Source organism: Phocoena phocoena, chromosome 14, assembly GCF_963924675.1.
Source record: "Phocoena phocoena chromosome 14, mPhoPho1.1, whole genome shotgun sequence".
NCBI lineage: Eukaryota > Metazoa > Chordata > Mammalia > Artiodactyla > Phocoenidae > Phocoena > Phocoena phocoena.
In genome coordinates, this window is record NC_089232.1 from 8,881,856 (window position 1) to 9,003,389 (window position 121,534).

The window sequence follows — 121,534 nt, forward strand, 5'->3', positions numbered from 1 at the left end:
CTTTTTTTTGTTTTTAAAGAAAGCTCTGCAGAAAATACGGCAAAATATTAATAATTTTAAAATCTACAACGTCATTAAAAAAAAAAATTCTGCCAGACTGTTTTCCCAAAAGTTTGAAGCAGTTCATGCTCCCACCAGCAGGGCACGTGAGTGCTGGTTCCCACCTCCACATGTGAGGGTTACCCACATTTTGCCACGTCTGCCCACTGATGGTGGAAAATAAGATGCTGTTGGAGGGCCTTCCCTGGTGGCACAAATGGTTAAGAATCTGCCTGCCAACGCAGGCGACATGGGTTCGAGCCCTGGTCCTGGAAGATCCCACATGCCGCGGAGCAAGTGAGCCTGTGCGCCACAACTACTAAGCCTGCGCTCTAGAGCCCGCGAGCGACGACGACTGAGCCCATGTACCACAACTACTGAAGCCCACGCGCCTAGAGCCTGTGCTCCACAACAAGAGAAGCCACCACAAGGAAGAGTAGCCCCCGCTCGCCGCAACTAGAGAAAGCCCGCGCGCAGCAACAAAAACCCAACGCAGCCAAAAATAAAATAAATTAATTTTTAAAAAAAGATGCTGTTGGAGTTCGTATTTAAGTTCCCTGAACTCTAAGGCAGCTGACCTTCATTTCATAAGTTTATTGATTATTTGTATTTCCTCGGCTGTGAACTGCTGGGCTCAGTTTCATTTTCTTTCAAACGGGCATACCACCTACCTCTGGAGCTGTTTTGAGGACTAAACGAGTTAACACAAAGTGCTCAGAACCATGCCTAACACATTGTAAGCGCTTAGTTAATGCTGGCTTAAAAATTGTCTATTCAAAACTACCATATGACCCAGCAGTTCCACTCCTGGGTATATATCAGAAAAAAACAAAAACACTAACTTGAAAAGATACATGCACCGCAATGTTCATAGCAGCATTATTTATAATTGCCAAAATCTGGAAGCAGCCTAAGTGTCCATCAACAGATGAATGGATAGAGAAGATGTGATATATATAGATAGATAGATATAGATACATAGATACACACACACATAACATACAACGGAATATGACTCAGCCATAAAAAAGAATGAAATTTTGCCACTTGCAGCAACATGGATGGACTTGGAGGGCATTATGCTAAGTGAAACAAGTCAGACAGACTGTATGATATCACTTACATGTGTAATCTAAAAACTACAGCTAACTAGTGAATATAACAAAAAAGAAGCAGACTCACAGATATAGAGAGCAAGCTAGTGCTTACCAGTGGGGGGCGGAAGGAGGGAGGGGCAAGATAGGGGGAGGGGATTAAGAGGTACAAACCATTATGTTTTTATATAATAACATGTAAGGATATATTGTACATGGGGACTATAGCCAATATTTTATAATAACTATAAATGGAGGATAACCTTTAAAAATTGTGAATCACTATATTGTACACCTGTAACTTATAAAATATTGTACAGCAACTATACTTCAATAAAAAAAATTAAATCATTAATATTTTTTTTAAAACTGTCTATTCAGTACATTCATAGTTGCGTGTATTTACCTAAAGGAACTCTGGAAGGATACACAGGAAACCAGTACAAGTAGTTAGTTACCTCTGTGTCCATGTTGGGTGGGGGAGGGAACTGGGCCCTTGAGGACGGGGTGGAGTGAGACTGTTCCCTGCAGGCCTCTTATACCCTTTGGGGGTCTTGTTTTAACTGTGTGAATGTATTATCTATTCAGAAATGAAATAAACATTTTAAAAATTGGCTATTCATATTATTTTGGGAGATTGTTTCATTGATTTGCAGAGACTCAATGTTAGGGAAGTTATATCAATTCCTTTCCGTGGGCCAAGGCTGGTCACTATTCAAGAGTGAGTCAAATGTGGCTTCTGCCTTGAATCTATCACGAGAAATTGGAAGGGGGGAGGTTGTTCTTCACTTGGGCCAAGTTCACACAAGCTTGAAGGAATGGGGTCAAAAAAAGGACTTAAAGAGCAGCTCTGACTGGATCACAGAGGCCCCACCTCTTACAAAAGCAGATGCAGGACCAGTTTTTAATTATAACAAGGGGTGAGGGAGACAGTTGCCGCGTGAGGCCTGGCCCCATCCTGCAGCATTCAGGGACAGCTCGGAGCCCTGGCGCCTCCTAGCGGGGGCTGAGGATCATGTGACCCGGGGGCTGAGGATCACGTGACCCAGGGCTGAACCTCTGGTGGAAAAGCCAGGTCAGAACAAACCGAATGTTTTGTGCAGATGCTGCAAACCACAAATGGCTCACCTGGCGCCGTGTCAGCTTGGGGCCTGGCCGGGGCTGGGGCTCAGAGGGATCCGAGGGGGCTTCTTATTTACAGTGTGTGTGTGTGTGTGTGTGTGTGTGTGTGTGTATGTGTGTGTGAAATGAAAGCAGTCTGGTGAACCAGGGGGCGGTACAGGACACCTCACGCACGAGAAAGGTGAATTGCCGCCCTTCCTCCTCCTCCCAGGACCCTTCTCTCGCCCACTGATCCCCCTGCCCAGCCCTGTAGAGCTCTGTTTATTCTTTCAAGGAGGAACCTGAGCCCCACCTGGGAAGTCCTAGTATTCCTCTCTTCCTCTACATCCACTTCTTCCTTCCCCCTCCCTCTGGGCCAAGATCTGTTGTTCCTAAGTCAGTTGGGGCCCCACTGCACTGCATGGAAGAGGTTAGAAGAGGACTGTTTGCAGAGGGTGCACAGGGTTTAGGGAGCCCCAGTGGATGGTGAGGACCAGGGACGGCCATGGTGGGATGCTCTGACCACCTGGGCCAGGCAGTGTTGGCACGTGGTGACCACTGTAGCAGCAGGGGGCGCTGTGCCCGGGCCAGAGCCTGGTGGGCGCGGGAAGGGCCCCTGCTTCCCCAGCCTCTCTCTCCTCCCACCCTCCTCGCTGCCTGGCTGGCAACGAGAGGACAAGGGAGTCCCTGGATGTGGGCCATGGAGGTTAGTGCCCCCCCAAGCAGAGAGAGTAGGGAGAGGGGTGGAGGGTGGACCTGGGGGACCAGGCAGGGAGTGACCAGCATGATTCTCCGGCTGGGACAATCCCTGCTCAGGTGGCTCAACCACACTGTCACCGATGTTTTTAGCTCCTTGCTCCCTTGCCCACTGATCTCAGCACTAAATTTACCCAACCGTGTTTTTTCTGCTTTCCTGCTTCCAAGGTGGCTAGCACTGCTGGAGAACGTCACACACTATGACAAGCTCGTGACTGTTGCCCTTGGCTGAGCCATTGTTATTGGGAGCTTGGCAGTTTTTTTTTTTTTTTTTTTGCGGTACGCAGGCCTCTCACTGTTGTGGCCTCTCCCGTTGCGGAGCACAGGCTCCGGACACGCAGGCTCAGCGGCCATGGCTCACGGGCCCAGCCGCTCCGCGGCACGTGGGATCTTCCCAGACCAGGGCACGAACCCGTGTCCCCTGCATTGGCAGGCGGACTCTCAACCACTGCACCATCAGGGAAGCCCACTTGGCAGTTCTTTTGCTCACTGTTCTTTCTTTCTTTCTTTTTATTGATTTATTTTTGGCTGTGTTGGGTCTTTGTTGCTGCGCACGGGCTTTCTCTAGTTGCGGCGCGCGGGCTTCTCATTGCCGTGGCTTCTTTTGTCGTGGAGCACGGTGCTCTAGGCACGCGGGCTTCAGTAGTTGTGGCACGTGTGCTCAATAGTTGTGGCTCACAGGCTCTAGAGTGCAGGCTCAGTAGTTGTGGCGCACAGGCTTAGTTGCTCTGAGGCATGTGGGATCTTCCCAGACCGGGGCCGGAACCCGTGTCCCCTGCATCGGCAGGCGGATTCTTAACCACTGCGCCACCAGGGAAGCCCTTGTGCACTGTTCCTAAACCCTAGCCCTACCCACTTGTATTTTACTCAGCCTCCCTTCCCTCCTCTTCCTCTTTGACCCTCCTCTTCCCCTCCCTTCCTTCCTTCTCTCTGGTCTTGGAGGAACTGGGTCTCCCCTCCCCAGGGCTGCTCCTTCACCTGCCGGGCTCTTCCTCCTGTCCCTGCATCTGGCACCTTCTCTTGGCCTTCAAGCATGCTGAGACATGAGTCTTTCCTCCGCACAGCACCTCTCTGTCCTCAATCTGTCTTCTCGTTCCAGACTTCTTGCAAGAGTTGCTCCCTCCCTGAGTCTACATCTTCAGCAACCACTTACACGTGGTCTCACCCAGCCGGCCTTCTGACCACACTGTGCCCTGAAATTCTGTCCTCCTATTTGCCAACCCCCAGACTCCTTTTACAGCCTCGTTTTCTTAGATGCCTTCCCAATGTGAACCGCCTCCTCCTTGCCTCCCCAAAACTAAACTGCAAGGCTGCCTTTCAGCCTCTCTTCTTGGCTCTTCTCCTTCTGCTGGAGGCTGGATCTCAGCTGCCACTTCCTTGACTCAAGCCCCACCGGAGCCCTCTTCCCGCTCCCAGCCCACTCTCTCCAACTAAGCTGCCCACCCCCGTCGGCACCTCGTGGTTCTTTAGGGACTACAGAATCAAGTTATCCAAACTCACCATCTTTCCCCTCCAAGCGTCCTCCACCTCTCCCTCCCTGTCCACCTCTTCCCTGCTTACAAACCTTCAGGGACTCCCCCTCTCCTAGAGAATGAAGGCCGAATACCCCGACAAGTCTTTAAATCCTGCCTCTGCTGCCCTTGCCCTTGGCTTTCCAACCACAACTTTTTCTTTGCTATTTTACCAAAGGCCTCTCTGCTTTTTCCCTTTAAGGATTTTAGGACCAGTCCTGACACCTGCCTCCCAGGGTGGAGAGTTATTTGTTCCCCCATTGTGTTTTCTCATAGCACTTTAGACAAATCTAAGCAGCTGGGTTTGAATCCAGTGTCTTCTTTATTAGCTCTGTGACGTTGGCCAAGTAGCTTAATCTCTCTGAATCTCTGTAAAATGGTAACCTGTAACCTCAGTCCAGAAATAACCCTACACATTAATGGTCAATTGATTTTCAACAAGGGTGCAAAGACGATGGGGGAAAGAATAGTTTTTTCCACAAATAGGAAATGTCCAAAACAGGCAAATTTGTAGAGACAGAAAGTAGATCAGTGGTTGCCAGGAGCTGGGGGAAAAGGGGAATGGGAGTGATTGCTAATGGGTTCTGATTTTTCTTTTGAGAATGTTCTGGAATTAGTGATAATTATTGCCAGACCTAGTGCATATACTAGAAACCACTTTAAAAGGATGACTTATGGTATATGAATTATATCTCAACTTTTAGAAATCAAGCCCCCCCAAAAAAGAAAGAAAGGTCCACTTCCCAGGGTAGTTGTGAGGGTCAAATGAGGCAGCATATGGGAAATGGCTGTGTTGCCTTTGATGCTGAGAGAGTGGCTGTGTATCCACCTTTCTCTCCCACTAGAGTATGAGCTCCCCCTGGGCAGGACCTGCTGGACCACATTCATCTTGTTCCTCTCCTTATCCAAGTACCTAGCATGGAGTCCAGTAGTAAGTATTCAACAAATCCCAGTTGTCTCCATAAAAGACAGCTATACTGCTTTTGTTTTTTCTATTTTTTTAATTTATTTATTTTGGGGGCTGCTGTGGTGTGTGGCATGCGGGATCTTAGTGCCCTGACCAGGAAATGAACTGCTCCCCCTGCAGTGGAAGCACGGAGTCTTAACCGCTGGACTGCCAGGGAAGTCCCCACATGTTTTATTTTTTTTGGTACGCTGCTTTTGTAAACTGATGGGAGCATGTTATAGGTAAGCACACATGCATGTGAATACATTAAAAAAATGAGTTCATGAATCCACAGGGTTATTGGGGCAATTCATCTGAACTGGACACTTGTTCAGCTCAGAGTAAGCAGAAGATTCAAAGAAGGAGCTTCCAAAACGTTCCCCTCCCAGAATGACATCAGAGAGCCTGAGCTCAAATCATCCTCTAAATACAGGTCTAAAGAATTAAAAAAAAAAAAAAAAAAACGCGGAAAAGTGACATGCCAAGGATAGCCCATGGTATATACCCTTTATTCAGCCCTCATCCTTGAATCTCAGTTCCGTCCCAGGAAAGAGTGTTTTAATCCCAAAAAGGCTCTGGGCCTGTCAGTGGAGTCTTGCACGGAGTCACCCTCACTGGTTTTTGTTTTGATATTATATGCTTCATCTACAGGAATAACTTTGTATTAGACCTCACCTCCTGAATTCTCTGTGGACTCTTAAAATCGACCTGGTTTCCAACTGAGCTCACTTTGGGTCCCCTCATCCAGTTCTTGGAATCTGTCCTCTGGGCTGACACGCTGGGGTTCCCCTCCTGTCAGTGTGTGGTTCTTCCTCAGCAATAGTCTTCAGGGTGGCCCCTCTTGGGGTCTAGCCACCGACTCCCACGGGTAGTCTTGTTACTACCTTTTTGGGGACTCCCTGTTCCCAGCTCCCCCCCGTCTCTGTTTGGCCTCTGTTCCTTCAGTACTGAATTGGATCCTGCTGAGGAAACCCCTTAGCCTGGCCCTTGAAGTCCTCATCAAGCTGGCTGTCGCCTATGAGTTCTGTACTGCCCCACTGACAGGTGACATTCCAGTCCTCAAATGTACCATTTGTACTCTTGTCTTGCCACATTCCTCGCATGCTTTTTCTTCCTTTTGAAAATAAGTTGTCAATTCCAACTCAAACTTCAAGACTGTGGGGCTACGTTGCCTGTGAGGTCATCAGACTCCCCCCACCCCTCACCAGCAGGGTCTCATCCCACTCCTGTGTGCTCCAGAAGCATCAGGCACACCTCCATTATGAGGTTGATTACATTGCAGGGTAATTATCTTTTTGCACGTGGTTCGCATCTAGGCGGCTAAGGCATGGTAGGTGCTCAGGGTTTGTTGAATGATTACTGAATGGACTAACGCTTTACACAGGACAATTGTTGAGCTGTCTTTTGCTGTACCTGGTTGTTGAAAACTTTGTTCATTTTGTTACATAATATCCTTGTATAAAATCCCACATGAGAAATGACTTCTGGAATGGAAAATAAGGAAAAAATTTTATTTCCTCCTACCTCAGAGACTCTATATTATATAGAGAAGCATGTAGCCCTTCATGTTTCCCCCCTCTTTTTCTTGCTTCCAAGAAGCTCAGAGACAGATTTAATATTCATTCACATAATCACATTAGCCCTGTTGGCCAAAATTTGGGTCTTCTCCCTCATTGTGGTTTTGATTTTTTATCTTTTCTCTAATAAATCTTGAAATCAGTGTAGTGTGGAGGAAGAGGTATAGACTATGGAGTCAGAGAAACATGGATTTAGATGGTCTCAGTAACTAGCAGCTGTGCAACTCAGGCAACTTTCTTAACCTCTCTGAACCTCCAATTTCCCTTTTGTAGGGCCGTTTAAAAGCGTTAAATTACAACTCATATTGCGCATGCAGCACCTACTAGGTGATCAATAAATGATAATTACATGAAGTAGAAGTTATGGATGAATAAAATAATTGGAAGTGTCACTCCAGGCTGGCTTTTGGAAGAATAAGCAGCTACTCACGTGGCATGACTTGGGAAGGAGCAAGGCCAGCTCCGCTGAATCAGTCCCATCACTAGGGTGTGTTCAAAGGACTCTTAGGAACACAGTTCTTTAACTGGGCTAAGAGGTCAAGTCACTAGGAGTGGGCATGCATAGCAGGGGGTCCCCTGGGGCAGGGCCTGAGGGAACAGAGATCCCAGGAAGAGGAGCTGGAGGAGTGGGAGGAGGGGGAAGGAGGGGACAATGGGGCAGGTCCTCAGCTGCCCATGGCCAGGCCCTGCAGGAGTCTCTCCTGTAGTCCCTGAGCCACCCGAAGCAACCCTGTTGGCCAAACCTCTTTTTCTCTCTCCAGGGTCCTCTGGGAAGAATACAGAGGGCCTCAAGGACACAGACCCTGAACACAAGCTAAGAAGTAGGACAACAGGTCTCCAAAGTGAAGGCAAAACCCTGAGAGATGCGGGGAAAGACAGGTCAGTAGCAAGGAGAGCCCTGGGGTTAAATGCTGGCTCTCATAACCCCGTGTATGGCCCTGGGCCAGGCAGGTGGCCTCCAAGCCTCAGTTTCTTCATCTGAAGAATGAGGGTAGCAGTAATGCCCTCCAGCCTGCTGTGAAGAGGTAAAATTGGGGGAAGCATTTATACACTGAAAAGGATTATTCTTGTGTAGGTTATTTTCAATTTTGCCTGTCTCTTTATCTTAAACTTTGAAATGATGCTCATTAAAATAGATCTAACCTATATATGTTTAAAACATTTAAAACGGCAAGAGTTCTCCAAACAACAGTAAGGAGTTCAGATGGGATCTGTTCAACTTCTCCATTATCCCTTTTGACAACCGGAAATCAGATGAATTAATGGGCCTGAACTCCTAGAGGTGATGATCAAAGGAAGTCAAAGCAGCTATGTTGCTGGGAAGGCCTCCCAGCACAGCAGGGCTGCTGCCTTCCCAGCCATCACATCCTGGCCCCAGAAGAGGGGGCTTGCTCACAGTATGGGCTTAGCCAGAGTTCCAGCAGCAGCTCTCCACCATCCTGCCTGAAAATCCACACAAGAGGATGATTAGTTACTCATGATGCCTAATTAAAAATCAGTTCTCCAAAAAAAAGAAAAAAATCAGTTCTCCAGAAGAGTAGGATGTGGGTTTTAACTGATGGCAGGACTGGCGGAGGACAAAGAGGAATAATGTGTAAATGGCCCAAATCAACGCCAGACATGGGGTAGGGGCTCAACCGGTATTTGTTGAGTGTGAGCCTGAGGGCCAAGGCCCTCCAAAGCACGTGCACACGGACGTTCACACGCAATCAGGGACAGATCCATTCGCAAAGCAAAACGTGGCGAATCATAACCATGGATGGGGGTTACGAGCGGAGTGCTCCCAACACACAAGGCCTGTAGCGTCTCAACTTTAAAAAGAACCGAAGTGCTAGGACGACCAGGTCTGGAATCGAATCTTGACACCGCCCCCTTCTGTCCGTATGCCTTTGGCAAGTGACCCTTTCCCCCGGGGCCTTGGTGTCCTCATCTGTAAAATGGACACCATCGTGCCCAGATAAGGATTCAGCGATTTACTGAATTTACTAAGGGTCAGCGTGGGGAGGCAAGCCGTTGCTAGCGGGAGCCAGGGCTGGTGCCGGGAGCGCGCCTGCGAGGCCGCCTGCAACCTCTGGGGGCGCGCACATGGTGCGCACGTGGAGGGAGTTGCGCACGCGGCCCGGAGGCTGGGCGGGCAGGGAGCAGCGGTCCCGGAAGCTGTTACTACAGGTCAGTGGCTTGCTGGGGTCGACCTTGAGGCGCTGCGAGGCCACCGCAGTCCAGGAGGTAGGGACCCGCGCCTGTCCCCGGCCGGCCCGCCGGTCCTGCGTCCTCCACCCCCACCATCTTGGAGTCCTGTGCCCGCTCCCTTTCCCCGCTAGCCGGCCCTGTCCCCTCCCACCCTCCCGGGCCTCCTGAGCCCTGCTCTGCCTGCCCTTCGTGACGAGGGCTCCCTGTGCCGACTTCCTCCCGCAACTCAGGGAGTAGGCCGGCCAGCTCCGTTTTACAGGTGAGGAAACTGAGGCTGAAGGTCCTCGAGAGGTGCATGGTGGCCACACAGTAACTTCCCCCCTGGGACTCTGGTCGGTCCCAAGCCCCGTGTCGGTCAGCTGTCCTCCCGTCTTGTACTTTCATGGATTTCTTTGTTCCACGTGTGCATTTGCGTTTGACTCTGATCTGAGCACAGGGATGGCCCGGATGAAGACAGGCCAGGCCCTCCTCTCCCCGGGTGGCACAGTCACCAAGGCATGGTTCGCTTTGTTGCAGTGGAGATTTCTTCAAGCCAATTTGGAATTGGTTTGTGTTTTGATTGATTTGGTGGTTTGTTGTTGTTTGCGCGTTTGTTTTTCATGTTCCCCAGGGCACAAAGGGTCGCTGTCGTTTTTCTTTCCAGAAAGGCTGTCTGTTCCCGCCCCTGCCCAGTCTGATGGATGTGTGGTTTATGATACTGGAGACTGTTTGGCTTTTCTTTGTGGATAAAACTCATCTTGTTTCATCTTTCAAATAGTGAGCTGAGTCCTTGCTGACCAGAGCCTCTGCCCTCACTAACATTCCTGAGCTATTAAATATTTGTTTAAAGGGACAGACATAAAGCATGGTGTTAGGAATAAGGCATCTTGAAGAAATGGTCTTCATAAGAGCACAATAGTTGTAATATTCTGAGTTGATCTTGGATCTTAATGTATCAAGGCTCAAAGCACTATGGAGTCCGTAATTATTTGGCCTGGTGGTCACACTTTAAGACAGATTCTTTTATTTTTCTTGTAGCCTGGAAAGTAGAAGAACAAAAAAGAGAGGTGATGTGTTGAAATCAAATGTGAGACCGTGGTGAAGAATGGGAGAGGCTGGGGACGGAGGCTGATAAAGGCTTTGGACTTGGGTTTGCAGGACTTGGGGTCCTGCAGTGGGGTACGTTTGACAGATGGAGCCCCAGTCCCTGGGCTGCGCTGGGGAGGTGGGAACATGGCCGGACCAGGGAGCCGTGCTCTAAGATGGTCTCCTTAATGTGGAAAGAATTGAGTGAGATTGAGGAGGAACAGGCCTTGGATGGTTGGGTGTTGCGGGCTTGCGGGGGAGACAGCGGAAGAAATAAAGTTTAGACGATAAGTGTGTCTCCCCATTTGACTGGAGCAGGGCCTTGACATCATCGCTTTTGTCCCCTCCTGTGTTCCCGTCTCGACACCTAGCACACAGCGCTCGGATCCTGTCAGACTAACCAGAATTATCGTTTTTAATTGGTTCTAGGATGCATCTTTGCTCACGTTTTAACAGCTCGATGTTGAGCTGGGTCCCACAGTGGACGGTGTCTTCCTCTGTGCCGTCGTTCATTCGGCAGCTTTTTGTCTTTCTTAGTTGCACAGGAAGTCACAGTGCTCTTAAAATGTTAGCTCTGATGAATTGCAGGTTTCAGAGTTGGAGACTCAGGCAGAAAAGATGACCTGTTATCAGACTGTGTTTCTCTACTGTGGCTCATTTCTTCTTCTTTGAAAATGCTAATGTTTTCAAGGAACTCAAGGGAGGGGGTTGGTCAAAGCCAAGAACAACAGGTACAAGTAAGAAAAATGTACTACTTTGTGGGTTGGAGAGGGAAGAAACAGCTGGTGGAGTGTCTTCTTTGCAGGGAAAATTGGACTGCTGTATAACCACTGGCAGAGCAATACCTTTGAGGGGCACGTGCTTTACGGCAACCAGCCTTAGCTGCCCGCTGAGCAGGCAGCCCTAGCCCATAAGCCTGCTCATGACCAGCCAATCTGAACACACCTTTTGGGACAGTGGGGCCCAGGCTCCATCATCCACTGGAGTCTTGGTGACCCCGGGTCTGTCTCTTGGCAGACACCTCCCACTGCTGCAAGTTCAAGGGCAGAGGCCCTATCTTTCCCTTCCTTGGTATCCCAGGGCTCAGCACAAGACCTGACACATCAGAGATGCTAAATTGGGTTTTGCTGAGCAGAACTGTACTGGACAAGTTGGGGCAAGTTGTCTTTCTGGTGCCTACGTCAGTCTTCATCTCGTAGGAGTCGTGTTCTAGGTCAAGGTTCCGATTCACGGCCCTCAGTCCTCCCTGCAGCTGCTTCGTGAGTTACTGGTTTTGTGAGCTAACCTGGACACTGTCTTTCTCTCCAGCCCCCATCTCTCTTATTTCTAACTCTTGGCTTTCAGAATGAGCTTTTGGGACCTAGTCCTCTTATAAATTAGGGCCTGTTTCTATGTCAGCTCTCTTGGTGACATTGCTCCCAGGGAGCCTGACTGGTTAAGCTGCGACATAGCGGGATCCCAGCTGGTGCAGCAGGTCGTCTGTGCTGGGTTTGGTGTTTAAACAGGTGAGCAGGTCTCAGCCTGGGGAGAGCTACAGAGGTGAGAATCTCCTAGAAACACAGTCTGTAGTTCGCCTTCTGCTTTGTCTCCAGAGAAGACACAAGCTGGACCCGGGGGACCTCAGGATCCGCCAGCCTTGACGTCTGCTTCCCACCCCTGCCCTGGCTGACTTATATGCTCCTTCTAGAATGAGATGCTTTGAGCATGCAAAACGTCTTTTCTCGGCCTGCATCAAGATTGTCTGCGGGTGGTTTGTACAGAATCGGAGACTTTTAGGAGAGCTGTTCTCTCTCTTCTTTGGCTGCCTCTCAGGCCTTCAGGGGAGGGTCACACTTTGCCTGAGAATGTAGCCACTGCCGGTGCCACCACCAGTTTGCCAGTTTTATTCTTTTAATCTTTGAAGGTGACTCTGGGGATGTTTCTGTGGTAAAAATCTAGTGATCTTCCAGGCTTCCATTTGATTTGTGAGAAGTACTGATTATCACTGTAAGATTTTTGCAAAATTTGAAGTTATTAAAAGCAAACAAAAACTAGTTTTCAACCATTCCCATAAAAATTGTTTCAGGCAAGAATCATCAATGGATGCGAAAGCTAGGAAATGAAAGTATGATGAGAAACAGGACGATTACATAGTCTCAAAGCATCTTCCCATAAGATGTTAATTAATTACAAAGGGAAAATTGTAATATTATGGTGGATAAACCTGGCAGATACCACCTTCGCCAGGTGATGAAAGTTAGCAACGTCAGTAATGGGACAAACTGACATCTGTGCCTTCGAATATGAGGCTCTGAGAAGGGCTCAGCGTCACATCTGTGTGTTCCTGCCCCAAACATATAACCTGAACCCAGTTGTGAGGAAACATCACACAAACCCAAGTGTACAGAATCTACCAAGTAACTAGCCAATACTCTTCAACAGTGTCAAGATCACATATTTACACACACACACACACACACACACACACACACACATGCACATACATTAGAGAGAGGTAACGATAAAGCAAGTATAATGCAGTGTTAACATTTGAGAAAGTTGGATGAAGGGCATGTGGAATTCTTTGTGTTATTTTTATAATGTTTTGTAAGTCTGAAATTATTTCAAAATAAAAAACAGAGAAGACTGGTTCTCACAGTTCTTTCCAGAAAGAATTATAGATGTGGGAACTATAGATGTATTATAGATAAAATATGCTATATGTTTTTGGCAGGGAGAGCTTGACAAATCTAAATGTTTTTCATAGTGTGGTAGCATCCAAGTTTTGTGTATCCTGGTAGATATCTGACATAAAAGAGTGTTTATGTCCTTCAAAAGCATGTACAAGAATATTCATAGCAACCTTATTATTCATAATACCTTGAAATAAGAAACAACCTAATCGTCTATCAAAAGGAGAGTGGGTAAAGAAGTTGTGATGGGGACTTCCCTGATGGTCCAGTGGGTAAGACTCTGCACTCCCAGTGCAGGGGGGCGCAGGTTCGATCCCTGGTCGGGGAACTAGATCCCGCATGCGTGCCGCAACTAACAGTGTGCATGCCGCAACTAAGAAGCCCACGTGCCACAACGAAGATCCCGTGTGCTGCAACTAAGACCCGGTGCAGCCAAGATAAATAATAAATAAATAAATATTAAAAAAAGAAGTTGTGATGTATTTATATGGAGTACTATACAGTAACGAAGATGAACGAACAGCAGCAACATGCAACAACATGGATGAATCTCAATGTTTATCAACATTAATGTTCAGCAAAATATAATCAGACCCAGAAGAGTACCAAATGTATGATTCTGTGTATCTAAAGTTCCAAAACAGGCAAAGTAATTGATGGTGATAGAGGCAACGTATTGTTATCTTTGGGGTTATTGACTGAAGGAGGTATGAGAGATCCTTGTAGGGTGTGAGAAGTGTTCAGTGTTTTGATCTGGGTGGTAGTTACATATATGTATATAAAATCATCAAGCTCAATACTTACGATTTGTGCACCTTATCTAAGTTATACACCAACAACAATTTAAATGTATCTTGTGTGGATTACAGATCCAAATAGGAATTGTAAATAACAGAAAGTCGACATATGAGGATATGTTTGTGACTTTGAGATAGAGGAAAATTTAAGAAACAGGATGGGGGCTTCCCTGGTGGCGCAGTGGTTGAGAGTCCGCCTGCCGATGCAGGGGACACGGGTTCGTGCCCCGGTCCGGGAGGATCCCACATGCCGCGGAGCGGCTAGGACTGTGAGCCATGGCCGCTGAGCCTGCGCGTCCGGAGCCTGTGCTCCGCAACGGGAGAGGCCACAACAGTGGGAGGCCCGCGTAACGCAAAAAAAAAAAAAAAAAAAAAAAAAAAAAAAAAAAAAAAAAAAAAAAAAAGAAACAGGATGCAGGATGTGCTAAATGTAGAAGACACTGTTGATAAATTAGTCTACGTTAAACTTACAGACTTCTCTTAAACACACCATTAAGAGAGTGAAAAGACAAGCCATCTAGTGGGAGAAAATATTTGCAGCACATATAACTGACAGAGGGTTCGCCTTGAGAATATATGAAGAATGCCTCCAGATGAAGAAATTTTGAAAAAGACAACTCAATAGGAAAATGGGCAACAGGTACTTTATAAAAGAAGATATCCAGGAGGACAATGCAATAGGAAAATTTGCTCCATCTCATGATAATTGGGGAAGTACAAATTGAACAATGCAATGAGAAACTCGTACACACCTCCTAGGATGGTAAACATTGAGAAGACTGACATTCTCAAGTGTTGGCAAGGGTAGAATGAGGGGAACTGATAAATGGCTGATAGGAGGGTAAATTCATCCTACCACTTTGAAACCGTTTGGCCTTTGCTACCACAAGTGGACATAACTATTTCGTGACCCACCAATTCGACACCTAGGTGCGTTCCCAACAGAAATGCATGATGTGACTGGGTGTGTGGGGTGGCTCTGTGTGTACAAAAGGCAAGTATAACAGCGTTCATGGAAGCTTTATTCATAGTCAGAAACCGGAAACAACAAAGATATCCACCAATAGTAGAAGAGTTGAGCCTGTATACAGAACACTACAGAGCAGTGAAAACAAACGTGCACAAACAACACTGACCAAAAGAAGCCAGACCCAGAAGAATCCATGCTGTGCGATTCATTTACGCATTATTCAAAAAACAGGCGAGACGAATCTATGGAAGTCCTGCCTTTTGAGCAGAGGGGAGGGGTCCTGACTGGGAAGCAGTGTGAGGGGGACCCTGGGGTGCTGGTATATGCTATTTTTTGGACTTAGGTCATGGTTGCCTGGGTGTGTTCACTTGGTGAAAATTCATCAAGCTGTATTCTTACCCTGGTTCCCTTTTCTGCATGTATATTGTCCTTTAAAGTTGATTAATGTGATTTGTACCTGGTGTCGTGATGTTTGGTATACTGCATGTCACAATGGGCTGAACTGTGTCTCCCCCGCAGATTCTTGCGTTGAAGCCCTTACGCTCAATGTGATGGTATTTGGAGATGGGGCCTTGGGAGGTAACTAGGGTTAGGTTAGGTCATGAGGGTGGGGCCCATGCCGGGATTAACATCCTTAGAAGAGAAAGAGACCACAGTGCACACACAGGCTCGCTTTCTACCCGCTCCCATCCTGTGAGTGCACAAAAGAAAGATCGAGAGAGATGGCAGCCTCCCGTGAGGCACAAGAAAAGGCCTCAGAATATAACCTACCAGCCAGCACCTGGGTCTGGGACTGCCAGCCTTCAGAGCTGTGAGAAATAGATCTGTGGTTTAAGCACCCCCCAGCCTATGGTATTTTGTTAAGGCAGCCCAAGCCGACGTATAAGTGTACGATAGCATCGACTAGTTTTCTGAGCTTCCTTCTGGGCTGGGCCCTGGGCTAGGCACTGGGGTAGGGAGATAAGACTCCGTCTGTGCGCTCAGGTGACGCAGGAAGAGCTGGGACTCTCCAGTGTGGTGATGAGGGTGCAGAGGAGGGGCTGAGAGACCGTGCAGCTTCCTCACTCAGCAAGGACAGCCACCCACCTAGCCCACCTCACCATGCTCCCGCCCTGCGCTCCATCTGAGCCCTGAACTGTTGAGCTGTCATGGACCAGAGCGTGCTGCTTGTCACGATCTTGAAATTGGAACAGCAAAAGCCATCGACTCTGGACTGGAACAAAGGCTGTGCTGTTTTTCCTAAACGTAGTGGGCTCCGCATTGTTAGGAAGACACAGAAAGCACTTGTGCTCAGAAAAGAAACCGATTTAAAAAGGAGAACACAGCCTCTCCTCCCACCCCCTCACCCCTCCCACCCCCGTTGCACGCAGCTTTTTCTGCATGGATTTGGTCTCATTATATCAGCGGTTTCTGATTCTTTTTATATTTTATCATCTCCATGGACTTCTGCTCACCAAAGCATTTGCTTGGTTTAGGCAAATGTTCTAGACTCAGCTTTGCACTAAGAACCTCAAATAAAAGTGTTTTTGAAAAGAGTAGCTGTAATTGCCCCCCAAATTCCCAGAAGGCGTTATCATTCACATAGGATATTTCTGGAAGATTTTAGTGATACTTTTTATTCTTTGGTTTTCTTTTCCTTCTTGCTTCTTGATCAGCATCTACAATGTGAACGGCTTTGACCGTGTTTCCCAGCTTCCTGTTACTGAAGTCCTCTGCCCTCTCAGAATCTTCAACTTCATCGACAGCGGTGACCTTTAGTTTTACTCTCCTTGTACTTACTTTCTTTTTAAAAAAAGTTTTACTGAGATAAAATTCACATACCACACAACTCACCCGTTCAAAGAGTATAGTTCATAGAGCTGTGCAACCATCGCCACAGTCAATCTTAGACGTTTTCGTCACCCCAAAAGAAACCCAGCATCCCTGAGCTCTCACCCCACCTTCCCTCCTCTCTCCCAGCCCTAAGCAACTAGGAATCTGCTTTGTGTCTCTATGACTTGCCTATTCTGGACACTTCGTCTAAATGGAACCCACAACATGTGCTCCTATGAGTCTGGCTTCTTTGCTTCCTATGATGTATTTGAGGTCCATCCATGTCATAGCGTGTCTCAGTACTTCATTCCTTTTCATGGCTAACAGTATCCATGATATGGATACTGCACATTTTGTTGATCCACTCAATCAATGACTCATGGGCACTTCGGCTGTTTCCACTTTTTGGCTGCTGTGGACATCTGTGTGCGAGATGTTGTGTGGACAAATGTTTTCATTTCTCTCGTGTACATACCTGGGGATGCTTTTGTTCGGTCATGTGGTACCTCTGTGTTTAATCATTTGAGGAACTTACAGGCTCTTTTCCAAAGCCCTTTTCCATGTATTATCAGTAAGCAAAGGGAATCTTTTATTGCTCTTTGACTTCTGCAGAATTTTGAAGTTTTACTCCTGACCAACTTTGCAGTTTGTCTGTTAAAATGCTTCCATGGGGGCTTCCCTGGTGGCGCAGTGGTTGAGAGTCTGCTTGCTGATGCAGGGGACACGGGTTCGTGCCCGGTCCTGGAGGATCCCACATGCCGCGGAGCGGCTGGGCCCGTGAGCCACGGCCGCTGAGCCTGCGCGTCCGGAGCCTGTGCTCCGCAACGGGAGAGGCCACAACAGTGAGAGGCCCGTGTACCGCAAAATAATAATAAAAATAAATAAATAAATAAATAAAATGCTTCCATGAAAAAGCTGGAGGTGTCATCAGCATGCTTAGACCTTCGCCCCACATATGTCTCATCCTCTGTGAGCACTGCTGGGGGGATCCAGGTCTTAGTCCCCAGTTTTCTCAGGAATGGAGACATTTTCCACTAGATGCATTGTTACTTATGGACCAAACAGCTTTTCAGATATTCTGGCTATAAGAGCAATTTTTTTTTTTTTTGCTGGTGTTTACCTGTGTCATCTCACATATTACACCACTGAGAGTTCAGATAGAAGACTGCTCACAGGTTTTGTTTGCCTGAGCTGATGTCTGGGCTGTCCACTGTGACCATGCTGATGTCATGGCCATATTGGCAGTTAAATGGTGTCCGAATCAAGAACATGGGGAAGACCTGGGACTTTCAGTATCATCCTTTCTGATACACATCGAGAATTTACAGCATTTTTAGAGGCCTCTACTCCCGGCCTCCACCTTGCACAGAGCTCAAATGCACGTAAATTGTGATCCCCTAAAATTCATATGTTGAAGTCCTAACCCCCAGCACCTCACAATGTGACTGTATTTGGAGATAAGGTCTTTAAAGAGGTCATTAAGGTTAAATGAGGTCATTGAGAGTGGGCCCTAATCCAATATGACTGGGGTCCTTAGAAGAAGAGGAGCTTAGGACACAGGCATACAGAGGAGAAACCATGTGGATGACACAGGGAGGAGAGAGCCACGTGCAAGCCAAGGAGACGGGTTCAGAAGAAACCAACCCTGCAGACACCTTGATCTTTGACACCTAGCCTCACAGAATTGTGAAATAAATGTCTGTTGTTTGAACCCCCCCCGTCTGTGCTACTTGTTACAGCAGCCCAAGCTGACTAATACATGCACCATGATGCTCCTTCACCCCGACACCCTGCCTGCTCTCTTGTCCTGCGGGCCTGATGGACAACTGCTCTCCTATTTCCCAGACCGTATCCGCTGCTTGGCTCATCCTGAAGCCTCCATTCTGGCTCCCTTTCCACTGGGCCCCACCCTCGTCCTTCTTGTTTCCCCAGGGCCAAAGGGGCCTCCTAGGTAGAAGGCACACCATGGCCCAAGTATCACCCCACAGCAGGAGGAAAAAATGCCACCAGGGGGCTCCTATCAAGACTTGAACCCCCGCCGCTCCCACTTCTCCTTTACAAGGGGAAGTTCAGTGATTTCTTAGCACTTGCCAGGGTTCCCATTGAGGGCAGAACTGGGAAGGCCAACAGTGGACACCTTATATACAGAGATGGCTTAGGTTATCCCAGAAGCATTTTCATTTCATTTAACAGAATTTGTATGTTGTGTTTTCCTCCAGATGATTGCTAATGTGGAAATAATTTTATATGTTGAAAAGTCTCAATATTTGCTAAGTGGAAGCTGGTGTTATTTGTTAAGTTAGGTTTATGGAGGTATAACTTACATCCAGTAAAATTTACCCTTTCTAGATGTGCAGGTCCATGAGCTTTGACAATGGTATGTAGTTTTGGAGGAACCACCACCACAGTCGCGATAGAGAATATTTTCATCACCTTCTAAAGATGCCTCATGTGTGAACCTTTGCCCAGCAATGGCTTCTGAGCAGAGGAGGTTACACGATTTAGTTGACGCTTAGGAAGGTTGAATCAGAAGCAATTTTCAAGAAGGACTGGGAGGAAGAGTGATTATTTTTTAAGGCAGAAAAACTAGAAAAAAAATCCCAGTGGCAAGTGGGAGGATGGGCAATCCTGGGCAACACCTCCTGAAGGCCCAAAGGAGGGCAGGATGTCAGAACCAGGACAGGATGATTTTTAGTGCCATCCTTATCTCACTGGTCCCCTAAAGGCTTCTGATGCTGCCCTCCAGTGCTTAGATAGGCACAAATTTAGAACATTTTATTATTTAAACAATTTTGCAAAAAATTACAGCCGTAACTCCTTCATTTAATATGGTTATTTCATATTTCTGTAATTTTTTTCTTTTTCTTATACTTTTCTTTTTAATTTATTTTTAGCTGCATTGGGTCTTCATTGCTGCATGCTGGCTTTCTCTAGTTGCAGCGAGTGGGGGCTGCTCTTCTTTGCGGTATACAGGCTTCTCATTGCAGTGGCTTCTCTTGTTGCAGAGCACGGGCTCTAGGCTTACGGGCTTCAGTAGTTGTGGCACGTGGGCTCAGTAGTTGTGGCTCGCGGGCTCTAGAGCGCAGGCTCAGTAGTTGTGGTGCATGGGCTTAGTCACTCTGTGGCATGTGGGATCTTCCCAGAGCAGGGCTCAAACCCGTGTCCCCTGCATTGGCAGGGGGATTCTTAACCACTGCGCCACCGGGGAAGTTCTGGTTTTTTTCTTTTTAATTCATGACTTCTACCAAGTTGTGTTGACCTCCACTTACCTGACATTATTTTGCATACACTTTTCCCCCATGTATAATTTATATATTTATTTATCTTTTATTGTGGTAAAATATACATAAGACTTACCATTTTAACCATTTTAAAGTGTATAATACAGTGGCATTTGGTACACTCGCGGTGTTGTGCAAGTGTTAGCGCTGTCTAGTTCTAGAGCATTTTCATGATCCAAAGAGGAAGGCTTACGCATTAAGTAGTCACTCCTCATTCCTCCTCCCCTCCCCCCACCTCCCACAGCACCTGGCAACCACTAGTCTACTTTCTGTCTCTGTGGATTTGCTTACTCTGGGCATTTCATATGTAGAGAATCATATATATGATTCTTTTGTGTCTGTCTTCTTTCACTTAGCATAACGTTTTTGAGGTTTATCCATTGTTATAGCGTGTATCAGTGCTTCATTCCTTGTTGTGGCTCGATAATATTCCATTGTGTGGATATACCACATTTTGTTTATCCATTCAGTAGTTGATAGGCATTTGCATTATTTCCGCCTTTCGGCTATGTGAAGAGTGCTACTGGGAACATTCACGTGCAAGGATTTGTCTGAGAACCTGTGTTCACTCCTTTTGGGTATATACTTAGGAGTGGAATTCCTGAGTCATTTGGTGATTCGTATGGTAATTCTATCGTTAACTAACTGACGAACTGCCAACCTGTCTTCCACAGTGGCTGTACCATTTTACGTTCACAACAGCAATGTATGAGGGTTCCAATTTCTCCAGTCGTCACCAACGCTAGTTATTTTTTGTTTTTGTTTTTGGTGATAGACATCCTGGTGGGTGTGAAGTAGCATTTCATTATGTTTTTGATGAACACTTCCCTAATAAAGTGACTGTTAGCATTGAACATCTTCTCATGTGCTGGTTGGCCCTCTGTGTATCCTCTTTTGAAAATGCCTATTCAAGTCTTCTGCTTATTTTTTCATTGGATTTTTTACCTTTTTGTTGCTAAGTTGTAAGAGTTCTCCATATATTCTGGATCCTAGACCCTAATCAAAGAAATGATTTGCAAATATTTTGTCACATTCTGTAGGTTGTCCTTTTATTTTCTTGACAATATCCTTTGAAGTGCAAAATGTTAAATTTTGATGAAATCCTATTTTATGTATTTTTTCTTTTGTTGCCTATGCTGTTGATGTCTTATCTTAAGAAACCATTGCCAAATCTGAAGCCATGAAGACTTACCCCTATGTTTTCCTCTGAGTCATATGGTTTTAGTGCTTCTGTTTAGGTTGTTCATCTATTTTGAATTAATTACTGTGTATAAGTGTCTGGTGAGACAAGGGTCCAGTGTCATTCTTTTGAATGTGGATGTCCAGTTGCCTAGCACCATTTGTTGAAAAGACTCTTCTTTCTCCGTTGAATGTTCTTGGCATCTTTATTGAAAATCAGTTGACCATAGATGTATGTGTTTATTTCTGGAACTCAGTTCTACTCCTTTGGTATATATATATATATATATATGTATATATATATATATATATATATCCATATAGTTAAAGAGTTTGTTTTACTTCTATGTATTCGTGAAATTTCTTCTGTCATTTATTTCTAGTTTCTATTGTGAGAGGGAAAGATACTTTATATGAATTCAGTATTTTAAAATGTATTGAGACTTGTTTTCTGGCCTAACAGATAATTTATCCTGAAGAAATTCTACGTGTATTTGCAAAGAATGTACATTGTGCTGTTGCAGGGTGAAGGGTTCTGTGTCCGTCTGGTTATGTTTAGTTGGTTTATAGTGTTGCTCAAGTCCTCTGTTCTCGTTTGATCTTCCATATAATTTCATTGTTGAAAGTAGGATATTGAAGCCTTCAGCGATTATTTTATAATTATTTCTCCCTTCGGCTCCGTCATTTTGCATCACATAGTTTGGAGCTCTGTTTTTCGGTGCATATATGTTTATAATTGTTATATGTTCTTGATGACTGACCCTTATATCAATGGATAATGGCTTGCTTTGTCTCATAGCAATTTTTGACTTAACATCTATTTTTTCTGATGCTAATATAGCCACTCCGGGTCTCTTTGGGTTTCTATTTACGTGGAGTATCTTTTCCGTCCTTTCACTTTCAATCTATTTGTATCATTAGATGTAAAGTGAATCTCTTGTAGATGGCACGTAGTTGGATCCTGTTTTTTTAGTCCATTTTGCCAGTATCTGCCTTTTGATTTGAGAATTTACTCCATTTATGTTTAAACTAATTACTGATAAGGAAGAATTTCTGCCACTTTACTGTTTGTTTCTTATACATCTTACGTCTTTTTTTGTTTCTCAGTTCATCCATTACTGCCTTCTTTTGTGTTTAACTGATTTTCTTTGTAGTGTGTGATTTTGATTCCCTCCTCATTTTTCCTTTTCTATATATTTTGCAGTTATTTTGTTAGTAGTGACACTGGAGATTATAATATATATCTTAAATTTATTACAGACTTGTTTGAATTAGTACCAACCTAGCTTCAATAGTATACAAAAACTCCGCTCCTATACAACTCCATCCCTCCTCTTTATGTTTTTATTGGCACAAATTACATCTTTAAACATTGTGTGTTTATTAACATATATGTATGATATTTCTTTTTTAAGTGTTTTTCTTTTTTTACAATTGTATTAAGATATAATTGACATATGCCATTTTATAAGTCTAAAGTGTACAGCATAATGATTTGACTTACGTACATCATGAAATGATTACCACAATAGGTTTGTATAATATTGTTTTATGCAATATTTCATACAGGTTTAAAAACTGTTGATGTCTTTACACTTGCCCATCATGTCCTTGAAATGAGAGGTCAGATCAAGCCTCCTTCACCTCAGCAACTTGATCTTTGTGGTACGTGTGCTGAGTCCTTGGGGTGGAGCTGGAGGGGGAGTTCCTTCCTGGGCACCCAGGGGCCCAGGACCTCCTCTAGAGCACTTAGCTCTCTTCTGGAGGCTCGCCTCACCTGACAGGTGGTTCCTTCCAGGATAAAACGCCCAGTGGTGTGCAGATGGCCAGGCCCGAGAAGGCTGTGCTAGCCAGTCCTTGGAGAGAAGGTAGGTGTCTCTCCCCTGTGCAGGTAGAGCCTTTCTGACGTTTGGGGCCACGAGGGAGTGGAAAACGCACAGTTGAGGGACTCCCCTTGCATGCTGCCCACAGCAGTCCCAAGCCACCCCTCTCCTCAGCCAGTGTGGTGCCGTGGCTGGGATGATGGCGGGCAGGTGGGGACACTGCAGGACTCTGTCCCGTCCACAGGGGTTCAGGCAGCCGCCGCCAGGCCCATCCTCTTGCCCGACCTGAAGAGCAGCTGCCTCGACCACCCCCTGCACCAGGGGCTCCTGCACCCCACGCGGCGCCTTTGCAGCCCCTCCTCTGCTCCAGCTCCCAAGTCGCCGAAGAAGCCCAAGATGCAGGCCGATGGTGACATGTTCCCCAGCGACTGGAGCCCACCGCCCGTGGAGTTCCTGAAGCCAAGGGCCCTGCTGGCTGACAGCGGGGCCCCAGCCCAGAGGCAGGCAGGCACGGCGGGGCCTCGGGGCCTGAGGAGACTGGCCCACCAGCTGCCCGAGGAGTCAAAGCAGGAGCCCCAGGACCCAGACCCCGTGGGGGGTCTGGCCTCACTGGAGGAGCCGTTCTGGAGCACGGCAGGCACCAGCCCAAAGGCTGCAGCGCCACGGGTGGACGCCCACACCTCGGTGAGCCAGGAACTGCCCCTTGGCCTCCTCTCCTTGCCGCCCCTCTTCATCCACCTCTCCTTAGTCACCCCCAAGCCACCGCTTTTTGGCTATCCTCCTCAGCCACACCCCAGCTGCCCTCCTTCGGCCACCTCGCCTTGACTGTCCCTCCTTGGCCACACACACCCCGCCACCTCTCCCCAGCCCCTGGGCCTTCGTGCCTGGGAGCTTGGGCCCCCAAGGCTGGGCTGCATCTCTCCCTTTATTTCTGCTCCTAACTCCTGCTAATAAAAATGCCTGGGGTGGTGCCGTATTTGATGCCGCCCCTGTGTGGGTCCCATCAAGGCTTTTGCAGCTGTGGTTGGGATCATGGGTCTGGGCGAGGTCAGGCACAAAGCCTCAGGCTAACTGTGGTCCAGCGACCTGGGATTCCGAAGTGGAAATTTCAGTGATGAACTTTAAGCCGGGAATAAACTGTGGTTGCTGGGAAGATTGTGGGGACATTTGAGTGCCCATAGATCCAGGAAATTTATTCTAAGAATAGGATTTATTTGTTTGTAATAGCTCAAGATTGCCAATAACCAAAATGCCAATCACTAGGGAACTAATAAATTATGTTCTAATCATAAATCAGAATACCATGGAACTGTTTTTTTTTAAAACAAACAAACAAAAAAACTATCCCTTTAGTATTGATGTGGAATGACCCTGAAGACATATTGTTAACTGAAAATCAGCAAAGTGCAGAATAGGGGGTGTAGCGTGCTACCACCCGTGTTGAAGGAGAGAGTCTATGATGTATTACTGTTTGCTTGTCTGTGCGTAAAGTATCTCGGCACAGCCAGCAGTAAACACGGGGAGGGACCTGGGCGGCTGGGGATGGAGGTGAGCGAGTGAATGTATTGCCTGTTCAGAAAAGTAAACAAAATAAGTAAAGGGCTTCACGTAGCTTCAGTTTTACTCTTTTTCCCTCTGTCTCTGTCTTCCTCTTTCTTGCCCATTCCCATGTGGCTTCTCCAGAATGCCTCTGGGGACTCCGAGTGCTACGTCAACAGCTTGGATTACTTACTGCAGGAGAAGAGGTGAGTGGGGAGGGTCCATCATGGGGGTCTTCATTTCTGTGGGGTTGGCAGTAATTTCATGGGTTTGTCCTCAGAGACTCAGAGCAAATTCCTCTCAGGATAAAGCAGTCTACCCCCGCCATCAGCATGCCTCCTGAGTGCCCTGTGTGCCCTGGTGAATAACGAGTGTGCAGAACAGTAGCGGGTCAAAGGGCAGCACCTCTGAGGCAGAGAGCCCCGGATCCTCACCACGCACAGAGCCCTCGTTCCAGTTCTGTCCCCACCTCGGCGCTATTCTGCCCAGTTCATGCTAGTTTAGGGCTTGCTCAGCTCCCACTGAGCGAAGCGGAAGAAGCACACTGCTTTGATACCGAGGCGCACAGCCTGACCATCGACTCGACGGTGACGGAGGTGGAGTGGGAGGGGTGGGGGGTAAGGTGCCAGCTTCTCCTGCGCCCTGCCCCGCGCCGCCACCCGAGCACGCTTTGCTCGTCATTCCGTAGCGCTTGGTCTAGTTCACCTGCCCTCCCCCTGGGATTATGGTGAGCACGTCTCACGTGGAAGTTGGTTTCTAAAGGCAAAAGTCACATCCCATCAGAACTGGAAATCCCTTAGGGAGGCGGAGGTGGGGATGGAAACCAACCCCGGTGCTCTTTCTTTACTGGAAAGCAAGTGCCATGGCTGGCTTGCACTGAGGGCCCATTTAGTGGTGAAGACACTAGAATCCCGCTCCTCCATTGGCCTCGAGGACCGGGGCAGCTGGGACGCAGCGGACTTCACCCCCGGGCTTGCGCTTTGATGCGCGGGAACGCGTTGCCCACAGGCTTATTCTTGTGTTCTCATCCCTTCTCCGGTGTTCTTTTTGCTCGGTGTGTGCACTCACTTTGCGGAAGTTAAGAGGCGGTGCTGTTGTCTGATGCTTGGGTTCTTGTCGGAATGACATCTCACTGGTCTCTGTTTTTCCCAATTCCCAGCCCACGTTCTTGCCCGCAAGAGGGGGTTAAATACACGAGTGGGATGAATGATTGTTTTCTCTCCTGTGTCTATTCCTGACCCCACCCCAGAGTCATCTTCCTCCTCTGGGCTCTTAATAGCCCATGACTTTTGTTGTTTAACTCCTTTACCTGAGTATATTTTTTCCTAACCAGAGGGTAAGTTAGGGAAGGGGCCATGTCTGTACGTTTGCACGATATCCAGCTGTAAATATATTAGATACTCAGTAGTGTCAGCAGGAAAGTGAACACGCGTGGGGAACTACCCGCTCCTCAATGCCTTGCATGGGAAGGTTCCTGCTCTGCCCTGTGCCCTGTGCCAGGCACTGGATATACAGATATGATGGTGAGCCCCACTCACCTGGAATTGGACGCAATGATTCTAGTGTTTCCCGTGCTGTAAAGCTGCTATGGAGGGGCCTGGAATAGTGGCATCTAACTTAGCCTGAGAGTCAGGACAGGTTCCCCAGGGGGGATCCTTGTCCTTGGACCTTGGAGGATAAGAGTTGGGAGGGCAGCAGGAGTGACCACACATGTAAAGGCAGGAAGGACAGACCGTGCCTCTCCTGGCTGGCTAGGACTGGAATTCTCAGTGGCAGAGTGTGGGGAGTGGACAGAACAGGAGATGCAGCTGAGATGTGAACGGGAGCCTCGTGAATACAGGGTCGAGTCGTGGGAGAATTTTAAGCAGGTCCTGATGTGTTTTGCCATGTGTTAAAGAGAGTGCGCTCAGGCTGCGTTATAGAGAATGGATGGGAAGCATGAGGGGGGAATAGGGTGAATGGTGATGAGACGGGGCCTTGGGGAGCTCCCGTGGGACCTGCTGCCCTGGGTGGCTGGGGCCTGTGTAGGGAAGAGGAATTGAGAATTAGGTGCACGATGTTGGGAGGACCGGCCACATTTGGCTGGAAATCATCCATCTAGTGGCTGGCTCAAAGGATCTGAACCCAACACAGGCTGGGCTGGAGGCGAAACCTTTGAGAACCGAGGACCAGTGGGCAAAGCCAGGGTGAGCGCCCTGGACAGCTGGAGGGAACAAGGACGCAGAAGGCCAGGCAGGGACTGGTGCCCCCTTTTGGGGTTTGCGTGTGCTCAGGGCAGGCGGTGAGGGAGCCGGGCTCCAGCAAGATGATGGTCGGCACACAGGGCCTCTGGTGGGGCCCATTGAAAAGGGAAGTGAGGGCTTCCCTGGTGGCACAGTGGTTGAGAGTCCGCCTGCCGGTGCAGGGGACACGGGTTCGTGCCCCGGTCCGGGAAGATCCCACATGCCGTGGAGCGGCTGGGCCCGTGAGCCATGGCCGCTGATCCTGTGCGTCCGGAGCCTGTGCTCTGCAACGGGAGAGGCCACAGCAGTGAGAGGCCCACGTACTGCAAAAAAAAAAAAAGAAAGAAAAGGGAAGTGAGGTGCTCAGGCCTGGAGGGAGAAAATGGACTCAGGGGCGGGGCAGGGCAGGTACAGTAGGGAAGGAGCAGGCCCTGGGGGGCTGCCACTTGGGGCTGGAGAGGCAGGCCCGGGGGAGCCATGGGCACAGGGGCTGCTCCTGGTCAGTGTGGCTGGACCCGGGAGGAGCAGAAGGGCTAGGCCCTGTCCCTGGTGTCTTAAAGAGTGAGCAGGTGCCAGAACAAAGTACACGAATAAAGGTGCGTTTGAAGTTGTGTAGCGTAAATTGTCTTCTTTCAGGCAGCACAACTGATGCAGTACAGTCCCTCCCCCGCCCCAGGAATCTAAGTCTGAGAGCTGTGTGCAGGGAGACAGGGCTCTGAGCTCCCTGGTCCCCGTGCCTAGGCCTCGCTGTGCCCTGGGAGGCCCCTGCAGCCCAGTAACGGGGCGGATGAGCAGGCACTGCACTGACCCTATTTTCACCTCTCACCTTCTGGCAGGCAACAGGCCCTGGAGCAAGAGCGAGAGAAGCTGCTTCTGCAGGACTGTCTTGACCTCAACTCCTCGGATCCTGATGAAGTGCCGCTCACACCAGAGCACAGGTGTGGGGAGTGGGCACAGGTGGGAGGGGAGGCGTGTGCCCACTCAGGGCCAAGTCCCCGCACCCGCCTCTCCAGGCAGAGGGTTTAAGTGCTCACCTGCCGTTGGTTCTGGACGGTTTCCACCGCGATTTGTGCGCTGTTGATGAGTTCTCAAGCTGCATCCTTCTCTTAATCCCACATCTGTTCACTGATTCGAGAAGCATTTATTCACCTACTGTGTGTCAGGGTCTAGTGTGGGCCTTTGAAGACACAGAGGTATAAAATACGGCCTGCTCTTCCCCAGTTGTCTGCCCAAACGTGTGGAACCAGGTCTCAAACTACAGTCTGAATGAACATTGACTTTACACGGGAAAATACAGCCACGTGACGTTTTCTGTCTTCCCCTGTGTGGGGAAGGAAGGCGGCTTCTGTCAGAGCTGTCGTCTGGGCCAGAGTCTGCTGGCCCATTGGCTGGAGGGAGGGCTGGAGTCATCTGTACCATGGAGTCTCAGAGATACCTGAGGACCACAGTTGAATTCATCTTCAGGGTACCCTGTTATCCATTCATCCATTTGTCTGTCCGTCTGTCCATCCGTCTGTCCACCCATCCGTTAAACATCTGTTACGTGCCAACTTTGTGCTGGACTCTGTGCAGACTCTGGGGATACAGCAGGAAGAGAACCAAACAGAGGTCTCTGCCCCCGTGTTGCCCGCCATCAGGGCGGGGAGACCACCAATGCACACGGTAAATGAAGGAAGTTGTGTGACAGGTGCTCATGAGAAAGGAGGGAGTGGGGAGGGGGCGTCAGCAGTGCCGGGAGGGCTGGAAGGTTCGGAGGAGGGGTCAGGGAAGGCCTCTATGAGTGGCTGACTTTTCAGCAGAGCCCTGAAGATGGTGAGAGGCGGCCCTGGGGGGGCCTTGCGGCGGCGGCAGCAAGAAAGAGAGAGGAGGTTAGGGAGGCTGCAGGAAGCTGGCTGCCTCTCATCTGAACTGGGTGGGGGGTAGACTCGGTGGAGGGGGGGTGGCGCGCAGGGGGAGGCGGGGGCGGAGGGCGCCGTGGTAGTAATCCCGGAGTCAGGGCCGGGTGCTGAGGAAGAGGCAAACTCTGCGTACGTCTTCAGGGTAGAACCGACGGGGTTTGCTGACAAGCTGGATGGAGGCTCCGGGAGAAAGAGAGGAATCAGAGGGACCCCGGGGATTTTGGCCTGAGCAGCCACGAGGTCGGAGTTGTCTTTATTTAATGGAGGAGGGCTGAGTGACGCACGCTGGGGGGTGGCAGGCATGGACACAAGAGTTCACTTGGGGGACCCCCGGGGTGAGACCAAGACAAGGACCCCCTTGTCTAGTGAGGCCAGCTTGGGAATCACCATGTATAGGTGACATTTAGAGCTGCAAAACCAGATGAGATCAGCCGGGAGCCGGCACAGAGAGAAGAGCAGGGGGTGCACAGCGTAGAGGTCACGGTGACGTTGACAGGGAGGCGCCTGGGGCGAGCCTACCTGGAGTAGGTTCAGAGGAGAACGAGAGGAGACGGCAAAAGAGGAGACTGGGCAGCAGCCGAGGGGAAAAGTGGAGCCGGGACAGATCTGTCTGCCTGTCTGTCTGCCTTCCTTTCCTCTCTCCCCTCCCTCCCTCAGGCCCCACGTGCCCCCATGTGACTGAGGCCAGGCTGGTCCACACGCCCTGGATTGCCTGCCTGTCTGGGCTTTGCTTTTTCTATGCGTCCAGGTGACGTTATTCAGGTCCCAGCCGTGATGGTCTGGTTTGGGTGCTCACGCCGAGTCAGCATTCTGCATCCACTCACCGAGGGGCGTGAGCGATGACACACAGACACCTGGGGGCCCCCACTCGCAGGACCCCCAACTGGTTCTCACCATCACTGATGCCCAGAGAGGATCCCAAACAGCACCTTGGCTGCCCGTGTGCTTTTTTTCTCAAGTCTTTCTGCTAATTGTCTTTGGACTTGATCGGGGATCAGCAGACTTTCTGTAAAGCCTGTGAATAGTAAATATTTCAGGCTTTGACCATACAGCCTGTCGGCGGCTACGTGGCTGTGCTGCTGTGGCGGGAAAGCACCCGTCAACCGTGTCGGCCATCGTAACCGGCGAGCCTGCTTGTGTTGCACTGAGACCTCGTTTACAGAAACAGGCGGGCGAGAGGAGGCCACAGCCTTTGTGCAATTGCTGGCCCCTGGCCCAGATTAGGGGACGCCTGTCTCCTAACTGTTTCCACACGCTGCCCAGGGGCAGGGAGAGGGTGCTTCGCGGTCTCACGATGGCTCCCCGCAGAGCATGAGGACTGAATGGAATCAGCGGGTTTGGGCCAAAGGCCTTGGTGGCATCATGAATGATGAAGCAGTTTTCTATGTCGGGAGCCGTGGATTCGCTTTCCAGGTTCCCCACTCACTGGATGGATAGCCTTGGAAGTAAACATTTTGAGACATCTCTGTAGCCAGAATAATCTATCTGTTTGCCTTTCTCCTGAGTGCATCCAGGATTCTGGAAGTCATGGCCTGGATGTTTTGAAAATTCCCCACAGAAAGGGAGTTATCTGGGCATACGGTGTGCCAGGCTATGAAATTGCTGATAATTTTCTGGGCACGTGACATTTTCAAGTAGTACTTTGAGAAAGCCTTTTTTGACAGGAGCCACTGAGGTGGTTGTTTTGATGTGGGATCATTTTGATGGGACAGTTCAGTTCTCTGCTTCAAAGAAAATTACTGATGTACAAAGCCAGCAGCCTCTTCCATCCCTGAATGGGGCCGGGGGGTGGGATGGGGGGTGCCAAGCAAGGGTGTGGGTCTGGAAGGGGTGAGGTCGAGGCTGGGGGCTGGCGACCATCTGGCGGGCAGGCCGCCTGTGACTGGGAGTCACGTGACCACCACAATTATGCATCACAGAAAGGCCCCCAATCATCCTGAGCAGGTCATCTGCTCCCGCTCCAAGGATTGCTTGCATCTTGAATAGACAGTGTCCTATATTCTCTGTTCCTTAAAGTTAAAAGACCTTATGTGTGTGCTGGGGCAGGGGAGGGGAGGATATTTATACCACAGCATCATCCTTTATCCTCAGTTCAGGGCTGCACAGGAAATCCTCAATTAGATGCGAGAGAGTCATCTCAGAGTTCTTAATAATGCACATACATTATATTTGATATCACAAAAGCCCCTTTGAGCGATGGTTTGGGGGACAGGAGCTGAGAACTTTTTCCAGATGAACCTAGTTCTTACAAACTCCTAATAATTTGTACCTTTCTTCAAATTATAAAAACAACATAGGGAACTGTAGATAGCCAGAAACTCAAAGAGCAAAGAAATTAACAGAACGGAAACTTGTTTCACCATTTGTGTGGTGGTTTGCCAAGGCTACTTCCAAAGGCTGCGGGATCAGAATCTCCCCAGTTTTCCGACGTCATTCGCATTCATTGTGCCATTTCATCCTTAGGATGACCCTCCTTACCTTAGGTCACTTGGCCAGAGCGTGATCAGGTTTCCTCTGGCCAGCTGGTGGACCACCAACTCTGCACCTCCACTTCCAGTGCCGGCCACTTGGTCCCAGATCCTCACGGGAGTCCCTGGCAGTGTCCCCTCCAAGTTCACTGCCTCAGGGCCTGGCTGAGTACCTGGGTATGGGCCTTCCTCTGGTGAGAGAAGGGGGTGGCTTGTTTTATTTTGTTATTTTTATTGTTAAGTGTATGTTATGTTACTGCAAAATCAAGCCGAACACAGTTGCGTAAAATAAACGGGAAATGTCTCTTCTTCCTTCCCCTCCCCCATACCGTTCCCTAGGGACGACCCCAGACCTTGGTTGGGCGCATCAGATGTGGGGGGGGGGGTGTTTCCTGTGTCTAAGAACGTGCGTGTGCATGTCCGTGTGTTGACCTGCGTGCGCGCACGCACACGCACCTCCTATTCTGCAACTTGCTATTTTCACCCACCGCGTGCTGTGCTCAGGGGATCATTCCGTCCTGCGTGGTGCAGAGATCTGCCTCATTCTTAGGAATCCTCTTCACCGCCTCCCTTAGATGCGTGCCCACAGCGTCGGAATGTATCTCCCTGTTTCTTCCCTGTCTGCGGCCCATCCCTGATCCACTAAATGAGACTCTCAGGGCAGCGTGGGCCAGGGTGTCTGCATTTAGCAGGCTCCCTGGAGAGTCCTTCTGCTCAGAGGAGCTTGAGGACGCTGCTCAGAGGGAGAGTCCAAGCAGTCCAAGCAGGGGAGAGTCCTCGCCTCGGGGCACCGTGTAGCAGCTCTGAGGCTGGTCCCCTTGCTGGAGGGCATTGCCGTTGATCCCGTTACGCTTTTCCTGTCCGTGCAAGGGCAACCCACGCCTGACTCATCCTTCAGCGCCTGGCACTCGCAGTCGTGGGCACTCAGTGAAAGTTTGAACGCAGCCCATGGGTGGGGCAGGATTTGGGACCAGGATTCTGGCTCCTGGACCAAGGCCCTGAGGGAGGGGTTGGGGTCTGACCAAGAGTGGGAGGGGGAAGGGCTCCTCAGTCTGCATCTCTCGGGCTCCCCCTCCGTCAGCAGGTGGCGCCGTGTCCCTGAGCTGGTCCCAACCAGGCGGGGGCTGCAGGGCGGGGGCAGCCATCTGGTCCCCCCTGGCCTCACTCCAGGCTGCAGACCAGGTGTGCCTGCTGACGCCCGGCTCTCCTGCCTCTTGCTTTGCCAGGAAGCTGGTGGAGAGGTTCTCCGTGTCGCAGCAGGTCATCCCAGCAGTACATCCAGGCGAGACTGTGTTTCTACCGCGGCATCACCCTCTGCCCTGCATCCTGGACTGTTCACACCTGAAGCCACAGAGCCGCCTGGAAGAGCTGTTCCTCAGGTAAACATCGGCGCGGCATTACCAGGCCCCTCCCTCAGGGAACCCAGTGGTAAGGATCACCCCAAATGAGGCAGTCCAAAGCTGTGTTTTGCCAATTTGGATATGTCAGCTTTTAGGGAAACAGATGAAATAGCACACATCAACTTATAGTATTTCATTTACCAATTTAGACGCACACGCTTCGAATATTCTTACGTTGCAGCAGATATTAGGCATCTGTTCTGTAATTGTGTTGCCTCTTCCTCCCCCATGCCCCAGTTTCATGGAACGGCTCTGGTCACACCCATCATACATGCCTTTCGGGTTATGTCTCCATCAACACTGGAGCCACTTTCCCGGCCATCCAGCAGTTCTCCAGAGCCTGTCATGGCCACTTCCTCCTCCTCCTTGGGTCTGTGTGTGATGCTGACCCTGAAAAGTTTGTCCCCAGCCCCAGGTACACTCTGTATAACGTTAGGACAGCCACCCTGGTGCTCCTCTCGTTAGAAGGTGTTCATGGTCATTATCACATAACCCCTGACTATGTTGACTTTTTAGGGGATTTTTGAAAACTTCACCACCATACCACGCAATGCTTGCAACTGTGAGTTCACATGTCTAAGAATGAGAGAGAGAGAAAAAGCGCACAGGATAAGGTGCAGCGGCCCTCCAGGGGACTGGTGCCCTGCTGGGCCTTGGCGGGCGAGGGGATGGAGGAGAGGCCACCAGCCCCCACCAACCCCTGCCCCAGCCTGTAAGGCACGTGGAGGTTGGGGCCACATTAGCACTTGAATGCAGGAATCTTGTTCTCTTTTCCGGCTAGTCCATCTTATTTTATAATAGAAAGATAACAATGTTTTGATGTGTTTCCTTTAAAACTCTTTATCATGGGAAGTTTCAAACATATATAAAAGTAGAGTGTACCTCCAGGTACCCATCACTCAACATCAGTTACCAACTCAAAGCCCATCTTGGTTCATCTCTACCCCTGCCCACTAACGTTGTCCCCTCAGGATTATCTTTAAGCAAATCCCAGACACGTACAATTTAATTCGGTAAGCACTTCAGTCTGTGTCTCTAAAAGACTCTGTCTTTAGACAAAACTTCAGTATATTATTACACCTAAAAAATATCGGAATTTCTTAATAGCATTCAGATTTCCTTGATTGTCTTTTAAGTGTTTTTTAATATGTTGTTGAAATCAGAATCCAAACAAGGCCCAAATGTTGCAGTTAGACAAAGAAATGTTAATGGTGAAACTGTATCCCGTGGCATTGATGCCCCAACATATTTAACCATTTTCCTCAACAAGCAGGTTGTTTCCAACTTTTCCCCCCACTGTAAACAGTGTGGTAGAGAGTATCCTTATACAGAAATATTTTGTCTGCAGTTCTGGAATAGATCCCTGCATATGACGTGAGGTGATTGGGTCTGAGGGTATGCATATTGGTAAAAGTTCCCATTGCCAAATTGAAAGTATTTCTGATAAAGAGATGATGAAAAGGGGGGAAAAAGGAATGAAGAGAAAGAAGTAAGATAGTGGAGCTGGAGGAAGGAGAGGGACAGAGCACGGCTGGGCAGGGGAGGAGATAAGAGGGGAAAGGCAGGCGGCTTCCTGAGCTGCTTCTCCTCAGGCTCTGTGCCAACAGCAGGTTTTCTGTCCCAGGCTGGATGGCCGGCAGGAAGTGTTTGACAGATGAGATGGCCCGTGGTGCGGTGGCCTGGGATCCGAGCGGCCGTGCCAAATGGGGCCAGGTGGCCAGCCAGCTTCCCTGGGGCGGGGAATCCAGACCCTGCGCCCTCAGGTTTGCTCACGAAGCAGGGCAGAGATGGGGCTGCAGGGCCTGGCTCGCGGGGCTTCCTGGAGGAATGCCCGCGCCCTGCCCGCGGCCAGGTCAGGGGGCGCCTGCCATGCACCGGGGAAGGGCCACTTCCTGAAGGTCACCCTTTAGCCTGGGGAGTGGGGGGGGGGGTCATCCTTTATTTCCTGTTTGTGCCAAGGACTTCAAGCCCAGACACAAGCGTGAGGGTTACTTGCTAGCCGTTCAATAATTATCCCGTTGTGCGCAGCCGGAAGCATGAAGATGGAGGAAGAAGAACACGTTACTTGATCTCTCAGAGAACAGTATGGTTCAGTTTCTCACCGGAGAAAAAGTGAACACTTTGTGAGATGGCAGGTGACTTCTCTTCTCCTCATTAGACTCCTCTGTATTTTCCACACTTTCTGTGATAAACACGTATCGTTTTTATCATTAGAGGTTTGGGGGGAAGTGAAGGAGATTTAAAGAAATCACTTCTCGAAGTAGATTTGCTGCTTCTTGCTGTTCGGCGAAGAGGGATGTTGTCTTTCTTTCCACTGCACGAAGTGGGAAACCTTGGCACAGGTCAAGCCAGCAGTTTGTCTCAGATTGCGGAGCGAGGGAGGGCGCCGGGCCTGGTGCTCCCGGCTCGGACCTACACAGGTTTACATGCAAGAAGTCTCCTCCCAGAACCCACAGCTGTGGGACTGGAGGTGGCCCGGGCCATCCTCTCTCGTTTGTCACCCGGCTGGACGTGTGACCTCAGGTCGGTTCCCTGGGACCAAAGTCACATGCTATGACAGACGCTGGTACCAGGGGCTGAACTTTTTCCTCCGCCTCTAATCCCCGCCCCGCCCAGCCCCGAGTGGAAAAGCTGTAGGACCTGTGCCCACAGGCAGCTCCAAGGCAGGAGCCAGTGCCATGGGGGTGGGGTGGGGGGTGGGGGCGTGGAGGTTGCCCGCTGAAGTACCCTGGGCCCCCGCAGCGTGTGCAGGAGCGTCAGGACCCACGTCTGTCCTCTGGGTGCTCCGGCCACTCTCCCCGTGAGGTGTTTGCAGTGTGTTCTCGGGGTGCCTGATACGCCGACGGGGACTTCCCTCCGCAATGGCTTCAGCGGGCAGGGAAGGGGGTGGGTCGGAGCTTCACGGTGTGAATGATGCACCTGCACGGGACCTCCCCGAGGCCCAGGCCCCAGCTCCTGTTTTGCCAGGGACAAGCCCGGGTGAAATAAATCCAGCAGTTACAGAGTGTGGACCGGGCTGAGCCGCCCAACTGGCTGCGCCTGCCCCCCAAATCCAGAGCCAGCAGAAGTGGCCAGCCGGGTTGTTGCTGGGATCCCTGGGCTGCTAACCAGCGTGGCGCTCACTGATGTTTAAACAAAGGGAGGAAAACGAAGAGGAGCAGGGATGAGCGCTTGGACCGCCGTCTGTTCCTGTTCTTTTCCTCGGCATTTCACTTAAGCTAACATTTGAGTAGCCTGGCAAAGGCGCGGAAACTGATACTGTATAAATAACGGCACTCGCTGTTTATCCCTCTGCCATCACTTGGGATTCCCGAGGCATTTAGAGACTTCGCCCTCTGGGACGGCTGCCCGTAAAATAGACGAGAGATGGGGGCTGGAGGGGTCCTGACGTGGGCCTTATCAGGAACCCACAGTCCAAGCAGAAGGTCGGAGCTCCGCCAGGAGCCCAACCTGCTGACCCAGGCTGGGGCCTTTGTTCTGTGTGATTCCCCTTTGGGGCTGATCCCCCCGCCCCCCGCAACCTTCCTTCCTTCTGTTCCCATGGCCCCGTGTCCTTGCCACGGTGGCTGGGCATTAGTGCATTCTGGCAGCTCCCTGTCCGGGTGGGGACCTCCCCCCTCCCCTCCCCCTCCCCGGGATCCTCAGGGCTGGCAGCTGGGGCTTCGCGCTCAGCTGGGCCTGCCTGGCATCTGCTGCCCAGCAGGAGGCTCTGCTCCTCCCCTTCTTGCTCCGAGACATTCTGACATTCTCAAGATAACTTCTGACCTTGGCCTTGGCTTTGCCACAAGCACAGGCACCCACCTGGACCCGGGGTCAGCATTCTTGGCTTGTGGACACGCCGTGGATTTGTGTAAATCTGACAACAGTTGATTCCATAACCTGCGGTGTTCGAGTTTGCAGCGCACACACCTGCCACACGCTTCCCTTCTCCTCCAGGCCTCCCCACGTGCTGCTGTGCAGACTCTCCTCCTGCCTCAGATCAGGGCAGTGTCTGCACGCCAGGCCCATCCCCACCCTTCCCCCAAGCGGGAGGTGACTTCTGCCGCCGGCCTGTCCTTCCACTGAGCGGTGACGGGACTCGTGGGGCAGCCGAGGCAAGGCAGCACTGCCTCCCTCACACCGAGCACACACGGAGGAGATTGCTCGCATCTCATCTAGCTGTCGGCACAGAATTCCTTGAAAGCCATTCGCTTCGAGGCACAGCCGGACCGTGCCCTCTCGGCATATCTCCAGCTCCTGGTCTTACAGACTAAGCCTAGCTCAGCAGCAGGGAACTCCAAGGCAGACTCATCATTTCTCTGGCAGAAACCGCACTGCAGAGTGGTGTAGCAGAAGGGAGACATTGTCACCCAAGGGGTATCTCTCCCTCTGAGCAGCAGTCGGACATGTGTTTATCTGAGCCTACAGGGGCTTGTACAATCAATTCCCCTACTGAGAAGCTGGCGGTGCCCCCGAGCAGAATGCCAGAGCCAGAGTCTCCGAGAGTCCCCGGAGCGCCAGCCTCCTTACCACATGGCCCCTGGCCAGGTCCTGCCAATTTGTGAGGCCCTCCAGACACGGTGTGCTTGGGTATCGTCTGTGTTCGGGGTGCTGTGCTTGAACCACGCATGCATCGCGGGAGTCAGTCCATGAAAGTACCCGTGTGACTGAGCACGGGGATCAGAGTGGCGTGTGCCAGCAGCCCTGGGGTGCACACGTGTTTGTACGTGCAAATAAAGGACTGTTTTAGAACGGCCAGCTTCACAAGCACAGGAACAAAGCTGCTTTCTCCTCTGAACCTAAATGATTTGGGGAAAAAAAAAAAAAAAGACATATACAATTTGTAAATTGCCTGGATATACTCAAGCAGACAGCAGCTTGGCTCCGAGGAGAATCTTTGTTTTGGAGCATTCTGTTCCTGGCAGATTAAAGTATGATGTCCTTTTTAAAAAGGAGAGGAGGAGGTTGGGCTGACCGAGGAACTTTCTCTCTCTAGTCATGACTTTAAATGCTGTCTGAAATGCTCTTTGCCGGGATTTAGCCATTAAAAAAGAAGAACAAACACGAAGTTACTTTTTCATTTCCTGGAATCCTTATTAATTGCCTTTAGGACGTTATCTAGAAAGAGAGCGAAGAGGCATTCACCAAACACGGACGGAGTGGGAGAATCCTACCCCACACCCAGCCTCCACGGGACACCCAGGAGTACAAGAGGGTGATGCAGTCCAGCCAGCCCCTCTGGAACGAGGCACCTTCCACCAGAGGCCCTAAAACCACACAAAATATATCAACTCCTCGTTGTACAGGGACCTGGGATCCTGTGGGTCCAGATGATCTATCGGGCAACAGTGTACTCGAAGCAGGGCTCCTTTCCATGCCAGCAGCTCCTGGCGGGAGGGAAAGGCCCCACCGGATCCAGTCGGGAATGGAATCACACGTTAGGGCCCCAGGAGTATGGAGAGTCTGAGCGCCCTTCCCCCTTGGCCCTGGGACCGTCGCTGCTCACGTGGTTTCCAGAGAATCCCACGTGGCACCCTTGGTGGTTATTTCCTTCCCAAAACTTCCCCGTCTTGGGCCCCTTTCTGTTACTTTCCCATCTTCTCAGGTGTCCCCTTTGTTTCGGAAAAACACAAGACGGGGCAGACACGCTCTGTGTAACCAGACCCCGGATGCTGGCTCCACGTGGGCCCCATGGGTAATTCTGTCCGCCCGCTGCAGCCCGGAGCCCTCAGCTAAAAGCTGCGACTCCCAGGCCCCTCTCCTCATTGCAACGCAGGTCCTTTTCACAACCCTGGTAAATACCTCAGTTTCCTCCCACCCCCGTCAAATGGGAAGGACAAACTGTATTCCTCAGTCGTGTGTTTAAAACACTGTGAAGGGAGTTCCCTGGCAGTCCAGTGGTTGGGACTTAGTACTTTCACTGCCGTGGCCCGGGTTCGGTCCCTGGTCGGGGAACTAAGATCCCGCATGCCGCACGGCGTGGCCAAAGAAAAACCAAAACCAACCAAAAACAAACAAAAAACCCTACTGTGACATGTGTTCGTGGACAGCAGATGATTCTGACGGTGCCACGGGTTGTTTTACCTTCCAGCGGGTGCTTGCACGGGGGCTCCACCAGCAGTTTTGTCCAGAGCAGTGACTGACGCGCTTCTAGCATCCCGGTGAAGCGGAAATCTGAACCATCCCCCTGAACCCAGCCTCGCCGAGACAGGCGTGTTGAGAAGGCTCCCTCCCTGACCTCGCCCCTCTGTCCCTTTGCTCCCACAGCTCCCCGCCGGCCCAGCAGCTCTCCTTCCTGCGCAGCGGCCTCCTGAGCAGCCTCTACCTGCCCTCGGGCCTCCGCCCCGTGCCCCTGCTCCGGTGGCTGTTCCAGGTGAGGACCGCGGCCTGCCGCCAGGTGGCGGGAGCGTGCCAGCACAACAGTCAGGGCAGGGCCGCTGGCAGGAGGGGCTGGGCACCCACCCTCTTCTTCTGGCCTTGGGTGCTGCTGGGTTTGTCCCAGCTGAGGCTGGAGGAGGGAGGGAGGCTTGTGATGACAGAGACAGGGAGGTACAGGGACCGGTCTGTTGTCTTCACTCCGGTCCCCCCAGAGCGTGTGCCTCACGGGGTGTTGCTTTGCCCCCAGAGGCCCTCTGTGTGATTCCGGCAGGTCCGCCCAGCAGGTGCTCACACCTGCTCGCCTTGTGTCCAGGCTCATCTCCAAGTCACAGGTCCCGGCCCTCGTCCCATGGGCAGCGGGAGCACAGCCCTGCAGCAGCCTTGCAGGTGTGAGGGCCCTGGTGAATTCTGAGCTCGGGTGCTCGGGTGTTTGCCTCCCGCTGTGGAGTTGTAGGTCGGCTGGAAAAGCCTAGAACAGCTGCTCTGTCTTCCCCTCCCTTCCGTTCTGGTTGCTGCCAGGGGCACATGCATTCTGCCCGGGGCTCAGAACCTTTGCGCTGAGAAAGACAGTGAGAAGCCAGCAGGGAAGGCCCGGAAACCAGCTGCTGGGATCTGAACGCGGGGCACAGGGATGCAGCCTTGGCCCCCACCCAGGACCTTGGCCCCCACCCAGGACCTTCCTTCCCTTGCCCGGGAACCGGCAGGTCCCAAGTTCCAGCTGGTCCCATTCCTGCCAGTTGGAGCCTGGACCCCAGCCGTAAATTAGAGCCACCATGCGGGGTGGATTGTTCTCGGAACTCCTCGGCCTCGGCAGACTGGCTGCCTTCCAGAAGGAGCCCTCTGGCTCTCTCTTCTTCCCTCTGGGCTCCTTCCCATCGGCCCTGCCCTGCCCCTCCCCCGGGCCCAGGCCACACAGGGAACAGAGCGGCCATTATTCTCCGTCCACAGTCAGTGCAGGCTTCTTTCTCCTTGCTCAGTGCACGACAGACGCAAAGTCGGGCATCGGAGGCACAAAGAGCCGGTCTGAGATGTCGCCCACAGAGGGTCCTTGTGTGACCCTGACACGGCGTGGAGGCGTGAGCGAGCCCCGCCTTGTCTCTCCCGCCACGTCTGTCACCTGGGGGGTCCCCGAGAGCAGAGGACCGAGCCCTGCTCCTCCACATACTACTGTGTGACTTGGGGAGTTATTTAACATCAGCTCCGTGCCTCAGTTTCTACTCTGTAAACTGGGGTCGGTAGTCCCACGCGAAGGCTGAGTGAGGAAATCCTGTGAGCTGCCTTGTCCTTATAGCCCCCCGAGGTTCTGCCCAGGGTCTGGGCATCATCTGGAAGAAATGAAGTTAGCACGGAGGTCAGGTTCTCCATCTTCAGCAAGGAGAAACAAAGCAGCTCCTCTCCCTGCCCACGGCTAAAGTCAGATCAGTGAAAGGGGTGCACTTGGCCTTGGGGGCCTCTTCTGGGGGAGACCCTGCCCAACATCTTTGTCTCCGGAGGGGAAGGAGGACCAGGGCAGCTGCTGTCTGCCACTCACGTGATCACGCTACAGGCTTTAGGATGGGCTCTGATGTTTCACTTCCGAGGTTTTGGTTTTCTTGTCACTTGGAACTTATTTTCCCACAGCAACAGTAGCATTGGTTCCTTTGCAGACCTTGGTTCAGGACAGGCTACATGCTGAGCTCTGGGGACAGAAAGGTCCTGGAAATGGCGTCCCAGGTAGATGCGTAGAACGTGGCCGTGGGGTTCCGCGTACTTCAGAACCGCACGCTGTTAGTGAGAGGCACAAATCCACGGGGGCTGCCCGAAGCTGCTGGGGCGGGTGGCGCTCCGATGAAGGTGCAGGGGCGGTTCGTGGGATCCAAGGGCAGGGATACAGCTGGGCCTCTGGACGAGCTGGAACCAGGTTGGACAAGGGTCGGGATCCTAGGACAGGCTTTCGGCTTCTCTCTGTACCCCAGGCTCCATGGTTAAGTAAATTCCCAGGAAAGAGAGTCTGATTGGCCTAAGAGGGGTTCAGTGACCACCCCCAATCAAAGGCAGCTAGGGGCGCAGGCTCACAGGGCTGCTGGGGTCCCACATGCATACCCGGGGTTGATTCTGAGAGCTAGGGGGTGGGGGAGTTGGGCAGACCGCTCCAACCCTGCTCCTTCAACTCTTTAGAAAGGCCATCCTGTGTCCCCATGGGGACTAGTTCCTGCTGCCCGCCACCCTCCCTGAAGCCGGGGGCTTCAGTGGGGTGAACAGTGGGCGCTGGGTGAGTAGGCTTCAGCCTTAGTGCTCGTGAATTATGTGAGCTCGTCACTGGAGCCCTAGTGTATGCTTCCCAGGTGAGCCTTGCTGGGGAGGGCGGACAAAAGCAGGAAGCTTATGCTGTCAGTGAATTTATATTCTTGTTGGGGAACGATCACGTGTTCAACTATGAAAAAGTTAGGAAAGGAAGAGGGAGGCAGGGTTCTCGTGTCTTAGGTCAGATCCTTGGGAAGCAGGAAGCCGCCCCTGTGAGGGAGGGAGGGCAGCAGGGCCGGGGCAGAAGGAGCAGCTGAGTAGCAAAGCAAATGCATGACAGGCCGCGGCCAGTCCTGGGGTGCTCTGGAACTGGGATTACCCTTTAGAGTTGTCCCATTTGAGGCAAGGGGTCCTGGCCTTTGGACCCCAGCATCGGCTAGTTATCAGACGAAGGCTGCACTTGGAGAGGGGGGTGTGACCTTGGGTGAGGGACTCCCTCTGTCCAAGGTCAGTCAACCAGCAGCAATGCCCAGCCCGTGGGGGTGGGAGCCTTGGTCCTGAACCGAGCGCCCACTGCAGCGGGCTTTTCTCAGCACTCTCCAGAGGGAGGATGGTGTGCCGCACGGCGTGGCCTGGCCTCACCTATGTGTCCCCAGACTGGATGGCGCTGGTGGGGAGGGTGCATGTCTCCATGTCACACTCTGTTCACGTTCCAAATCCCCAGCTGTGGCCGCAGACTCAAGGAGTGTTCGAATAAGAATCCCAGTGAGTTTGAGTCAGGTGGGTGCCCTGCCCACCCTCCCCCCACCAGCTTGTTGAGGATCCGCACTCAGTACCAAGGGCCTCCCAGAGCCAGTGGTCTCCCGAGGCTCAGATGTTCGGAGTTAAGGCACTGACCTGGAAGTGACGTGAGGGTCTCGAAGAGGGGCCGCACTTTATCTTGTACAGCTGACGGTAGTCAGTGCTGCTGAGCTCTTTCTCTTCCCTACACCGGTTCCTGCCCTGGAGGGGCGTGGCTGTGACCACAGGGAGTGAGGGGCAGAAGGACCAAGACTCCCACACAGGGAGGTGGACAGAGTAGGAGATTTCAAGTCACATAGACCTGGGATTGAATCCTGGCTTTTCTGCTTCGTTGCTCTGTGACCCTGGGGAAGTTGCTTGACCTCTCTGAGCTTGGTTTCTTCATCTGTAAAGTAGCAATAATGACAATATCCTTCTACTGTGTGGATTTGTGAGGATTAAATGGGACTTATTTAATATGGCGTAATAAAGGTTTCTGCTATTACTCCATAGGAATGACCCAGCTAACCTGTTTTTTTCTTCTCCTCGTAGCTGCTGACATGGCCTCCAGAAACTTCTTTGGGAGCCTTTGGTCTCCTGTGGGACCTCAGCGTGGATGGGCTCTTCCGTCCATCTGGTCAGTACCTCGGGTGCAGGGCAGCAGCTGGCATGCTGGGTACCCAAGCTCGAGAGCCTACATAGTACTCAGCTCTCAGCCCTGCACCGCCCCAGCCCAGTGTGTGGGAGAGGTGCTAGTGGGGATGTTGCATCACCGGGACACGGAGACATCAGGCCATCTTTGGCTCTGGCTCCTGCATTAGTAAAAAGCTGAGCCAACAGGCTCCCCAGCACCTTCTCTGGCCTCAGATCCATGTCACCAGGGCCAAGTCCAGGCTGACTTCACAGACTTAGGATCCTGGAACAGTCTGGGAGCTGGGTTCTCTGGATTTACGAGGACAGCTTGCCTCCAGCTTCTTCCTGAGAGCCCCAGTTTGCTTGGGTGGGTTCCAGGAACATCTGCATCAAATCAGGGAAGCTCTTTGGGTTGGAGTCACCAAGGGGGAGGGCCCTGAAGCTGTGCCCCTACCCGCAGCCCTCCTCAGCTCCTAGGGCATCAGCGGAGCCCCTAAGTTTGGACTGGGCTGGAGTGAGAGCTTTGAGTCTGTACCTTGGTCCTGACATGTAAGGGATACACTTAAGTTATTTTTATTTGTTTTATTTTTTTAGCTTATTTACTTATTTTTGGGTCTTCGTTGCTGCACACGGGCTTTCTCTAGTTGTGGCGAGCGGGAGCTACTCTTCGTTGTGGTGCGCGGGCTTCTCATTGCGGTGGCTTCTCTTGTTGCGGAGCACGGGCTCTAGATGCGAGAGCTTCAGTAGTTGTGGCACGTGGGCTCTAGAGCGCAGGCTCAGTAGTTGTGGCGCGCTGGCTTAGTTGCTCGGAGGCATGTGGGATCTTCCCAGACCAGAGCTCGAACCCGTGTCCCCTGCATTGGCAGGCGGATTCTTAACCACTGCGCCACCAGGGAAGTACCTGAGTCATTTTTATCCTTTCAGATGTTCAGAGTTCCACAGAAGCAATTAGTTTCCCCTTTTGTGGCTGCACCCTTACCGGGCTGTCATCATTTGGTGCCTGAACCTAGACACTTTGGCACCAAAAAATATCATGTAACCCATTGAAAGGTGCTTAGGGCAGACAGTGAGAGGGATCCACAGGTTTCCAGTCCGCGCCCTTGCCCACCAGCTGCAGTCTGCCCACCCTCCCGCTAAAACATGGAAGCGCGTAGCTCTGAAGGCCAAGGTTATATAGACCCATGATGCACCATTAACCCCCCACCACCACCACCGGCAAGCAGCCCTTTGAATTTCTGCTTTTGTGCCTCCCCTCCAGGCGTTGGCTGAGCCGGGGGCCTTCTGTCGCATTAGAGCATTCCAGACTCCTCCAGCTCCCCCCTCCCCCGCCCCTGCCCCTACGCCTGGGACCCTCTAACTGAGGTCCTCTGAATAGCGCCAGTCTCGGCCTCCTCTCCCTTTGCATAACCTCTGCCCCTGCAGCCTGGGCTGCCCTTTCGCGCCTCTGCGGCAGGCCTGCCCTTTGGGGAACAGAGGCCTCCCTTGTCCCACTCTTCTCCTGCGCGAGGTGGTCTGTGTCTCCTCCCGCTGAGGCAGAGGGGACGTCCCACTCTTCTTTGCTTCTTGCCACATTGTCCCTGATTCGCCCTCCACGGGGATGGGGCGGACCCGGGAACGGGCCCTTGAGTTCAGCTCTGGTAGTTCATTCCACTGCAGAGCGGTTCTCCCGGCATTAAGGTGGGGGCGGGGGGGGGGGGGGGCGGGGAGGATGTCTCTTTCCCTCCCGTTGGAATAGAGACTGGGCCACAGAATGCTGCGCCCAAGGTCAGGATCTTGATTGGTTTGGGCAAAGGCAAAGGCCTGGTTCGCAAAAGAAGGGAAAGCAGGGACTATTTGTACCCCGGTGTTCACAGCAGCATTACTCACAACACCCGAATGGCGGAAGGGACCCAAATCCCAATCGTCCACTGACGCCTGAACGGATAAGCAAAATGTGGTCTATACACGCAGTGGAGTATTATTCAGCCTTAAAAAGAAAGGTAATTCTGGGACTTCCCTGGTGGCCCAGTGGTTAAGGCTTCGCCTTCCAGTGCAGGGGGTGTGGGTTCCATCCCTGGTCAGGGAGCCAGGATCCCACACGCTTGGCAGACAAAAAAACCAAAACATAAAACAGAAGCAACGTTGTAACAAATTAAATGAAGCATTTAAAAATGGTCCACATCCAAAAAATCTTTAAAAAAAAAAAAAGAAAGAAAAGGGAAGGAAATTCTGTCACATGCTACAACGTGGATGAACCTTGAGGACGTGATGCTAAGTGAAATAAGCCAGCCACAAAAAGATAAATACTGTAGGATTTCTCTTATAGGAGGTACCTAGAGTAGTCAAATTCACAGAGACAGAAAGTAGAATGGTGGTTGCCAGGGGCTGGGCGGGGGCATGGGAGGTTAGTTGTTCATGGGTACAGCGGTTCAGTTTGGGGTGATGGAAAAGTTCTGGAAGTGGGTAGCGGTGATGGTGAACAATGTGAATGTGCTTAGCACTGCTGAACTGTCCACTTAAAAATGGTTAAGAAGGGCTTCCCTGGTGGTGTAGTGGTTGGGGGTCTGCCTGCCAATGCAGGGGACACGGGCTTGAGCCCTGGTCTGGGAAGATCCCACATGCCGCGGAGCAACTAGGCCCGTGAGCCACAACTACTGAGCCTGTGCATCTGGAGCCTGTGCTCCGCAACAAGAGAGGCCACGACAGTGAGAGGCCCGCGCACCGTGATGAAGAGTGGCCCCCGCTCGCCACAACTAGAGAAAGCCCACGCACAAAAATGAAGACCCAACACAGCCAAAAATAAATAAATAAAATTAAAAAAAAAAAAAAAATGGTTAAGAAGATGGCAACTTCTACGGTACGTGTTTTTTACATAAGTTTTAAAAAGTAAAGGCCAAGCCCAGAGTCAAGAGCCAGGTGCCAGGAGAGAATCTACCAAAAGCTGGAACTGGAAATCAACTGCTAGTTCAGGGAGCATTTGTATGGTTAAATTAGATCCAGGATTGATGCAAAAGGAAGTCATGTTTCTCAGATTTGTCAACGACTTGAGGTGCTCTGAGTGTCCTTGTCCTCTGTGGGGCACCGCCCTCTGGGGCAGAACTGTGGGGCTTTGGATCTGTGATTGGTATGTGAGTTTTCAAGTTGCCTGGCCTTTCTCTTTTGTAAAATGGGGGAGACTTGCAGGTGTGTACATTTCCATCTTTTTCTGGAATATGTAGCTGACCAGAGGTTCTTCCCAGATTATCCCGGGAAAGGTCTTACACAATCGCCTTCATCACAGCATGCTTCCTGAGTAAGGGGAGAGCCCGGATGGGGCCGGGTCTCTGGCAGGGCCTGGGATCCAGGCTTCAGAGTTGATCGTCATGGGTGTGCTCCGGGCGACTGGGGCTAAGGGCTGAGAGCCCAGCGTTTGCTGGAGGATTGGCGTAAGGTGGGAATTGTTTTCCTGGTTTAAGAAGATGGTTCCTGCCCTCAGGGGACTGATAGGTGGGAGGGGATTAAGTGTCCAATTACAATAGGAGATAGAGAGGAGGCAGAGGCAGAACTTCGGGAAACTACTTCTAGTTAGATGGGGGAGGCAGGAATCGGGAAGTGCTTTGTAGGAGAGGGAGCGGTTGATTCATCTTTCAAAAGACGTGTAGGGCAGGGATTGCAAACTCGGTTGCAGTGGGGACCTAGTGAGATCGGTAACTGGAGAGCTCCTGGCCTGTCTAAAAAGGCTGGCTGGTTCCGTGTCGCCAGATCTGTCCATTTTCAAGAGACTCTGTGTTTTAGTTGGGATGTACTTGGACTCGTAAGTAACAGATGTCCAATTAAGAACAGTTTATCATCTCACATGACAAGAAATCCAGAAGCAGGTTGTTCCATGGTATGTTCAACAGATTTGCATCACCAGGGCTCTGGCTTAGCTTGTGTCTCCCTTCCCACTACTCCCCCTGAAGGCTGCAGAATGGCTTCTGTAGCTCCAGGCATCATCTTGTGCTCTCACAAGACAGCAGTGTTCAAGGCAGAAAGGATAAATAAGGGTGAGGGATAAGAGAACATTGCTTCTTATATATTTTTCTCTCTTTTCATCAGGACATTCTTTCCATTTTGTTTTATTAGACAGAACTGGATCACAGGGTCTAGAAGACCCCTTCCAACTGCCGGTACCCTTTGAATACCGTGGCTTTGTCTAAAGAATTTTCAGCCTCAGGAATCCTATACCTCCAGGGTAGAATCCAGGAGACTTTTTTTTCCAGCCTCCTTTCAAATATTTGAATTTTTAGTTTTGGAATTTCCATTTAGTCCTTTATTGTTTTTTTATAGTTTCTGTTTCTCTATTGGGATTTCTTATTTGTTCATATTTAATATGAGCATATTTTCATTTACCATCTTGAGCATAGTCATAATAGCTGCTTTAAATCTTTGTAATTCTAACATCTGGAGCATCTAATTCACTACATGGAAAATTAAGTATGAAAGGGAACATTGACTGAGAAATGAGTCAAGAAATCATACCAAGTAAATACCAGGGCTCTTTGTCCTAGATCTCTAGGATATTTTCCAGAACTGTTCATGGAGAATCGCCTGCTGCTTGTGGCCTGGCTTCCCTACCTAACCTAGAACACTCACAGGGCTGTGCAGGTGAGGTGTCCTGGAGTTTAAGCTTCATGAGCTTTAAGGTCAATCGGTCTTTGACATTTAATAAAACTGTTTTCTGCTCAAACAGCCAGAGCCTGTTTCTGTTGCTGTGGCTTTCCACCATGGGGTGATGTGGTTCCTCCACTGGGTTGGACCCACTTGCCCTGAGCAGACACCAGGATGAAACGAGCGTTCCCTTCCTAGGGAGGAAGGGGAGCATGGCTCTTGGATAGGCAGCCAGCAGAGTCTGTTGTAGCCAGAATACGGATGTTTATGTGAAATCTCCTGTTGGTAACTAATTCTGTTAGAAAACAAAACCCAAAAAACCCCCACTGTGAACCCATCTGCAGACTATTTGACTGTAGATAGAATATAGTTCTACTGGTTTGCAGCCCTGGGCATAGCCCTGGCTGTGGAGAGATTCGAGGGAAGCCAGGAGCAGCGAGAGTGGGGCTTCCTTTAAGGGGCCGAGTAGGAGATAAGACTGGACGTTTCGGGCCAGATCTTGGAGGACAGTGGGGGCCATTACAGGTGTAGTGAAGCTTCATTAATATTTGGCAAGACCAGGACAGGTTGTTGTTGTCGTTGTTGTGATTTAGATATAATTCATGCACCATATAATTCACCCTTTTAAAGTGTATGATTCAGTATGATTCACAGAGCTGTTCAACCACTATCTAATTCTGAAACATTTTCATCACCCGCAAAAAGAAACCTCAGACCTCAGCAGGCACTGCCCACTCCCCACTCCTCCCAGCCCCCTGGCAACCTCTAATCTACCTTCTGTCTCAGTGGACTTGCTTATTCTGGACATTTCATGTAAATGAAATGAGACAACATGTGACCTTTTGTGTCTGCTTCTTTTAGCATAATGTTTTCAAGGTTCATGCGTGTCGTAGCATTCCTTTTTACGGCCGAATAATATTGCATTTTATGGCTGTACCGCATTATATCCATTCGTCAGTTGATGGGCACTTGGGTCGTTTCCACTTTTTGGCCCTTGTGAGCAACACTGCTGTGAACATTCGCACACAGGTGTTCACGGGGACATACGTGTTTAGTTCTCACTGGTATATGCTTAGGAGTGGAATTGCTGGGTAATACGGTGGCTCTATGTTTAACCTTTTGAAGGACTGCCAAACTATTTCCTGAAGCGGCTGCGTCACGTTACATTCCCACCAGCCATGTCTGAGGGTTCCAATTTCTCCACATCCTTGCCAACATCTGTTATTGTCCATCTCTTGATCATAGTCATACTAGTGGGTGTGAAGTGATATCTCCTTGTGGGTTTGGGTTTGCATTTCTCTAATGACGAAGCGTGTTGAGCACCTGTTCCTGTGCTTGTTGGCCGTTTGTATATCTTCTTTGAGGAAGTATCTGTTCAAATGCTTTGCTCGTTTTGTGATTGGATTGTTTGTCTTTTTTTGTTGAGTTGCAGTTCTTTTATATACTCTGGATATTAGACCCTTACCCGACGTGTGATTTGCAAATGTTTTCTCCCATGTTGTGGGTCATCTTTCCATTCTCTTGATGCGCAGAAGTTTTTAATTTTGATAAACTCTAATTTAGCTGTTGTTTTCTATTGCTGCCTATACCTTGATGTCAAGCAAGACAGCACTGCCTAGTCCAAGGTCATGAGGATGTTCCCTTATGTTTGTTTGTTTGTTTTCTATTTAGTTTATTTATTTTTGGCTACATTGGGTGTTTGCTGCACGGGCTTTCTCTAGTTGCGGCGAGCGGGGCTACTCTTCTTTGCGGTGTGCGTGCTTCTCACTGCAGTGGCTTCTCTTGCTGAGGAGCACGGGCTCTAGGCGTGCGGGCTTCAATAGTTGTGGCTCACGGGCTCTAGGGCGCAGGCTCAGTAGTTGTGGCGCACGGGCTTAGTCGCTCCGCGGCATGTGGGATCTTCCTGGACCAGGGCTTAAACCCGTGTCCCCTGCATTGGCAGGCAGATTCTTAACCATTGCACCACCAGGGAAGTCCCTCCCTTACGTTTTATTCTGAGAATTCTATAGTTTTAGTGTTTCCATTTAGGTCTTCGATCCATTTTGAGTTGATTTTTGTATATGGTGCGAGATAGGGGTACAGCTTCAGTCTTTTGCGTGTGGATATCCACTTGTCCCAGGACCATTTGTTGAAAGACTACTCTTTCCCACAGTGAGTTATCTTGGCACCCTTGTGGAAAATCAGTTGACCATGGATGTACGAGTTTATTTCTGGACTCTCGGTTCTATTCCATTGATATATATGTGTGTGCGTGTGCGTGTGTGTGTGTGTGTGTGTATACACACACACATATTTGTCCTTATGCCAGTACTGCAAATTCTTGATTATGGTATCTTGTAGTAAGTTTTGAAATTGGGAAGTGTGAGTTCTCCAAGTTTGCTCTTTTCAAAATTGTTTTGGCTATCCTGGGTCTCTTGTATTTCCATATTAATTTTAGGATTGGCTTATTAGTCTCTTCAGAAATGACAGCTGGGCTTTCAGTAGTGATTGTGTCGAATCTGTAAGTGACTTTGAGTGTTACTGCCATCTTATTAATATTGAGTCTTCTGATCCATGAGCAGGAGATATCTGTCCGTTTATTTAGATCTTCTTTAATTTCTTTCAAGAATGTTTTGTGGTTTTCAGTGTACAAGTCTTACACTTCTTTTGTTAAATTTATTCCTAATTATTTTATTCTTTTTGATACTATCGTAAGTGGAATTCTTTTCTTCGTTTTCTTTTCAGATCATTCCTTGCTTGTGTGTAGGCATACAACAGATTTTTGTGTATTGACCTTGTATCCTGCAACCTTGCTGAACTCGTTTATTAGCTCTAATAGTTTTTGGGTTTTTTTTTTTTATGGCAAAGTTTGGTTTTGAAAGCAAACATATTGTTGTGCAACTAATTGCTTGCGAGAAATGACCTCATGTTTCTCTAACAAACATGTTTTGGCTGTGCTGGTGTAGGACTGGCCAGTAACCCAGTGCCAATCATACTGACTAGGCAGCAGTGCCTGGAGAAGAGCAGCTCCGTCAGTGAGATCAAAACACTTTAGAAGAGAAGTAAAACAGGTGTAGCTCCTTTCCCGCTAGTTTCCAAGACAATGTTGTTCCTTCTGACCTACTCATTCCATTCCCTGCCAGCTTCTATGATAGTTGTGTGGGAAGGGGAGAATATAACAGAATAAAAGACCCAGGCCAGTACATTCTTTGGATGTTTTTTAAGTGGGCGAGAAATTTAGCTCTCAGAACAAATTCATTTTGTTTTCATGAGCAGTGTCTTTGGACACTTTGTCCTTCCTCACTTGGTCACTATGCTTTTCCCTTTGTCCCCAGAGCTCCAGGATCGTAATTTCTCTTGGGCGAGCCCCGTTTTGTGAGTGGCTTTCCTTTCTGTCATTGCTTGCTTGCATCCTCTCTCCTCCCCCTTCTCAACCTTCCTTCCTTCCTCCCTCCCAGATAATATCTATAAGGTAGCTTCTTGTAAAAAGAATAACACAAACCCAAAGATGACCAAGAAACTCACTAGCCAATGGAACCTGGTTTTATTTTTTCAAAAGTGCCCTACGTACCAAGTGCTGAAAATTCAAATACAAGAGAAAGGTGCAAAGTGAAAAGCGAACGCCTCCCTCCCTGCCCACTCCCCACGGCCCCTTCCTCTCCCCAAGTGCTCCTTATTAACAGTTTCTCGTGATGATTTCCGGGAACAGAATTAATGCACAATCCACATAATATATGTTTTTATATTTACAGGTTGTATTTACACCATCTTTCTTCCGTCATTTCGGTATTCTGAAATTGCCTCCAGTGGAGAGTTTCTCTTCTAAGAGTTTCCCAGCTCTCTCCCTGGGTGTCAGGAGAGGCCACAGCCCACACAGCACAAGTTGGACAGGGTTTTCTCCAGAGTCGAGGGGTCCTGGAGGTAGATGAGCCCCCAGGGTGTGAAAAGAAAACATTTACATTTTAACTCATCTTTTTAAAAAAACAGTTTTGTTGAGGCAAAATGGACATACATTAACCTATACACATTTAACGTGTACAACTTATACAGGAAACACAGGTATATACCCATAAAACTGTCACCACATCAAAAAATTATATCCGTTGTCCCCTGCCCTCCAAGTTTTCTTGTGCCTCTTTGTAATTAATTCATCTCTCTCCCCTTTTGTCTCTAAGAAACCACCGATCTACTTTTTGTCACTCCGGATTAGTTTGCATTTTCTGTAATTTTATATAAATGGAACCATGCAGTAGGTACTCTTTTTTTTTTTTTTTTTTTTCTGGTCTGGCTTCTTTCAATTACTTTGAAATTCTCATGTGCTATTGTATGTATCCATAGTTAATCCCTTTCAATAGCCGGGTGGTATTCTGTTGCCGGGCAGTACCACATTTTGTTCATCCAAGTCAAGTCTTGGCGGACATTTCGGTTGTTTTCACTTTGGGGGCTGTTAAAATAAAGCTGCTATAAACATGGTTATGCAAGTCTTTGTGGGGAGGTCCCTTAGGGTAAACATCTACAGGTGGATAGGCTGGGTCATATATATGTGTGTTTAAGTTGTTAAGACATTGCCAAACTATTTTTCTCCAAGTGGTCATACCATCTCCACCAGCAGTGAGGGGGAGTTCCAGTTGCTCCACATCTTCCCTACCACTTGGTATAGTCAGTCTTTTTAAGAAGTATGTAGCGGTAGCTCATTGTTTTAATTTGCATTTCCCTAAAACCTGATGATCTTTGCATAAGGCTTATTTGCCATCTGTATATCTTCTTTTTTTTTTTAATAAATTTATTTTATTTATTTATTTATTTTTGGCTGCCCTGGGTCTTCGTTGCTGCGCGTGGGCTTTAGTTGCAGCTAGTGGGGGCTACTTTTTGTTGCGGTGCACGGGCTTCTCTTGTTGCGGAGCACAGGCTGTAGGCGCGCGGGCTTCAGTAGCTGTGGCTTGCAGGCTCTAGAGCGCAGGCTCAGCAGTTGTGGTGCACAGGCTCAGTTGCTCCGTGGCACGTGGGATCCTTCCGGACCAGGGCTCAAACCGGTGTCCCCTGCATCAGCAGGCGGATTCTTAACCACTGCGCCAGCAAGGAAGCCCCATATAGTTTGTGCTTTTAGCATCATATTTAAGAAATATTTGTGAAATGTGTGTTACTGAGATCTTTTCCTATTTTCTTCTAAAAGTTTTATAATTTGGCTTTATAATTTATAATTAAAATAAGTTTTATAACTTATAATTAACCTTTCATTTAGGTCAGTGATCCATTTCCAGTTAATAATGTTTATGGTGTAATTTAAAATTAATTTTTTTTACATATGGCTATCCAGTTGTTCCAACACCATTTGCTGAAAAGATTATCCTTTCTGAATTGAATTACCTTGGCACCTTTATCAGAAGTCAGTTGATCATGTGTGTGTGGGTCTGTTTCTGAACTCTATTCTGTTTCATTGATTTTTATGTCTTGATTACTGTAGCTTTATAAGTGTTGAAATCATGTCGTTTGAATTCTTCAACTTTGTTCTTTTTCAAAGTTGTTTTGGTTCTTCTAGGTCCTTTGCATAAAAACAAAACAAAAAAATACCACTGCAGTCTTAATTGGGATTGTACTGAATCTATAGACCAATTTGGGGGAAATTGACAGTAGTAAGTCCTCCAATCCATAAACATGGGATATCCTTCCATTTATTTGAATCTTCTTTAGTTTCTTTCAACATTTCAGTATACAAGTCTTGCAATTCTTCTGCTAAATTTATTCCTAAATGTTATTATTATTATTTTTTTTTTTTTTTTTTTTTTTTTTTTTTTTTTGCGGTACGCGGGCCTCTCACTGCTGTGGCCTCTCCCACCGCGGAGCACCGGCTCCGGACGCGCAGGCTCAGCGGCCACGGCTCACGGGCCCAGCCGCTCCGCGGCATGTGGGATCCTTCCAGACCGGGGCACGAACCCGCATCCCCTGCATCGGCAGGCGGACTCCCAACCACTGCAACACCAGGGAAGCCCATAAATATTGTATTTTTTGATGCTATTGTAAATGGAATTGTTTTCTTAATTTCATTTTCAAATTATTAATTTCTAGTGTACTGATATACACTTGGTTTTTGCAGATTGGCCATGTATCCTACAATCTTAATAAACTTGTACTTTGCTGATAATTTTTATCAGGAATGTATATTGGATTTTGAGATGATTATATGGTTTTTCTTCTTCAGTCTCTTAATATGGGGAATTACACTGACTGATTTTCGAATGTTTATTCCTTCATCCTTGCATTCTGGAATAAATCCTATTTGATCATAATATATTAATCTTTTATGTATTGTTGGATTCAGCTTGGTAAATTTTTGCTGAGAACTCTTACATTTATGTGCATGAAGGATATTCGTCTGTGCTTTTCTCTTTCTGGTTCTGGTATCAGAGTAATGCTGGTTTCATAGAGTATGTTAAGAAATATTCCCTCCTCCTCAATTTTCTGGAAGAGTTTGGGTAGAACTGGTATTATTTCTTCCTTAAATGTTTGGTAAAAATAGCCAGTGAAGCCATCTGAGCTTTGTTTCATGTGGGAAGATTTTAAACTACAAATCTGATTTTTAAAAATACATATATGGTTATTTATGATGTCTGTTTCTTCTTAAGTAAGCTTTGTTAGTTTGTGTCCATTCATCTTAATTGTCAAATTTATTGATATAGACTTTTTCATAATATTCTCTTATTATCCTTTTAAAAAATTTATTTATTTTTATTTTATTTTTGGCTGCATTAGGTGCGTGGGCTTCAGTAGTTGTGGCTCGTGGGCTCTAGAGCGCAGGCTCAGTAGTTGTGGCACGTGGGCTTAGTTGCTCCGAGACATGTGGGATCTTCCCTGACCAGGGCTTGAACCCGTGTCCCCTGCACTGGCAAACGGATTCTTAACCACTGAGCCACCAGGGAAGTCCTTATTCTCCTTTTAATGTCTGTTGAATCGATGATGGTCTCTTTCACATTCTGATATTGGTAATTTGTGTTTCTCTCTACTTCCTGATCAGTCAGGTCACAGGTTTATCAACTTTATTGATCTTCTCAAAGAACTAGCTTTTGGTTTCATTTATTTTCCTTACAGTTTTTTGTTTCTATTTCACTGATTTCTGCTCTTACCTTTATTTCCTTTCTTCTGCTTGTTTTGGGTTTGATTTGCTTCCTTCCCCATCGCTCCCCCCCACCCAGTTTCTTAAGTTGGAAACTTAGATCACTGTAGCTCATGTTAACTTCTGTTTTTAATATGTTATATCACATACATAACATATTAGTATCGCTGTGCAATTACATAGCTTATAAATGTGTATTTGTTGGAGGTATAACTTAAAAAACTTTAATGACAGGTATGTACCATCAAAAAAGTTTGCAGACCAGCAGACCTAAATGAGAAGGAAATCCAGAAAAGAGGGGATATATGTATATGTAGAGCTGATTCCCTTTGCTGTACAGTATAAACTGACACAATATTGTAAAGCAACTATACTCCAGTTAAAAAAAAAAAGTTTGGAGAGCAGCAAAAGCATTCTTTGATTGGAGCTCTGGGCAGACTCATTATTAGAAATTTTGAGCAGCCGCATATCATGGGAACACAGGGATGCATGTTTGGTGATGGCGTGTAGGATGGGGTGGATGGAGTGGAGTCAGGGTGTCCGAAAGTCACTCCCTTGGCAAAACCCTGCAGCAGCATTGGAGTGGCATCAGGACACAGGTGGAACTGGGCAGTCAGATGCCCAGTTCTCACCTGAGGGGCCAGCACTGAGCACCAAGGATTGTTTTCAGTTAGCAGCAATTATGTATGTGAAACACCTGGTGTACAGGGGACACTCAAAATGATAGCTGTTATCAGAACAAAAATGTACTTCTTTATAAATCGGAGATCATTAGAGAAACTGAAGGAACTAAGCAGCACAAATGTTCTAAATACTGTCTGCACCTCTTAATTTTTGTAGTTCTGTTTTGGCCATTTATCTCTCAGCCTGTTCTCAGCTGGTTGGTTTTTGTTTTTCTTTTTGTTTCCTCGCATGGTTTTCAAGCAGTCAAAAACCCCTTAGTTCTATAAGATCCGGTTGACGCTTTCTACTCTTCGCAGTCTTACGAGGAGTTGTCCTCCCTTCACCTGATCTGTCTCCCATGGTGGGCAGGGCAGTCTCCAGCTGGAGTGGCAGGAAGCAATCCATCCAGAGCCCCTAGAGCCTCCCGGACTGGAGGCCCAGCCTGTGGACAGTGGCCCCTCAGGGCTCCACATGGCCTTATTATTCGTGGATCACACACGTGCAAGGAGCACTTACGTGCCAGGCCCAGGGCCCACTCTGTGCTCACGTGTGGGTGCCCTTCACTTCTGAACCTCACAGGGCAGGTGCCTCTATCCCCAGGCCCCAAGAGTCAGGCCGGGATCCAGGTCTGCCGCCCCAGCACCCTGGTGCCGCGAGAGTGTTATGTGGACCCACATGGGCAGGAAGACACGTTGAGGACCACCCGGGAGATGCCCACCCGGCATCAGCTCCCTCGGAACTGTGAACTGTCGTTGGCTCAGCACGGCCCCTCCAGAGCCCTCAACAGGAACACGACAATAACAGTAATTCAGCTTCATAATTGATCCTCATTTTTGAAACATGTTATTGTCTGTGGTGATGATAAAAGTAGTTTCATTAAGAATAATAGCTAACATTTCTAGAGAGCTCGTGCCAGGCACTGAGCACAGGGCTTTGCCAGTCTCATTCAGTCACCACAACCATCCAACAAGTAGATAGTATTATTTTTCCATTTTACAGATAATTAGGGGGCTGGAAAGCCTGAGCTTCATACTCTCTGTATGGAGTGCACAGTTTCCTATGTGGTCAGCCTGACCCCCCAGTCCAGCTCATTTTATCTTTTTCTCTGTCTTGCTCTCTGTGCTCCGGCCTCACTGACTTTCTTTCCCCCACCCCCATCTGTCCTCCTGCTGCAGGGCCTTTGCATGTGCCGGTTTCTCCACCCAGGATCTCTCTTCCCTCCTCCCAGCAACTCCCTGGCTTTTGCCTTCTTCACTCCACCTCTTCCTTGGGCTCACACGGCCTCTCTAGCATTGCCTCCCGAGGCAGGTCTGCACTGCCCCCCTCTCCCACCCCACATCCAGCCCCGCCTTCCTCTACTCCCACTATCCCTTTCCCACTCTTTGTGGCTCTGGTTATAGCTGATGTGTCGATACTTTGATTCATATTGTCTCTCCCGATGGGCTGTGAGCCCCAGAGCTCAGGGACCATGTCTTTGCTCGTTTTTGTTTTAGCCTTCACTTGCGTCCCTGGCAGCTCCATGAGCCGAGTACACAGTAGGACGCGGACTATATCCGTTGAATGAGTGGCCACGTCTCCGGGACCGTGTGTGTTTCCCACAGCAGACGTCAGCATCTCTCCCCACCAGGCCCTCTGAAACCCCGCGGTCAGTCAGCTGGGGAGCTGCCTGTCTGCTCCTCCAAGGTCAGGACACGGGGTCCGCGGGCCCCGTGGGGACCAGCACGCGTGCTTTACCCCAGCTCAGCGGGCATCTCCCTGGACCTTTGACTCTGGCCCACCACCTGTACAGCCGGGTCACAGGGTGCCCTCCATGAGCTGCTGGGCTCGGGTAGCTTTGATCTCCCAGGACACACGTAGAATAGTACTGGTACAGGATTTTTTTTCAACTCCCAGGTGGTCGTGACGTGCGGCCAGGCTGAGAAAGGCTGGGAGACAGGCTGGGAGCCCTGGGAGTGATGCTGGCCTGGGGCTGCCTTCCTTTCATTCCTGCCTCTCCCCCGCCCGCATTATCAGCCAGAGCAAGTGAGGATGGGCCCCAGGGTGCCGCTCTGGTGTGAGGGCCACGGCTTTCCTTAGCGCAGGGGTTTCCGAACTTGGCTGGTATTAGAATCACTTGGGACTTAACAATTCCAGAGCCCAGGCCACACCCACCCTAATTAAACCACAGTCACGGCGGGGGGGACACAGGTGGCAGCAATATTTGAAGCTGCTCCCTAAGTGATTCCAAACTGTGCAGACAAGTCTGAGAACCACTGCCTTAGGTTCTTAGCTGGGCCCCTGATCCAGAACAGACAGCAGACACCACCTTCCCTTAGACTGTCTGCTGCCCAAGGTGCTGTGTGTGGATACCTTTTCTTCTGTTGTTGTTGTTGTGTTTTGGGGGTTTGGGGTTTTGTTTTTTTGGCTGCATTGGGTCTTCGTTGCTGCGTGCGGTCTTTCTCTAGTCGTGGTGAGCGGGGGCTACTCTTTGTTGTGGTGCATGGGCTTCTCATTGCGGTGGCTTCTCTTGTTGCGGAGCACGGGCTCAGTAGTTGTGGCTCGCGGGCTCTAGAGCACAGGCTCAGTAGTTGTGGTGCACAGGCTTAGTTGCTCCACGGCATGTGGGATCTTCCCGGAACAGGGCTCGAACCCATGTCCCCTGCATTGGCAGGAGGATTCTTAAGCACTGCGCCACCAGGGAAGTCCCTGGTGTCTTCTGTTTCATTTTATTCCAGAGGTCAGGAGCATTCCCCAAACTGCAGGTTCCAAAGTGAGAGAGAACCGGTGGGCCATGCATTCAGGGACGTTACTGGGACGTCTTTGGTTGAGTCTGAATCAGTCTCAAATTCTTGCTTTTGAAACTTGAGAGGGTAGTTTGCTGCTGCCTTCCTGAGACACACTGAAGGGGCCTTGCATCCTTAAAAACAACTCAAGAGGGCTTCCCTGGTGGCACAGTGGTTGAGAGTCCGCCTGCCAATGCAGGGGACATGGGTTCGTGCCCCGGTCCGGGAAGATCCCACATGCCACGGAGCGGCTGAGCCCGTGAGCCATGGCCGCTGAGCCTGCGCGTCCAGAGCCTGTGCTCCACAACGGGAGAGGCCACAACAGTGAGAGGCCCGCGTACCGCACAAAAACAAACAAACAAACAAAAAAAAAACCTCAAGAATGTGTACTAAAGTAGCAAAGTGAGGAAGTAGCTGCCTGGAGGTGAGACATAATAGCCGGGCCTCCAGCAGCCACCCTGGGCTGCCAGGTGGTCTTGAGAAGGAGAGGCACCTGCTGAGAACGGTGGAGCAGCAACGTCACCCAGGGTCCCACAGATCAGTCAGGTCCCCACTGTGTGGCCGCCCACTCCAGGCTTCTTTTTCATCAGAGAGAAATAAAACTCTAGCTTATTAAGCCCAGGTGGGTTTTTTGTTTGGGGGGGGGGCTTTTTGTTATTTGCAGCTGAATCTAATTCTAGCAGATACCATGGGTTCAGTGGTTTGGCTCAGTGTAGGTCTGTCCTACACACAGGGCCTGGGATGCTCAACGGTGTTAGGTGACACGGGGCAGTGGTGTGAGTTACGGAGGGCAGGGGAGAGGAGAGGTGGCCTGGGGACGGCATCACCTGCCCTGCACACACCCTCAGCTCGTGGATCAGCAGACCAGGGGCCGACAGAGCCTCTGTGTGTGTGTGTGAATGGGTGGTGTGTGCACGCATCTGTGTGGTGGGGCGTGTCGGTACGTGTGTGGGGATGTGTGTGAGTAGCGTGGTGTGTGGTGAGGGGAGTGTGTGGAGGGGTGGGTGCCCGCTGCGTTACATACAGCGAGGTAGGCAGGGAGGCTCTAGGGCCCCGTGGGGAGGGCCTGAGCTCCGGGGGAATGGCAAGAAAAGGGAAAACAAGGGGCCAGCAGGGTGGGTTGCCCAGCAGAGAAGGAACAAGAAGATTAGGAAGAAAGCGGGCAGCGCAGGTCTGGGGGGGAGCCAGGGGGCGTGAGAGGCCGGAGCAGCAGCGAGCGGGTCTGGGTCGGGGCGCATCAGGGTCCCACCGCCGGGGCGGTGCTCTGTGGGGAAGCCGTGAGAGGCTCTGTCCCGTGCTCATGCTGTAGTTGGGGCAGTGAAACGTGCGTGTTCTTGAAATGTGGGCTGGGTAGGATTTTGTGTTTCTACCGCACACTCGGATCATCCCTCTGATAACGTCTCCTTCGCCCTTCCTCCTAGCCCCGCAGAGGGGTGGGTCTGTGGGCTGGGCGCCGGGCCCCTCCCCTCCAGGTCTCTGCAGGGCTCTTCCGCCCGCCCGTAGCATCGCCCTGCGTCACCCTGACCCCTTTCCTTCCCCGCCACTTACACACCCGGGCACGGTATGTTTATTTTTCGTGAGCGTTTTCTGTTTCCCCACGAAACCTTCAGCTGCATGACACCAGAACTTTAATCGCCTGCTGTTCACTTGCTGTTTGTTGACTGAATAACAATTTTAAATGACTAGAGCTAGAGTTGATTGACTAAAGCCCGTGATGTAGAACAAGTTTCAATTTAAATACAAGAGTGCTGAGGGGAGTTAAGTAATCAGAGTTGGGAGGATAAGAAACCATACGATTTTAAGCCTCCCCTAAATGTTGTGAGCCCCACCCACGCTCGGGTGTGTGATGGGTCGGTAGCTTGCGTTCCTTTGGGAACCAGCACCCCCGTTACAGCTGACGGGGACTCCGCCTGCTGTGGCACTGAGGGGTCTCAGACGGTGTCAGAGAATCAGGACCCAGTCAGATGGCGCCTGCAACACCCAGAATGCTCCTTAGCAACTCGATTTGGGGGCGGGGAGAAGGAGGACAAGGACAGATGTCTGAAGACTCTGCTCCCCTAAGGCCCAGGATGGGACCTGGTGGGTGTGAAGAAGGGGTGAGCAGGCCCGGGCAGGGGGGCTGGCATGGCCAGTGCTGAGGAGGGTTCTCAGGATGTGCCTGGTTGTCCCATTCAGTGGAAATGGTGCGAGGAGAGTGGGTTATGTGACGTAAAGCTGCTTCGGAGTCGCAGATGGAAGAGTCACTTTTATTTCAGACCTGATGCCTTTCTTCCCCTGACTTCCCCCGAAGCCTCAGTTCCATCCCAGGAGAGCTTTCAGATTCACAGTTAATAAACAGAGCCCAGATGCGCGGGGCTGTTGGCGCTGCCATTGGACACGGCCCAGGGCCCTGGTGCTTCCCCGGGGGATCACCTCAGATGACCGTGCTGTGGGCGTAGAGGAGCTGAGTTCGCGAGACTTTTCTTCTGTGTCAGCTCCCCAGAAAACCCTCCTTCGGGCAAACCGTGCTCAGGAAAAGCTGAGCACATGGCCTACTTACAGGCAGCGTTAATTACGGGCTCTCGGTGCCTGTCCTCACTTAACCAACTTCCCGGGCTGTCGGATGGGGACTGATTGACCCCGAGGTGACCCAGGCCCCTTTCTCTGACCGCTCCTGACACCTTAACCCCGGGTGGAGCGGGCGTGTGGAGTAATCACCAGGGAGGCGCAGGGAGAGGAGCCGAGGCCAGGCTGGGCCTCTGGCCGGTGGGGTCTGCACTGCTGCTGTCACGGGGCTTCAGAGGCACCTGCGGGGGCTGCCGTGGGGAGCCGGGTCCAAGGCTGTGGGCAGGATGTCGCTGCCCCGCTGGGTTGATTCTCTTGCTACACCGTCTTCCCCTCCCTGGCAAGGTCACCGGCCACCCACACTGTCCCCCATGGCTCAGGCTCAGGGAAACAGTCCTCTCTCATTGTGTTCTGCAGCCTTCATTTTTCCCAGCTAGTTTGTGTAGCGGGCAAGGGGTAGCATTACCCTTCTCGGACTTGTTAAGCTGCCCAAGAGGAAAAAAATAAACAAACAAGAAGGTTTTTCCTCCTCCCAGAGTCTCATTACTACTTGGGTGAGCCTCGACCCGTATACGTTTCCAGAGAGAGACACTCGATGCCGACCGGCCCAAGGCTCGTCCCTGGACGGGACTCAGACCCTCCGCCGGCCGTTCCACCGTCTGCTGGCTCTGCAGCCACACGGGACCGTTGCCGAGACACCTCAGCTCGTTGAGGACGCCCTGTTTCTTGCCTTGGGTCGCTGGATGTGCCAGGCTCTTTCATGCTCTTTGTCATTTCTGTCCCTTTGCCGGGCGTGTGCTTCCCACCTGCCGTTCCGCCTCCCCCAGCCCCCAGTTAATTTCCCCTTCCCTGAGTAGGCTCCATACCTTTCCCCGGCTTAGATTTTTGCGGGAACACACTCTCTTGTATTTGTTTATCTGCCTGGCTCCTCTCCCTCCTAGACTTGAGCTCCCTGAGGTCAGGGGTTCTACTGGGTCACCTTTTTGTCTTTGGTGACACGGTGGGGTCCATCGAGGGGGGCCCTCAGGTGGGAAGGTTCAAGCCTGAGCTGCTCATACGCTCCTGGCCCAGCTTCCACACTCTCGATTCCCACAACTCACCCGCTGTCAGATCCCTCATTTGCCTTCTCAGCACTGCCAGCTTGTGACGTTTTTCCAGTTTCCCTCTTAGTCATGTACTGCTTGGTCAGGTTTGTGTAGGATGCTCTCCATTCATGTGTTCATTCATCATCCATCCATCCATCCATCCATCAGCTCCCTCCACACACTGGCCACTCCTCTAGGCTCTGGGTGTGCAGGGATGAACAGCACAGACCTAGTCCCTGTCCTTGTGGAATTTACATTCTAATGGGGAAAGACAAACAAAAAGCAATCAAGTCAGTACATAAGATGACGTGGAGGGGTGAGAGGGTGGAGACGTGGGCGCTGCCCCCCGCTGAGGCTGTGGACGCCGCAGTGCAGGAGAGCACGTGGAGCGCGGTGCAGAGGTGCAGCCGTCTCTGGGAAATACGCTCCACCGCGTTGCCTGTTATTTCTCTGTTCTCCCGGTTCAGAAAATATCCTTAAATAGCCTGACAGGAGAAAAGGCCCTCAGTCTGTAAGGTTTTTCCCCTTTGCTGATGTGGTCAGAGTATCGTTCACGTCTTGTTAAGAGAGAATGTCCTCGAAGCTCGAGCTTGCTGAGAAGATGCGTCCTGGGCTGCAAGGAGGGGCCCTGGCAGGGACGGTGGACCTGGGAGTGCCTAGACGTTGCCGCCAAGGCACTGCTGAGCCCACAGTAGGTGCAGAGCTGGCCTCAGCCCTTGGTGGCAGAGAGCCCAGGGCCGCGGAGCCTGGTGTCTCCTGAGTCTTGCTGTCTCGAGGCCTCTGGTTCGGGACTTGGCATCTGGCTCAGCTCGTGGCAGCTCAGTGCCCCAACGGCTGCCTGGTGGAGATGGTCACTGTGCCGTCCTCCCCGGTCCCTTGCACGTCAAGGTGGCCATAGCTTGAAGACGGGAGAATGAATGTCCAGGTTCCCAAAGCGCCAGCAAGTATCTGAAACCACTGGTGTCTTCACCGCTCCAGATAACACCCGTGCTGCCCGAGGATGGGGCTACCCACCCCGCTTGTGGGCGCAGTGTGGCCTGTCCTGCTGTGCCCTCCCTAACCCCCCACCCTTCCTTGGCCTGACAGATGCGGACACGAGCTTGTGGTGCCCCTCGCTGCAAGAGGTCACGGCCGCGTTCCACAGACTGGGTACCCACAGCCCTGCTTTGCAGCCCCCGGGGCCCCTCCAGCACGATGGGAGGTGAGTACCTCCCCCACCTCGGTGTCCTTCCTCATGCGGTCCACAGCCACTGAAAGCAGTTCAGACCCATCTAATCGTGTACATTAAATATGTGTAGTACCAATTACACCTCAGGAAAAATGTAAAAAACAAAACAAAACAAGATATTACCCCACAAATAGACTCTTCTAAACATATATCCATGCTAGGAAACACTAAAGTATTTCCTTTTCTGTAAATGTCATATGCCATAATATTTTAAATTATGTGTCTCAGTTCCCTGACCAGGGATCGAACCCGGGCCACAGCAGTGAAAGCCCGGAGTCCTAACCACTAGGCCACCAGGGCACTCCCAAATTATGTGCATTTTTTGAGGTTAAAAATAAGAAGATACCAAGCTCAGGCTCTAGCCCAAACGGTGAAGCACAGAGTCTGAGGGAATCCCAGCACACAGGTACCCCTGAGTATGGTTGCGCACCACGAATGAACGGCGTGTGACGCAGCCTCGAGGCAGGGACGAGCCAGGCACGGCTGAGTCTTGCCGCTCTGACTGGCATTTGTTCCCGCCCCTTCCTGACTCAGCTCTCGCCGCCCCTCCTCTCCTAAGACGTGTCCCAATCTCTTTGGTCTGTCTCCAAGCCCCTCCTGGCACATTACCTAATATCAGCTCATGGCCAGCAAGGCACAATTTTACATGTAATTTCCACAGTGCTCCACTTTGTGTCATGGGTGCCCCCTTTGTGCCCTGGGCAGCGATGCTAATTTGTCCCCACCCTCTAGGGACAGAGCCGGACGATACATAGACGACTCGTTTTGGGTGAATGGGTTGTAAAGGTGTCAGTTACAGTACATCCAAACTCTGTGTTGAGAGTTCTTTGAGCAGTTGGTTTGAGAACCCCAGACAGGCTGCGCCTGCCGACAAGCCCTCAGGGCGCCGTGGTGGGTGGGTGTTTCTCTAGGGGAAGGCCAAAGCTTTCTTAAGAACCTGTTCCACGACTGTGTTTGGTAATTGTCTGCCAAAGCAAACCAGACCAAACCACACTTGCTGTGCTGCCAATACCCTGCCATGTGCCAGCCTGCCGTGGGCGACAGGGAGCGGGAGATGAAGCTTCGCGCGCTGGCCTGCCGCTCACCCCCTGCTGTGCGGCCCGGTTCCTAACAGGCCTCGGACCTGTACCGGCCCAGGGCTTGGGGACCCCTGCTCTAGACTATTCAGGGAACACCAAGAACATTCTGGTATCTCTTCCACCAAGGGTGTGACGTCCTTCACGGTTACATGGGCCACAAGAGAATCTTCAGGGCAGGCAGTCTTCTCTCTGTCGTCCTCCTTGGAGGCTCGTCCCGTGTCAGTTGGTTCCACGTCGAGTGCTTCTCTGTTGACCTCTCGGGATGTCACCATCTAAGGCTCCGCTGGCCGAACAGGTGCCCTGGGGCTCCTCTAGGGTACCCACAAGCCTTGCAGTGGCCAAGACTGGAAATGAGGGCACACGTGGGCGCACGGGTTGGCTTGGCTGGCTTGCTCGTTGCTGTGAGAAAGACAGGTCTTTCACCAGTTGTCCCTAATCTCAGATTTCCTTAAAACTCATCACCGTCTCATTGAATGCTTCAGGATTTCCTTCCAGAAGGGAACAGCCCTGCTGCTGCTGGACCACATGCGCATCGTCTGATGTCTGCCAAGTGGACAGCATCTATTCCTCTTCATTGCATTGACCTCGGTCTCGCAGAGCCCAGATGACGGGTCTGGTTTGGTCTGGCGGTGCAGGCCTGAGGAGAGCACCCTGCCTGCAGCCCCCGTGGTGGGGCACCCGACACACTGCTGGGCTCTCGGTTATGGTGGCGGCAGTGCTTGTAGCTTCCCTTACAGTCTTCCCTCAGAGAAGGTGCAGAGGGTCACTTTATTATTTTTTCGAACAGTAATAGGGGAAAACAAATAGAGAAACTGACATACTTCTCTTAAGAGTGTAGAACAATGTCACTGCAGCCCAAACTCCAGCTCCTGGCTGTTGGCCAAGGGCCGAGAGCCCTAACTCCGCCAAGCCTGTGTTGAGGCTGGGAGGCAGGGGTGGGATGAAGCTGCTTTGCAGGTGGAGTCTGGTGGTGGGACCCTCAACTTGCCCTTCACCTGCTGAGGCCTCTGGGAGAGGAATGGGCTTATTAGGCTATGAATTCCTCTTCTCCGAGGTGGAGGCCTGGGGATGAGCTGATGCCGCGTCCCAGAACAGCAGTCACGATGCCGACGTCCCAGTCGAGCCTCAGAAAGGCAGGCCGGGGACGAGGACCCTGATTTGTTTCCTGCTGTTCCCAGCAGAGGTGGCACAGGGGAGGCTGTTCCCCTGTCCACTTGGGAAGGCTGGCCTTCCTTCCCAGCAAAGAGAGGCCTCTCGTCATAGCCACACTTCCCCTGCCCAGCTCTGAGAAGACGCATCACCAGCGCACATTTTCTACACTCCTCCTCCCACTGGCAGCACCAAACTGTCTGAAAGCCCGCTCCTCTTGGGCAGAGTCACAAAGTCGGCTCTGAGGCTGCCCCCACCCTTCGGGGGATCTGAAAACATTCCCACCCATGCTTGCATGGCCCCGTGCGTGCTCACGGGCTGGTACAAACCAGAACTCCCCTGCACACACTGACGCAGGCCCAGCGTGTGCCCAGATGCGTGAGCGCCAGCCATACCCATTCGTAATCTGGCCCTAATAAATGCTAAAACCTGGAAGAATGTCTGATCCCAATCCTGTCCCGCACCCCCTCCCAACTTTGGTTTGTTGACACCAATTTCCCGGGTGCCTAGAGGTGGGTTTCTTTTTTGCCCCTCTGAGAAGCAGCACCAAGAAGTAAAGAAGAGCAGAGCCTTTGGGAACTGTGGCCGGGGGCGGGGGGGCTACACGAGAGGCTGTTATTGTTGACAGTGTTGTCGTCATCATCGGCGTCTTCACTTACAGAGAGTCCGCTGTTATCAGGAACTCCAGGCCAGTTAGTAAGAGTGGAGGAGTGGAAGAGACAGCAAAGGGAGCCTTGTCATACAGTCACCTTACTCATTTGAAACCAACAATATACACTTGCCCAGAGAAAGAGCGTCATTTAGTGAGGGTGCCCCCGATCAGTGTCTCCTCCAGGGAGCGTGTGCCTGGGAGGCTTGTGCAGAGGGTGGTGTGGCTCTGCTGTCGGCTAGCGCCTCTCTCCCTGTAGGACTCTCGCCACCCTGAGTGTGACTCTGGTCTTTAAAGAGGGTGTTTTCAATACGACCCTGGCCTCTAACTTCATCCAGGCTGTTTCCTCTCTAGGGGGAAACTGGCCATGCCGGGCTTGTCCATGGACAGCATGGTAGTGGGACATCTTTGGAGGGGTTCCCGAGGACCACTTATACTCTAATTTCACCTTACTTGCAGATACTTTGGAGTCTAACCTGACGTAAGCTACAAAATAGTGTCCTTTTCAGTGCGTGAGCAGACTCACCATAACTGTGTGGACACAGAGTGCTTTTAAGGAAGACTTTTGGGGGTCAGTGGAGAATGATTTTCTGTTTTCCAGGTCCCAGAAAACTAAAGCTGGAGGCCTTCCTGGAGCGGCAGCATTGGGGAGCCAGCCCCCAAGAGGCCCCGGTGACCCCGCACCTCCTGGCATCCATCCCCTTGTGCAGCTCTCTGTCACCCCAGGTCAGGCTGGCCCGTGTGGCCTGGAGAAATCAGCAGAAGCGATGTCACCTCCAAGGTTAGGTTATGAAAGGCTGCAACCTCCGTCTCAGACGGGCATCTCCTCTCTCTCACGTCACTCGCTTCAGGGGAAGCCGGGGCAAGTTGCAGAGCCCTGTGGCGAGGCCTGCACGGCAAGGACTGAGGCCAGTGACCCCTGAGTGAGCTGGGAAGCAGCTCCTCCCGCCCAGTCAAGCCTAAGCTGACAGCAGTGCCCCCACCAACGTCTTGGGGGCAGCCTCCCAAGAGACCCAGAGCCAGACGCGCCCCCCTTCCCCACCCCTCCACGCTGCCTCTGGATTCTTGACCCTCAGAAACTGCACAGAATCATACATATCTGTTGTGTTTAAGCCTCTACATTTGGGGGTCATTTGTTACGCAGCAGTGGGTGACCAGCACGCACAGGGCATCAGGGTCCCAGGCTGAATGGATCATCCACAGGCTCTCTGTCGTTCTTCAGCAAGTGCGGGCTCCCTCTCTGCCTCACTTCTCCCCTTGCGCCCATCTCCTCCAGTTTCCTTTCCTTTGTTTTTGTCTTACCTCAGCGAGCTTAAAAGTGAGGCTAGCCTGAGCCAGACTGAGCAGCAGGACACCCCCCAGGAGACGGCCTTGGACAGCAGCCTGAGCTACATCTGTAAGGTGAGCCCCACCCATCCCTCTGCTCGCAGTCCACACCTGTTCAGCATCCAGTTCAGTGAGTACTGCTGAGCATCATCGCAGGCACCGTGCCGACGGCCGGGAGGGATGCCACAGGAGCCCGTGCCCACCACGCCTGCGCCTGCGCCTGCCCCCGACAACCCCAGGGGGCCTCGACTCCAGGCCTCACCATTTTTCTCAGTTCCTTCCCAGCGGGGCCCAGGGCTCACAGTGCCAGGGAGGCACCCCTGCCCTAGCGCTCTCTCTGCTCTCCAGTTCCTGATGCTGTGCGTGCTGGCCCAGCCAGGAGCCTACACCGATGGGAGCCTCTTGGGCCTGATTGAGCTGCTCTGCCAAGCCGGCTTGGACGTGGGGCTCCGCCTGCTGCCCAAGACCGACCTCCAGCAGCTCCTGCTTCTGCTCCTGGACAGCATCCAGGAGTGGCCGGGGAAGGTACGGCGGACCCCTGAGCCCGAGCCCAAGCCCCCAGCCTCACCGCGAATGCTCTCTCACGGCCCCTAGAGTGCCCCAGGTGGGGACAGCGCTGCTCCCTCCCTTACCTGGCCTCCACAACCCACCCTCTTACTCTCCAGACATCCCCCCCACCCACCCACCCCCCCCCCGCCCCCACGCAGTGGGCTGGTAGGGAGGTCAGGGTGGAAGGCGGGCCACGCCCCCCCAGCCCACCTTGATGCCCACTGTCCCCACAGCTCCGGCAGCTGTGCTGTGCCCTGAGCCGGGCATCTGATCACCACCACAACCTGCTGGCGCTTGTGCAGCTCTTCCTGGACGTGACGCCCCGGAGCAGGTGGGTGCTTCTCCACCTCTGTCTCCCCTGACCTGAGGCTTATCCCCGCACCTGTGCTCAACCCCTGTGAGCGATCCACGGTCTGCCCCATCAGTCCCCACAGACCTCCCCCTCCCGCCCAATGTCAAAAACCCAGGAGGAAGAACTAAAAATACAGCTCACTAATGAGTTCATTACAAAGGGAAAAAAGCCTCATTTTCTTAACGCGGTCTTCTTAGCAAAACCGTCACCTTGTACGATTAGCCTCAGACCTGCAGCATCCCCACCCGCCCTTCTTTGCGGCTCCTCTCCAGTCCTCAGTGGAGGGAGGGTTCCTTCTGTCATTCAGACCTCAGCTGTGTGTTGTCTCTTGATCACTTCCCCCTCCCACCCCCCTCTCAAACTCTCCATTCATCATTCTGTTTTATTTTCTGGACAGTATTGATCTCTGCCAGAAGTTATCTTACTATTTGTTCCTTGTTCATGGCTGCCTCTCCTCCTTGTCACTTCCAGGAGAGCAGGTCCCTTACTGGGGTCACTGCCATATCACCCCACGTCCAGAACAGTGCCTGGCATGCTGTTGGCACTTTGTAAATTCTTTTCAAATGAACGAACGAGGTGAACAAACAAACTCAGCCCACAGGGAGATAAGACCCATTCGCTGCTGGACCTGCCCCAGTCTCTCCCCTCTCCCCTCCTTCCTTCTCCCACTTGAGGCCACAGCCGCAAGGAGTCCCTTGCCCTTCCCTATGCAGACCACTCCCCAGGTCCCCTCCTGTCCTCTCCAGCCCTCTGTCTGCAGCTCATCCCACCTAGAATGACACCCCTTCCCACCCTTCCAACCAGGCATGTCCTGGACCCCCTCCAGGAAGACCCTTCACAGGTACCCACACAGTCACTCTCCACTGGGGCCACCCCCCTGCAACTCCCTCCCCAGGGGAAGCTTCTGGGAGCAGGCTTGGGGTTCTGCTCAGACTCCTGTCCTCAGCAAACATCCTGAGCTCGACTTCAAGCCCAAGACGGGAAGCTCGATCTCTTTCCTATGCATCTGGCTGGAAGAGAGGAGGCCTTTCCACAGTCCTGAAAGGAAAGCTTTTGCTGCGTATTTGAAAGAACTGGGCTTCTCGAAGCTCTGTCTAAGACCTTTAGGTGATGCATGCGTCGGAAATGGCAGTCCTAGAGGGCTTTCCCGTCCCCACCTCATTATCCCTGTTCATCCCGAAATCCTGTCCATTCTGCCTTCCACATCCTAAATCTTTGCTTCTAGTTGCCTATGTCAGCGCCACAAAAGCAGGGACCTCGTCTGGGTCACTTTAAATCAGCTACCTCCTTCCCGCCCCCTCCTGCTTTCATCTCACCATCTCTCACCTGGATGGTGGCAGTGGCATTCTGTCCCTGGCTCCTCCTTCAAAGGCTGTTTGCTCTGCAGGTACATGTGATTATCGTGTCTCTGCTTTGCCTTGCTTGCTGTCGCCTGCACGGCCAAGTGCAAACACCTTAGTTTGGTCTCCAAGGCCCCATGTGGTCCAGCCCCAGTTTCCCATTTGCTCCAACCAGGCCATGTGATTTGTGTTTGTTCTACGTAATCTTGTATGTATATATATTTACGTGTATGTAAATGTTTATAAACACAGGCAGGCCGCATTTCACTGTGCTTCCTCGCTTTAGTGCACTTCACAAACATTGTGGGTTTTTTTACAAATGAAGCTTTGTGGCAACCCTGCATCGAGCAAGTCTGTCAGTGCCATTTTTCCAGCAGCATTTGCTCCCTTCGTGTCTCTGTGTCACATTTTGGTAATTCTCAGAATATTGCAGACTTTTTCGTTTATTAGGTTTGTGATGGTGGTCTGTGATCCGTGATCTTTGATGTTACTATTGTGAAAAGATTAGGACTCACTGAAGGCCCAGATGATGGTTAGCATTTTTTAACGAGGTGTTTTTTAATTAAGGTATATACGCTGTTATTTCAGACGTAATGCTATTGCATACTTAATAGACTACAGTATAGTGTAAACATAACTTTTAAAAAATGTTGTGGTTAATTTCTGCTGTACAGCAAAGTGATTCAGTTATACACATATATTTTCTTTTTCATAATCTTTTCTATTATGGTTTATCACAGGATATTGAACATAGTTCCGTGTGTAGTAGTACCTTGTTGTTTATCCATTCTACATATAATAGTTTACATCTGCTAATCCCAAACTCCCAATCCTTCCCTTTCCCACCCCTCCCCTTTGTCAACCACAAGTCTGTTCTGTGAGTCAGGTTTTTTTGTGGATATGTTTATTTTGTAGATATGTTTTATAGATACGTATTTTAGATTTCACATGTAAGTGATATCATATGGTATTTGTTTTTCTCTTTCTGACGTACTTCATTTAGTATGATAATCTTTAGGTCCATCCATGTTGCTGCAAATGGCATTATTTTATTATTTTTTATTTATTATTTTTTTTATTTTATTATTTATTTTAATGGCTAATGGCTGAGTAATATTCCATTGTATATATGTACCATATCTTCTTTACCGATTCCTCTGTCGAAGGACATTTATATTGCTTCCGTGTCTTGGCTATTGTAAATAGTGCTACTGTGAACGTAGGGTTGCATGTATCTTTTCGAATTATAGTTTTGTCTGGGTGTATGCCCAGGAGTGGGATTGCTGGATCATATGGCAACTCTATTTTTAGTTTTTTGAGGAGCCTCCATACTCTTTTCCATAGTGGCTGGACCAACTTACATTCCCACCAGCAGTGTAGGAGGGTTCCCTTTTCTCCACACCCTCTCCAGCATTTATTATTTGTAGACTTTTTAACGATGGCCGTTCTGACCAGTGTGAGGTGGTACCCCATTGTAGTTCTGATTTGCATTTCTCTAGTAATTGGTGATGATGGGCATCTTTGCATGTGCCTGTTGGCCATCTGTATGTCTTCTTTGGAGATTCTTTGGAGAAATCTCTATTTAGGTCTTCTGCCCATTTTTCGATTGGGTTGTTTGTTTTTTTTGTTACTGCTAAACAGTAGGAGCTGTTTGTATATTTTGGAAATTAGGCCCTTGTCAGTCGTATCGCTTGCAAATATTTTCTCCCAGTCTGTAGGTTTAAACGCAACTTTTACATGCACTGGGAAATCAAAAAATTCATGTGACTTGCTTTATTGTAATACTTGCTTTATTGTGGTGGTCTGGAACCAAACTTGTAATATCTCCGAGGCGTGCCTGCACATATGTGTGTGTGTGTGACGTGAGCCTCATTCATTCCCATAGCAGCACAGTATTCCCTAGTATGCGTGCAACCAGTTCCCTGTTCTGGAGATTTGTCCAATATACAAGCTTTGTGCATCTATCCAAATATTTCTGTAAGATAAGTTCTTTGAAATTGCAGTCCTGGGCTTCCCTGGTGGCGCAGTGGTTGAAAGTCCGCCTGCCGATGCCGCGGACACGGTTCGTGCCGCGGTCCGGGAAGATCCCACATGCCGCGGAGCGACTGGGCTCGTGAGCCATGGCCGCTGAGCCTGCGCGTCCGGAGCCTGTGCTCCGCAGCGGGAGAGGCCACAACAGTGAGAGGCCGCGTACCGCAAAAAAAAAAAAAAAAAAGAAATTGCAGTCCTAAAGTATGTATATATAAAATTTGGCCTCCACAAAAGAAGCTGCACTAATCAATAACAGACATGAAAATGCCTGTTTCTCCACATTCTCATTAACACCATGTAGTCTCAATTTTGTTCTTAAGTTTTAATTAATCTGGTAAGTGAAAAATCCCTTCCTGTGGTTCTAATTTTCATTTCCCTGATTGCCAGTGAAATTGAGAATCTTTTCCTATGTTTATTGGCCTTTTGTGTTTCTCTTGGTGTAAATTGCCTCTTGATATCGCGCCCATTTTTCTATCAGGTAATTTATCTTCTTCTTAATTATATTGATTTATAAGTTGCTTATTACATAAGCAACTTATAAATTACATTTATAAGCAACTTATTACATTTTGGGCACCATGTTTTCTCCTAAGTCTGTAAATTGTCCTTTTTAAAACTTTGTGTATATCCTTCCGTGAACTGATTTTTTTTTCCCTTTTTCAATAAACTTTTTTTTTTTTTTAATTTATTTTTGGCTGTGTTGGGTCTTTGTTGCTGCATGCAGGCTTTCTCTAGTTGCGGCGAGCGGGGGCCACTCTTCGTTGCAGTGCGCGGGCTTCACATTGCGGTGGCTTCTCTTGTTGTGGAGCACAGGCTTCAGGCACGTGGGCTTCAGTAGTTGTGGCACGCGGGCTCAGTAGTTGTGGCGCATGAGCTCAGTTGCTCCGCGGCATGTGGGATCTTCCCGGACCAGGGCTCGAACCCGTGTCCCCTGCATTGGCAGGAGGATTCTTAACCACTGAGCCACCAGGGAAGTCCCTTCAATAAGCTTTTAATTTCAGAATAGATTTAGATTCACAGAAAAGGTACATGGATAGTACAGAGAGTTGATTGTAATTGAATCTTTCTATCTTGAAAAGGAAGCCCTTCCCCACCCCCAAGAGCATAAAAATATTGTGTTCTCATTTCTTTCAGTACTTATATAACTTTGTTTCTCTTGGCTCTTAATCCCATCTGGAATCTCTTTTTTGTAGGTATGAGACAGAGATCTAACTTGATTTTTTCCACCCCCAAAGAGCCAGTGACCCAACACCAATTTTCTTCTGTCTTAGTAATCCATCATTTCCCAACAGATTTGAAACTACCTGTGTCATATCCTAAATTTATGACATCGTTCATCTGTTAGCCAAACTGTGATATCAGGAACCAGTGTCTTTCCGAGGGTATCTTTTTTATAGCTCGAGGGCCCTCGGTAGATGCTCCTTAAATGCTCGTAGTGAATATAATGGAACGGCCTCACCTGCTTTCAAACAGACACACCAACTAGGGTAAAACCTCCTGCCGAGACCCGTTGCTGGGAAAGAGGGCTCGTCATAGGGATGGATGATATGTATTCATTTACTTAGAAATTTTATTTCTTTTTCTGAATAGATAAAGCACTCAGAACAAAATTCAAAAGGCACCAAGGAGTACCTCTTGGACACCCGCCCCTCCCCCTCCCCCGTGCCTGTACCACCTAGCCTTGTCCCCATTTCTCATCTGTGCTTGTGGCTTGTCCTCCCCGCCCTTCTTTCCACTTCAGCGTACGTTTTGGCAGCTGTTCCGAACTGGATCGGAAAGAGCTTCTAATGCTTTTTCACAGCTGCGCTGTATTCACTGTGCCCTTCAGTTAGCCGCCCCCTCCACAGCGTCCCCGTGGTGGTGGCCTCGTTCTCCCCTTGCTGGTGGCTGCCCCACTGGGCTCAGTGCCCAGACTGACCCCAGGAAGGAGGGCGTGTTGTTGTACGATGGGCTGCCACTTTCTTCGTCTGCCTGCCTGCCGACTGGTTAAGCACAGAGCGAGAACCCCCGCCGGCACGGGTGTGATGCCCGCCCCCCTCCCCACCTGGTTGACCAAGACTTCAAGGGACGCGCTGTAAGGCGAGGTTGAGCGTAACCGTGAAAAATCGAAGTACAGACGAGAGCAAAGCACCTGAAACGGGGCCAGTGGGAAGAGGAGGCTCCTGGAGGAAAGTCTGTCTTGGAACTCTGCCCCTCTGGGGTGGCTCCAGGAGCTGCTGGGGAGAGCGCAGGTCCGCGCAGGCCCCTGCGGCAGCTCCCACGGGCCCTTTCGGGAGGGAGCTGCCACTGAAAGCTGATGTTCCCAGGCTCGGGACCCTCCTTCACCGCCTGCGAAAGTTTATTAAATGTCCCACGGGTGCTGCCTCACCGTGGCCCTGGAAGTAGAGGGGAAGTGACACCAGCTTAAGCGGATTCCTGGTCACGAGGGAGGAGCAGGCAGCCCTGGGAGAAAGCAGCCTTCAAAGTCACCAGGTGTTTGCCCCAGGGATGAGAGTAGTGACAGGTGCGGGCACACCAGAGCTCCCCGGAGCCCTCCTTGCTTCCCTCTGGGTTCCACGCTGCCGCCCTGGGTGGGCAGAGGGTCCGTGCAAGGCCCCGGACCAGTTCATCTTCTCCCAGCCCATCAGCCTCTTCCGGCTTCGTTTCCTGGGTCCCTCGCTCCACTGTTACCTCCCTTCCTGCGTGTTCTTCAGATCTGCCCACCCTGAAAACTGCATGGCCACGTGGCGTGGTGCTACCACATTCCCTGGTTCCCCCCCTCGGCCCCTGACCCCTTCAGGCTGCCCAGGAGCCGCCCTGAGTTGCCAGCCAGCCTCCTGGGGGCCCTCAGCAGATTCCAGGCTCCACTAGGCTTCCTGCTGGAGACACCTCTGCCCTCCCAGCAAAGAGCGGGGCCCCTTCTCTCTCCACAGGATGACTGCTGCCCCCGCACACACGCCCCGTGGACCCACAGCTCTCACCCCCGCCTTTCCTCCTGATCCCTCCTCCACATTCAGGATCTCAACAGTCCTGCCTTTTCCAGAACCTTCCTTCTGCATCATCCTTGCTCGTCCTTATACCTTCAGCTTTTTATTCTCTGCTGGCTCTTTCTGTCAGCAAAGAAATGTGCTCTGTGTGTCTCCTACTTTCAAACGGCAGTTCCGTCTCCACCCACCCCTCCCTGCAGCTCCTGCTGCTGTCCAGGCTCTCCACCCCCAGCTCTCTCCTCCTCCTTGTCCAAACCCTGCCCACCCTGGACACGGGGTTCTTCAGAGCTCAGAGTGTCTCAGAGGGAGTTCTCGCCTGAGAAAAGAGACAATCGGGCCTCTGGAGACGGACAAGTCCAGAACATTCTAGAAGGAGTCCACCAAGGCCCCAGACCCTCAAGATTTCAGAAGGGTTCGAAATCTGGAGGAACAAGAGGCAAGAGGAAAGTCATTTCCAGGGGTCAAGGGACCATGGCTGGAGCTGGGAGGACAGCCGAGGGTCCCCCTGCTCCTCCCTCGTGACCGGGCTGGTGGCTGAGCAGACGCTCTCTCCCCTTTATGAGTGGCTCTGGGGGGGGCGGGGGGCTGTGGGAGTAGAGGCGCCAGCCCAGTCCTCCTAAAGCGCTCTGTCACCAGTGACCTAATGGCCTGTCCTCGTGCGCAAGCTTCCCATTTTCGCCTTGGCTGTCTGCACGGTGTGGTTTTCCTGGTACCCTCCCCTCCTCAGGCCCCTCCCCCTCAGGCGCCATCCTCGGTGGCCCCTCCGCTTCTCCTCGAGCTTTGGTTGGCCTCAGGGTCCTGCCCCAGCCTCTCCTCTCTGGTCCCTTGGCACAGCCTCAGGGGGCTTTCTGGGCGGGACTCTGTCCACACTGCCCCCTTGCAGGACTCGGGTGCCTCTCCCCAGCTGCTGGGAGCTTCGAGCGTGCCTCTGCGGGAGGTTGGCTGGGCCCCTTCCTTGGGAGCAGCCCGGGGCTGGGGGTAGAAAGGGCTGCCGCTGCCTCAACCCTTCATGTCTCTGAGAGACGGGGACCCTGCCGGCTCCAGAGCCCCTTGCGGGGTCGGCTGAGGTCTTTGCGGTGACTGTATCGCAGCCTGGCTTGCCCCCGGCCCAGACCTGCTTCCTCCACGCCCCTGATAGGAGTGATGCCAAGAGCACCCTTATACCCCACTCCTGCCATAACTTCCATGCACACTCATCTCCGTTTCAGAGTCCAGCTCGTGGCACTCCACCCAGGACCCCATCTCAGCCACTTCATGGCTTCAGCCCCAACTTCGCGCCAGGGGCTCCCGGGTCAATACCGCTGGCCAGACTTTTCTGCTCAGTACCAGATCCGAGTGGGAAGTATTTCAAATTCAGCACGTGTGAAACAGAAGTCACTGTTTTCCAAGGGGGACCACCTCCTCCTGTCTTCCATGGCCCTGCGGTGGCATCTGCCCATGGCCTGAAGCCTGGGGGGGTGTGGTCTGTGGGCACCTCCTGTCCCTTCAGGCGTCCCCATCTCCCACGACAGTTACCTCTCCACATCGCCCTCCGGTGCCACGGCGGCTCAGGCTCTCAGGACAGCACCCCTGGACGTCTGCCAGGGAGCCGGAGCTGGCTCCTTCCAGGCTCTCTCCCGTGTGACCCATCCCCACTGTGTCCAGCGGTGGCCTCTTCCTTCTAATGCACATCTGGCCCTGTCACTCCTCTGTTGAAAATCCTTCAGGCTTCTATGCTCGGGATGAAATTCAAACAGCACAGCCTGGTGTACGAGGGCTTTCGCGCCTACTTTCCCAAGCCTGCCTTCTCCCCGCCACGTCCCCGCACAGGCTTCCACACTCCAGCCACATCCCGAAACTGTGCAGCTACCCAAACCCGTGATGAGCATTTGTCTTGAACTTTTCAACGTCGGTTCCGTCTTCCTAGAGAAGCCTCTTCCCCTATCTTCTTCCTCCTCTTTGCCTGGTTGACATTTCCTCACCCCCAAGACTAGGCTCAGATGAAGCATCTCCTCTTCGGAGAGACCTCCGGATGCAGAGCCCTGGTTGTTTTTGCCCCTTGCTGACCCCTTGGGCTGTGAGCGCCGTGAGGACAAGAGCTGTGACTTTGCTCGCTGGGTCCTTGGACCCTGGCATGGAGGAGGGGCTTGGAGAGCATGCTTGTGGAGTGCTTGCTTCTGAAGGGCAGATTTCAAAAAGAGTAGAGAGAGTGAGAGCTTTTTAGTAGCAGATTCCAAAAAGAAAAATGGTTCAGGGGGGCTAGAGAGATCCTGCAATAAAACTTTGAACGTGGTTTGCAAATGGACCCAATGAGGAAAAATGCAGGAAGTATCTAGAGGTGCAGGGGCTGCACTCAGAGCTCATGCATGATCTCTGATCTTGAAAGATACGGAAGAGGGAAAGAAAGGGACGTGAGCAAGGCAAATGGAGAAATAGCACAGACCAGTGACAGTATTGGTGGGAAAAGCTAAGGCCCATAGAAGGGGCTTCTGTGTAATTTCTGCTTTTTTTTTTTTTTTTTCTTTTGGCCACACCACGAGGTATGTGGGATCTTAGTTCCCCGACCAGGGGTGGAACCTATGTTCCCTGCAGTGGAAGCACGGAGTCCTAACCACTGGACTGCCAGGCAAGTCCCCTGTGTAGTTATTTTTGAAGTGAGGAGTGCTGTTCTGGGCTGGTGGGGAAACGTTAACAGTGATGAAGAGAGAACAACACCACGTAATTCCTGTTTTGCTTCTGTCTTCCTTGTCGAGGAGCATAATTTTTCATCTGGACTCAAATATTGATCAAAGGGAATTGCAGCCTAAGATATGGGGGGGAGACGGTAGGACAATAACCGGCTGTGTGAAATGAGTTGAGGTTCCCTCCCGCAAAAGGATGTCTCAAGTCTGTCCTGGGTGACGTGCAGGTGGAGTGCCCTCACTCTGCAGAGACCTGGGGGGGGGGGGGTTGCGGGAGCTCCCGGGGCATGGGGAGGGAGGGTGCAGAAGGTGCTTTCTTCTCAGTGCTGCGGGCTTGATGTGTCCCTCAACAGAACTCCCCAGGGGATAGCTTGTGAGCACATACATAGAAAAGGAAACACTGCTTTCTAGGATTTCTAAGAATAAATCATACCACACTAGCCTCATTTCGTTTTTGACAGGCTAACCAGAAGGGTACTCTGGAGGGGGCTGTCTGGGTTTTGTAGGGCCTTTGATGGAAACGATCGTCGTATCTTGTGACAACATAAAGAAACGTGGGCTGAGCGATGTCAACTTAGATGGGCTCGTCACCCAGAAGTGCTGCTAGCCATCAGAACTGGCCTGGAGGACAGGCCCAGGCGGCCACCCAGAGTTCCGTCTTCACTGACAGGTTGGCCAGCGCAGACCCTGGGTCTTGGAAGAGGCCATTAATAGAACAATGGTCAAGTTCACACATAACATAAATGTAACTGACAGCAAATTGAAGATGCCGGAACATCTCAGCAGACCATAATGATGGGCTGAGTGGGAAAGAGAGGCCCAGCTACACAATTAAGAACAGGATCTGGGATTTGACGGCCAGACGTGTGAACTAACTTTGGGCCCAATCTGTCAATGGCGTAGCATCTCGAGGCTGCCCCTAAAATGAGTGTCAGCCTCAGCTCTGAGCGCCTCTCTTGACGGGTATGTCAGCAACCCTGAGGAACTTCATAAGAACCAACCCAGAATGGCAAAAAGATTCCAAAGGATGGAAGAGAGTAGCTGTTGCACTGAGGGAGGGGTAGCCGTGGGAAGTTCGGCGACTTCCTTCAAGTACACGAAGGCCCTAATTAAACGGACGGATATGTGGGTACCAGGACATGAGACAGGGTGACTTTTAAGGTATCTTAAGCATAGTGGTCTGTGGGTTTCCTCATAATAGCAGAGAGAGAGAGAGAGGGAGGGAGGGAGGGAGATAGGAGGATGGAAGTTGGGTTGATTGTCTACATGAACTTTATTTACTAAGCAGCAGTAACCTTTTTATTTGGTTATACTGTGCATGCAGGAGAGGACACATCAGAGGTGGACACTGTACCCTTTGCCAGGCGTCTGTGCAACCACCACTGCATCCCAGGCCGGAATGTCACCTGCTCCCCAGAAGGACCCTGGGCCCCTCCCAGGCATTCCCTCTGCGAAGAAAACCGCTTCCCCAACTTCCCTCCCGTAGGTGTGTTGTGATGGGTGCCGGTGGCACCGGTAGATGGCTCCTTCACGTTGCCTGGTGGGACCCCACCGTGTGGATCTGAGGCTGTCTGAATCCCCCCGCCTCTTCCTGTCTGCACTGTGTGTGCCCACACTTGTGAGTGTCCCAGCGGGTGTGGGGATGACTGGGCAGACGGCCGGAGAGTTTACCCTGACCTCTGAGCCCAGCTCCTTGTTCTTCCTGCCCAGGTGGCACATGTTCACGTACAAGATAGGAGACTCCAGGGGAGGACTGAGGGGCGGGTGGCGTGAGAGGCGGTCGTGATGCCTGAGAGGCGGCCTGGAGAGCCCGGGAGCGGCGAGCCGGGCAGACGCCCTGGGGCCGGGTGTTGGGCGGCATTTCCACGGCGGAACAGGCCGCCGCCGTTGCTTCCTGAGCTGCCCTAGAGACATGGAAAAGGCCGTTCACGCCTTTGGCCAGATGCCTGGTGGCCTCTTAGAGCAGTTCAACCTCAGCAGAGCCCGGTTCCCCTCCAGAGGGGCTGCGGTGACCTGTGTGGTTGTCCTGACACCCTAATGGCCCGAGCTGGCAGGTGCCTTTGCGGTCCTCAGAGCACCCACAGGCTGCCCCTTGCAGGAGCTGGAGGCTGGAGGCTGGGGAGCAGAGCGCCTGCGCTCCACTTCCCGGCTCTGCTGTTGGTTTGGAAAAGTCATTTCCCAATTTCCCAGCGCCTTAGGCTCTCTGAGTGCTGATCCGGTGTCCTGGTCTTACAGCGGCCCGTCCGGGTGGTGGGGCAGGACTGAGGCAGAGGCCTGGCCTGGTGTGATTTCAGAGGGCTGGAGCCTGTTGCCTTATATGACACTGGCTGGCATGGCTCCAGTGGCTTCTGCACCCTCCTTTGTTCGCCTGGTTTGAGTTCTGGGGGGGCCTCGCCGGGTGGGCTTGGGCAGCTTCTGGGGGAGGACGGCCCGGGGCCAACCTCAGCCGGGCCACGGGCCCCCCTGCTTGCCCCCTGCACAGTGTGGGTGGTGTTTGGGGTGAGTCTTTGCTCCTTCCCCTCTGTAGAGTAAGTTCTCAGTGTGGAATGAAAAAGTGGTCCTGTTGCCTCTCCCTGTGTCCCAGCGGGAGCTGAGAGGGCAGGGGACTGTGTGTAGAAGGCAGGGAGAGCGGTCAGGATGAAAGGTGGTGGGCAGGTGGGGAGCGCACCGCCCTCAGATGTGGTTTCTTTTCATCCATTCACCCCCTCAGCGCTCCTTCTGATGCTTGTCTTCTATTTCTTTCTGGACAGCAGCTCTGTCCTGACCCACCCGGCCCACCTCTTCCCTTCTGGAACCACCCCCGGCTCTGCTCTGCCGGCCTGCCAGCACCCCACCCCTGGGTCGGCCACTCTGCACCCGCTGCGGGTAACAGCGCTCCCCAAGGCCCGGGTTTGGATTAATGAAGCCCAGATGCCGGACTGGGGACTCCGGCTGCAAGTTCTCGCGTTGGAGCAGCAGCTCGGCTTGGAGGGGCCGTCTACCTCCCCCCGCCCGCCCCTTCCCCTTGCTCCTGGCCCAGCTGCTGCTGGGGCTCCCGGGGAACAGCTGGAGAGCAGGTTCTGGCGGCGGAGCCCAGGGAGATACGCGGGTGGGGCTCCGGGCGAGGGGTCTGGTGTGGGGGCGGGGCGCCGGATGAGGGCTCCCGTGTTCTGTCCCGTGACGCAGTCCAGATGGGGCTGCCTCTCCCCAGGACTCGGAGGGTGGGTGGGAAAGCTGGGGCGCTCTGCAGAAAGGGAACCGGGGTCTCCGGTCCAGAATGGAAGGGGATGGCCAGCCCCTCCCAGGGTGGCCAGATAAAATACAAAGATCACATGGGAGAAACTCAGGCTAAAAAAAATTGTTCTTTATCTATAGGAAGTTCAAATTTAACTGGCATCCTGTATTTTTATTGGCTAAGTCAGGCAATCCTTACCAACCCCCAGCTGAATTTCTTCTTTAAGTAATAGTTTTATTGGACTGCAACATACAAACAGAACACAGACCGTGTGTGCTCAGTGGGTTTCCACAAGTCGAACACATGTAAAACCAGCACCCAGATCAAGAAATGAGGGAATTCCCTGGCGGTCCAGTGGTTAGGACGTGGCGCTTTCACTGCCAGGGCCCAGGTTCAGTCCCTGGTTGGGGAACTAAGGTTCCCACGAGCCACATGGTGCGGCCGAGTGAAAAGAAAAAGAAGAAGAAGAAATGAGATGTGAGCAGAGCCTGCCCGCCACCCCACCCCTGCCGCGTATCCCCGTTTTTGTACTTAATGTAAGTGAAATCATACACGTGTATTCTGTTGGAACTGGCTTCTCTCACACAGCCCTGTGAGGCTCACCCGTGCTGCCGGATGGAGTCGTGGCTCATCCATAATCGTTCCACGTGGGCTTGAGGTGCGTGAGTGGAGCCCAGTCCCTCTATCCATTCTAGTGGCAGATCGGCGCTGCTCGTCCCCCTCTCTTTTCTCGTGCGCCGTACGTGTGTGCCCGGGATTAGGACTGCCGGGCCGTGGGGCGGGCACGTGAACATCTGTATCTTTAGTAGGTCTCGCCAGGCAGTTGGCTGAGGTAGGTGTACTCATCCATGTCCCTGCCAGCTGTGTGGGAGGGTCTCCCCTCTTTCTCATGTTTACCCTTCTAGTATGTGATGCTGCTGTCTGATGCTGCTTTTTTCCCTTTTTTTTTTTTTTAATCAAGAGCCTCTTGCCTTGTTGATTCCTCTGATTTTCTTGAATAAGATCAACAAGGCCCCTGCTTCAGGTACCACCTACCCTTCTGGCTTGGAGGAGGCCATTCCCACCTCCGTTCCCCACCAACTGGGAGCCCCCCTGCACCCACGTGAGGCCACGGCAGCCACTGGCCCTGGGGAAGTTGCAGGGGCGCCTTCAGCACCGCTCAGGCGGGGCTCAGTCCTGCTTCCCCCAGGTACTTCCTTAGGGAAACATCATTTCTGGGGGCTGCCTGTCCCTGATGTCCTGTCCTTTGTTTCCCCGTGGGGTCGTCCCAAGGATGGAGGTAGGGGCGCCTGTGGGGACCCTCCAGCAGTGTTGTTACCAGAGAGCATTTCTCCTCTACGGAGCCGCTTCCAGCCCACGTGGTGTCCTTCGTGTTCCTTCAGTTTCCGCCGGCTTCAGAACCTCTCCTTTGCTTCCCCTGGTGGTGGCTTTCCGCGGGAATCAGCGACTGTGGGCCACATCAGAGTCCGTGCCAGGGGCTGCCTTCTGCTGTCCGTGGGGGCAACAAGTGTGTGAAGCCTCGAGGAAGATGTAACCCTCCACCCCTTCACCGATCGCCCCTCTCCAGCCTCTCCTGGCCACTGCCACCCCTAGCCCTGTCCTCTAGTCTCTACTTCCCTCCTCTCTTCTTTTTACTCACTCCAGCCCTCAAGGACCCATGAAAATCAGAGCCACAAACATTAGCGTCTAAAATCCCCATTAGAGGTCTTTACTCCTGAAGAGTGGAGACACCAGCTCCATCCTGAGTGAATCAGTTAGGACTGTTTGGTGCTAGACTTAGGAGCCCAGCTCAGACTGACTGAAGAAGCCAAAGGGACTTCATCAGCTGAGCCGACCAACCCACTGACCGAATGGGTCCGGGGGCCGGAGGCTTCAGGCCGGGCAGGCTCTGGGTGTTGTCAGGGCTCTATCTCTGCTTGCTTCATCTTCCAGGCTGCCCCACAAAGAGGCAGGATGGCCACCAGCGACAGTGGGGTCACCTCCCACCTGATCAGTGGTCCTGCTGGAAAGGCACACGCTCTACCGGTAGCTCCAGCCGAGACCCCGAGGCCACCTCTCAGTGGCTCAAACACAGGGACTGATGGGCCAGGCCTGGCTCACGTGCCCACCCTGGGAGCCGGGATTTGGGCCGGGTGTGGTGGGGGAGGGTTTCTCCAAAAGAAAGTCACTGGATGCTGGCTGAAAAAAACAAGCCCCCATCACCCCCCTTCCACCACCCTGCATGGGCTGAAAGCTCATAATGCTGCAAGGGAAAGAAAAGGCGACGGTCTGCGCAAAGGAGGTTGAACGGTCCCCATCTCTGTGTAGCACAAATATATAGAGGAAAAAACTAAGCCGATAAATACTACTATGCTAGCCTCTGAAGTTACCACTTCTTTTAAAAAATAACTTTTTTCTTTTTGCTTATTTTTAAACTTTCCCATCTTGCATGTTTTATTACTTCTAAAATAAATAATAAACGCTGTAAACCAAAGGAGAAAGCCAAAGTTCCCTACGTGGCTCTCCCCTGTTCACATCTCGGTGTGTGTCCTGCCCCTCCTTGCACCCACCCTGGGGACTTAAATCCCCCCCCACCAGGGTGGTACACCCCCTCAGCCTTTCCCGCCCCTTCTCTCACAGGCAGCTTCGACGCCAGCTCAGCCTCGTGATCATGGCCCGGCTGCTGGACCAGCAAGAGACGCTCCCTCTCTGGCAAGAGAAGGCCCAGGTGAGTCTCTACCTCAGCATCCGCTGGGGAAGCCCGGCTGGCTCCTCCTGCTTCTTTTCTCAAAGGTTGGGAGCCTCAGGCCGGCGGAGTCCAGGTGAGTCTGAATTTTCTGCTCACATCCTTGCATTCGACGGTTACTTTTTGCACGCCTACTATGTGCTCGGCCCTGAGGGTAGAGCAGTCAGCTGGGAGCAGGTATTACTTTTTCAAAAAATGGTGGTAAAATATACATAACATAAAATTTGCCATTTTAACTTTTTTTTTTTAACCTCCTTAACAGTTCTAAGGGCAGAGTTCTAACCACGTTGAAGTGTGCAGTTCCACAGTCTTGTGCAACCACTGCCACCATCCACCTCCAGAACTTTTGCATCCTCCCAGACAGAAAGTCTGAATCCGCTGAACACGACTCCCATTCCCTCCTCCCCAGCCCCTGCTTATATAACTTTTTATAGGTGGAAAAACAACAAAGGTGAAAACGAACACTGCTAAGTTAACACTGCTCGCCCCCAGTGACCCTTCTGCCCCATGTCAGGCATTCTTGGGGCAGCAGGGGAGGAAGTGCCTTCTTACCTCCGCCCTCTGCTCTCCAAAAAGCTCCGACTGCAACCTCCTTGCGGCTCAGAGAGCGGAAGTTCAGGGGCCCTGGGGGCAGCATGGGTCACAGCCAGCCCAAGGGCAGGTGGCAGGGGGGTTGAGAATGCTCTCACCGGCCTCCCACCCCACCCCCCGCAAGGGTCTCCCTGGAACCCCAGAAGAGCAGCCGGGAGCAGCTGAGCCATCTAGTTCTACGGCACGAGACAGGCAAGGCAGTCCTGGTGAAAGGCTGCGTCTCTAGTCACTGGAGGTACACCGGGCAAGCCCGCGGCCAGAGCGCTGAGAGGATGTTCTGGACGCTCCTGGGGCGGGTGGACCATATGGCTGAGTCTGAGAGGCCACGATCGCAGGGAGAGCTCAGGAAGGTGACCGCTTGGGTTGGCTCATCTAAGCAGGCCCGGCCTGGCTTTGCCCCGGCTGCCCCCTCTGCCTTCTATGCTTTCCCCAAGACTTAGGACGGCGTGAGTGTCTTCTCACCCCAGTTCCAGCTGAAGTGTCACCTTCCGCAGGAGGCCTTTGCTGACCACCCAATCCAAAAAGTGCCCTGGCACCAGCACACTCTGAAAGTATTCATGGTGCTCACCTCCTGATATATTTTTATTTGTTCAGGGTCTGTGTACACACACACACACACACACACACACACACACACACACACACACACACAGCATCAGCAGCACCTGCCACACGCAGGACCTCAGCACACACGTGTGGGCTGAAGGAACCCGAGGTTGAGTTCCTGGGTGTGCAAAGGAAGGTTCCCCAGGCAGAGACCTCGGGAGGACAGGAGGGGAGGGTGGCCTGCTCAGGGGTCACTTCACAAAGGTGAGAGCCTGATGACAGAACATCTCTGCGAGAAAGAGAACAGAGGGGCCAGACAGTTAGGGGTGGGCCAGGCAGAGATGCACCAGCGAGGACAAGACAGAGTGATCCCAGGAGGCTCCGGGGGTGGGGGCAGCCTGGTAGACAGGCTTTGGTGTTGACCCGAGTGCGGCCACCGAGCTCCTCGGAGAACCCAACACATGTCAGCAGAGTGGAGGTGAGAGGCCAGAGTGTCGAGATCAGGAAAGGCAGGACTGGCTGCACGTGGTGGGTGGGGGTAGCCACCGTCCGTCCGGCAGCGCATGAGGGTCAGTTCAAGGCTTGGGGTTTTGTTTTGATTTGTTTTTTATTAGCCAGAGCCTACGCAGGGGAGAGTGCGGGGAGCGTGATGAGGGCCAGAGAGTGTCGAGGGGAGTGGTGCCGGGGAAGAGCTGGGTGGTCTGGCCTGGCGGGGACCTGGAGGGGAGGCGAGTGAGCGGGGCTGGTGGGGGCGGGGCGGGAGGATGCCTCCCCCAGGGAGAGCTGGCCTGGGAGCTCCCAGCCCGTCTGGGACATAGTCCAGCCCTGCCCTTGTGGGTTCCAGCTCCAGGGCTGTCCCACCACACCTGTCACCCACCTGCCCTCGTGCCTGCCGTGCATTCGTGAGACCCCAGCCTAGCGCCTCCTGTGTGCCAGGCTCTGCACCGGGAGATGACCTCGGAGGAGAGGGTGTGAGCATGAGAGAGGCAGGCCGAGGGCCCCGTGACTGACTGCCCGAGGGCAGCGAAGTGGCTTCCAGAGCCGTCCCGAGCCAGGTCTCGAAGGGTGCGTCAGTGCTCGTGCCGCAGGAAGGAGAGAGGCGGCAGGCGGGCCAGGCAAAGCCACGCCAGACCCACGGCGGCTCAAGGGGCAGACGAGCGGCTCGAGCCTGCCCGCTGTCCTCCTGATGTGCTTCCCCGTCCGCACTGCAAGCCCGCGGCCGCTGCACGGCCTCCTGCCAGGTCTCTGGGCCGCAGGCGCTCCCCTTTCCAGTCAGGCCTGCCAGGCGGCTCCTTATGAGACACGCCTTCAGAGGGCCACCTTGGCCCTGCAGCCGCCCACGTCAAGCCCCCACGCCCCGCTTTCCCCACACCTCCTCGACCACGTGGCTGCCTGGGCCCTCCTCGCAGGCCAGCCCAGCCACCCTCTGCACGTGGCTTTGTGCCTGGGGCACTTCTTCCTTGCCACCCGTTACATCCCACCCGAAGTGGTGGCTCTAACGTGCTGCAGAGCATGGCTGAGCCCCGGTGCGGGACAGATGGGGAAACGGAGGCAGGCACGGTTAGGAGACTCCTCAGGGTCACGCAGTGGGAAAGCCGTGGAGCCAGGGTTCAAACCCAGGTGCCTGGGACCCCTGCAGTGTGCCGTCTCTGCTTCTCCAGCCCCTTCCTTGGATCCTGTTGTGGTGACGGCCTGGACCACACCTGCTTCAGCTGAGGTGCCCGGCTGGTCCCTTGAGCTTTGGTCCTGGCTGGCAGATAGGAGGACAAGGGCCAGCCCTTCCTTCATCCATGCATAAGTGCTTGATAAACCTTAGCAATTGATTTACCGTGAAGGGGACTTCAGTGGTTGAGAATTGGCTCGTCGAAGGAGAGGATCTGGGGTGAGTGCCCAGGCAGCGGGTTCTCAGGGCACCGCTGGGCAGGAGGAGTCCTTGATGCCTGGATCGCTTAGTTCTCCATCTCAGGCTGCAGCCGGAGGCCCCAGGAGCAGGTGCTGAAGAACTGAATTTGAGGGACAGGACTTCTGTAGGTGGTGGGGATGCAGCAGCCCTAAGGCTTGCATCTTCCAGGAGAGCCTCAGGTTCAAACTGCTTCCTTCATGTTGTTCCTGCGGATCATGGGAATATCCCAGAAACAGCAGGGTTTTGGCCCCAGGCACCAGTGTGCTCCAGACATGGCTCAGGGCACTGAAGATACAGCCCTGAACAGCGTTCAGTCTCCTTCCCTCATGAAACTCAGCGGAGACAGACACAGGCACCAAGAAAGAAGTAAATCTTTGGCATTCCAGATGGTGATAAGTGCTATGGAGAAAAATAATGCCAGATAAAGAGGAGGGGGAGTGTTGGGGGGATGCTGTTTTATAGGGGTGAACAGAGAAGGGGACATTTGAGCACCGACCTAAAGGAGCCACGCAGGTTTCTTGGGGAAAAGCATTCCGGGCAGAGGGAACAGCCGGTGCAAAGGCACTGGGGCAGGCAAAGGCCTCTCAGGTTGGAGGCAAAAGGAGAGGCTGGTGTGGCTGGAGCAGAGGGCTGAGGGTGGGTAGGAGGAGCTGAGGTCAGAGGTAAGTGGGGACTCACGTGGGGGCTTGACTTTCATGCCAAAGTGGAGAGCCACTGGAAGGTTTTGATTAAGAGGAGGGACATAATCTGATTTATAAATTTTTTTACAATTACACTGGCTGCTGTGTTGAGACTAGACTGTTGTGGGTGGAAGGAGGCAATTGCAGTAATCCTGGCAACAGCTGATGGTGGTTTGGCCTGGGGAGATGGCGGCGCACACAGATGGCGAGCAGTGCTGAGATTCTAGGTGTATTTCCCAAGTACAGCCAGCGGGATGTGGAATGGGAGAGAAAGGAGACGAGGAGGCCTCCAAGACCTATGCAGCTGGCAGAATGGAGAAGCCCTTTACCGAGACAGGCAAGACACAGGTGGAACAGGTTTGGAGAGAAATCGGGAGTTCGTTTCTTATCCCAGGCCACCTCTTACAACACAGCAAGCCTGCTTTGTCAAGCCACGCCTTCCAGTTTGGAGATTGGAAAACACGGGCTTCGGATGGCCAAAATCAAGGGAGACAGAGTTTGGCATCTACTATGGAAAGGCCAGCTGCAGACCTGACCTGCTATTCGTTCATTTAACAAATGCTTATTAAGCATATACAGTGGTCCCTGCTATCCGCGGGGGATACAGTCCAAGATGTCTAGTGGGTGCCTGAAATGATGGATAGTACTGAAACCTATATACGCTGTGTTTTTTTCCTATACATACCTACCAATGATAAAGTTTAATTTATAAATTAGGCACAGTAAAGGATTAATAACAATAACGAAGTAGGACAGTTATAACAATATACTGCAATAAAAGCTACGTGATGCGGCCTCTCCCCATCAAGATATCTTATTGTATAAACCTGATGCCTTTTTCATCATAACTAAGCCCTTATCATGCACTGTGGCCATAACTTTTACATTTTGAGATGCAGTAGCAAAACCAGCATGGGTTTCTTTTTCCTTCTTCACAATTTCACGGATAGGAGATTTGTTCTTACTGTAGATCTTAGCAACCTCAGCATGTGATTTTTTCCCCTTCCTTCTAAAGTCCAGAACTTTCACCTTGTCACTTAAAGGAAGCACTTTACGGCTCCTCTTTGACATATCTGAATTGCCAGCATCACTACCCTTGTGCGTTGGGACCGTAATTAAGTAAAAGAAGGGTTACTTGAGCACAAGAACGCGAGCACTGCAATACTGCGACAGTCAATCTGATAACTGAGACGACCACCCAGTGACCAACGGGGTAGGATCCGCTGGGCACAGGGACATTCACATCCAGGGAGGAACGGAGCAGGACTGCGCGAGATTTCATCACGCTACTCAGAAGGGCGCGCGCCATTGAAAACTTACAAACTGTTTATTTCTGGAATTATCCATTTCATATTTTCGGATCTCGGTTGACCACGGGTATCTGAAACCGTGGAAAGTGAAACTTTGGATAAGGCGGAACAACTGTGCCATGTGCCAGGTGCTGTGCAAGGCTCTGGGGACACTGCAGTGACCCAAAACTGCCCTCACGGAGCTTACGTTCTAGTGAGGGGCAGGCGACAAGTAATAAACATAACAAACAAGAAAATTACATAGCACGTCAGAAGGGGTGCTTGCTGCTGGGTAGATGGGCGGGCAGGTGTGTGGTGGGGGGGGGCTCACTGGGAAGGTGGGCCCGGAGGAAAGCTGGAAGGCGGAGGGGGCAGCCGCGCAGTGTCCGGTCAGAAGGCCCAGGCAGGGCACCGGCTCCAGGGAACAACAGGGGCCACCCGGGGCCTCGCAGACATTTAAGGTGCTGGCCTTCTCCGCTGGGCCGATAGAAGCAGCTGCTGGAGTCTGAGCACAGGAGGGACTGCCGTGTGGACAGTTGCCTCGCTGGAACTGTCTGCCGCCTCTTGCCGGACAAACCGACAAGGCCAGCGGAGGCCTGCCTTTTCGGGTGATCATTTGCTTCTTGCCTGGGGACGTCTGTCCTGACAGGCTGAGTGTTTGCAGAGACGGCTCCCAGCGGTGGGGGTAAAGTGGGGAGGCGTGCTGGTCAGAGCCTGGCCCTGCTGGGACCCACGCAGCCCAAATAAGTCCTGACCGCGCGGAGAAGGGTGTGTCTCCCGGGGAGGGGATGACTACGGCTGCCAGAGCTGGGAACAAAAGAGAACAAGCAATCAGAAGGCAGCAGCTTGCTGTGCTGAGGAGGGTGAAGCTGTTTTCACAGAGGGAGAGGAAAACCGTGGGAGCAGCCAGCCGCTGCTGTGTGCTCCCCGGCCCAGCCCGCCCAGGGCTCCTAGCAGGGTGGGTCCCAGCTGGGGCGGGGCTGCCTGCCGAAGGGTTGCTTCTGGGGGCGTGGGCTGCAGAGCCCGCTCCCGTGCTTGCACAGCTGTGAGCCCTGAGCAGGCAGGGCTGTTTTGGAAACTATCGCCAGACTTGGAAGGCCTGAGCAAGGCGGCACAGCTCTGGTGTCGGTGGAGCTCTAGATGGTGCCTCTCTTCGCCCAGAACCTTCCCCCTCTCTCTCTCCCTGCCTCCTGCTCTCCCTCTCTGAAGGGATCAGACGCTAGGCCAAGAAGCCCTGGCCCCCTTCCAGGAGCCGAGGCCCCGGGCCTGACTCCTCGCCCTCACTCAGCCCAGCTGCTCTTGTGGGCTTTCTAAGCCCGTGGCTGGCCAAGGTGCGGAGCAGGTGTCTGCGGGTGAGTCGGGGAAGAAGCCAGGTGTGCCAGCTCGGGCAGGGAGCTGGCCCAGAGGCTTAGCCCTCACCCTTTGGGCCAGCCTCCACCTGCTACATCTAAAGACACGGTGCCTCTGTGAACTCCCCTGGCCCAGCTCTTTCCTTCTGCATCCTCCCTCCCCAGGGTTACAGGTGGCCTCAGAGGGGCCCAGGGCTCAGAGACTGCCTGCCTCCTGAAGCCCCGGCCCGTGAGTTAGCTCTGGGGCAGCTGGTGGTCCTTGCTGGGGCCCACCCGAGGCTGCCCAAACCAGGTGCAGGAGCTGGGTGGGAAGGAGTTGGCTGGATGCAGACACCTGGACTTATGCAGGCCACGTGCCCCCATTTGTTCAGAGATGGGGGGTAGGGCAGCTAGCAGATTGGGTGATATAATACATTAACCAAAGGGCAATGTGTGCACCTCGCGGGGAATCCCATTCCAACAAAGCAACTGCCTAAGGACATTTTTGAGACAATCAGAGAAAACTGAACACAGGTGTTTGATCGTGTAAGGAATTCTTGGTAATTTTGTTGGGCAAGAGAATGATGTGATTATGTTGGGGGAAAAAATCCTTATCCTTTTCTGTTTGAAGCTCTTTGTGGGTAAAATGATACGGTGTTCGGATTTGCTTTGAAATTCTCTGGAAGGAAAAAGGCGGAGGGGGGCCGGGGGTGATGAGTGCCGTCATCATTCACGTTCACAGAGATGAGTATGGAGGGAGTTCTCAACCTCTCTTCTTTCAGGAGTGTTGAAAACGCCCGTGGTAAGAAGTTAAATGACAGTAGAGGGCCAGCAGGCCTGAGCAGCAGCTCAGGGTGGGAAGGTCTTGTCCTGTGGCAGAGGAGACCCTCTTCTGGTCTTGGTTCTTCTAAGCCCTGAGTGTCTGCTCAGTCCCGGGATGTGGGTTAAGTCCTCCTCATTCACTTGTCTAAAGGATGCATGCCCTGCGAGCATGAGAGCCTCTTCTCCGGGGAAGAAGGGGTGTGCTTGTCTCCATTTCACAGATGGGGACAGGCTCCAAGAGGCCACATGGCTCCCAAGGGAAAAGGTGCCCCCAGGTCATGGAGCCAATGGTCTGGCTCCAGAGCCTAGGCCCTGACCCACGCCTGCCAGCCGGCGTGTCCCGGCCATGCGTCCCCGCAGTGCCCCAAGCACTCGTGAGTTATGGCCGCCCTTCTCTCCCCAGCTGTCCTCGCTCAGCCATCTCCTGAGCCTCATGAGGCCATCAACCCTGGGGCAGTACCTGGGCCCTGAGACCATGCCGCCCGGCCAGGAGAAGCAGCCAAAGGCCAGTGCCCAGCTAGACCACAAGGTGAGCACCCAGCCCCTGCCCGCCTCTGCCAAGGCACCACCCCAGGGTAGCAGGGAAGGCTGGGCTGTCTACAAGGCACAGCCTGGGGGCCTTAAGGCTGCCCGTCCCGAAAGCCCGGGGCCTCGGGGCAGGGCCCAGCCAGCTACTCCTGGCCATCTCCCCAGAGCCTGTGCCCCTCACGGAGGCGCAGTGGGCACAGGCGTGCAGGCTTGTGAGTTTCGCTGTGGCCTTTGCGGCCTGGCGTGGCTTTGCCAGCCGCGTTAGAGAGGACGCAGGAGCTGAAGCGCTGGCGAGGGGAGTGGGGTGGGAAGGGAGTGCCCTAAAGGAGAAGCCCAGGGAATGTTCAGATGCACGAGGCCCCACGTTTCCTGCGAGTGGAGCTGGGTGCAGCTCCCTGTTGCTATTTCCCGTGGTCCTCTCTGAGGCTGAGTCCTTGGCCTTCCCCCAGTTCTTCCTAATTGACTTTCCAGACGTCGCCCAGCTTTCCTGGAAGCCATGCTTCGGAGGCAGTCAGGGGTGACAAGGTACCCCAGAGCCTGCCGGTTGTGGGGCTTGGAATGGTCAGGCCTGTGACCGCCGGGGGTGAATGTCAAGCAGGGGTGGAGGTGTAGGGGCTTCAGCCTGGGAGTCCCAAGCCTGGCTCCCTGGGGAGTTGGGGGATAGAGCTCAGTGAGCTCCCCCATCCCTGGGGACTCAGGGATGAAGGATGCAGATAGGCATCTTGCTAATTTAGGAAGGCGGTAGTTCCAAAAAGCTCACCCGGGGGTTGGATGTTGACATCCAGAAGGCCAGCCTTTGGGCATCATTCTGCAACTCAGATATAAGTGAGTTAATTACAATGAATACAAATGAACTGTTAAGAAGATCTGACAACCCCCAGGTGTACGCTCCTCTCCGGGAACTCGCAGGAAAGGTTATCTCTCAGTTGTGCCTAATGCGTGAGTTTACGTGAGCTGTCCCCGGGCCCTGTTCCTCTTTGCCGGCTATTTCCCGTGAAACTGGAGCTCGTTACGGAGGCTAAGTCTGGGTGTTCCGGGGGCTCTGGAACAGAGGTGGGTTCAGCCCCTGGGGGTGGTCCGTCTAAGCAGGACACAGGTGCGCAGGTCTGGGCTGGGGGAAGGGAAAAAGAGAGAAGGGGCGGGGCGAGAGAGAAGAGGAGGCTTGTGTCTGGTCTGACCAAGGAAAAGCTGCCCTCCAGGCCCCTGGGGCCACCTCTGGACCTCGCCTCACAGTCTGGTAGCAGATGTGCCTTCAACAGCCTGGGAAGCGAGGGGAGTAAGTGGGCTGAGGGTATCCTTTTATATTTGAGGACTGTTCTCGTGCGTGTAAAGGAGGCTGTGAAGTGTCAACCCCGGTTGGCTGCATATTGGAAATGACCCATTTGGCCTGGAAACACGAGGGGCTGGCGTGTCTTGGCCGGGTGCTGGTCCAGGGCAGCAAAAGAGGCAAGTGAGGCCCGGGCAGCTCTTAGATGCTTTGCTGCAGCTCGAGCCCGCTGGGATTGATCCTGCTCTGAGGTAGCCAAGAGCAGAGGAGGGATGTGGAGGGGTGGGGCTGGTGCGGGCACAGGGCAGCAGTCTGCACAGCGACGCGGGATCCTGTCCCCCTGGGCCAGGTACTCTCCAGACCGGGAGGGCCGGGTGGGGCCGACGACTGGACTTCCGCAGCCCAGCCCCACTCCCCGCTGAGCCCACGGACTCCTCATTAGGGCCCAGGCGTGTTTCATCTTCAAAGATGATCGGGCTACTCACTGGCCGAAAAGAGCGGGGGTGTCACCTGCCCTGCTTTACAGGGAGTGGTGGTCAGGGCTGGCCGAGCCTTTTATCCCTGGAGCTCGAAGTCTTTGCCTTCTTTCTGCTTGGGGTGCAGCGGGGAAATTAAGGCCGGAGTGAGGTTGGCCTGAGGCGACCCAGCCTGGAGGAAATGGGGACAGGCCCTTCCCAGCGTTTGGGGCAGCCCTGCCGGGCCCCGCACCCAGGCCCCTCACTCCTGTCTGGGAGATTTCCTGCCAAGACTGCTGGGTCGCAGCCCTCCTCCAGCTCTGCAGATAAACACTTCTGCCAGCCTCCGCTCCCCGCCCCCGCTCCTGTCTCTGCCTAGGGCCTTGGCCCAGGCTCCTCCCTCCCCCAGGAAGCTCCCAGCCTTCTTCTCCCGGTCCTGCCTTCTCCGGAGGCTGGGTGCTCCCTGCCCAGGGTGTGACTCTTCTCTCCTCACTGATCCCGTGGCTTTGCAGTTGTCCATTGACTTGTCTCCCCAGCTAGACTGTGGGCACAGCTGGTGTCTCAGCATCGCGTGCTGTGTTGGGCGCTAGATGGTTGAATGAGGGCACAAATGAATGAATGCAATTGTAATTCTCCCGCTCTGAACTCTCTCCTTCCACCCCATTCTGGCCCTCCCACCCCTCTGCTGGAAAGCACCCTCCCTCTGCACGCCCTCCACCCTCAGACCAGCCTCTGTGTATAGGCCCCCTTGTCTCTTGATGTCCTTGTTTCATTAAGGCTACAAGGGTTGATGGCCTGGGCTTCTCCTGTTGGAGGCCCTTGACTTCGGAAGTGTCACCTGCTTATGAGAGAACCAATCACAGCCATTGTTTGTAATTATAAGCTAGTGAGATTCCTGCCTGAGAAAGCCAACCACCAAGTTCAACAAAAGAAGCAACTTGCTCCTTCTGCAACACTGCAGGGGGTGGGGGTGGGATGGGAGGCGGGAGGGGGCTGGTGGGGGCGGGTTCTGTCCTAGCTCAAGAGTCACAAAGTGTCCTAGCAAATCAGGGCAGAGCTTGTGTGGAAAATCGGAATCCTGCTTCTGAACGGGGTGGTGAGGGTACTTTGAGCATTTTAAAGTGCTTTTGGCTAAAGAAGTTGCTCAGCCCCTGGGTGATTTTTGGCAGCCCTGTGCTTGCCTGGTTTGACAGGGGTTCTCCCAGAGGAGAAGGAGCATCGAGGTGAGAGTGACGCCGGGGGTTCTGGGGCTGCCCCGCGAGGAGCTTGCGCCCCGCGTGTTTGAGAGAGGTGGGCGAGGATGTCTTAATGCAGGCTTGTACTCTGAGAGTTGGCCTCCAGGTGCTTCCCTCTGGCCCATGGGTACCAATTCTGCAAGAGGCCAGCTCCTTCCCAGGCCTCCGTGTGTGTGTGAGGCTGTCCTTTCCGCCTCTGTGCAAACATCTTGTAACCGGCCTCTGTATTTCACTGTCTCCTCAAAGCGACGAGCTCAGCCGTACAGCCCAGAACCAGGGGTTTCCTGGGAACTTTCTGTTTTCTTTTAGCTGACTTGCCTAAACCATATTTGCCCAGACTTAACTCATTTTTATCGAGATGACTGTCTTGTTAAACCTCCGTCGCGTGTGGCGTTCCTGTTGACCACACTTCCCTACCCTTCCTGACTTCTCCCTGGCCTTCTGCCACATGGATGCTACAGTGAAGGGATTTTGGGTTCTGTATTTCCCCTAGGGATTTGGAAGGTCTGTAGAACCAGGATCTTTATGGTAGGGTGGAACTTTTCCCCCAGTTTGGTTAAATTTGGGAACTTTGAGGAAGTTAACCATCTCTCTTTCCATTGTGTGGGAAAAAAACTAAGGCCACGGAGGGGGATGTCCCAGCATTGGGGCTGCACCGAGGCACCAGCCGCTTCTGTCTCCTCCTCTGCCCCTTGGGCACGCCCTCCTCAGAGCCCGACAGTGTCCTCACGGGACAGACAGCCGGGGACCCACGGAGGGTTCTGCATCTGTGATGGGCCCTGACCCCCCAGGGCCCAGCCGCAAGAGGCCACCCCACCCAGACTGAGCCTGGCAGCTGCAAGGGGCTCCCATCGGCTTCCTCACCATTCGCACGCCTCCCCATGCACGTGGCCCGTGCTCCCGTCTCCGTGCTCGTGAGGCTTGTTTATAGGAGAAGTGCATGTGTGAACAGGGAAGGGGCGGGGTGTGCTCTGGGCTTGGCTGAAGCTCGGGGTGAACCCCGCCCTGCCTCACAGATTGCTCTGAACTCACGCCTGGCGTCTCTGCACATCTTCTGCAGAGGGCACGGGACTGCCGCGCATGTGTGTGTGTGCACGTGTCCTGTGCGTGCGTGTTGTATGTTGTGTGCATCTCCTGTATATCTTTATGGTGTGCCCGTGTGTTAACAGAGTTGACAAACAAGTTTTACTGCTTTTACTCCTGCGCTGGCCTGTCCCTGTGTCGGGTGACCCTGCCAAGAGCTGCCTTACGTGACTGGGTGTGGTTGGGGAGTTTGGGGCTGCCCTCCGGCTCTCTGCACCCGCCTCTGTGCCCTGCACTCTCCCGCTGCCACTGGACACCAACAGGGGGACGTGGACTCCCTCGGGCTTGGCTGGGGCACAGGCTCCTGGCCCTCGTGTCACCTAGAAGGACAGGTGGAGCAGGGAGCCCTCCCTCTCCCTCCACTCTCTGCCTTCTCCCCTGAGCTGCCTGCCCCTTGCCCCGCACCTTAGGGAGAGCCACGGCCACAGGGCTGGGGGCCTTGGTCAGGCCAAGATTAGGAGGACTGGTTTTGAAGAATGGACAATGGCTATTGAGGACCCCTGAGTTCCTCCTCTGGCTAGTCTGCGTTGGGTTCCTCCTCACTTCCTCCAAAATGAGGAACAGCTGACATCTTTGGAAATAAACTTGGAAAAGGTGACCTCTGGGGAGGTGACCTCTGGGTAGCTGACCCTAAAGGGAGATCCGTGCCCCAGATACACATCACAGCCACCTGAGTGGCCGCTGAGCCCCTTCACAGTGGGTACCTCTGAGCGTCTGCAGGCACATGGGGCCGGGGGCCCAGGCCAGCTTTGATTGACTCCCAAGAATTCTGGCTTCTTTGCAGGTGTACGAGCAGGGCTTAAAGTGTTGCTGTTGAGCTGCGGAGGAGAGGCTTAGATGCTGCAGGCAACTGTTGTTGAAGCCCAGCCAGCCCGAGTCCTCGGCAGCTCTGGCCTGCCCTCTGCCCTGCCCCAGCCCAGGCTCAGTCCTCCTAAGGACCCTTCAAGGGTCCCTCCCGTAGACACCGTCCTTACCCCGTGCGGGTGACTCACCTGCTTCTGCCCCAGGACCCCCCTGCCTCTGTCTCTCCATCCTTCAGGTCCCCCTGGACAACTCTGCGATCGTCTTTCTCCCATTCTTTCGTAGGAATAAGCGAACCTGAGTCCCTGTCACATCGTATTCAAACCCCCCCATCCAAGGCCTGTGTCAGCTGGCCCTACTTCATCCATGCGGTTTTTCTCCTGTGCATCAAGCCACTCCATTTGATTCCAAGCAGGGGGTGTCTTTCCCAGAAACCCTCCATTCTCAGGCCCGTGTCTTTGCCCTGCTGGTCCTCCTTCCTGGCGATGCCGGGCCTGTCTCTCCTATCCTTGGATTACGGTGGTCATTACAGTCTGTTCACTCGGCCAGTGGCTTGTCCACACATTGCTTCGCACACCTGAACAGAGTCGCCTTTGAGGGTTGGGTCCAGGGTCTATCTCAACCACATGCCTCCATTAAAATGCCTGCCCTGAGCAGGTACAGTCTGGTGAGGGACCTTCTCCCCCCACCACAGCTGCACCCAGCCCCGCCCAGCAGCCTCGGGAGTGTGGGTGGGGGGAGCAGTGCCCGCTTGCGGGGTCTTAGTTTCCCGACCAGGGATCAAACCCAGGCCCCAGCAGTAAGAGGGCCGAGTCCCAACCATTGGACCACCAGAGAGTTCAGCAGTGCCTTCTAGGAGCCCTGTGTGAGCAGCTTGGGCTCAGCTCCCACTGTCACACACCTGAGCGGGGAGCGGGAAGGGTGTGTGAGGCCCCTCACTAGCTGTCCTCAGCCTGGAGGGACAGTTGCCAGACAGACCATGGCCCCCTCAACTGCTCTCCTGCTCACCGCCTGTCCTGTCCCTTCTCACCCCATCTTTGCCAGGACGCTGTAGTGACAGAAACACAAACACACGTCCCAAGAGGTCCTGGGACAGCTCATCGGGCTCAGCTGGACCAGGGCTGAGCAGCGTCGTGAAACTTCGGTGTCGCTCTCTGCATCTCTAGGCTCTGCCTTTTGGTGCGTTCCCAGGCAGCTTTCCCGCTGCTTCTGAGACACCCCGGGCTTATTTCCTTCCCTCTGCAACCCTAGCCAGGGGGAAAGAAAGAGCTTCTGTCCTGGATCCTAACAGAGTCCCGAAGTTGAGTCTCATTGGCCTGGCTTGGGTCATGTGCTCACCTCTAAGCTAATCACATAGCCCGGCATGAAGTGAGTGGCCAGCGCAGGTCACACATCTTTCCCTGGAATCTGGGCTGAAGTCCCCACTGTGCGGCACCTTGGCCTGGGTGTAGGGGACGGGAGGCTGAGACTCGAGAAAGGAGGGGGCAGGACCCTGGGCACCAGGAAGCCTTAGTGTCCATGGCATCCCTCTGGTCTTCAGCCGTGGGCAGAGGCCTTGTTCTCTAACACCCATGGGACGTATTAGGAGGGCAGTGCTTCCCCGGGCACTGGCCATGCCAACACGCCAGGAGACAATACAGAGAGTGAGAAAGATAAGAAAGAGAAGGGAGGAAGCCATTGCTTTTGAGGAAATGGCTTTTGAGGAAGCCACCGCTCCATGGGGCCCCTCCAGCCCCCGCCAACACCCTGGCTGGTTTCAGGGGCTCCCTCCGGCTCTGGAATCCGCGTACTGATGTACACGTGCACACCCAGGCGTAGATTCTCAAACACAGGCACCGAGAATGTTGTCCCTCTCTGGGCGGCAGGCAGAGCTGGGTTTCCGTTCCAGATCCCCCTGGGGTCAGGGTCTCTAGTCCCAGCTGGAGGAGCAGGAAGGGCCAACCAATCCCCCCGCCTGTCAAATCCCCCCCGCCCCCCCGCCATGGCCAGCAGGAAGCCAGAAAGGAAGGGTGGGCTGGGTGAGAGCGCTCCAGCAGGAGTTTGCCTGCAGCCCCTCGGTTCCTCCCACCACAGACATAGGAGGGGGGCAGATGCGCTGAGATAACCCCCTGCAGCAGGTCCACAGGAACAAAAAGCCCTCGGCCTTCCTGCTTTTGTCTCAACTGCATCTCTTCCCCACCTGGCCCCGCTGTGCCGCCACGGCCTCCTAGTTCCCTCCCCTCCTCACTACCAAGAGCAGGGGCCAGGGCTGCTCAGGGTGCAACTCCAAATTCAGGGTAGAGCTTAAAAAAAGAATACCTCTGTCCCTTTCAGGTGAGTTCAGTGTCTCAGGTCTCTGAGCCCACCTCCTCTGGGCAGCTAGAAGAGCAGGTGAGGGGCTCATCTTCTGAGCTACCTGTGGAGGGGGACCCATGCGGGGCCCCGAGGTCCTCCAGCAGCCTCAGCAGAGACATCCCATCTCTCCGCCCCGCTGGGGCCTTGAGACAAACTTTCTAGGCAGTGGCCATTCCCAAAAGCTGAGCCGGAAGCGCTGGTCCTGTCCAGGTGCTGCCAGCCCGTCTCCCATCAGCCTGTTCCATGTCTAGGGCTCCACCCACCCCCACGCCTAAACAGGCACTTTCATTTACAGAACTGAGTGTCTGGCCTTGCAAGCCCCCGGGGTGAGTCTGGCAAGTCCTGCCTGCGATGTCTGTTCTCTGGCCTCTGTGCCCTGTGCTTCCAGGGACCTGGGCTAGGAAGAGGTGCCATGTCACCATGTCATTTCCTAGGGATGGGTCATGCGTCCTTGTCATTTCCTTCTGTCTAGGGCTTATGACGGATGACCTGTCCTGGTCAGAGTCACTTCTATACTCAGCTTTCCTGTGGGCACAGCCCTCTGCTTGCTGCTTTGGTGCTTGCCCAAGCCAAGATCAGAGAGTGTAACTTGGAGCAGGAACGGCCTGGGCAAGGGGAATAAATCTTGCACTTAACTTGTGGGGTGGAAGAAGTTAGGAAGAAATAGCACCTAGAGATGGTGGCAGGTGTCACGCTCCAGGACAGGTCCAGATGGGGTTCCCCTAAAAAACGCGTCCCCTCTCCCCCTGAGCCCTGGTGGACACACTAGCCAGATGAGATGCAGTCTGTCCCCAGTCTGAGACTCTTGGCCTGGGGCCTGCAAGTAGCCCTACCTCAGGATTACTCATGACTGACTACTTTTGTTGTTATTTGCCCAGCCGGTGTGTGATGGAGTACCTAGACCATGCCCTGGGGCTCAGGCCTGCTGCCCCGACTCTCCTCCCCAGGGGGGGTCAGCAGGACCTCTGTGGGAACCCGCTGGGTCAGGGCATTGTGCAGTAGTGCCGTAGGGTTCAATTTGATAAAAGGAGAAAGGAAGGAAGGAAGGAAGGAAGAGAATTCATCAGGGCCCAGCTCTAGCCTTGGGTTTGAAATGGCCCGAGGCGGACCAGCGTGGCTTCACTCTTTCCCAGGCTTCATTGGTTCTAGAACTGACCTTCAGCACGTGTGTTTGCAGCAAAGTGTCTCTGAGGGAACAGAACCCCTGAGAAGACCCACACGTGGCAATGACAGGACCTATGGCAGAATTCTCCTCCTGGACCTCCAGGCCTTCCAAACGGGGCCGAGAGCAGCCCAGCCAGGCTGTGGCTGAATGCAGGTCCCCCAGGACAGGACCCCTCCCAACCCCAGAGCCTGTGAGCCTGGAGAGGTGAGACCAAGGGAGGCTGCCCTGGGGTCCTGCCATCCCGGGCAAGGAACCGGACAGCAGCTGGCCTCGAGGGCCAGCTTGCCGAGCGGGAGCCGGCGACATCTGCAGTGTGAGTCCCTGGGCCCCAGCAGCCTGGCTGGAAGGCTGTGTCCTCTGAGTCAGTGTGTCCTCCCCAGCAGGTGTTCCTGGGTCAGCCTTAGTTCTCCCCCCACCACCACCCCCATGCCCCACAGCAGCTGCCCCAGAGCCTGGCTGGACCTGCTCCCCCAGGACCCTCCAGCCAAGAGCAAGATCCACCATCCCCCGCCTTCCTTGCACCCCCTCTAACCCCCACCGGCCTGGCAGCCTCCAGGGAGGGGGCTGGGTTCGAAGGGTTGCCTCGGGTGAGCCTGCGCTCTTGGTCGGAACTGCGGTGGGAGAAACTATTATGTTCTGGCCAGAGCGAGTGGCTTCCTGGGAGATCCTCTCCCTCCCCCTCTCTGCCCTTTCTTAGCGTAAATAACCCACCGCCCGGCTCCCTTGGCATTAGCTGGAGGGGAATTTTTCTAAAGGATGAAGTTCCTGGGAACCGTCCACCCTTTTTCCCTTTCGTCTCATGACGAAAGCTCTGTACACCAAGACTTGGCTGGCGGTTCCCGGGTCAGAACTAGCTGGACCAGAAAAGGAGACACTGGCCTTCCCCTCCCCTGGCCCCTTCGCGGGTGACAAGCCCAGTGGGCCGTCCCTTATCTCTCTGCCGTGTCATCCTTCCCCAGGGAGAGGACGGGGCCCCGCCTCCAGGCGCTAGAGCCAGGAGGGAGGCATCCAGCACAGAACTTCTCAGAAAAGTCTGTCTGCCAGACTCCGGGGAGAGACCCGGAAGATGGAGCTGCAGGCCCCACTGGCAGCAGCGGGAGGGGACCGTCCTTTCCTGTCGGCATTGGGTTCGGGCACGTCCCATGCCTCAGACTCTGCCTCTCCCCAAGTCGTGGACTGAGGTTTCCTGGCCCCATTTCCCTTGGGGGCTTCCCAGCCTCCACTCACGCCCCAGTCGGGAGGTGATGGGTGGCCTGAGCTGGGGAGCATCCGTTCTACAGACGAGATGCCCAAGCTTGGATGGATATAGCCCCCACTCAAGGTGTGCCCCTGCACTGCTCACTAACCCTGAAGCCACCCGGCACCCTCCCCTACACCCATACATACCCCCACCCGCCCATAGGGACTTGGAAGGGGCCTCAGACGGGAGGAAGGGCCACCTTGCACTGGCCCTGCCGATGCCTGGCCTCTGCCCAGCCTCCCTTTCCAGTATCTTGAAAGAGAAGACAGAGCCCCACGTTTCTGTGGTGCCAGCAGGACAGGAACGGGCTTGCTGAGTTCAGGAACTGGTCACAGCACAACTGGAGCAGGAAACGCAGCTCTCACACCTGGCTGTTGACTGAGCGTCCTACCCTGTCTCCCGCCCGGCCCTGCCTGGCTCCTGGGCCAGCCCCTGCCCTCCCCACCAGAGGAAGTTTCCAGAGGACGGAGACCCAGGTTCAGCCTCCCCCAGCCTGCTAGAGCCCCAGTTTCTGCTCATGGTTTGCTTCTCTGACCTTCACAGAAACAGGGCCTGGGAGAGGAGGGTTGAGGTGCAGGAGAAGCCTGGCGTGTCCCCGGTGCCGCGGTCTGTCCCTTTGTCTGGATGAGAGCGGAAGGACCCTCTCTCACCTCTCCTCTCAGTGCAGAGACCGTGGGGAGGAATGGTCTGGGCGACTCTGCTGATAACGAAGCCCTTTTCCCCAAAGAGGGGAGAATGCTCCCAGCCCTCCTTCCAGGTAGTGGGCACGGTTCCCATGTACCCTCACCCGCCCTTTGGACGATCGGCTTATACAGTGTGGTTAACAGGGCTCTTCTTCAGAACTACCTCTTCCTTCTTGCTATTCTCGTCCCCACCCCACCCCACCCCCCAAAAAAACAAACGTATTCAGAATAGTTTCCCTGGGATTTTCCCTCCAGATTCAATTATGGGAATCGGCATTAAGAATGAAGTTGTGAAACCCGTACACACGTAGCCGCTCTTTTCTCTCAGTAAATCCCCGCTGCACAGGCTTTCCTCCAGGGCACTCCTCAGATCCCAGGCCCACCCTCACCACGCCCCCCTCCCAGGAAGATACATTCTGCAGGGGAGGGGAGATCAGGGGGCTGGGGGCCTGGCCAGGGCCTCCACCTGAGCCCGCGGCCCAGCGCCTCCACGCCCCCTTCGGTTGAGGGAATGTTTACAGGTGAAAGGTCCTTCTCTCTCCTCTGCCACAGCCCTCCAGGGCTTTCACACCCACCCTGCAGACAGGCCCCGCCTCCCGGCCGCCAACCGACGGCTCCATCGCCCTCGGCTCCATCGCCCTGGGATATTTTCTTTGGCTTCCACCACCTCTCACCATCAGCTTGCTCAATGCCCCTCTCTGGAAGAGGGTGCTTCCCAAGGTCACGTCCCTCTCCCCTGCCCCGCACCTACCCCAGCCAGACCCACCTGGGCTCAGTCGTTTATCATTGGCATTGTCTGGTTTAAAATTAATTAAAATTTTTGTCATTATATTCTGATTATATGAGTAAAGCACACACATTGTAAAGAAATTAAAGAGAAAAAAAAAAAAAAGACGGAGGAAGTATAATCCTTCTGAGAGCCGTGTTTTCACTTCGGTGGATTCCATCCCAACAGATTCCAACCCCCTGCTTCCCCCAAGTGCCCCCAGTCTGTCCTCCACAACCCAGGCTCCCTGCTCCAGAGCAGCGTGGCGTGGCCTCCACTGTCCACTGTCTGGTCCCTCTGCTGCCAGCCCAGTCCCCAGGGCGCCCCTCTCTCCCCGCTCCAGCCCAGCTCGTGCCCCAGCGGCGGTCAGTCCCCCCGGCGAGTCCTGCCTCTGCTTCTTCCATCAGCCTGGGATCTGTCTGGTGGTGTAATCTTGGCTGTGCCCCACCCGCACAGGGCCACCTTCACCTCAAATCCTACGGCTCCTTTGAGACCTGGTTTAGTCACTTCCTCCCTGAAGCCCTCTCAGCTGCATACCACCACCGCTCCCCCGCCCTCCCCAGAAAAGCCAGAAGGACCCTTTGTCCTCCTGGTCCACGGGGACGCTGGGGCACAGTATTCGGTGTCAGTAACCAAGTGATAGCCTTCCTGAAGCATCTTTTCCCGTCTGACGTCTGAGTGTGTGTGGCTGTGTCTTAGTCAAGGTACACTGTCTAGCGCACAGGCTTGAGCCTGCTTTAGGGGGTTGGGACGGCGGGAAAGAGCCGTTTGCCACGACTGCAGAGTTCAGGAGTTCCGAATGCCGTGAGCCTCCCGAGGGCAAGGCCAGGCTGGGGAAGGGGGACCCAGCCGGTGGACCCTGCTCACGGAGGCTGGATCTTCCCCAGCCCGGGGCAGCGCCGCCTGGAGGCACACCCAGTGGGCCCCCTGCTTTTCCCCACTGCCAGGTGGCATGCCACCCAACCCGGCCAGCCTGTGGTATCAGCCACCTGTGGGCCTCAGCTGCTGTCCTGAAGAACAGGCTGGGTCCTGGGCAGGGCAGGTGCTGCTGGAGGAGGGGGGCCGGTGGCCTGTGGCCTCAGGATTTTGCACGTGGTGTTTGAGCTGGAGAAGACTACACTCCAGAGTGTCTGATGCCCTCAAAAACCGTTCTAGCTTCTGCCCTAAGGAGGCTGCTGGGTCTGTGCAAAGAGGCTGTGACCGTTTCTGGGGCACCACCAGGTGCTCTAAAGGGGGAGGATGATAAGGGCAGGGGAAGTGGGGGGACAGGGGAGCCTTGGCTGGCTCTGAGCTCCAACCCCATTATCACCAAGCTGGAGCCCTGCTGGCCATCTCTAGAGCCTGCCTCTCCCCTCCCAGCTCAGCCTCAGGGCTGGTTATCTGCCACAGGCATGATGGTGGGGTGCTTCCTGCCACCCTTCCTATCTTAGGAGGAGTCTGAAGGGGACAGAGCAGCAGGCACCTCCGAGTGGGGGAGGGGTATGCCCACTGAGTGCCAGGAGCAGGCTGTCTTCCCAGCAGGAGCCTCGCCTGCCTTTGGGGTGGGTGCTCCCCGTACTTCATTTTCTCTGCACAGCAGGTGAATGTCTCATAAACGAATGGGCACCAGCAGAGTCCAAGGGCACCCCGGGATCTAACGTAGCCTCTGATCACATAGAATCGGCCTTCGTCCTGTTTTCACCCCTTGGTGTCCAGGGGGCAAGAGCGAGGGTATGAGTAGGTGGGTAAGGTGGGCGAATGCGCAACCAGACCTCCTGCCCTTTGCCCCCCTCCCCTCGCCAGCCTCCTCCGGTCAGCACGGTGGGAGTGTCTGGACTGAGCCGCGCATCTGTCTGTGCAGGGGTGTCCCCCCGGGCTGAGCTGGGCACCCATGGGGGGCCCGTGGACGCATATAGTGGACAGTGGCATCTGGTCACAGTGCGCACAGGCGTGGGTGCCACAGGGAGCAGAGCAGAGACTCGGGGACCACAGACACCGGGCAGAGCTCAGAGTGGACAGGCCCCTCTCGCCCACGGGCTTTCTCTTCTGGAGCCCCAGGATGGGGCTGGGTGACAGTGTGGATTTCTGGATGGCAGAGATTTCTTCTTTTTCTGAGGTTGGGGGGCACGGTCATTCCTCAGGGGCAGAGCTCTGAGTGAGCGGGGCCCTCCTTGAAGACACCTCCCCAGACACTGTCGCGGAAGCCCAGGGCTGGGCCGGAGCTGCACTCAGGGAATCCTGTCTCTCCCCAGGTCTGCTACCTGTGTCACAGCCTCCTGACGCTGGCTGGGCTGGTGGTCGGCTGCCAGGACATTACTCCAGACCAATGGGTGAGTCTCCCAGGAGGCTGGGCTGGGGCCCCTGGGGGAGGAGCCCAGCCCGCTGCCAGGAACTGGGAAGAGTGGGAGGCTGAAAAAGAAGCAGGCCTAGGGGAGCCGGCCTCGTCCTCCTCCCAGCGTCCCACCAGGCCTTCCCAAGGGATACTGACCCGTGCCCCTGGTTACCCCGTGCCTCCCCTCCCTTTGCTGCCTGACTTTTGGGCAGTCACTCAGACCCGTCCTCCTCTTTCTCCGATTTTGTGCTCCCCTCCCCGGCTGTGGCTGCGGGCCTGTGCCCCGCCCCCCACGGCCTCTGCAGGGAGAGGTGCAGCTGCTGTGCATGCAGTTGGACCGTAGCATCAGCACCCACATCCGGGAGAGCCCCCAGGCCATGCACTGGACCGCACTCAAGGACCTGGCTGCCCAGACCTACATCCGCTGGCAGGAGCTGCTGGTCCACTGCCAGCCCCAGGTGGTGCCCACACCAGCCCCCAGGCTTGGGAGGGGAGGGACGTGGTCAGGCGGCTGACCGGAGCCCTCAGTGTGTCCGCCCCCTCTGCAGCTGCCGGGTTCCTGGCTGGAAGATGGAGGCAGAGGGCAGTGCGGGGAGACGTGTCCTCAGTGGGCCATCGCCATTCTTATCGAGAGTCAGAGGCCCCCGTGTGGGATTGCGGGGAGGGAGGCACAGCGCAGGCGACCCCGGGGTGAAGGCAAAGAAGAGCTTCACCCCGGAGAGGGAAGAGCCTGGGCCACAGGGCCGGTCTGTCGTGAGCTGTGCCAGGAAGGGGCAGCAGAGGCACCAGCTGTCCACCCTCTGCCCAGTTGTCCTGTGGGCCTGAGGCTGGCCTCCCACTCTGCTGGGGGAACGCTCCCAGGCTGCCCTGGTCCCTCCAGTTTTTGTAGCAACAGCACTCACGCTCCTGACTCCCTCAGACTCCCTGGGTGATAAATACTCACAGCTAATGTTTATTGAATAAAGACCCTCTTCTACATGAATCCACGTAACCTCCATGAGGCAGGTATTGTTATGATCCCATTTTACAGAGGAACAAGCTAGCCAGAGTCACTGAGAGGTTAAACAGCTTGCCCCATCATGCAGGCGGGGGCGTGCAAGTATCAGAACCAGGGCACAGAACCAGCCTGACTCGCGAGCCTGCACATTTAGCACAGTACAGCCCCGGCTCTGGCAGCCTCCCTTCTGGCCTCTGTCCCTTCCTCCAACAGGCAGCCCTGCCACCCCTTCGCCCCCAGCCCTGGATGCAGATGAGCTGGGTCTCGTAAGAACTCTTTCTCCAACCCCCCTCCCAGTGCTCCCGGGCTCCCAACTTGCCTTTCCTCTGACTCCCCTCCGCTTGTCCTTCCCCCGTAACCTCTGACTTGGGACTGACACATCAGCCACAGGCTGTGGCTTGGGTCTCAGATTTCACAAGTCTCTGAGAAAGCTGGAGAGCAGACCTCATCCTCAACCCCTAAGGAACTAGATCACACTGGTCTCTGGTGAGAAGCAGTGTGTTTGTCATGAAAAGAAGGAAAAGTGATTCGTGGCCTGGCCGAGCCAGGGGGCAGGTCCCACCTTCCTCTCACAGCACCCTGGGCCTGTGAACAGGGAGTAGAGAGAACAGAGGCAGAGCTGTGGTTGAGTGGCCCGTTGACCTGCCATGTCCTCACCTGGACTGGCAGCCCCAGGAGCCTTGTGGCTCAGCATCTGGCACGGAGGAGGCCTTAGTGGAAATTCAAGGGATGCTGGAGCGCCAGGGAGCGTCACATCGGTGGGCCCTACCTGGGCCCAGACCGTCACATCCTGCTTTTCTCTTTGCCACAGACCCAGTACTTCAGCCCCTGGGAAGACATCTAATGGAGCAGGGCAGGGGTGGCCCAGTGCTCCTGGCCCTGGCAGGAAGTGAACATGGCCCAGCTAACTGGAGGCGTGAAGAATGGAGACCAGAGGAGGACCAGCCAGCTGAAGCAAGCACCTGCCTCCCCCCGCTGCCCTGAGCCCCCTCCGGGCAAGGATCCTGCCTCTCGCTGCCTGGCTCATCTCTCAGCTCTCCAAAGCTCTGGTTTTCCTGGGCTTCCTGGGTCCTCCGGCCACCATCCTCCCCACCCTCCTTCCCATCTCTGTGTGTCCCTAATGTGAGGGTTCCTTGTCACGCTAAAGTCTCATTTCAGCATCATTGGTTACAAGAGTTCCTTCAGTCCCTTACTGAGGGCCCGTGCTCAGCACCCAGTTTCCTGACTTCTCGCTTATACTTTGCAGAATTCTCACCCCAGGCAGTCATGTGCCCCGCCCCACCCCCTGAAGCTGAGGGCTGTTTGTAAGCCTTCAGGGAGGAGCAGTTCTGGCTGTGGCCTGAGAGCTATCAGACACCCAGGGAGCAGGGATGGGGAACGTTTATTTGGACCGGTCTGGGACCGGGACTCCCCACTCCCCGCTGCCACTGGGGAAGATCCAGGGAGTGAGGTGGTAGCTCAGGGCTGTAATTACACTTAATTCAGCTTATTGTTGAGCTCCGAAATCAACTCCCAGACTTAGGAGCTGGGCATGGGGGGCAGTGCCAAAAGATCGTTCCCAAGACTTTTTGTTTCCCCTCTGCCTTACCCAAGATCAGTTTTGTGGGCCCTGATCCCTAAACGGGTGCTGGACGTCTTTGACCTGCTCCCCTTGAGAAGTGAGTGAGCCTTCGGTACCCCCAGGAGATCCTTGGGGATCTGCCCACACGTCCAACCCTGAGAATCCATCGCTAGTCCCTGACCCCTCCTGACTCCTTTCTGGGTTGGGATGGGGTTTTGCAGGGGCCACAGGAGGTAGACAGGAGGTAGCAGAGGATGAGACCTGCCCACTGGGCCCGTGCCCCTTCCTCAGCTCAATCCTAGCGTCTGCCAGCGGAACGTCACCGTGGCTGGTGCTTGTGACTTTCTCTGTTTATTTGTCCCTCTCCTTTGTTCTTTCACATGACGGGGGTCAGGGTAAGGCAGGTTAAGTAGGAAACTCCCCCCAAATAAAGGACCTTCAGGCCAAGTGCCTCTATTTGCAGCCCCAAAGTGTAGCCCATCGCTTCCTGGGCCTGTTTTGGAGGCTCTCGCTGGGTCCCCAGAGTGCTGGGAGCCAAGGCAGATGTATAATTCAGAGAGCACAAGCACACGACGGAGGGCCGGGTACCACGTCTCCCTGCCTCTCTTCCTTCGCCAGGTGAGAGGTGGAAGAAGCTCTCTGCCAGGGAGGCTTGGAGGCCCAGGCGGCTTGTCTGAGAGTTCTGGTTTCTGTTCCTGGCCACATCACAGGCCCCCTTGGCCAGGGCACCCCTGAGGCCCCAGCGGCATCAGGTAGGCCTGAGATCTCCGATAGCAGAGCGGAGGCTGTGGCGAGCCACCGCCTTCCCCCTCCCTCAGGGCCGCCCCTGCCCCTGATCCCCGGCTCTTCAGTTTGCTCTGGAAACCTGGAAATCACCTTTGAAATTTCCTTTCTTCGTTCTCGCAGCCAAGGGCAGAGAGGGAGTAGGGAGCCCTGAGAGTCTGAAGCAGGGAGTTGCCAATTCTCGAAGCCACCCCTGCTGGGCTCTGAGCAAGGGTTCGAGCTGTCCAGTTTTGCAGGCTCTGGAGCCCTCCTGCCCAGGCCCGGTTCTCGTGCACTGCCCCCCTCCGCCCCAGCTCCCGGAGACACTCACCCCCAGGAGAGAGGAGGTGTTGGTGACAGCTCAGGCCCTCCAGAGGCCTCCCTGTAACCTGAGCAGAGGTGAGCACTTTGAGGTCACCCAAGGGCGTACGGCGTCCCCCGGGACGTGTAATGGGCCCTCGCTGGAACTGGCTGGGAGCTGACCAGATCTTCTGAAACCAGTCCGGGACCAGTTAGAGAGCCAGCCTCTAGGCCAAGAGTTCCACAGTAATGCTGGCAACTTGGCCACATACTCTTTCCAGATCCCTAAGCCCCTGGGAAAAGGCTGAGGGATATCCTGGTGGAAGCCACTGGAAAGGCAGCATCCGGGGCTGTGATGACGGATGTTCTCCTGCTTCCTTTGGCGATGGTGGTAGGGAGGGGCTGGAAGGGAAAGGCTTCCCAGGTGGACGGCTTTGATAACTCTCCTTTAGGAGGAAGTGGAGAGAGGAAGTCCTTTTCCTATGTCCCCACTCCCCTCGGTCCCCAGGCCCTCAGGTCCCTGAAGGGTGGCTGACCCAGGCTTTTTCATTTCCCCCCTGTGGGTTGACAGCAGCTCCTGACTCCCTTGGAAGTTGGCCAGACAGTGTTGACTACAGAACCCCACTGTGACCCCTCAGCCCCGCCCTCACCCCCCCTCAGAAAGCAGCCTCGGGAGAGCTGGAGTTCACAGGAGGGGCACCGTGGTACATGACCAAGGTGTGGGAGTGAGAGGGGCCTTGCTTTCCAGAGAAGACTCTTGGGTCCATCTCTAGGGGCCGGACTGAGCTGCCAGCGGGTCCTCAGAGAAACTCGGGGGGCATTTAGCACATCTGCTTTTTCTTGGCCACAAGCGGTTGAACAAATGGGGAAAGTAAGAGGGTCTGTCGAGGCCTAAGGCCTGAAAAGTGGATACCTTCCATAGAATATGATAGACAAGCCCTGAGGAGGCTTGATATACCTATACACAAGCCTTTTTTTTTTTTTTCCGGGTATTAGTAACTTTTTTTCTTCTTAATTTAAGACCCAGGAATCCTCATTTTTGACCAGTTGTGCTTTTATTTTAAAGTATGAACCATGAGCAAGTAGTCATGCAGGAAACTCTATCCCCTGCCCACCCACCCCCGGAAAAGGCCGGCGCCGGAAAGGAACGGAGTGCGGCAGAAAATGAGTGAAGGTGGAAGAGGGGAGCAGGCAAGCTGCAGCCTTAACTTTGAGGAGCGTTTGGGAGGGAAGGGCTCCGGAGTCTGTTAGCAGGAACTGAGCAGCCGGCCTTGAGCTACGGAAGACGGTCACGGCCAGTGAAACCAAACCACCTGCTGAGACTTTCCACTAGGGCTGTCTGGCAGGTGGGGCTAGGAGCTCAGGTCTCAGCCTGGTAACCGTCACACCTAGAGGTGGGTGGGAGGTGAAGGTGAGGAGAAACAGCAGGAGATGGAGTGTTTGTGGCCTAAAAGTTATCAGGATACCCTGTGACTTAGTGGAAAGACAGGATCAGGAGTCCTAAGGCCTGATTTAACATTCTGACCTTGCTCATTATCTATGTGAGTTGCGGCAGGATGCGTAACCTTTCTGAGAGTCATTTTATCTATGGAATGGGAGAAACAGTACCTCCTTTGGAAAGGGTGGTCATGAGGGCAGAGTGAAGGCAAGTTGCAGGATGTGAAGCACAGAACAAATGTGAGGGGCACCTGCCTATTGATTTCCATCCACATAAATAGACGCAGGGTCTAACAGGAAGAGGGGCGTCACACATCTTCCTCCCTGTCAGCTGAAGCAAAGCCTTCCCTGCCCACCCCATGCTAATTAACTGGCTTGCCCCCTATCTCCAGCATCTCCAAGGCCACAGCTTTTCTTTTTTTTTTTTTTTTTTTTTTTCTGGTGGAGAGGAGCTGGGAAATGTATGTGGCTTTGGCCAGCGCGGGAGAAGGGGCCTTTATGTATACCAGCAAAGACCCAATTGTTACTGAATCCAAACTGGGCTGCTTTTCCCAATTATCTCCACGACTCTTCTGGTCTCCACTTTTCTGATGCCAAGTTTTAACCCAGAACAAAAGCTCCCGTCGGGACTGATTTATAATCCAGATCTGCTGACGGGGCCCTAAAGTGTCCCTCCCCTCCAGGACTGCACCAGGCATAAAGTCACCACCACAGCCTCAGGGCCTCCAGTCTCTTTACCTCTGCCCTTTGCCCCTAGCCAGGAGGTGGCATATGTCTCCGGGTCCCGGTGGGCTGGCCTCCCTGGGGTTCCTCTGTTCACCTGCCCAGCTCCGAGAAACCAGCTGGCAAGGAGGACACCTCAGCACCGCCCAGGAGGCCAGGGCTACAAGTTACTTCTAGGAGCGGCTGTGGGCGGAGGCTGGCGGTTCGGAAGATGCCAGTTCTCCTCCAGCGTGGCTCCCCTCAGAACCCTTTCGTCTGAACATCAGGGCTCATGTCACTTGTTATTCAGTCTTCCAAGGGCACCAGAAGGAGTCATTTCCTGAGGGGTAGGCTCTGTGCAATCGGAGTCCAGGGTTGTCTTCGCAGGGAGCTGGCCGGGGGGCGCTGAGCAGGTCCCTCCGCCTGGAGCGTGAGAAACAAGGGGCAGAAGGTCTCGGGGAGACTTGGGGGGTCTTACTGGCTGGTGAGGCCCGTTCCAGTCTGATCGCAGGGGTCAGTGGGAGTTGGGGCCAAGAAACGGAGAAGAATTGGGGGCCAACAGACAGACCACTCTGGTCCGCCCCGAAAAGAAGCCTCGGATACTCGCCCTGAAGTGGCCCGCACGCCTTCGTTCCAGTAACCTCAGCGTGGGGATCCCCTTAGCCCCATTCCCGAGCCCGGCCGCCCAGCCTGCGCGGTTGGCCTTGGGGGACACTTCGGAAAGACCCGGTGAGTCCGACTCCCCAGTGCCAGGGCCAGGAGTCCCTCCCCCGCCCCACCTCCCGGCGCGGTGGCGCAGCTAGCGGCTGCAAGGCGCAGGGCGGCAGGGCACGGGGAGGGGCGGGGGTCCGAGCCCCCGGGCGGGGAGCGGGTAGGCGTGCGGGTCGCGGCGGGTCGCAGCCCCCTCCGGGGCGGGCCTTCGCGGCCCGCCCCCGACCTCCGTCGAGCCCCCCCGCCTGACGTCAGGGGGGAGGGGGCGGAGAGCTGCGGCCGCGGCAGAGAAAGAGCCGGCGCCCGCCGCGGTGGCGCGGGGAGCCCGAGCCCAGGGGCGCCGAGCCGAGCCGGGCCGAGGGGCGGTGGCAGAGGGGCAGCGGAGCTGGGCGGGCGGGCGCGCGCGGGCGGCGGCGGCGCGCGGGCAGGGGCGGACCGTGGTCGGAGCCGAACGCGAGGGCGGCGCCCAGGGATTCAAGCCGCGAAGAAGAGGTGAGTGAGGCCGGGTTTGCTTGGGATCGGAGCCAGGGGGCTCCAGGATCGCCGCTTTGTCCCCCGACTCGGGTGGGAGACGCCGCACGCGCGAGGGACAGGGTCTGGGGGCTCAGGGAGGGGCGGCGGCGGGGACAGCTGTCCGCCCGAGCGCCTTCCTGCGGCCCCCGCGGGCTGCTTCGCGGGGGCTGGGGAGCGGGGAGAGCGGCGCCCGCCGCCACAGGGTCCGGAGGCGCGGACTGGTCAGGGGCAGCGGGGCTCAGGGAGCGGGGGTCCCTCGTGCAGTCCGGTCCGCGGCCGGGATCTTCTCCAGGCCCCCGAACTGCCCCTGGCTCCCCCACCCCCGACGGAAAGTTTGGGGCGGGCTTGGACGGAGGCCGATGTTGTGGGATCGGATTTCCCTGCCGCGGCCCCCCGGCCGCGCGCCCGCTCCGCTGGGGAGGCGGGCTGTCCTGGAAAGCCAGGCTCCTGAGCCGCGCCGCTCAGTCCCCGGCTGGAGCGCTAGCCCTGCAGCCGCGGGGGCGCCGTCCGCGGCCCGCCGCTCTGGGTGGGCAAGGGTGGGGGGCGCGCCGCCAGGAGCCCGCACCCCTCTACACACCCCCACCTCCGAGGCCGCTCCGGGGAGGAGCTGTGGCGGCAGAGCCTTGGAGCGCGCCGCGGGGTCCGGCCCGGGCCTGGGGTAAGGGGCCGAGGGAGGGCTGGGGGTGTGTTGGGGGACGGGGATGGTGGTGAACGCATCTCCTGCGCCCCCCCCCCCCCGCCCTTCCCGCGCTGGGTTACTGGGCCGACAGGGGGCGTCCGCAGGCCGGGCTCCGCCACGCTCCCAGCGCCGCCGCTTTGTTTGCCTTCAAATCCCCGAAGCTGGGGGAGGGGAGAATCCGGGGGGGCGGGGGGGGGACCCGGGACGGGGTCTTGGCGGGGACCCTTTGTTTTGGGGTGAGCATAGACCCAGCTTCTTTGTCTCTGCTCCCGGCATTGGAGGGCTGGAGCAGTGGAAATTAATCCAGATGGCCTGCCCTGGCCGGGGTCCTGGGGGCGCGATCTCTGAGTTGGGAAGGTTCGTCAAGACCCCGGGAGAGCGCAGCAGGCGCAGGCCCTGCTCGGGGCGCCCTCCACGGTCCAGGAGGAACCCCCCTGGCGCTCCCCACCGGGTCCTCACTTGCCCCCAGCCCCCGCCTGAACGCGCTGCCGGGAGATCCCTGATGAGACCGGAGCCGGCTCCGTTGTCCCGCTGCCCCTCAGCCCTAGGGCTGGTGTCTCCTAGGATCCTGTGCGAGGAACAGGATGAGGCCCCGGTCATTTCCACGCCCATCCCACCCACTTCCTGCCTTCCTTCTTGGGCAACAAAGGGGCCTTGGGAAGCGGGGCCCCTCCAGCTCCCGGACCCACTTCAGCCCTGTGATGTGGAACGGGGTTTGGGGCTCTGCCCGGCTATTGTCTGCGCTGGGGGAGGCGAGAGGCTGGGGCCGGGACCCCCGCAGGCCTGATGCGCCGAGTCCTCCCTGGGGGTCTTTTCCAACCTCCTGCCCCCCCACCGCACGCTTATCACCCTGCTGAGGGGTTTGCGTCTCAGAATTAGGTCTTGGAGCTGGCTGGAGCCCCAGTAGGGCCAGGTCCTGCCTCCAGAGGTTATTTTAAGAAATCTTTCTAATCTATCAGGCCTGAGGCGGGGAGGGGGGTCCCCTTTTTATTTTCTTAAACAACTTCCTGTTGAAGAGAAGGAGTCGGGGAGGGTCCGGAGGTTGTCCGAGTGTCCAAGTGTCCGCTCTTGCAGCTGACTTAGCTCTCTCCCTCCCCCCAGGGAGACCCCATGGTCCCTTTGGAGGCTGTAGAGGCTGAGGCCAGGTGTCGGAGGGGACTAGGTCTCTGCTCCAAGGCCTGGGGCACGGGGGAGTCCTGGGGAGGATGGATCTGGTCTTCTGTCCTGTCGGTGCCTCCTGGTACGGCTTGTGTGGGCCCCCTTCCGGTCTGTTTTCTCTGGCTGTGATTCTGACCCTTTCTTTTCCCCCAGCAGGGCAGCTGGCCTGGAGCTAAGCGCCAGGGCGTGTGCCATGGCCATGCACTGGGCCGTCTGGCTGCTGGCAGTGGGACTGTGGGGCCTGGGCATTGGGGCTGAGGTGTGGTGGAACCTGGTGCCCCGGAAGACGGTATCTTCTGGGGGTGAGTGCCTGGAGGGCGGGGAGCAGGAGGCCAGGAGGGACTCCTGGGGGAAGAGGGGTGCTAAGGAATTGCCCTCTAGGACGTGCCAGCCGTATTCTGCAGTCGGGCTCAAGGCCCACTGATGTATATGACACAGCTTACTGAGAAATGTGAGTGAGTGGCCCTAGGGACCCAGAACTGGTAGTCCAGGCCAGGACCTAGAGGACCCCTCCTGACACTTAGGACCTGGCTCAGCTGCCCCTGTTATACAAGAGAGAGTGACCATTCTGCATTGCTCTCCCCATGCCTCACTTCTGGAATTATCGCGAGCACTGAGAGCCTAAAGAGAGAAACCTGGGTCAGGATGGGCATGAGGTGAAGGGTGTCACCGCCCGCCCCCAAGTCTTTCCAGCTCTCTGCCCCCAGGAGCCCCCTTAGCAACCCTGATACAATAGACGCCCCTCTGCTGCCCTGACTCTGCTGTCTGGTGGCCCTAGAGTGGGGGGGAGGGGTGCGCACGCACGCACGTGCTCGCCTGGGGGGACGGCAGACCTGACAGCCCTTCTGTGCTCACACACCTGTATGCGGAGGTGATGTCAGGTGTTTGTATCATCTGTGTGCTCTGGGGACCCAGGATGAGTTCACCTCCCACAGGCTCCTCTCCATGCTAACGAAGCCTTCCCTTGCCGGCCTATGTCTGGGCCCATCGTTGGCTCCAAAGAGTAAGGCTGGTTTAGAGGGACCCTGAGGACAGGTCGGCAGCTATTTTGGGGGCTGACGTAGGAATCCTGTGACTACGCGAATATCATAGCGCCCTGCTTGGTGGATGGCAACAGGGCTTCCCAGCCCCGAGGCCTCAGCGCCATCTCTGGTCCCCAGCTTCTGGTCTCCGCTGGCCTCCCTGGCCTGGCCTCCCAGCCCGATTCCATCTCCTGCCGTCCCTCCTCAGCCCATAGCCGGCTGTGCTTGTATCCCTAACAGCCCGGATTTGGGTCTCACTGGAGGGAAGGGTTTCCTAAGTCAAAGGTGTGCTCACAACTTCTGTCCGTCCTACCCTACTGGATCAGGGTCCAGGGCCTGGCTGGACCCTGGTGAGGCCAGCAGGCAGCAGAGCAAAGAAGGAAGCAGCAGCTGAGGAAGCTGGGAGGGGGGAGCGCTGCTGACCCTGAGAGTGAGAGCCATCGGTCTGATGGCTTCCTCTGACCGGAAGCTGTGGCTGAGATATCCTTCCTTCCTCCTCCCCAGCCCAGATTTGCCTCCGCCCCGGCTGGGAAAGGCCAGGGAGGCCTGGGTGGAGCTGTCAGAGCCAAAAGCCTGTTCAGAAAATGCCCTTTACTACCAGTCAGGGAGCTTGGCTGGCATCTGCCTGTGGGGTGCTAGCTCTAATGTGGGGACCAGGGGTGACCATCGCATAGAGGAGGGCTGATTTTGGGGTGGGGGGCCTCCCAGAGTCCCAGGAAAGTCCGCTCACCCCATCCCTGCTCTTTCTGGCCTTGTCCCTGCAGAGCTGGCCACGGTGGTGCGGCGCTTCTCCCAGACGGGCATCCAGGACTTTCTGACGCTGACCTTGACCGAGCAGACCGGGCTCCTGTACGTAGGGGCCCGGGAGGCCCTGTTTGCCTTCAGCGTGGAGGCTCTGGAGCTGCAGGGAGTGGTGAGTGGTGGGGGAGCGGGAGGCACGCGGGGGTGAGAGAGGCAGGACCCGGAGGGTCTTCGCTTGGCCAGGCTGTCCCCTCGGCTCAGCTGCCCCCCACCCCATTCTCCTCGGTGAGCATGTTGCTTTCCCGAGTCTGCAGCACTTACTGGGTCTACTGCGTTGGGGCAGCTGGGGCTTCTGACCTCTGCTGGAATAAGCTCCCAGAGAGTGGGGACCGTGTCTTCTCACTTGGCTTCCCCACGTTGCTGCCCTGGGCCCTGCTAGTAGCACATGCCCAGTATGTACCTGTGACATTGCTGACGTGTCCCCTCCCTGCCCCCAGATCTCATGGGAGGCGCCAGCTGAGAAGAAGGCGGAGTGTACCCAGAAAGGGAAGAGTAACCAGGTGGGTGCTTGGGACACTGCTGGCAGGGGTGGGGGGCATGGTGCACACTCTTTCCCCAGAGCCCCCTTTGACCCAGTGCTGGTCTGGGTCCTTGTGTCCCCATGTCCGGGGCCCTCATACTTTAACTGATGCCTCTCTCTACCCAGACGGAGTGTTTCAACTTCATCCGCTTCCTGCAGCCGTATAACGCATCCCACCTGTATGTCTGTGGTACCTACGCCTTCCAGCCCAAGTGCACCTACATTGTGAGTGCCGCTCCTCTCCCCCAGCCCCCTCGACCGATCCCCGTCGCCTTCTCATCACCTCTTCCCTTCCCCTAGGACATGCTCACCTTCACCCTGGAGCGTGGCGAGTTCGAAGATGGCAAGGGGAAGTGTCCCTATGACCCAGTTAAGGGCCACACCGGCCTCCTTGTGGGTGAGTGGCTGTCCCGCTGCAGGTTGGGGGGTCCCCCAGGACTTGTTCCCAGTCCGGGGCTGTGTGGCCTGAGTGCAACTGCACCTCGCTTCTGGTCCCGCTGACCCCCTGTCTCCCGTAGACGGGGAGCTGTACTCGGCCACGCTCAACAACTTCCTGGGCACGGAGCCCGTCATCCTGCGGATCATGGGGCCGCACCACGCCATGAAGACGGAGTACCTGGCCTTCTGGCTCAACGGTAAGCCCTGAGGAGCCGGCCAGCCAACCGGGCAGCCGTGGGTGGGAAGCGCCGCGAGGGCCCAGTGCCCGGGCTGACCCTCCTCCCCCTCCCGTAGAACCGCATTTCGTGGGCTCCGCCTACATCCCGGAGAGCTTGGGCAGCTTCACGGGGGACGACGACAAGGTGTACTTCTTCTTCAGCGAGCGCGCCGTGGAATACGACTGCTATGCCGAGCAGGTGGTGGCCCGCGTGGCCCGAGTCTGCAAGGTAGAGACCCCCCGCGGCGGGCGGCCCCGGGAGCGCGGCGGGCGGCCCTGAGAGCCCGGCGGGGCTGACCGGCAGTGTCCCCTCGCTGTCCCCCAGGGTGACGTGGGGGGCGCGCGGACGCTGCAGAGGAAGTGGACCACGTTCCTGAAGGCGCGGCTGGTGTGCTCCGCGCCTGACTGGCAGCTCTACTTCAACCAGCTGCAGGCACTGCATACCCTGCAGGACGCCTCCTGGCACAACACCACCTTCTTCGGGGTTTTTCGGGCGCGGTGGTGAGTTGGCTGGGAGCCCTTGGGGGTGGGGAGGAGTGGGTCCGCAGGCTGGGTCTGACAGGGACAGGCCCCGGGGGACGTCCAGGCGCCTGGCCCCTTTGCAAAGCCCCCCGCGGGAGGCGGGCCGTGCTCTGTCCCTGGTGGCACTTGGAGCCGCCGTCGCGTCACGTGGGCCTGTGACCTTCTTGTGCTTGGGCCCTGCCTTCCCGCTGCATGCCCGGAGCTGTGGTCGCCCCAGGCCTGACCCTGGGGGTCCCTCCCTTGCTGTGACAGGGGCGACATGGACCTGTCAGCAGTCTGTGAGTACCAGTTGGAAGAGATCCAGAGGGTGTTCGAGGGGCCCTACAAGGAGTACCATGAGCAAGCCCAGAAGTGGGGCCGCTACACCGACCCGGTACCCAGCCCGCGGCCCGGCTCGGTGAGTCATCCGGGGCAGGGGCGCGCTTGTGTCCTCCTCTCCGGTGCCCTTCCCACCGGGCTGATAGCTCCCTCCTCTCCCCCGCCCCCAGTGCATCAACAACTGGCACCGACGCCATGGCTATACCAGTTCCCTGGAGCTGCCAGACAACACCCTCAACTTCATCAAGAAGCACCCGCTGATGGAGGAGCAGGTGGGGCCTCGGTGGGGCCGGCCCCTGCTGGTGAAGAAAGATGCCAACTTCACCCACCTGGTGGCCGACCGGGTCACGGGGCTTGATGGAGCCACCTATACAGTGCTGTTCATAGGCACAGGTGGGCCCAGGGGGCACGGCCTTGGCCGCTGGGGACTGGGCGAAGGCCTGTGTGCCCCGGGCGGGGAGAGCCTCTTGCTCTTTTCTTTACACCTGTCCTCCCCCACCCCTCCACAGGAGATGGCTGGCTGCTCAAGGCCGTGAGCCTGGGGCCCTGGGTCCACCTGGTTGAGGAGCTGCAGGTGTTTGACCAGGAGCCAGTGGAAAGCCTGGTCCTGTCCCGGAGCAAGGTAGTAATCAGGCCCCACCCACCACTGTCCCCAGGCCACCCCTGGTCATGTGCTTGGCCGGTACAGGGGTGGGGAGATGCCTGAGCCACCTCGGGTAGCTTGGGGCGGGTCCCAGGAATGAGAGCGCTAACGGAATCCACGCTCTGCGGGCGTTATGTTTTATATACAGCCTGGTCCTGGCAGCCGGGCGTTATGTTTTATATACAGCCTGGTCCTGGCAGCCGGGCGTTATGTTTTATATACAGCCTGGTCCTGGCAGGGCTGCGTTCCCAGAACGGGGCCTTGGCAGCTGCTCTGTGCGCTTTCTTCAGGCCCCTCGGGGTTGCGCTGTACCTCTTCTCTGCCGGTGCCACCGTTGGCCAGGCCTTGTGCTGTGTCGGTTCGTGATGCCCTCGTGATGTCGCCTTGCCGACCGGCCCCGCTGCCCTCCAGCCCTGCCCCCTGCCTCCGGCGGCTTCAGCCGTTCCCCGGAGCGCTGCTCTCACTTCTGCTCTTGCTCTACTCTCTTCTGGCGGATCTGTGGCACCTTCACGCGCTTGCCTTTCACCACCTGTGGTGGCTCAGGTTGTTTCTCCAGAACGTGGAATAATGGCAGAAACAAAGTCTGTGGTTGAAGAAACACACAAATTGGCAATCACCATTCAAACAGAGGAAAACGCCTTATGCTCTGCTGGTGCTATTGTGAGGCTGACGGGCCCTGCGGAAACTGAACTTCCTGCGCTATTTATACTGTCCTGGAGTGAGTGAGTGTGTGTGTGTCGGGGTGTGTGTGTGTGTAGGGGGTGTGTGTGTGTAGGGTGTGTGTGTGTGTGTGTAGGGGTGTGTGTGTGTAGGTGTGTGTATGTGTGTAGGGGAGTGTGTGTGTGTGTGTGTGTAGGGGTGTGTGTGTGTAGGGGAGTGTGTGTGTATGTGTGTGTATGTGTGTGTGGGGGTGTGTGTGTGTGTGTAGGGTGTGTGTGTGTGTGTAGGGGGTGTGTGTGTGTAGGGGGTGTGTGTGTGTAGGGTGTGTGTGTGTAGGGGTGTGTGTGTGTATGTGTGTGTAGGGGTGTGGGTGTGGGTGTGTGTGTAGGGGGTGTGTGTGTGTAGGGGGTGTGTGTGTAGGTGTGTGTGTGTGTATGGGGTGTGTGTGTGTAGGGGTGTGTGTGTGTGTGTGTAGGGGTGTGTGTGTGTGTAGGGGGGTGTGTGTGTGTAGGGTGTGTGTGTGTGTAGGGTGTGTGTGTGTGTAGGGGTGTGTGTGTGTGTGTAGGGTGTGTGTGTGTGTAGGGTGTGTGTGTGTGATCATATTTCTCGGCCTCACAGGGTTGCTGCTCCTTTCTAATCAGGTCACATCTGTAAGGTACTTAGGATTGCGTTTGGCTTGTAGTAAGCCCTCCGTGCATTCTCAGTCCTCAGATTTCCCTCCTCAGGACTTGAGCGCAGCCCCCTTTCTCTTTGGGGCCCCTTGTGCCCCCTGGCAATGGTCTGAGCCGCCCCCAGGCCACGTCCGGGCCTGGCTCACCGCCCTCCTGTGCTTCTCTGGCAGAAGCTGCTCTTTGCGGGCTCCCGCTCCCAGCTGGTCCAGCTGCCCCTGGCCGACTGTGTGAAGTACCGCTCCTGCGCTGACTGCGTGCTCGCTCGGGACCCCTACTGCGCCTGGAGCGTCAACACCAGCCGCTGCACGGCCGTGGGCGGCCACTCCGGGTGAGCGGGGCTCTGCGCGTGCTGGGACCAGCAGGGAGTGGAGGGGGGTTAGAGCTGGGGCGCTGATGGCCTCTGCTTCCCCCACCAGGTCCCTGCTGATCCAGCACGTGACAGTCTCAGACACCTCAAGCATTTGTAACTTCCGGGGCAGTAAGAAAGGTGAGCTGTTTTTTTTAGTCCCCCTCCCAGGGCGGTGGGCCTTGGGCCAGAGCTGGAGTGTCTGCATCCGCCCCCCGGCCTGGGTTTCCTGCACTGACTCTCTGCTCTGCTTTCTCTGCCGCTGCAGTCAGGCTCACGCCCAAAAACATCACGGTGGTGGCAGGCACAGACCTGGTGCTGCCCTGCCGCCTCTCCTCCAACCTCGCCCATGCCCGCTGGACCTTTGGGGGCCGGGAGCTGCCTGCAGAGCAGCCCGGCTCCTTCCTCTACGACGCCCGGCTGCAGGCCCTGGTGGTGATGGCCGCCCAGCCCCGCCACGCCGGGGCCTACCACTGCTTCTCGGAGGAGCAGGGGGCCCGGCTGGCTGCCGAAGGCTACCTGGTGGCAGTGGTGGCGGGCCCGTCGGTGACCCTGGAGGCCCGGGCCCCCCTGGAGAGCCTGGGGCTGGTGTGGCTGGCTGTGGTGGCCCTGGGGGCCGTGTGCCTTGTGCTGCTGCTGCTGGTTCTGTCCCTGCGCCGGCGGCTGCGGGAGGAGCTGGAGAAGGGCGCCAAGGCAGCCGAGAGGACCCTGGTGTACCCTCTGGAGCTGCCCAAGGAGCCCACCAGTCCCCCCTTCCGGCCCGGCCCCGAGACGGACGAGAAACTCTGGGACCCCGTGGGCTACTACTACTCGGACGGTTCCCTCAAGATTGTTCCTGGACACGCCAGGTGCCAGCCCGGCGGCGGGCCCCCCTCGCCGCCTCCTGGCATCCCCGGCCAGCCCCTGCCTTCTCCAACTCGGCTCCACCTGGGGGGTGGGCGGAACTCCAATGCCAACGGATACGTGCGCTTACAGCTGGGAGGGGAGGACCGGGGCAGCCTCGGGCACCCGCTGCCCGAGCTCGCCGACGAGCTGAGACGCAAACTGCAGCAGCGCCAGCAGCTGCCGGACTCCAACCCCGAGGAGTCCTCGGTGTGAGGGTACCCCTCCGGCGGGGCGGCGTGGGAGGCGCGGCTCCTACTTTTGCACAGGCACCAGCTACCTCAGGGACATGGCACGGGCACCTGCTCTGCCCCGGACGGACCCTGCCCGGCACCGCCCGGCCATGAGGACCTGCTCTCTCAGCACGGGCACTGCCACTTGGTGTGGCTCACCGGGGCACCAGCCTCACAACAGAGGGCACCTTCCTCCTCTGTGAGGGGCTGTGAATCACAGATGCACGGGACCCCAGCAGCCAAAACCTTTCAAGGCGGAAGTTGGAGACGTGGGTGTGTTTGTGTATATACATGTATGTCTGTGGACGTGTGCACGTATGTGTGTGTGGGTGTGTGACACGGTCTTCCTGTTTCTGTCAAGTCTTCCCTTGGCCTGGGGTCCTCCTGGTGGGTCACTGAAGCTATGAAGGGGAAGGGGTTGTATCACTTTGCCTCTCCTACCCCCGCCTGTCCCCAGTTGGGGGGCAGCCATGTACATACGGGGGTGGGCTGGGCAGGGTGCTGTGCCCCTTTGGGGGAGTCCAGGGCTCTGGGGTGGGCCTGGTCCTACTCCCGGGGCTGTGAATGTTTTCAGGGTCGGGGGGAGGGAGATGGAGCCTCCTGTGTGTTTGGGGGAAGGGTGGGAGGGGCCTCCCGCTTGGCCCTGGGATTCAGTGGTATTTTATACTTGTCCTCCCTGGCAGGGCTGGGAAAGGTGGTGTGGGGGGAGGGGGAGGGGGAGGGGAGGAGAGGGCGGGCATGCTGTGGATGCGGCACATCCTCTCCCAGCCCCAGGAGGAGGGCTTCTCACAGTGTAACTTATTGTGTCCCCACGTATTTATTTGTTGTAAATATTTGAGTATTTTTATATGGACAAATAAAATGGAGAAAATGAAACTTCCTGTCACGGAGGCAAGACATTTGGGCCAAAACCTTCTGGGTGCCAAGAGGGACACTCCCTGTGGGTTGAGTGGGGCTGGACTGCCCCCCTTCTCAGTCCTGGGGCAGCCTCCCTTTCCTTCAGTGGTCCCCCTCCTGCCTGTGCCCCTCTCTGGAGGGGGGACAGCCCAGGCGCCAATGTTTTCCCACAGTGGTGGTTCGGGCTGGGAGCCAGACCAGGGCCACAGCCTCTTGAGAGCCAGCCTTGGCTTCTGGCCAAAGGGAGAAGTCAGGGCATGGGGAGTAGAAGCAGGAGAGCGGGAGGGGCCTGGCTTCCCAGAACTCTGGGAAGGGGAAATGGGAGTGAGGGGGCCGAGGAGGGGAACTTCCTAGAAGCAGCTTAAGGTGGTGTGGGCTGGCTCGTGTGAGGATGGGGCTCCCAACCAACTTAAGGGGAGGAAAGATGACTTCCAGCCTTTACCCTCCAGACCGTTAGCCCTGAATGCTTCAGCTACACGCCATAGGGAACTTTCCCCATTGCCACCCGGTGGGCACCAAGCCCCTGTCCTATGGAAGGAGCCGTGCAGGGCCCAGATATTTGTAAGAAAAACAGGACCCCGCCTGGGTTCTATAATTCACGCCCACACACAGAGGCAGCCAGTCCTCTGTACCCCTGACCAGTCTGGGGGTGCCTGCTGTGGCTGGAATAGGCTGCTGCCCGGCGTCCTGCCGTTAAGAGAGGGCTGGCATCTGCTGACTTGAGCACGCTACTTTTCCCGCACGCTCACTAAGCCACAGCCCAGAGAATGTCTCGATACAAGAAGGTTGATTCGGTAAACGAGGTGCCCACTGTGGGGTTGAGGGTTCCAGGCCCTTTTCCCTGCCCCCCGGGCCTACGTGCAGGTGCTCCCAGCGACAGGATAGGTCTTGACTACCTGCCTCCCACGGGGTTTTAAAAAGTGAGCAGGAGGGGCGAGAGGAGGGAGGGTGTCGCGCGGCCTTTCAAGTGGTCACCGCGCCGCCGCGGTGACCCGTCTTCCTGGGCCCGCGTGGTGGGGGAAAGAAGGGGGAAAGGACCTTGGGGTGCTCCCGGCGACCCCCTGCCCTTGGGGAGCCCGGTGGGACGAAGAGAACCTGGAAGGACGCCACATAAACACTCCCGACCCACCCCACCCCCGCCCCCCTGGGTTCCAGCGGGCGCGC

General features: G+C 54.1%; 2 protein-coding genes across 2 annotated transcripts; both read left to right on the forward strand.

Annotated features, from left to right (window-relative positions):
- Nucleotides 1-9,109: 9,109 nt before the first annotated feature.
- On the forward strand, nt 9,110-105,221 carry FAM178B (family with sequence similarity 178 member B). The gene is given in 17 exon segments (XM_065891622.1): nt 9,110-9,250; nt 22,789-22,858; nt 23,058-23,479; nt 24,497-24,558; nt 27,411-27,512; nt 32,167-32,319; nt 38,587-38,692; nt 42,253-42,337; nt 62,172-62,290; nt 66,502-66,591; nt 66,865-67,041; nt 67,299-67,396; nt 82,248-82,335; nt 89,916-90,041; nt 103,301-103,378; nt 103,686-103,838; nt 105,189-105,221. Coding segments are annotated over 17 exon segments (2,103 nt in total).
- A 4,917-nt stretch (nt 105,222-110,138) lies between these two features.
- On the forward strand, nt 110,139-119,456 carry SEMA4C (semaphorin 4C). Its single transcript, XM_065891174.1, has 15 exons — nt 110,139-110,342; nt 112,354-112,502; nt 113,987-114,135; nt 114,461-114,523; nt 114,670-114,768; nt 114,844-114,940; nt 115,062-115,178; nt 115,276-115,427; nt 115,524-115,699; nt 115,973-116,117; nt 116,209-116,431; nt 116,548-116,660; nt 118,183-118,340; nt 118,429-118,499; nt 118,627-119,456. The coding sequence occupies exons 2-15, from the start codon at nt 112,394-112,396 to the stop codon at nt 119,454-119,456; spliced, it is 2,502 nt and encodes an 833-aa protein (XP_065747246.1). The 5' UTR covers nt 110,139-110,342; nt 112,354-112,393.
- The last annotated feature ends 2,078 nt before the right edge of the window (nt 119,457-121,534 follow it).

Bases quoted from the DNA above. Each gene is read 5' to 3' on its own strand.
- SEMA4C (XM_065891174.1), top strand. From the start codon at position 112,394: ATGGCCATGCACTGGGCCGTCTGGCTGCTGGCAGTGGGACTGTGGGGC. The intron at 114,941-115,061 runs GTGAGTGGCTGT...TGTCTCCCGTAG, and splicing joins CCACACCGGCCTCCTTGTGG to ACGGGGAGCTGTACTCGGCC. The intron at 118,341-118,428 runs GTGAGCGGGGCT...TTCCCCCACCAG, and splicing joins GCCGTGGGCGGCCACTCCGG to GTCCCTGCTGATCCAGCACG.